General features: G+C 39.0%; 2 protein-coding genes, 1 long non-coding RNA gene, 1 other non-coding gene and 1 pseudogene across 8 annotated transcripts; 3 read left to right on the plus strand and 2 right to left on the minus strand.

The window, feature by feature from the left end:
* Nucleotides 1-13,854: 13,854 nt before the first annotated feature.
* Nucleotides 13,855-77,332, plus strand: ELMOD1 (ELMO domain containing 1). 4 transcript variants are annotated; one of them, XM_008540938.2, is made up of 12 exons: nt 13,857-14,535; nt 36,172-36,273; nt 47,684-47,829; nt 47,967-47,995; nt 48,921-49,018; nt 52,051-52,180; nt 58,189-58,322; nt 61,384-61,452; nt 61,960-61,983; nt 65,427-65,477; nt 66,883-67,016; nt 75,919-77,332. In XM_008540938.2, the coding sequence occupies exons 2-12, from the start codon at nt 36,257-36,259 to the stop codon at nt 76,089-76,091; spliced, it is 1,005 nt and encodes a 334-aa protein (XP_008539160.2). In that variant the 5' UTR covers nt 13,857-14,535; nt 36,172-36,256; the 3' UTR covers nt 76,092-77,332. The 4 variants fall into 4 exon arrangements, with proteins under 4 accessions (XP_070479162.1, XP_008539160.2, XP_008539163.2 ...); XM_008540940.2 differs by having other exon boundaries at nt 13,864-14,535; nt 47,646-47,829; XM_070623061.1 differs by lacking the exon at nt 61,960-61,983 and having other exon boundaries at nt 13,855-14,535; nt 47,646-47,829.
* Nucleotides 22,700-33,755, minus strand: LOC139084046 (rRNA N(6)-adenosine-methyltransferase METTL5 pseudogene; annotated as a pseudogene).
* Nucleotides 48,335-48,402, plus strand: LOC139084397 (small nucleolar RNA SNORD77). The gene has a single exon (XR_011541740.1). It is a non-coding gene; the product is annotated as a small nucleolar RNA SNORD77 (small nucleolar RNA).
* Nucleotides 77,333-89,841: 12,509 nt separating the features above from the next.
* Nucleotides 89,842-135,388, plus strand: LOC103563949 (uncharacterized). Of its 2 annotated transcripts, none has more exons than XR_011541340.1 (3): nt 89,842-90,084; nt 123,170-123,345; nt 134,054-135,388. It is a non-coding gene; the product is annotated as an uncharacterized lncRNA (long non-coding RNA). The 2 variants fall into 2 exon arrangements; XR_547979.2 differs by lacking the exon at nt 89,842-90,084 and adding an exon at nt 122,219-122,900.
* On the minus strand, nt 113,516-117,994 carry SLN (sarcolipin; the record flags this gene model as incomplete). The annotated part of the gene is made up of 3 exons (XM_008539432.1): nt 113,516-114,140; nt 117,000-117,071; nt 117,865-117,994. Coding segments are annotated over 3 exons (366 nt in total), but the record flags the coding sequence as incomplete, so codon positions are not given.
* Nucleotides 135,389-144,179: the final 8,791 nt, after the last annotated feature.

The raw sequence follows: 144,179 nt of genomic DNA on the forward strand, positions 1-144,179 counted from the left end.
GATTTTCTCAATATCTTAAAGAGATGGTGGGCAGAGGTAGGGTCAGACCTAATCACCGCAAGGAAAGATATTACAATAAGGAGTTCACTTCTAGTACAACAACTTACATTCTTGGTTGTGCCGTTTTAAAAAGTATGGCTTGATCTCAAGATGATCTAGAACTGTCTTTAGTTCTTCTAGATAAGTCAATAGTAGAGCTGGTGGTTGGAGCTGTGAGTACCTAGAGACATTGACAGTGGAGAAATGGGGTCAAATTACTAACTGAAGAAGAGCTGAGAATCTTTGTTTGATGTTCTAAATAAAAATGCTTAGATTTGAGCAATCATTTGCATTTCCTGAGGGATAATGTGCTTCAAGAATTCTACTTCCCCTAGCCATAGTTTTTGTTTAAAGCAGAGTTAAGACCACATGCACTGGGCTGTCTATCTGGTCCAGAGTCCGGGATTAAGCAAGAATCAGTCACCCTTCTTCTTTGAAGTTATAGGACCTGGTGCTCAGCATCAGATACACAGGACAGCCTCAGGACAGCTCCTGGTAGGTCCAAAACAGTCCTCTCAAATCTCTCAAATCCCTCAAATCTCTCCTCTTTCATATCAGGACCCAAGCCTATACTTTCCTGGTTAGTCAGGTTTGGAACAACTGCTTAGCAGAAATGATTCTGAGGTAAGGGATGGAAGGCAGGCAAAACCAGAGAACTCCACAGCCAGAGTATCCTGGGTTTGTTTCTTATACAAATGGAGCAAGAGAGCCCCAAGGAAGTCTGACATGTAGAAATCCCTGAAGAATTTGGGTTTCAGACTTTGATCACCACAATCTAGGCCCTCAGGCCACAAAAAACATGGTGAGAACACCCCTTGCTCCCAGAACACTAATGAGGTGACTGGGAAGTCATCCATTAGCTATAGAATGCTGGTCTCCCACTAAAAGGCCATAGACCATGGAAGAGAGAGCATTCAAAGGAAGGCTCAGTACTCAGGTGTATCAGGTTAGAGTCAGGCTACGCCAAGCCAAATAGGTAGTTAGAGAAGACCACAAGTGCTAGAAGGAAGCCCCTGCAGTTGAGGTCCTACGTGGACCTTGAGATTGAGGCTCCAGCCGATAGCCTATCACTAAAGACGTAGCCAAGATTGAAAAGATTGAGTCCTATTTGAAGAGGGTATGACAAAATGCAACCTCCATCCCTCCAAACAAGGCAGCTTTCATGCCAAGCGTTAACCAGGAAGCCAGAGTTCTAAGTCATGTGCAGGTGCTGGAAGTGGACAACATAAAGCAGCCCAGACAGGAGAGAGCTCCCAGGCCTTTTATATGGAGCTGAGCCATTTCCACCCTTGGTGTACACTGGACATACAGCTGGAAAATTCTCAGAGTGCCACAATTGACATAGGTCTGCTGTAAACAGTTGGGGCTTGAGGCCTCTCTGCTGTGATGCACTTCAATTTCTTTTGCAGAAAAACTTCTAGCCTAGAATTAAAGAGCTGGTTTACTGCTTCTCATACCATTGCTGTTTCCCTCCCCACATATTTGTCAGGGCTTCCCATAAATGCTATCATGGGGGCTATTACACAACAGGTTGCTTACCCCTAATCTTCAGCCTGATTTTCATGTGCTCAGTAGACGAGTCCATGACTAGATTCTACGTGCTAGAAAACTAGAAAAAGGAAAGTCCACACCAAATAGCTAGACAGGACTTCTGTAACTCCTCCTCACTTATCAAAGTGCCAGTGCGGTGGGCTGCACTCTGATGCGATGTCCCATATGCTGGGTCTTCAAGAGTTGGCTCTCCTCAGTGAGGAAGGTGTAAGGCCTCAGAGCAGCATTCTCCTCCAGCAACCGCTGGTCTAGATGCCACAGAGCCACAGTGTTACCAGGGTGAATCAGGACCTGGAAGGCACAGGTGAGGCTGCTAGTCCACCCACGGTCATCTTTGTAAGTCAGCTTGTCCAACCCCTCAGTGGACATAAAGGCCTGAGATACATATGCACTCAGGGAAGGACAAAACACACTCAGTCAGTCTAGTAGCAGCTAAGACCAGGAGAAGCCACCAGCAAGAAGAATCAGGATCTCTTCAGCCACTGTTGACAAGGTCTGCTTAGACCCAAAGAGAAGATGCAGAACTATGCATAGAACTAGACATCAATCGATCAGAAAACAGTACATCTAGAAAGCAGGACAGACCTGTAAGTGATGTGAAAGCAACATAAGGTACCAAAGTTATCACATAACAGTAACAAAAAAAAGATTGAACAGCAGACTATTCTTAGAATTCACAGCATCTTCTGGGAAGCCCACTGAGATGTAAAAGGTCTCAGTCACTACAGTTTAAGGGCAAAGTCCACTCCTTCGAAGAACTGGCAAAAGCAAAGCAAAGTCTCACTTCTCAGGGACGGTAAGTTCCCGTGACATGGGCTCAGAAGCAATAACATGGGCAGGAAGCCCTTGTGAAGGGCTCACAGACCAACCCTGAGAAGGAGCAGCAGGGAGGAGCCCACGGGGCTTTAAATCCCTCTTGCCACCTCAGCCTTGGGGGAAGCAGCCGGGACAGGTTTGACCCTACAGGTGAGAAGTCAGGGACCCCAGGTGTGCTCAAAAGGCTCCCATCATGGGAACAAACCAAGCTCTCAGGGAACAGGAGTGGGTGGGGTCTGATTTATACCACTCCTCCAGCGGTCAGGTAGGTCCCACCTCCCGGTCTCTTTCAACTATTCAACTTTTACATTGTTAATTCAAGTTTCCCTAATTAAACTATAAACTCTTTGAAGGCCACAGCTTATACTTTTGTATCCTGCACCATAGCATCCAAGATCAAGTACTGTGCATAAACACTGCCACTATACATTTGTTGATTTCTTCTGTTCACTGGTTTAAAGGCAGCGTGGGAGTGGGGAGAGGAGAGGGACACTGGCCCATGCCCACATTATGCAGAGTAGATCTGCTTTTGAGGTTCACAATAGAAGGCCATTTAAGGGTTCTATGGCTAAAATTTTTTAAAATTACCTGACTCGATTATTTCAAAGGTCCCTTTCAATCTAAGATGATATGATTTTATAATTTCATTGACATTTACATGTGACAAGTGTCTTATTAGGTAGTGGTCCCTCCCAGTCTAAGCACTGTGCTTCTCTTTACCTTCACTGGCCTCTCATGACACCTTCCAATTTTGCAGAGATGAAATGACAGCTGTGTTGTTTGCATCTGACTGCATCCCTCTTTCCCACTCCTCGGCTCAGTCATTTGAAACATGTCACCACCTCTCTTTCCTCCAGTCTTCTATGAACCTAATTGGTGTCCTAATTCTTGGGAGAATCACCTGGGACACCCCTCCCTCCACTCAGCCTGGATGCATCCCTGTGTCTTTTGGCTTTTCCCCTCCACAGCATTCTTACCTCGTACTTCTTACTCTTCCTATTTTGCCTGGCATAATGCTTGGGTTTTTGTTTTTTTTTTCCTCTTCTGCCTATTTATACCTGACATTCCCAGGAAAACTAAGAAATTTCTGTGGGTGATGTCTGCAGACAAATGGCTTAAGCAGTGGAGAAGGAAAAGTGATGGGAGAGGAACAAAGGGAAATGAAAAGATAAAAGGAGAGAATGAGAGCAAGAGGCTAGAAAGAGGAAGGAGGAGTGTACAGTCTCTTGGCATATGCCCCTTCTCTAAAATACATCCCAAATTTCCACGAGGTATGGGGCTGCTTTTAACTAATGATCTGATAAGAAACAAAACAGAATAAAACTTGTACTCTTTTTTCCTTCTCACCAAATAGCAGTCATTTCTGTAAGGTGGAGATAATAATAGAACCCACCTTTATGGTTGTTATGATGATGAAATGAGATAATGTGAGTAACGTGTTCTGAATAAGGCCTGGCACAAAATAAGGCCCTCTATATGTTGGCCACCATTCTAAAAACTGTTTTGCTTGAAGGCTTTTCTCCCATCTCTATCTGCTACATCATGTTTCTTTGTAAATGAATTGGCCCAGTCTCTTGTGGCCTTACCATGCCTACCACAGCCTAATAGATGTTAATGGCAAACATTGCTTCTCTCTGTGGAGTGCCTGTTAAATGCACTTGTTATGCTAGTAAAGAACTAGTTTCACTTAGACAAAGAAAGGAAATGAGCACATGGTAGTCTATTCACAATAGGCCTGTTTAGAAGGTTCAGCCTGGGGCAACATACAAATTTTATTATTTTATTGAAAGAATATAATAAAGTATGAAACAAGTGAGCTACACTTGATGATTTAACAGAAGTTGGCTTATTTCCTAAGTGTATGGTTCATAATTAGCTGTGTGCATTAGAATCACCTGGGAGAGTTTTCAAACAACATGCATGCATGGGCATCCCCAAGGGTTCAGACTCACTAGGCCTGGGTGATGTTCTGGCATGTTTATTTGGAAAACGGTTACCCAAGCATTCTGATGCAAATCTGCTGTTCCAAGTATTCCTGGCCCCTTTCCTACCATTCAACGGAAATCAATTTCAACCAGAATGGAAAAACCATCCACAGTTTTGATGGCACTCTCCATATAACTAGGTATACTAGAAATTCCTTAGCAAATTCTCCACTCACAGAAGAAAATATCCTCAGTTCATGTTCATAGCATAACCATGAAATTAGGAATTATGTTCCGTTAGGATTGAGCTACCCGCAACTCTAGTGGCTTTTTCTGCCATTTTATTGAGAACAGCAAAAACAGAAAGAGCCTTTGTGGATAATTTTTGACAATTCCTTCACCTGGAGCTGACTCTACATTGGGATGTGGAAAACATGATGGCATTGCTATTGCAATTTTAATTTTTCTCTTGGATGCTTTTCCCCCTACTTTCTAATTTAGGATATTTGTCTACTTTTATATATGAGGCACCCCTGTCACTCAGAACTTTGATATAGAGACAAGAACTGAACAGGGAACAGAAAAATATAATTGAACTCTATTCTATTTAACTAAAGCATGCTTTTAAGTTTCATAAAAGGATACATGTTATAAATAAAAAGACATATTGTTTCACCTACTTGTAGCTCCTGAGTCTTGAGTTCTCCATTTTATCATTGGCTGCTTCTCTAACTTTAAAAATTGTGGATAATTCTGCCATCTGTAGCAGCTCCTTCTATATTGGCTCTAAGGAAACACTGGCAGAAGTGATCTAGCAAATAAAATAGGGATTTTAAAAGAGGATTTTATTTCCTCACAGATTAAACACAATTTCTCATGTCCTTTATTCCCAAGTCCACAGAAATCCATTAAGTCAGACTTGTTAGAGCCCCCATGTCAGTTTAGTTGAGTTAATATGTAAAGTGCTTACGCTAGTACCTGGTACATAGTGAGAACTATGTAGAGGTATTACTTATTTATCATATTTAAAATTATTTTTAGGTGTTATTATTATTATTCTGGCTACAACTAATTTTTAAGACGTAAATATGTGGAATCTCTCCTAGAAACGTGTCTTATCTATTCAAGAAGTGTTTGTTGAAGTGAAGGAAGTTAATGGATTTTGAATTGATAAATAATGTCATTGACTTTTCAGAGATGTTTCATAGAAGAAATGCCTTTTCTACAATAACAAAGAACAGGTACTCTAAGCCCAGCTTTATGTGGAATTTCAAGAGCTGAAAAGTCAGCCTTTAAAGGCACTTCGTTCCAGAGTAAACTCACTAAATTGTGACTAATACACTTAAATATGTGATGCCATGAAATCTAAAGCCACATACTTTTACATGACCTGCATACCTGTACTGCATGAGTAACAGGGCACAGTCATGACGTGCCACTGAGCTAAGAGGAGACGTGCTCCTTGGCGGAATATTTTTATCATATGTAGGAACTTCCTGGACGTACTAAGGAAAGATATATCACAGACACTCCTTCTAATGGGCTCCTATCAGAAATCTGTCCCTATCTCTAATCCACTACTTACTCTTTTGCATTAAATTTATGTTTCCATGGCTTTTTCTGCTACTAGACTGTGAGATTTTTGAGGGCTGCCTCCACATTATTTATCTTCATATCTCCGTTGTCTGCCAGAACCTAGCACATAGCACTCAATAAATGCTGGATGGAAACAGGTTATCACTGTAATCTTCATCTTTTTCAGTTTGCATATTAAATTAGTAGGAGAAATGTCTCCATGTATATGGTAACATTTTCTGAACGAAAAATTGAGACTCATCTGACAATGAGATGAGTCAGATTGAGATTGAGAATGAGAAAAAATATTTGAAATCTGGAGAGCCTCAGAAAATTCTGGAGAGGCGAATGCTTTATCCATGTTATTCATTGATTCATCCCTCCCGCCTTCCCTCCTTCTCTCCAGCTGTCCACCTGTCCATCCGTTTGTCTATCCACTCATCAATCCATCCATCCCTTATTTATTCAAAACTATCAACTCGTACTTCCAAAATAGGGGAAATATATTGCTTTTGACTTATTAAAATAAATACATAGTCACAAAGATTACTTTTTTTTTTTTTTGCTGCTTAGTACAGAATTTTTTACTAATAGGTCACATAATATAGAATTTAAATTACTGAACAGATTTTAAAATCTTTACCAAAATTTAAACAAAAACCTAAATCAATTCCTCTCCACCACATAAATAACTATCGAAAAAACCACACTTTATTATATTTTCCCCTCTTTCAACTACAGGCTGGTAGGTTCTGAAGAAAAAGTCAATTTAAAGCACCAATATCTGTAACAAACTTGATCTTCAGTGTTGTCTCACCTGGAAATGAGTTATACAGATTTTCAGAAGATTCAGAATTTTTCAGTTTTGAAATAAAAATGAAAGCTTATGCTCCACAGACACAAACAAGCCTTTAAGTTTGATGTTGATTGTGAGGTACACAGTATGTTCAAGATTAAGGCGAATGGTACAATATGTACCTGGAATAAACATGTGGATCTTTCATTGGGAAATATCCTGGAATAAAACAACTTCATGAGGGGCCGGCCCTGTGGCCGAGTGGTTGGGTTTGCATTCTTCGCTTCAGCGGTCCGGAGTTTCGCCAGTTTGGATCCCGGGGGTGGACGTGGCACTGCTCGTTGGGCCATGCTGAGGCAGCATCCCACATGCCACGGCTGGAAGGACCCACAACTAAAAATACACAACTATTTACTGGGGGGCTTTGGGGAGAAAAAAGGAAAAATAAAATCTTTAAAAAAAAAACCTCATGAATTCACAATGTCTTGGAATAAGAAACTTGTAATAATGTTATATTGTGTAATAGATATTTGCTATAATGTTTCAATAGATATTTGTTATAATGTTATGTTTCAATGTAATATTTCATAATATATTTCTGTTTTAATGTATCTATGTTATAATAGTTATAATGTTATGATAGATATTTGTTATAATGTTTCATATAAAATTTAATATGACCTTCCAATGGTTTAATATAACTGTTTTAAATGTAATTTTGCCTGAGATTTTTTTATCTCTATTTTTTTGTTATCATTCTGGACTATATGTCCAGCAGAAACTTCGTAAATAAACTAGGCCCTGATTCAAATTTTTCGCTATATCCACATAGGCCATATAGATTGCTCTCAAAAGTCAGCAAAAGGCTGTTCAATGGCAGGTTTACCATGATAAGGAAAACAACATGAGAACATTACATTAATGAAAACTATAAGTGAAATCAGAATTATTTAGGCTACTGAGATATCTATTCTTGAAAAAAGTAGATTTAAGATTTCCCATATAACTCCTCACCCTCACTAACCATTTTTTTTTCTCAAATGGGAAACTATTTTCTTCCTAGTGATGAGAACTATCCCTTTTTCTAGGAATGGAGACATCCATCCCCAATGGATTAAAAAAAGGAACCACTTCTTGGCCATGCTGGCCACAGCCATCTTGACCACATTCTCCAAGTCAATGCCAGAAGTAACAGGAGTTGGATATTATTGAGTATGTTCTGAGACTCCTGGACATTGCTTCCTTCAAGCCTCACCATCAAAACCATGAGTTCTAGTTCTCAGCAGTCTTTGATGATATCATCAGCAATGACAGCAAATTTCACTATTCCACCTAAAACAATGTTGAGGGTGGTTTCAACCTCAGGATCAGCAATGAGCAATTTAAATACACCTGAACTTCCCTTACACTATAACTGAGATCCAAGAAGTTGGCTGGGTTTTGACCATTAAGGTAAATGATGTCATATGGGAGCCATGTCTAGCCCACCATCTTTCACAAAGAAAATGATATTCTCACTTAGTTTTATGGATTTTAGGCCATATTACTTTCAATAGGTACATTTTTTATTTGTTGTCCATGGCAAATATGTCTTTTTATAGCTATCTTGAATTGTCCTCAAAGTTTATCTCGGCATTAAAACAGATAACTTGTCCTTCCAGAGTTTCACCAAAGGATTTCTCTTTCACCTAAGAGGCATAAATTTTCAGGAAGAAATTACATAGCTCCTTAATTTGATTTACAGCCTGATTTTCATAGACCCGCACAAGCCTAAATTTTCTCTCACCCACTAAACTTGACTATTCTTCAAAACGGCTTTCAAAAATGTAAATTTACTCCTTAAAAATACATTCTGGTACAGAAGCTGCCACCTATTAAATGTCAATGCCCTGGCTGCCCATTAGTAAAGGCCCTTCCAGGATGGGCCCATTAAAATTTCCAAGTGGGAATATCATACACAGTGTCCCTCACAAAATATTTTAACTTCTACCTTGTTGTCTGACATCAGTTTCTTGCTGTTGAATTCCTGCAGTATCGGCAACCTCCTAGAGATTAATGAAACTCCCTTGGACTTGGCTGACATGAGTGGGACTTGAGCACCAGGACTCACAGATGTTTTTGGCCTGCATTGTCGTGAGGGAATGACACTTTAAACCAAAACCAGGCACAGAGGACTCTGACTGGGCAATCAAGATGAGAGGAGAAGGAGGCTTAGTAGAGATTTAATTCTATGTTGGAAACAAACCTGGAGAAAAAGCCTACACTGTGTGTGTGTGTGTGTGTGTGTGTGTGTGTGTGTGTGCATGTGTTTGTGCACCTATCTGGATATGAGTTCCTCAAGATCATGGACAGTGTATTATCCATTTTTGTGTCTCCAGTATTTAGCATATGCATTATGTATGCTAAGTGCTAAATAAATGATTATTAAGTGAATTGCATTTTGGCCCAGTCTTTAGGCCACTGGAAAGCCCCTTCTAGATCACGTTTTGAGAACTACTGCCATGGCAGCACATCCAAGAGTTGTCGTTTATTTGGTTTAAAGCATTCTCTAACATGATGATTAACTCTCACATAATTCTAGTCACAATTTCATCAAGATAGATATTAATAGGCATATTGGATGCAACCACCACTCCACTTTTGTACCCAGAACTCCGTAGGCCTATAAAATCCATTCTATTGGAAAACAGAGTGGCCTTATATTAATTTCCAAACTTTACATAACAATTAAAGAAAATGAGACAAGGCCTAATACATTTTAAGCCCAGAGGTCTCCTTCTAGCTTCATTGTGAAGCCAATACATACAATGCATACATCTCCTACAACCAACTCTTCAAATCACAACACTTAAAGTCAGAGGTAGATTAAAAATAAATAAATGGGCCACCGCCCCACCCACAAAATAATCCAGGCAGGAAATGCCTACTTGCCCATTGCTCAATCCAACTTAGCTAAACAAAGAAGCCTCTGGGTGGGTAAATTTGTATTCAAAGAAATTCCTAAGGATGATGTTCCGGGAGAGATCTCCTGAGCGAGCCAGCATATCCGCCTGTCTGGAAAAGGCTCAAATTCCATGTCATTTGTAATGAGCCAATGTGGAGTCTAAGTAGATGACAGAGCACAGCATCTCCTAGGTCTTCCCTTCCTCCTCAGTTCCACTGCTGTAATTAGGGCAGCTTTAGAGACAAAACTTCCTCCTCTGTGGCTTCTGCACTCATTACTTCTAAATGCTACATTAGGTGATCTCATTTTCTTCAACTACCCCCTCTGGTTGTTGATCTCATGGTAATCTATTAAACAAGCTTTTTATCCAGAAATAATGCAGCTGGATACATTGCTAACTTTTATTGAGCACTGTGGGCCAGCCACTGTATTGAGTACTTTACACATCATTAATTTAATCCTGCACGCAACACTATGAGATACACGTTATTATCATCCTCACTTTAGACGCAAAATTGAAAGAAGTTAAGCCCAGGTCCGGTAACTTCCAGGCTGACGCTTTAACATTATGTAACATTGCTGTAGCAAATGTCACCAGACACTTTGATTCCTTCATCCAAACAACTAACTGTTTCCAAACTACCTGGGCTTGCAACCCTGCCTGTTTGGAAGCCCATGAAGACTTCCTGGATTATCCAAAGATATACTAGTCCCCAAAAAGTCTATTACCTGAAACTGTATAAACTTCTCTGCATGTCATCCTATTAGATTGTCTATTACCTGTATTTTTCCAGTGTTTATTAACTGATGAGAAATGCTTTATTTGTTTGTATGTGACAAAGCTGCATATCAGAGTAGTTTTTCTTGAACAGTACCTAGTACTCTAAAAGACAAAAGATGTTTGATGACGGGGTTATTTAGGAAAGCTGCTTCGGTAAGCAGAGCATGAGGTCATACATCTTTGTGTACTTACAAACTTGGCAGACGTAACTGTAGCCATGAGGAAGCACAAAAGAAATATCTGGAGATGGGAAAGGACCAATGAGTTTTCTTTAAAGGACCCCTGAGAACTTTACGCTACATAGTTAATTTTTAGACATCTTAAAAGGGAATTGGAATCAAGTCAGGTTTCTTAAAAATCTCTAGGTATGTTTACTAGAAGTTGGAAGGTGGTTGAGAGAGATAAGAGAATGAGAAAAGTTGGTACTAGCCAGAAGAGAGGGAATAAAGATGGAAGAGAATAGTCTATTGGTACAGACTAGCATCAAGAATAAAGATAATATCTACTCTGCTGAGATTGAAGAGGAGGATATATTTACAACAATGAGCTAATTTCTAGAGTGGTGACCCTTGATGGTCTCTCTTTTCTGGTGCAGTGGAGAGAGCCAAATGTACATTGTCCAAAACTTGGTGGGTGGAGGAGGTGGAAAGGAGAAAAAGTTTTAAAGATAGTTATTGTGGATTGGAGGAATTAATAGGGATATTGATTTATAGGTGATATGTGTAGCCTTAGCAAAAACACACAAATTTATAATGAATTATGGCTAAGATTTTCTCCCACAATGCTCTGTGGACCCTGAAGTGTAGAAATCTGTGGATTTATGGCTAGAGAGAAATTAGTAGACTAGGAAAAGACAAAACTGAGCCAAATCCTTGGGTTAATAGGAAGGCCAACTAGAAAAGAACTATATCCTGAGGAAGTAAGAAGAGTTGAGAACCTGTATATATTCATTCATTCATTTCACAATCTTTTATTGAGGATCTATTGCATACAGGTCATCTGCTAAATTCTGTAATTCAAGGAAGAAGGAAATCCCATCCCAGAGTCAAACAATAAATAGCAGCAAAGCTGTCACTAATTGCTATGGAAAACATGTGTGCAAATATGCTTTAGAAAGTTGGTTCTAAGTGATGCCAAGTCCGTCTCACACTCAGACAATAAGACAATCAGAGAGAAAATCTTGAGTCTTTCAGACAATATGTAGGTCCAAACAGTCAAATGATAAACAACAGAGGATAACTATTAACATAAATAATGGCCAAAGGTGGTGAGAAGGTGAGGGATGGGAGTGGTGTGTGACCCTGGAAGAGATGTTTGGGATGCAGGAGATCTGGGAATCAGCTGAATCCAGCCATTGGAGAAACACTGTTCCTTGAGATTAGAGACAGGATATAATTTAGCGTGGGGATTAAACTCTCTGGCCTTGTCCCCATCACCTTCCATTCATCATATGGGATTGTAGGTACCTACCCAGAGTCATTTGGGATTAGGACCATTCTAGCTGAGAGAGTCAAATGAAAGTGGTAAAAACTATCGGTTCAGCAACAAACTGGCAGGGATCCACATCCACGTAGTTTGGTTAGCCTATGGCCAATAGTAATATTTTTATTGATGTTTTTGGAAGGAGGAATCAAGACCGTATAGATTAATTTGATGAATAGCACAAAGACAAAAAAATGCTTGACTTGTGTCCTTGGTGATTCTTTATTGTTAAAGTGTTTATTGCCTATCTTCTTCAAACTAGACTCTAAGTTCCATGAGGGCGACGACCTTGTCTGTCTTGTTCATCATTGTTTTCCCAGCACTTAGAACAGTGCCTGCACATAATAGTTGCTCAGAAAATTGTTTTACATTACTTAAACAGTGCTGTGACAGAAGTATGCACTCATGCAATGACAGCACAGCATCAGCCTTGGAGTCTGGGGAAGCCTTCAGGAAGAAGGTGGTATTTAAGCTTGAAGTGTGGGTAGAACTTTGTGAAGTGCAGTGGAAAGAGAAAAGTGTTCCAGAAAGGATGGAACACCATAAATAAAGGCAGTGTTATGAGGAACATGGTATGTTTGGGAGTAACGAAAGGTTTATTTTTTTAACAGTGATACTTTAAATAGTGGACAGTATTAGTGGAAAGTAAATTTCCTTCCATACAAGCATACCTTACTTTATGGAATACTTGTGAAACGAAGACCACAGGGGAACGCAAGTAAATTAAATTACATTTTTTTGTTTCTTTTTTTTTAAAAGATTGGCCCTCAGCTAACATCTGTTGCTAATCTTCCTCTTGTTTTTCTTCTCCCCAAAGCACCCCAGTACATAGTTGTAGATTCTAATTTTAGGTCCTTCTAGTTCTGCTATGTGAGACACCACCTCAGCATAGCTTGATGAGCGGTGCTAGGTTCGTGCCTAGGATCCAAACCGGTGCCACTTGGCCACAGGGCCGGGCCCAAAATTACTTTTAAAAGACTATGGAGTGAAACTCTTTTGTTATGTGCATAAACCCGCCTATAGTGAATCTCTCCTGAAAAGCTTTTCCCTCCAAATAGATCCTATATATGGCCTTGATCTAGCTTTTTCCAACAGGTTTATTCAAGGAAGTATGAAGAAACCGCAGAGTTGAAAGAAAAGGTAATAGTGGTTAATGTTTAACAATGATAAAATTTAGAAAGATCAAAGCTTAAGTTTATTTAATGTGAAGAGGGAAAACCCTAAATGTTCACCATTTAAGGATTATCACTAACCCAACCTTTCATAAAAACAGAACAGTGGAGGTGGAACTTGCAGAGATTTTTTATTAAGAGAACATCTACTATGTAACAGGTGCTTTGCGGTCATAGCCTCATTTAATGCTCACAGCAGTCCAGAGAGAGAGGGATCACCTCCCTCAATTTTACAGACGAGGAAACAGAGGTGCAGAAGGGCTAGGAAATCTCTTGGGGTGGAAACTGAAATCACGGCCCACCTCGAAGCTCATCCTCTTTCCCTGACACTATGCCGCCTCTAACGTAAGAAACTTTTTGATTAGATATGGAGAAAACGTTCTTCATCAAACATGAAATACAATACCGAAGAAACAAAGACAGGCACGGGTTTCCGAGTGTGTGTGTGTGTGTGTGTGTGAGTGAGTTCTGGGCCAGTCGTATTGCACTGTGAAGAAATGTTCCCCACATAGCCCCAGACCACGGTGTCTATAATTCATCCATTATAATTAACCCCGGGGTTAAGTTGTTTGTTTCTGAAGCCCTGGTTGAAATGCAGATAGGTGACCTGGGTAGACTGACACGATCTATCAATTACACCTAATTAAAGAGCTGGCTTTTTGAGAACTTGACCCGACCGGTCCAGGAGTCGCGAAAGGCGGGAGCTGCCTGGGCACCCCTGCGGGGGAGGTCCCAAGGCACAGGAAAGCAGTTGAGGGGTGGGTGTCTAGATTGAGGAAACCACTCAGTGAGACCGCAGAGGTTGGAGCTGAGCTAAAGACAAACTTTGACATCTGGACAATTCTCCCGGGAGGCAGCGAGGAACACACCGTACCCACTCATTCCCGGACTCTGCGAATCCCATTCACAGGTCTCCTGAGGTTCATCATCTTCCAGTACCCGGCTCCTCTGAGGGGTCCATCCAGGCGCAATTATACTGGGCCACTGCGGCCAACCGCCGGCTCTCTGCCCACCGCAACCGGGTCCGCAGATTTAACCCTTTCCCCACCCCCAGACGCCCGCTCAGGGGGCTGCGCTCCCTCCCCCGGCACCGCGCCCGCGCCCCCGGCTCGCGGACTGGGCATGCTCAGTCGCCGCCCGCGTCGCGCTCCCAGGGAAACCTCTGCACGCCCTCCCCGGGCTGCTCTCGGTCGCCTCCTCGCCGCGGGCCGCCCCGGGTGCATCCCGGCTTGCTCCGCTCCACGCGACCCAGATTCCCGCCCCGCCCCCGCCCCTCCCGCGCCCGCAGCCAGTGCGGCAGCCGCGGACACCCCGGTCCAGCCTCGGCACCGGGGACGGACCGCGTCAATCGCCGCCGCGCAGCGCGGAGCCGGAGCGCCTGGGGAAGGCGGAGATGGAGACCCGACTGCCGCGTGCGAGCACCTGCTGAGCTCTCTGCGGCCGCCGGAGTGCAGGTGAGCAGGGGCGCCTGGGGCCGACCCTGGAGGAGCGGAGGGGCGAGGGGCGAGGGGCGAATGCCCTTGGAGAGGAGACAGGTGGCGGCGAGGTCGCGAGGCTCTGTGCGAGATGCGCTGCGACTGGGGCGCAGCAGAAATATAAGGGTTGCGGGCAGAGAGGGGACGTGAATGAAAGTGCGCTCTGCCTCGGTGTCGGGGCTTAGGAGTCACCTAGGACCGTAATCCTTTCCTCCTCCTGCTCCCAAAATTAACAACCGCGAGGCTGCTGGTCAGCGCGAGACGCTGTTTGTATCTCGGCCAGGGTCACCTAGCGACTGCACGCGAGGGCTCTGGAGGAGGCGTCCCTGGCACAGGCCAAAATAGGAGGTGGAGAAGGGCCGCCTGGGTCGGGCGAGTGGCCAGTCTGGATCCTGGGGTCCCCCTGCCCCGTGGGTTTCGGCCCCTGAGGCAGTTCAGGGCTACGGGTTGGCGGGGCCACGGGGCTGGGGGTCATCTGTGCTGTGAGCCCGGAGGAACTGAGGGACTGGCGCCTGGTGCCTCTTCCAACTGCTGGGACACTCCTCACTTATTAGAGCATCTCTCTTTCCTGGGCAGGTGGAATTGAACGGACGAGTGGGGAGCGACGGCCAACAGAGCTGTTAAAGGCAGAACAGTGGAGTGTTGTGGTGGGGGGTGTGCTGTTGTGAGCGCCTTTGCTCCAACTGTGGGTGCGGGCTGCTCCTACTCACCGTCTTTCTGCTCAGCCTCTAAGTGGCGAGTCCGGTAACACATCTTATGAATATTTCAGGAATGACCTCGCAGGCTCACTTGCTTCAGATCAAGTTTAATGAATATGTTTGTCAGCCTTTCAGTTCTGAACAGGCAGGTGGAAGCTCCGTGCCTTGAGATTTCCAAATTTCATCCGTTTCCCACAGCAACTAGGAAAATGACGCTGCTAACTCCGGATGAGCTTTAGATTGGAACCATAAATTGAGTCCGTCATTTGGAGAGACCAGTTTTGGGCAGGCATCCAGGCATTGTTCTGCATCTCTGCAGTGTGCGTGTTGTGCCCGTAGCTTAACGGTCCTTAACTGGGGCTGCCAATATGGTGGAAAACAGGTAGTGTGCTTGCGTTGGGATAAACATCTTAATTCATTATCGTCCTATTAAACGAGGTAGTTACAGAGGACGTAGTCGTTCTCTCCCTAGAAGTTGTCTCTGAGGATCAGTCTAGTTCAAATTTGGAGGAAGGCACAGTGTTGTATCCCTCTACATTGGGAGGTTTTTATCTCTCCCTAATTCTCTCCTGGGAATAAGAAATTAATATCTTTTCTGTAATTCCTCTCAGGAGCACTGAAGGAAGAGAGCATTAATGTAAAGAACTTCCAGGATTGGAACAAGCTGTAGGGCATTTTTCCTTAGACTTTGGGTTATAACTTTCATTGCACCATCACCATTAATCAGTAAACAGCCACAGACAGCAGTTACCACTCTAAAATGGTACTCCTTTGCAAAAGAAACCCGCTTTTTCTTCCATTCCTGAGACAGGTATGTCTCTAAACGACCTGTGAGGAATTCTTCTGTTGATTAAGATTTCAAGCCTTCAAGATACACACAATGCCAAAAGCGGCAACTCTTTTCTCTTGCCAGTGCATACACGGTGAAGCTGAAGCATCAATTTACAGATGTTTCACATTTAGGAAAGGCTTTTCCAACAAAGACCCACTGCAGTTACATCACAGGCTCCACCTCCGCCTGCCAGGCTGCTTCTCCCCAGCCTGTTAGTGAGGACAGTATGTCTCACTGTGCTTGATTAACGAAGAGAAATCCCAAAATGGAAGACATTTATTTCCCTTATTGTGTTTTGCTGGTTTAGTTGAAAATATGAAATTTTCAAAGATTGTTAATTACTAATACATGTAGCTCGGAATTAACTTAGGCATGGTAATAACTCTATGAATATCAGCTTTCCAAGAGATTTTGAGCAACATTACAGTATTCTTTGTGCTAAAATTATTGATAATAGTATTAGAAGGGAATTCTATGAAATAGAAAAATAAGTGAAAATTTTACGTAATAAACACCATTTCCTAAAGCGTATTACTGAGATGCTCACAAATCACCCCAGGTGTATTAACAGACAAAAAATCTGGTCAATTGGGAAGTTTGCAGAGCTTGGCTAGACCTCCAGGTGTTCTAAAGAAGCATTCCTTGAGTTCTCTGAGAGTTTTCAGACAGTCACTGGTAGCGTTGTCAGATTTAGCAAATAAAAATACAGGCTTTCCAGTTAAATTTGAATTTCAGAGAAACGAAAAATCATTGCTTTTGGTATAAGTATGTCCGGTGCACTATTTAGGACATGCTTATACTACAAACAGTGATTTGTTGTTTCTCTGAAATTCGGTTTTGATTGGGTAGTCTATATTTTATCTGGCAATTCTAGTCACTGGAAATTTCTCACCCCTCTTTTTTGGGTCACTTATGGGTTGAAAAAATAAAGTGGAGCAGAAATCATATGCTGTTCTGCAGACAATCTGGGACAAGCTGAGTTCTGGTTCAAGCTATTGAAAATAACTCATGCTTAAAAGTAAGCAGTTTCAGTTCAATACGTATTTGTTGAGTATCTCTGCTTGCTGGGCTTAGTGAGAGATGCCTAATCTACAAAGATGAGTAGGCGAAGTCGAGGGGAGGGATCTGTGTCATAAGATGTGAGACTTGCTATGCCAGGTGTGGGGGGTGTCCACTTAGGAGCCTGGAGGGACACTGAATTCTGCTGGGCAGCTCCAGTCAGGGTGTGAGATGACCAGCCATTTTGACAGATCTGGCCTTGAAGAAGAGAGTAAGATCTGGGAGGAAAGAAGGAAAGGAATTCATGGGTTTATAGCTAGTGGAGTGGACCTATAAGTTGAAGGATTTTACCTGATGGCCTCAGCTGGAGGACAGAGTGGCCTGCTGAGAATGAGAGAAGTGTGAAGGGTATTCTGAAAAGAAAGACTTTAAATAGTTGCTGATGCGAATGGAAGAAGGAGTTGAAAAGAACATGTGCAGGAATTGGTAAATGGTATTTGGGTGAATGCATCTCATTGCATTAAAAAAGCAGTTGTTCTGCCCTGACTAAAGTGCTTCTTCACTATCCCGATACCATCTGATGTCCTCAGGTAAAAGGTCATCATCAAACGATACTGGAGTATAATATTTAAAAGTTGTATTATTTTTATATAAAAGTAGGTATTTAAATAAAATATTTGAGATGCTGATCAATATTCAGTTGCTTCTGGCACAAAGTCCTGAAATAAGATAAGCAGTTGTTGTGGTTTTAGGAAACCTATTTCTTCAAGTAGAAAAAGATATTAAATAGCAGTTATTTCCTGACTTGGTCCAGCTATCTTTAAGGAAGCGGATTCCGATGATGAAAAGAATGTAGATTTTACAGAAATAGCACTATGTGAAAATGACCGTATGCTTGTAGTACCAGAGGGTACCTACTCAGCATGTTCCAAATACAATTAATTCCAAAAAAATACCACTTATATTTGTGTCTTTGAAGACCCAGTGGGTACTTTCACTATTGATCAGCATACGATGTTTCCGGGAAAGTTGAAGATCAAACCAGTGCAGCCTGTATAGAGAACAGTTACTCATTTCTTGAAGATTCCAATTTGCCACACTCAAGCAAATGACAATAGAGTGCCATTCTAGATTGCACTGCTGTCAACAAATCTAATTGTTTTAAGGACCATGTTCAGAAGACCTTCGTATATTTGAGTATCCATATGTATGGTTAAATTTCTACTTCATACTTTAAAGAAGTTCTTGAAATCATGAAAATTACCCTATGCTAAAATGTATAATGAAATGGTTAATTGGAGTCTTTCTTATCAAATAATTATTCTTTAAAATAGAGCAGAAAGCAATTCGATTTCAGGTATTTGTGCTGTTCCTCTTTGAAGTATCTGCCAAACATATCTTGCCTTATAATTCTGATAATACATGAGAAAAAAAGTGATCAAGGACATATTGAAGTTGCTAAAATTTCAAGGCAATTGGACTGTAGGTTTTATTTTCAGCAAGATTTCATGTGGATATATTAAAGAAAGGCTTACTTCAGTGATCTCTAATGACAGCTTACATGGACTGTCAACCAGAGAGAGCTTTAACTGAAATTGTGTGCTCAATTCACATTCTAAGTCCTCAGTAAATATTCTGAATTTAAAGAATCTGAAGACAGTATGTTCTTGCATCCCAGGAGCTTTTAACCCTCCAGCTCACTTTTGCTGACCACTAGAAAGTCTTATTTTACGTCAGTTTCTGTGCTGTAAAATGGAAGATGTGCACATTTAAAAAATAATATTGTGCCAATCCAATCCTCTATGTCTATAAAACGTTAACTATTACTACTATTCTAAGGGATAAATTACTTCATTCTCAGTGTAATTAGACAATTTGTATATTGTCTGTGTACTCTCTGATTTTCAGATGCCATAGAAATAATTCATCATTTGCTGTTTGAGTTTTTGCTTTTTTGGTATAAAGCAAGATGATTGTGGTAAATGCTTAAGGAGAGTTCATTAAGCCCCTTTAAAAAAATCAGTCTCACACAAGCTAATGCCTGCAGATTCAAAGGTCTTTACATACCTTTTAAACGTAGTTTCCATTTTAATTATTGGGATTAGGACTTGGTTAATTAGAATGCTTGGTCTAAGAGCTTATTTCAGCGCTGTAACTTGCCTTCCTATTTCCCTTGTACAAGTAGATGGTGAAAAGCTGCCATATGTTTTCAAGGTTTCCTTCATAATGAAACTAATTATTTATCCTACAGCTGCTTTTTGGGTTAGCAAATATCATCAATGACATCATGAAGTCTGTTCCCAGACTTTTTTTTACATCATCAGTTGGCATTATAAATATTTTAAGTGTGAATCGATCTCTGGAATGAACTTACTCTACAAGTATATTTCTTCCTTTTTCCTTTAGAAGAAAATGAATGTTCTACCATTCAGAATTTGGAAGCCAGATTTTCTGAAGATTCTATAGTCCAGTAGAACACTTACATTTTAATTTCAGATTTTCTTTGGTCTTAGAATCCATTTAAATTATCCATTTAAAACAATTGTTTTTAATTGAGAAGTTTAATCATACATTCTCTTAAAATAGTATACATTTATGAATGCTGTTTTAATTAAAATGTATGTTATGCACATCATTAGTCATAATTTTAAAAGCCTGTATTAAAATATCTAACATAGAATTTTGACTTTCATATTCTGTCTCATTTATAATGTATATGTAGCCCAATATATGAACCTAGTATGTGAAAATCAACTTATAAAACAGAAGGATTGGTTTATAATTTTTGCTTCACCAGGGAGTTCTGTGTTATATCAAAATTCCCTCCTGTGATTCCTTTAAATTGTAGATAACCTAGAGTATTCACAAAGAGCCAGACTCATCAAATGTTTACATCTCCACAATCCTCTGGTACACGTCTGTCAACTAGGCTCTTGAGTAGTCTTTGTGGGTGAGATGCAGAAATGAGGTCTGGGATGCAGTCTAATAATTGGCTTGATCAGCCGTCCTCAGAGCTGCACCCAGCTGTTCACAGGCATGGAAGCCAACATGAGAAGATGGTTTCTGTTGACCTGCCCCAGAGCTCTTGCCTTGACCCTGACATTTCTACACTTTTATCAACCGCTCAGATATGCTTAGATGATGCATATATCAGGTTTGTTGATAATGTAAAGCTCAAAGCACTAATGAATTTGGATGATAATCAGGATTAAACTTGATATCCCTTATCCCAGAGCAAGGGCTGAAACTAAGATTATATTTAAAAAGAATAGATGTTGGCTTCATTTAGGTTCTAAAATCAGTTGTGCAAAACAGGGGGTAGAAGTCCTAGTTTAACAACAGTTTGGGTTGTGAAAAATAGTTTTAGTGCACTTGATATTAACCAACAGTATAGGCAAGATTACTGTCATCTTTGGTTGGATTCATAGATGATAGAGTCCACATCAAAAAGGTCAGGAACAAACAGTATAACACTGTACTGAAAGTGATACATTTTGGGCCACGAGTCAGGGATGTAATAAGAGGGAATGCCTTTATTGGGTAGGACGTTGGCCCACGTGACCTTAAAAGCACCTCCTAAATCTGATTATGCAGTTTAAATTGAGCTCCCAGGCACTTAAACATGAATCTGCCCATGTCTAATTCAGCTTAGTAACATTTATGTAACATATAACAATTGTACATCCTTTCCTTGCTTTGTAATGAATATCTATCCTTATTCTTTTTTACTTAGTGATTATTCCTTGGATAATGATATAATCATGACTCAAAATAAGTGCATCTACTCTTTGACCCCCACTGGGTTAAATTAAAGAGACTATTTCCAGGTATTCTTTAATTATCTAAGATCATACTTGAAATTAGTTCAACATGATGTATATTTTGAATAGCCATAAAATAGACGTGTCTTCAGGTTCTAAAGTAAAAATGCACAGTCCCCCTAATCAAATTAGACAAAGACGAAAGACAAACGTGTTCACTCAGGGTACTCTATGTTTACTCTACTGCTCTGTATTATATTTTGGCTTTCAAAGGTATTTGTTTATAGTGTAGAGTGAGCACTTACCATTCCTTTTGAACACCACCATCTGAACCTCTTTCCCACCTTGGGGGCTCTCCCACGTTATGAGGCAGAGCCCATTCCTCACTATGGGAGCTAAAAGTGCCAGATGCTTCCTTTCTCAGACACCTTGCATCATAGGCATGGGCCCATGACCCAGACTCTGCCTAAGGGGAGCAATGCCCCTTGACCAGTACTGGGGGGTCGGTGGGGCTAGCTTCAAGAGTCTGGACCTGGTGGCAGCAGTAGAGGTGTCTACACTGGACCAACCATTTTAAGGGTTATTTTTGGCTATGTAACCTCTAAACCCAGTTCTCTAGCGCTCCTGGAAATTGTGTGGGTTACCTTCAGAACAAGTTCCTTGTCTGCTTAAATAGGCAGAGCTAGTTTCTGTTCCTTGTGATAAACTTTTGACTGGTAGAGGGTGCGAGTCCATGCTTATGTTGGCATATTGGTCAGTCTTTAGGACCTGTTGAACACAAAACACCCTGAAAGGCACGAAAGGAAACGTTTATTCATTCTCTGAGTATTTCTGGAACAAGGCACCTTGCTTGGCATTGGACAGAAGGAAAGGCACACAAATCTGGTATTTTCAAATTAGTGCTACGGGGACAAGTAGGAGGAGGTAGGGATGCCACAGGCAAACAGGTGGAGGCAGAGATCCTTCTGTGGATCTACTGATTCTAAAGATTGATTTAGTTTGGAGATGAAGAGTTAGGATAAGAAAAGGTGCTTTTGGGGAAAATATTGTATTTCATCAATTCCAAGAGGCAAATTTTTTTCGTCTTAACATTTATGAAATTAGGAAACATTGTTAGAGTGTGCCATGTTTTAGTTGCCACTTTTTTCTCCTCAGCCCATCTATCATTTTTCACTGAATCTAAGATGTCATTGATATATACTATTATATTTTTTATCACTAAGAAAAAAGCTCAGTAGTAATTACTAAAAAATGACAATACCTAACACCACACTGGGGCCTCTAGAGTAGAGGATTTAAAGAGACCCTAAGAGAACTAAGTCAGTTGTGGAAATGGTATGGGTTAAATACCAAAATCCTGCTCGTTGTTGTAATTTCCCAAAGTTGTTGAAGAGGAATGGATTTACCTCTAACTTCTGTTATGAACAAATTCAGGTACTAATCATCATGTCCTTGCTTGGCTGGAAAAAATGCCCAGTATACTTACAGTGATTCCCAGTGGTTGGCACCTTTTTTTTTGGTAACTTTTTTATTTGGAAAATTTCAAATATATATAGAAGTAGACAGAATAGTGTAATGGATCCCAATATTCAGTAATCACCAACTCATGACCATTGCTTTTTGATTTCACCCCTAACTCTCTATCTACCCCGTTTTATTTTGAAGCAAATGCTAGGCACGTATCGTACCATTTGTAAATTTTTCAGTGTGTATCTCTAAAAGATAATGACTTTTCAAAAACCCGTGGTCACAGTATCATTATTACATGCCTGAAAAAGGTATCTATAATTTGTGGCATTTTTAAAATAAACAAATATTGTATTTATTGTAATTAGGTTTTAAGATGCTTTTGCTTTGGAAGTTTTTAAAAAGAAAACCAAATTAGGTCCACTTCAATGTCCACTGATTTCTTTTTAAGAAATGTATATAATGCTGACAGGTCATAGAGTAGCTCTGTAATAATATTTATCTTGATTTTCCATTCTGAAGCTTTCTTTTGAATATGTTCTCTGGTCAGGATTTGTACAAAGAATATACACTCATGTGTCACTTAATAATGTGGATACGTTCTGAGAAATGCGTCGTTAGGCAATTTCGCTGTTCTGTGAACATCACAGAGTGCACTCACACAAATCTAGATGGTATAGCCTACTACATACCTAGGCTATATGGTATTCATCTTATGGGACCACTGTCATATATGCAGTCTGTCACTGACTGAAACGTTATGAAGTGCACGACTGTACTGAAGTTCTTGCCATTTCCAAAGCAATCCTCAGAAAAGTCCTATCTATCCCTCTATTATTTTTGTTCCCAAAGGGAGGATTCATAGTTACTGTATCAAATAACTTGGACATTCTGTTAGATAATGGGCACACATCACATTGAACCATGTCAACATTTGTTAACTCAAACTCTTCCACTTTCCTATTAAATATTTTCAGTGCATCTTCATCTATGTCAAATCTAACATACAACCTGCAATGCGTGGCCTGGTTGGATACTGTTCTAGAAGTAGCTTTTCAAATCCATCCATTTGTTGCAGGTGACTCTCTGGTTCTTTGAGCCTTAGTTTCTTTTTCTTTTCTTTTTTGTTGAAGTGTGGGTTCACAGGGTTTAAGGGCACTGGACCTCAGGAGGCTGGAAGCATCTCCCTGTGTGTGTCCTCTCTTTTACATTTAAGTTTTTGTTTTTATCAAAGTAATACTCACACATCATTTAAGACATCATATAATTATAAAACATTATAATGGAAAATAGCAATCCTCTTACCCTAATCCATCTCCATTCCAGATTTGTTTCTCATAAATACCCACTTTAATTCTTTTAGCTGTTTCTTCTGGTGGGTTCAACCTTACTTTTAAATAGTCAGCTTATACTGCTATTTCTCAATTTTTTTAAAGTATTAGATCCACTGATTTTTTCCTATTGAAATGAAGATTTAACTTTCATATGTAACTCCTCTGTCTTACACACATGCACTTCTTCCTCAATTCTCCCAATATTACTAATTTTGTTAATATTATAACAAATTAAATTAATTAGTTAATAACAAAATAAGTGTAAATTTTGACAATGTAAATTTTATTTACATTTGATTATACAGTAGTCCCCTCTTATCTACAGGGAACACGTTCCAAGACCCCCAGTGGATGTCTGAAACTGTGAACCCTATATATGCTATATTTTTTCCTATACATACACATTTAAGGTGTAACAGCAAAACTAGCAAGAATTTCTTTTTCTTTCTTCACAATTTCACAGATAGAAGATTCTTTCTTACCATAGATCTTAACAACCTGAGTATACAATTTGTTTTTCTTTCCTTATTAAATCTAGAACTTTCACCTTTTCACTTAAAGGGAGTGCTTTATGGCTTCTCTTTGGCATATCCAAATTGCCAGCATCATTACTCTTGTGCTTTGGGGACATTTATTAGGTATAATAAGGGTTACTTGAACAAAATCACTGCAACAGCCGATTTGATAAGCGAGATGGTTATTAAGTGACTAATGGGCAGGTACAAATATAGCGTGGACATGCTGGACAAATGGGTGATTCATATCCTGGGTGGGATGGAACAGGAGGATGCCAGACTTCATCACGCTACTCAGAACAGTGTGGAATTTAAAACTTATAAACTGCTTATTTCTGGAATTCTTTGTTTAATATTTTTGGTCTATGGTTAACCACAGGTAACTGAAACCAAGGAAAGGGAAACTGCAAATAAGGCAAGACTACTGTATTTTCTTTTTGTACAACTTTTTGTTTTCTCAAGTATTAGTACTTGGCCTATTTTTACTTGCTTATTTTTCTATTACACATATCACAAATTTATCCCCAAACCAATAGAACTGTAAATATTTTCTCCATACAGTCAGACATGTCAAAAAATCTGTCAGTTCCAGTTTTTTTCATGGAGACATCCTTTTTTTAAGCCCTCATTCACCATCATTCTGAGAGTTCCTTTCACCATTCTCCAGTAGGGAACCTTCTGATTCCTGGGTCCAATGTCTTTCTCATTCCCCATCTTCATTTTGGTGGAATGCTTCCTTTAGAAGCTCCTAAAAAGGCATGCTTGGGAGGTACATGGAAGGCCTTGTGTGTCTCAAATTGTCTTCATTCTCCCTTCATGCTTAATATTTTGGCTGGGTATATAAATCTAAATCAGAAAGAATTTTTTCTCAGAGTTTTTATTCCTGCTTCTATGTTCCTCTTGACAAATTGGACACTTCTGATTCTTAGCCCTTTGTATGTTTATTTTCACTCCCCTGCTGGAAACTTTTATGTTGTGGAATTTCATCATGACGTGCTTTGGTGAGGATCTTTTGTCATTTAAGGATCTGTGTGCCCTGTGGGCCTGTTTGATCTAAAGACTCATGTTCTTTAGTTCTTGGAGAGTTTCTTGTATTATTTGTTTGACAGTCTTTTCACATACATTTTCACTTTTCTTTCTCCCTGGAATGACTGTTATATGGATGTTGATTCTTTTTCTCGCCAATTTTCTCCCATTTTTCATCTTTTTGTCAATTTCTTCTTGACAGATTTCCTCAAATCTGGAAGATTTGTTCAACTTGATCTTTCATTTCTGTCATTTAAGAAAAGTTCCATAAACATTTTCTTATTCTCTGAATGTTCATTTCTATTATTTCTTGTTCCCTTTTTTCTTATATTTATGAAAATTAATTATGATGTATTATAGTTTTCTTCTCTTTGCATTGCCTCTGTTTCTTCTAAATTCCCTTTTTCACCTTTCTTTGTTTTGAGTCTTTGTAATTCACTCAAGTTAGAAACTTTCTTTCATTGTCTGATAGTCTCTGGCTATATGTTCATATTTAAGGTGGAGGCACTAAAATGCCGTTTGGAAGCTTTCTGTGGGTTAGGGGTGGCTTCTTGACCATTTGGCTTCACAGTAGTCCCATTAGAGGTTGCTGCTTCATTGGGGGAAATCCACATGTGTCTTGGGTAGTTTCCTGAGGGATAAATCTCCAATAACCTATGAAGTAGCATTCTGGCTGCTTCTGTTCTGGGAGTTGAGTGGAAGAAGAAGCCTGGATAAATCTTACATTTGTCATGTAGACTTTCACATGACCTTCTTGTATTCAGTGTGACAGCTCAAGCGCATTTTCTCGTGTCTGAACCTTCAGAGCCTTTCTGGCTCAACCTCTTCAGGAGGAAACCTCACCTCTTCTGATAGAATGGAGAGGGTCTGCAGTTTTCTTAGCACCCAGTAACCTGTTTGCTTCCAGGCCCCTGGAAACACCCCAATTTGTTCGGACCTTCCTGTCAAATGTTTCTAGATAGATGACCTCACTATATTCTGATTATATGAAAGTGAAAACTTTGCAAAAAGCCTCAGTTTAGATTGGTTAAACCATATCCATTTAATGTTAATGCAAACATGAGTTTACCATTCTTTTATTGTGGTTTTATTTAGAAATTTAATTTTTAAAACTAAAATATATAGGAGGCTGGCCTGGTTGCATAGTGGTTAGGTTCACATGCTCTGCTTCAGCGGCCTGGGGTTCACAGGTTTGGATTCTGGGCATGGACCTATACACTGCTCATCAAGTCGTGCTGTGGTGGCGTCCCACATACAAAATAGAGGAAGACTGGTGCAAATGTTAGCTCATGGTGAATCGTCCTCACCAAAAAAACCCCACTAAAATATATAATTGAGAATGCACAACATCTAGATTATTTTTGTGGGAAAATGGATTAATATTTACGTTTTGGAATTTCTTTATTCTTTTATAGATTAAAAAAAATTTCATCAGTACTGCTCTCCCTGCTTTTCTTCCTCCATGAAAACAGTACATACATGTAGGTGACCACAGTGAAAGCCAGAAAACCACTGTCCCTTTGAAGCGGATCATAAATATATTTGCAGGCAACCCCAAATTCTGTGGCCTGCATAGCCTCCATTGCTATAAATCACAAAAATAAACTCTGGATGAGTGTTTTATTTCTGAAGAAGGGAAAAAACCTTAGCGGTCATTTTAGTGAGTGTCAGCAGAGCGTTTTTCAAGCTAATCACCAGAGAAGGAGGAATGGAAAGTTCTGGAATGTGGCCAGAGGGAGATTGTTATGCATGAGCATTATATTTCTAATATGACGTGTGTGAAATGTAAATGCACAATTTGAAAGATTTTTCATTTCTCTGGGATAGTAAATTTTCATATTGCTTGCTCTCTCTCCTTACATGCCCCCTGTATAAAGTCAAAATTGTGCTCTATATATGTTTCAAATGCTCATAAATAGCCTTAGAAATTTTTCTTTACCTTCTCTTCTCTCCCCTCCCATTCCCTTCCCTCCTCGTTTCACGTGGTAGGTCTGACTGCGTTATATCCTTTGCAGACAGGGTCCCTCATCTGTGTAGGTCTCCCTTGCACTGACAGTGCTGCTTAGAACTTGACAAAATATGAAGCGTGATACAAACTTAGCCATTATCTTAATTGCTAATTTAGACTCGTTTATTCACCCAATTTGAATCTGACACTTGGCCCACCTGATTTAAGAAGACTGACCTCCTTGTGTGTTTTTGCGGGTCAGCTCAGCTAGAGCCAGCCCCTCACTTGGCAGGGCTTACCGGCTACTCCTTAGCCGTAAGACATCTGTGCCCTTGCCTGCTGTTCCCACAGAGACGTGCTTCCTGCTGAGGTCAGCCTTGTTTTGGAGAAGTTTCTCTAAATGCATACATACAAAGCATAGTAGAGAATTGATGGGAGCTGTGAGCTGAATTAATCACATCTTAAAACTAGCTTGGGGCCAGCGGTTAAGTTCCCGCACTCCACTTCAGTGGCGTGGGGTTCACCAGTTCAGATCTGGGGCATGGACATACACACCACCATCAAACCACACTGTGGCAGCATCAGACATAGAGGAACTAGAAAGACTTACAATTAGGATATACAACCATGTACTGGGGCTTTGGGGAGGAAAAAAAAAAGCGGAAGATTGGCAACAGATGTTAGCTCGGGGCCAATCTTCCTAACCAAAAAAAAACTACCTTGGCTTCAGTTATCTGTAAGTTTTGGCCTGTATCAGACTGGTGCCTTTCTCCTCCATTTTATCCTCTCCATCTAAATATAGCCTTCACCGAAGAAAGGGTGCAAAAAGAGAAGCCTATATCTGTTTCTTTCGCAGATCTCTGCCTGCCTGCCTGACTGAGGGATGTTACCATTTTGATTTCACTAGCCTTGAGCAGGGCGCAAGTACATTCTGTGAGACCATTCAAGAGGGAAACTGAAATTCCCACATAGTGAAGATAACTTACTTAGAGTTGATTACTGTCATCAGGAAATTTTCTCAATTATTTTTAGAAAATATTTAAAGTGACATAGTATAATAAAAACACAGGATAAAGGGAACTGAACTAAATTGGCCACAAGCTCTCTTCTAATACCCAGAGCAGCTTTCGATCAATCTTATTTTTAGGGGAGAAAACTATAAAAGTTATTATTTATGAATTTGTGATTCAATATGACATTGTTTCTTTCTTCTTCCACCTGAAATAAAAGAATAGCTCAAACTGAGGAAATTAAATCGGTGGCAAATAATTTCTATGTTGCCGATCTTGACTTTATCATCTGCAGAGTGAAGTTGTGTGTGCCTCCCTTCCCCAGCTGCTAAACTGAGGGGTTTTTTTACTACTACTATAAAATGTTGACCAAACTTGCCCTTTTTAATCTAGATTCAGGGTAGGGGGAGTGACGTGTTTTCATCTTCTGATTAGCATTAATTACAGTACGTTTTGTTTTGAGGTTAACCTATTTGGTTAATTTTTTTCTCCTAGTGGTGTCATAGCATGAAAAGAAAACAACAAAAACAAGAAGCAATTAGGGAAATCTAAAGGAGAACGGAACTTATTTTCCTTTGCAATGAATTCCAGAAAACTAATTTACGTTACTATTTATCTCTTACATAAATTTGGAATATTTTACCCACCATTAGATATATTTTATGTTTGCTAAAAAAAATAAATAAATATTTTTACCTACAAAGGAAAAGGTGCAATGTATTATGAAAACTAGACCATACAGAGGTAGACTGAAAGAAAACTGAGGGAAAATGCCAGTTTGAAGAGCCTGTCACCCTGAACATGACTCAAAGAATAATTTGGGGAGAATGAAATCACCACACGGATAGCAGTGTGGACCAGGAGCCTGAATTTCACTGGATTTTCTAAACCCAAGGGAGCACTAGATTTACATTGGGGGGAGAGAGGGGATATTTTTATTATTAGTTATATCAGAATTACTCTGTCAAGGATTTATATGTCCTTGAAATGTGGCCTCCATGAAGAATACAAAGCCCATAATTTTTTTTGAGGAAGATTAGCCCTGAGCTAACATCTGCCACCAATCCTTCTGTTTTTGCTGTGGAAGACTGGCCCTGAGCTAACATCCATGCCCATCTTCCTCTACTTTATATGTGGGAGGCCTGCCACAGCATGGCTTGCCAAGTGGTGCATAGGTCTACACCTGGGTTCCAGACCGGCGAACCCTCAGCCGGTGAAGCGGAAGGTGCAAAATTAACCCCTGCGCCACTGGGCTGGCCCCTAAAACCCATACTTTTTGACTCTGTTATATAACTTCTTCCCATAAAATCTTCATGTTTAGAAACTTTCAGCTCTGTAGTACATCTGCTTCCAGAAAGGAAAGAGGCTTCTTTTCAGTGGCACTGTTATTCAAGAGCTATCCCCTAGCTAGCTCCCAGAGGAACTCTCTTACATTTTGAGTTGCAGGTGTACATCCAGGCCTTGGTTATCCCCAGCTCTGCAGTTTCCTTTGAATTGGATACACTGTACATTCTCTTCATTCTTGTATCAATTCAGAATTTTACCTCAGTGGTTTCCAGAGGCAGCACAGAAAGGTAACGAACAACACTGCCTCAGGAGCCAGGCTACTAGGGGTTTGAATCCCACCTCTGCCACATACCAGCTGTGTGACCTTGGAAGCTTCCTGAACCTCTCTGTTCCTCAATTTTCTCGGCTGTAAAATGAGGATATTATTATTATTTGTTTTATAGGATATCTGGTAAGCGAGTTAATATAAATAAAGCCCATAGAATATTGCCTGGTGCATGGTAAGCACTTTGTAAATAATAGCTTTTATTCATAAGACTGTAAGTTAAGACCATTTTAAAAATTAAATTTTATTTTTAAATGTACTCTATACAACATTTTTTAAAAAACTGGGACAATCCCAAATTAGGCAAATTATAAGAATAGAACAGTATTTACTTTGTGAATTGCCTTTTATTTATGTACAAACATTGAGTCCACAAAGCATTTTGGTTGTCATAGAGGATGCAGTCAGTCCGAGTTTGGAGGGCTACATAGAAAGCAGCGTTTTTCATCTCATGTGGGGATTATGATTTTAAAGACAGGAGTTCTGTTCCCTCTAGTTGAGTCTCTAATTTATTCCCTGGGATGTTCAATAGATAGATCAGCTTCTAAGAGGTAGGGTCACCCCAGTGGTACTTTACAAAGAGCCTCGGGGAGCTGCTCCCTCGAAGGAGGCAGAGCAAGCTCCTTGATGCCGGGCGAGAGGACGAGTTTTCAGAAGCAGCAGCCCACTCCCCGCTGCCCCTCTCCTCTCAGCTGGAGAAAAGGTACAAGGGCGCACAGCCCCACACGCAGCGCTGAGGCGTCCATTGATCTCTGGAGGGGTTTGATCCACCGAGCGCAGTCGTTTGATCCTGCCCTTCGGCGTAGGTCGGGGCAGCGGGCCCGTCCGCGAGGGAGAAGTTACTGCAGACAGGCTGAGAGGCTCAGGAAGCCCAGAATTACGATCACATCGTTTATTTTAATTAAACAAAGACCTACAAAGTTTTTTTTTTCTTTCAGTGGAGAGATTTTTAGTTTGTTTTATTAGTGCTGTTATTGATCAGGGCTGTTACAGAAGTGCATTTCTCTAAAAGGGTACAGAGTTCATTTCAACAAATCTGTGTTGAGCGCTCTGTTAACCTAAACGTACAGAACCAAAATGGGAGGCAGAGAGGTGTTTATTTGGGGATCAAAGAATTGTAATTCAGGGAGCACAGATTCAGGTAGAAATTCAAATAGTGTCCCGCTAGGGAGTAAAAGTCAGGGGCTTTTAAAGGCATAGAAGGGAGCTTTGCACTGCAAAGAATGTTAATTGGGGTTGAAGGCAGAAAACTAATTTTGGCTAAATAGAATTGATTGCTAAAGCTAGCTAGAGGGAGGCAAAAGGCCGTCACTGCAGCGAGCTGCAGGTTCAAAATTCCTGTTCTGCTCCACGAGGACGTGCCTATGACCCATTTCCTTAAAGGCGTCAGGGCTCCATGTTAAAGCTCTTAAAGGTAAATGACTCTGTTTTGTTTCTCATTTCACAACTCAATGTGCCAGGCATTGTATCAGGCCCTGGGGCTTCTCTGGTGCCCTAGAGGAGCAGGTAGTCCAAAGGGGAGAAACCGATCCTTTTAGAACAATAGGAGAGATTTAAAATACAGCAGGTATTTTCCACCTCAGGTTAAAAACCCCTCTGGAGAGGAAGGTGTCGGGAAAGGAGAGCTGACAGAGCGGTTTTCGTGCTCTCCTTGCATGCTGGGAAACAGGTGGCATTGGACTTAATGTCTGACCAAACAAGAGCGAACTTGATGTAAATACTACCTCAATCAATCTGAACTAAACAAAAAGTATCAGTGTTTTTCAATTAGTGAGACAGATATAAACAAGGCAAGTAACTTACATTTAATAGAGTTAAAGTCAACAGGCTGGTGGGTAAAATACTTGAGAAGCCTATCAGGGCTACCATTTTGTTAGCGCTGTGTGCAGACAGAAGCAAACTCAAGTTTTCCTCGACCTTCGGCCCTGCCCAGCCGCTGGAGAAATGCTGCTTTGCCTACAAAGGAGGCCTAACGCAAAGGAGTCGATTAGCACAGCGCCACTCGTGGAAGAACAACGTGGAGGACATTGCTCTTCTGTAGTGACTCCCTGGGTATCATACGTTGCGCACCAAGTATGATTTGTTCCATGTTCCTGCCTTTTACACAGATTGTCTAGTTAACGGTAAATAGGATATTAACAAGTATGCCTCCTTCAAAACAAAGCTAGATTTAAAAGTAAACTGTAATTCTTTTTTTTTTAAGGTATCCTTTTTGGCGAGGAAGAGTGGCCCTGAGCTAACATCTGTTGCCAATCTTCTTCATTTTTTTTTCTCCCCCCAAAAGCCCCAGTACATAGTTGTATATCCTAGTTGTGCATGCTTCTAGTTGTTCTATGTGGGATGCCACCACAGCATGGCTTGATGAGCGGTGTATAGGTCCGTGCCCAGGATCCAAACCAGTGAACCCCAGGCTGCTGATGTGGAGCATGCAAACTTAACCACTATGCTGCCGGGCCGGGCCCTCTTTTTGTTTTTCTACAGAAAACATTTAGAGAAGTTATTTAAGGAATACCAACGAGCAGTGCCTTAGATACCATTTGCACAGGCTTTCTTCTACCACCAAAGCCCTTTTTGGTGTTTTCTCATCAGGGGACAGATAATTGGAACTAATTGCTGTCTTTGTTTCCTGTTTGGGTGACAGATAATTAGAACTAATTGTTATTTTTCTTCCCTTCACTTTTCCTATCCAATCAGTAAGTCCAATTGATTCTACTTTCCAAATATTTTCCACTTCTGTTTACTTCTTTCCATCACCACTGTCATTGTCCCAGTTCAGGTCACAAGTTGCCAGAATTCATTTTAACAGTCTCCTAATTGATTCTTCACTTATCAAAATGATCTTTTACTTTAGAGGAGGCTGTAATAAAGAATGGCTGGGGCTGGCCCCATGGCATAGTGGTTAAGTTCACGCACTCCACTTTGGCAGCCCAGGGATCACAGGTTTGGATCCTGGTGCAGACCTACACACCGCTCATCGAGCCATGCTGTGGTGGTGTCCCACATACAAAATAGAGGAAGATTGGCATAGATGTTAGCTCAGGGCCAGTCTTCCTCACCAAAAAAGAAAGAAAGAAAGAAAAGAATGGCAAAATATTAATACGATGAGCAATGAGTATTGCTCATTGAATGCATATCACATATCTGTTACTATGCTAAGCACCTTACATGCTTTGGTTCATTCAGTCCTTAGAACAACCCTGCAAGGTAGTTATAATTACTCTCCCCATCTAACAGGGAAAAAACTGAATCCTGGAGAGGTTAAGCAACTTGTCTGAAGCTACTTGGCTAATTGGAAATCCCAAATATGAACTCTCTGTCTCCAAAACTTGTACCCTTAATCACCATGCACACTCTCTGCCATATTTGCCAAATCTCCCCTTAAATAATAGTAAGGCTCCTTTACAGTATTAAACTATTTTGCATTATCCAGCACAATGCTGGGCACAGAAATGTTCAAGAAGTTTTTTGAAATGGGTGGATTCAGGAACCCCCAGGTACAGGGAGGAAGCTGAAGGATTATGTTACTTCATTTCTCCCACATCACTATGAAATGAGATTTTTAGGTAAATCAGTTTTCTAGCTAACTGAAATTCAAACATTTAAGGATAAAGTTTTTTTTTAATTTCAATAAAGTCTTTCTAAACTATATTCTATTCTTTATTACCTTAATAGCATGACAATTCTAATTTAATAATATCCTAATGACAAAGAAATATTTTACAAACAACAGGTGTTGTGTATGCTACTTAGTTATTCCTTCTGGGCTGTGCTTTTGTTTACCATCTGTATACTGAGGAATCCTAACTCTTTGTGTCCAACCTGGACTGCTATCCTGACCTTCAGATCCATGTATATCCACACTACCACTTGACTCTGCAAACTCAAAATGTCCCAGACATCCCCAAATACACCCAGACACCGAACCTGCATCTCCACAATTCTGTGTCTTAGTAAAGATTCCACTGTCTACCCTGTTGCCAGCCACAAACGTGGGCATAATGTTTGACTCCTCCTTCTCCTTCTCTAACTTCCACTCAATTAACAAAAATTCAATTGATTCTACCCTCTAAATATCTCTCAAATCCATCCACTTCTGTCTCTGTCCATTGCCTTATCCTGCCATTATTATCTTTGCCTGGATTATTGTAACAACCTTCTAAAGGTGTCTCTACCTATAATTTCACCACAATCCAATTTATTCTCCATGCTACAATCACATACATACATACTACAATACACAAGAGTATATTTTTAAAACTAGAAATCTGATTATGTTGCATCTCAGTTTGAAAACTTTCAATAGTTTCTCATTGCTCATGGGATAAGAGTCAAACGTCTGTAATATTGCTTACAAAGCTTTTGATGATCTGACCGTTTCTTGCCTTTCCATATCCAGCCGTCCCTGCTTTAACTTGTCCCTCTCACTGAGCAACTCACTAGTAGATTGAACATTTTCTCCTCCACACATTGTGTGTTTGCATTTAGGACTTTGTATATGCTATTTGGGGAACCCCCTGACTCCTACATCTAGGATAGGCATCTCGCATCTCATTGTCACAGCACCCATTTTCGTTTGTAATACAGTAGTCCCCTCCTTATCCACACTTCCAGTTACCTGCAGTCAACCACAGTCTGAAAATATTAAATGGAAAATTCCAGAAGTAAACAATTCATAAATTTTAAATTGCATGCCAGTTCTGAGTAGCAGGATGAAATCTCACACTGTCCCACCCCCTCCAGCCTGGGACAAGAATCATCCCTTTGTCCAGCATATTCATGCTGTATACGCTACCCGCTCATTATTCACTTAGTAGCCATCTTGGTTATCAGATTGACTGTCATGGTATCACAGTGCTTGTGTTCAAGTCACCCTTATTTTACTTAATAATGGCCCCAAAGCCCAAGGGTAGTGATGCTGGCAATTCAGATGTGCCAAAGAGATGCCATAAAGTACTTCCTTTAAGTGGAAAGGTGGAAGTTCTCAATAAGGAAAGAACAAAATGTGTAAGCTGATGTTGTTAACATCTACAGTAACTTTTATTACAGTATATTGTTATAATTGTTCTATTTTCTTATTAGTTATTGTTGTTAATCTCTTACTGTGCCTAATTTATAAATTAAACTTTATCACAGGTATGTATGCATAGGAAGAAGCATAGTATATGTAGGATTTGGTACAATCCGTAGTTTCAGGCATCCACTGGGGGTCTTGGAACTTAGCCTCCTCAGATAAGGGGGAACAACGGTACTGTGTTTAAGTACCTGTTTGTTTTCCTGTATCATCTTCTCTCCTTTCCTCCCTCAAGACTGTTGGATCTAGAGAGTGGAACTGATGCCTCTCTTGTTCACCCTGTATCCCTAGGCCTAAGTCTGTGTCTAGAGCATAAGCACTAACATATGGTAATAATTTTTAAATTTTAGAATAGTTTTAGATTTACAGAAAAGTCCCAAAGATAACACAGAGAGTTCCCTTTACAGCACCCAGTTTCCTTTATTGTTAACATCTTACATTAATTTATTTGTCACACTAATGGACCAATATTGATAGCTAATTATTAAATAAAATCCATGCTTATTCACATTTCCTTAGTTGTTACCTAATGTCCCTTTTCTCTCCCAGGATCCCCCCCAGGGTACCACATTACTTAGTTGTCATGTCTCCTTCGGCACTTCTTAACTGGCAGTTTCTCAGGCTTGCCTTGTTTTTGATGATCTTGAGAATTTTCTCTAGTCTATTTCTTCCTGACTCATTCCAACTTGCAGCTTTGTAGGCAGCTTCTGGTGTCTTCCTTGTCAGAAGGAAGAAAACCAATAACCTGATATTGTAGACTTTGTGAAAGTAAATTGTAAACTGAGAAGAGCTAGACAAATATAAAATCTTACTGTTTAGTTCACAGTGCCAAAAAAAAAAAAAAATGGGGCCGGGGCATATCGTTCATTTGATTGGCTCTTAAATAGCTATTTTTTAGCTTAAAGACATTGCCAGTTGCTCCTAGTTATTTTTGAGTTGTACTTCTGGAAGGTTGAGGCTGCCACATTTAAAACCGTCAGATATCTGGAAATCAGGTAGTTAATTTTATGATTCTTCATTTTTATTTATTTTTTTACAAATACTATTCTTCTGGTTATAGAAATAATACCCAAAATAGAGAAAAAGCTTACTATTGAAGAGATTGCTCATGAAACTAATAATTCTTCTAGCAAGCGACTTAAAATGAAAGACTAATTGTATAATTATAAGTGAAAGGCTTTAGCTATGATTTCCATCCATTGAATTGCGTTGCTATGTGGGCAGTTCGGTTGATAATGTTCTGTGTGCATAGCGTGTTGTCTGCTTACTAAGATAAGCAGAAATTTTGGGTTTGGGATTTCCAGCCCCCATAATAGTAAATATATCTAATTTCTTCCCACAGCTTACGCTTACTTTGCTAAAGGCAAATTTGGAAGCAATTACTTGAGAACAGTTTGGATAAGATCTGGATAATCAAAACAGGCACAATGAAGCACTTCCTGAGGTAAGTGTGTAGGGTTCCCTGGACAAGCCCTCTAAAATAGAGAAACTTCCTTGCCAATTAGGATAATATTTCAATTCACCATGTGATTCTGTAACCAGGTCTCTTGGGATTGCATAAAATAGCATTGTATTTTGGCTAAGAGTAATTTGGTCACAAGGTTTCTCTGCTAACTCCATATGCATATTATATTGAGAGCACTTAAAAGTAGTAGATTACAAAACATTACAAGACTGCACGGGGCAGGGAGTACTTTGGACAACCTCACACCACGTCTGTCTCTAAAGAATGGTGTGCTGCTGACCTTGAGGTTGAGGTTTGAGGAATTAGTAGTCTAGGAATCAATGTAATTTGTGTAGAATCATTTTCCTGAGATAAGGAATTTTAAATATTTCTTAATTTAGATTTCAGTTGGCTGGCCAATCCACACAGGCATTTTAAAATGTTCATTTTTGGTAAAAAGCAAATGTTCTAAGTCTTGCTGTTCCTGCCTCAGTGATGCCTCTGAAATCCGCGTTAATTGTTGACTCCCTGAAGATTGTGCTGTGTGGAGTGCTGTACATGTCAGTGGGTTTGGGAGTGATCTTGTTTTGTTTCGAAAGCCATATGGCTGGACCTATAGTTAGAATTATTTCCAAGAATGTTGACTGCCATTCACAATTCTATTAATGAAATTCTTGGAGAAATTTTTAATCATATTAAAACACAACAAAATAAAGTTAGTCTGGTCCTGAAAGTTAGAAAATAAAACACACCTCGCAGAATATTGAGTCTCTTTCCCTCAAGATGGCGGCCTACCCCTATTACACATTCTCACCCCTTGCACTGGCTTGTTTTCTCTAAGCAAATGATTAGTGGGCTTCTTCTTTTAGGGAAGTGACAGTTCTTTCAGTGGCTGCATGAAGGTTTTCTTTTCCCCACTGGTTTTGGTTGTATCATTGTTTCTGAAGCACCTAGATCAGTTTTTGCGGGATTCATTATCTTTTGCTGCTGGATCTTAGAACTGTGAAAACTTCGCAGGAGGTCACTATTAAACCATTTACAGGCATTAGCATTTGTTTTATTCTGTAGAATACTCTTCATTCTGTTTATCTCAGCCATGTAAAACGAAAGTATTTGAAAAATCACTAGGACATTTGCCAGCAAAATATTTGATCTGATACGGTTTTTTGGTTGCCATGGTAATTAACCCATCTGTTTACACATTCATGAAAAATTGGTATTTATGAATCCCTCCTGAATGTAAACATGGTGTCTTTTAGCTGTAGAATCATGTGAACAGAACGATTTAGTGTTAGATGAAGCTTAGAAGTCAGGAGATCCCTTTGTAAAAGAGAAGATGGCTATGATGAGGTTTGCACCAACCCTTGTACTACTGGATTTCTTCTTTAGCATCTTGTTTTAGAAAAACTTGAGTGGCCTCAAAACCAGCCATTTTAGGAGAAATAGCAGCCCTGGTTTCTGTTAGTTTTTTGTTAGATTGAATAGATGCAACACTGTGTTTAGTAGAGATTATAACATTTTAAAATTAATTTGTATCTGATGATTTAAAACAGATGCAGGCAAGATCTATCACACAGAGCAGCTCCAGGGATGTTGGAACTAGCATATCCCTGTCAGTTATGTGTTCTGACACAAATTTTTCTCTTTTAATTTGGCACATATATTTCACAAATATTACTTGACATTGATTATTTATGTGAAACTGAAGCTAGATAATAGATTACACATTAAGAAAGAAACTTGAGGATTTTTATTGACCATTGATTCTGAAATAGTAAAAGGAAACTTGATCATTGCTCCTCTTTAGTTGATTATTGCTTTTGGCTTTGTTTTTTGGTTTTGGTTTTGGTTTTTAATGCTTTTTATTAAGTTACAATGTGTGTGTATTCATTATATGCTAATGTTTATGGAATTTGGAAGGATAAGAGGGCAAGAAGTAATAATCCTGCATTATAAGCTCTATCAGATAATTTAGACTACATTTTATTCCCTATAATCCATTCCCATAGGTATTGGACAATTTTGGCAATCTTTTCATTGGAACCAAAGAGAAGGTTATGTAAACATGGTCTGACTAAATCAGGTGTTAATTCCTGAGCTCAGCAAATATATTTTGCAGAATAAGGAGTTGACTTTCACCGAGATGAATTCAGCATTATTTAAAAGCCCACAGAGTGATTAATCTGTTAATTTCTGAGTTGCTCTGGAACGAAATGCTCCATGTACAGCCCCAGAAGAAAATGAAGTTAATCTTAAGGAAACCAGTTTGTGGGAAAGAATGGGTTTTAATCCACATTAAGATACATGGTACCCAAACTCTGCTCTCTCTAGGTCACTGCTACCGTCAGATATATTAATGGTATAACTACTCAGAGCATAAAGGAGTGGAGAAGATATTTGATGCTTGTTAAAAAAAAATTGTGTGAAATATTAGAAACAAATGCTACAGAATTAGTACACCTGGCTGAAGAGTGTGTTTTAAATCGAGAGTAGATGTGGGATATTGGATAAGTACCCCATTGTCACCCAATATGAGCTTAGCCATGGTCTGCATTAAAAGAAAACAAGGGTTTAAATGGAGAAGAAAGTGTGTCTATGGGTGATCAGAAAAAGAGGGGACACTTTTGAAGCCCAAAATAGAACCGAGGCTTAGGATTTAGTTTGAATAATATATTTTATTAATTTTAATTCAATTGATGTATATAAAAGAGAGGGCCTAAGATTTTCACTGGAGAACTTTTCCCTTGCTAGGATTTAGTTATTGAGATTATATATTTATAGTCATCAAAACATTATTAGTTTTGAGAATTTCTAATACAGGGAATCTTTTAAGTCACTCTGTATAGATAATTGCTGCCAATTATTCCAGCCCCAGGATCTGCATTTCTTGGCCATGGACTTCACTGCATATTTCCCTTCCTTAGGCAGAAGAGAGGAAGGGAGAGCCTGTGCCAAACTCAGCCCCCCAGGGGAGAGGCTTTGAGCAATACAGCAGACTTGTGCCCAAGTCCTGGCTATGAAACAGTTGAGGGAAAAATATATTTTACTCCTATAATTAGGAAAATAAAGGCTTCCAATTAGCAAAAATATCTGTAAGTTGGGTTTTAGAAGTCAGTCACACTTGATCAGTATCTTGGCCCACTGATTTGTTTAGTAAGAATTTACTGCTCACAATTGTAGTACTATTCCACATTTTTAAATATTTTCTAGTAATAACAATTGTAATAAAGTAGGAATTAATATTCCCACTTTACAGCATAGAGCAAGAAGGTTTAGCAAAGTTAAGTAAGTCGCCCAAGGGCACACAGATATTTGAATGCAGGCCTGTCTGAATTAAAAGCTGTTTCTCATCATTTCTGCGTTGCGTTTCCCCCTCACTGCATCCCTGTTGTGAGACGTGAAAGTGAAAAAAGTGATACAAAAGATACAAAAATGAATATGAGGTAGTCTCTGCTCCAAAGTAATATACCACCTGGTAAGATGAGGCACACGCATATAAAACTAAGGTATAGGAAGGGATGTGAGGGGCTGGCCCCGTGGTAGAGTGGTTAAGTTTTCGCGCTCTGCTTGGGCGGTCCAGGGTTTCGCTGGTTCGGATCCGGGGGCGCGGACATGGCACCACTCATCAGGCGTCCCACACAGCACAACCAGAAGGACCTACACCTAGAATATACAACTATGTACTGGGGGGCTTTGGGGAGAAGAAGAAGAAGAAAAAAAAAAGAAAGGATGTGACCAGAGGCATGCTACAGGCACTTTGTGGTATCCAGGGAAGGCTTCACATGGGTGATGTTGAGGGAAAGGAAGGACCAGGCTGCTCATATTTTTAAATAAGGGTAGAGGGTGTGGGAGGTGGCACAGATGCTGTGAACAAAGCCTGAGAAAGTGTGACCAGCTGCCACAAGCAGCAGGAGGTCCAGGTTTGTTGGGGTGAGTAGAAGTTGCAAAGATGAAGTTGGGGGCAGGGCTGGGACACCTTTGCAAGCACGACATAAAACCGCCCAGAAGCGTGGCAATTTTCAGCCAGACCTAAAATGGACCTTAAAGAGAAGGGAGAGTCAGGTGAACAATCTTTTTCCCTTGCAACACGTATCTAGCCTCCCCCTAGAGCCGGAAATCTAGTCCATTCCCTTCACCTTACAAATGAGAAGGCAGAGACCCAGAGAAGCAAAGTGGCTCGTCCAAAGTCACACAGCTCCTAGTGGCAACTTGAGACTAGACTTGAAGTCCGACCTCCAGACGCTTCCCTTTTAAGTGGCAGTATTTCCATTCAGCACACACATACACATGTATCTACACATACATATATTTTAATTAGTTTGTTTGCTGCATTAGAACAAAAACTGTTTCCACCCCCTTGTTGACAGATGTTAACCTGAATAGTTTTCTAGGCAGTTTCCTGTCAGTGCTCACCGGAGCCTGCCTGTCGCCATCAAGCTGCCATCAGAGATTCTCTGAGGCTCCATCATCAGCATCCCAGCTCTCCTGCCCCTTTAATTCCCTCAACTTCTCAGGGCCAACTTTTCGGCCACGTCACTGTTCAAGTCCCTCCTACAGAGCATGAGCAAGATAAATGAAGGCCACAGACACTCAATAAATGTTGATTTGAATTTCATTCATCTAACTGTTGTATTTTTCACTTTTCTTCTGAACTGAGTAAGGCACGCTGGTTTCCCACGTCGTTCTTGCCCTCTTTGTTAGGATAATCAAGAGTCGGCTGTATGGGTAGCAATTATTTCTAAATCAAAAAGAAAAGAAAAAAGAAAAGAGCTGGTTTTACTGTCCAATATCAGAGGAAGAGACTTTCTCTCCTCTGCTTCTCCAACACTTTGGGCAATTTTTTTTTAATAAAATTATCACACTGTTTTTCTGCTTTTTGTTGTTGTTGTCATTTTCCTGGCTAGAGACTGAGTTCCTTGCGGACAGGGATGGCGTGTGGTTTACAATGAAATTAAGTTCTTGACTTATATTCACATTTTCCCTCTGCCGTGATCCCCACTCCTTTTCCTTCTGTACTGCGTGGCCAGTCTTCTCATCTTGTTTTTCTTCAGTTCCTTGAAATAATAAGTAAACTGCCTTTCAGTGATCATTTTAATGTTTTCCCCAGTTCATTTCACATCACTCTCCGTCATCTGCTGCAGGTCTTTAACTCAACAGAAAGAATTTATTCATAATACTGAGAATGGCCTCTCACCTGGTCCTGGTGGGTTTTATATATTTTTTTAAAAGTTATATTATGTGGAGAATCTATAATATTAAGAAACCTGCGCCTTATCCCCTATAGAAGATTCTAAGGCCTATTCTGGATGATGACTTTCTTTTTTATTTTTTTATGTATTTAATTTTTTTTATTAAGGTTATGATAGATTACAACCTTGTGAGGATGACTTTCTTTTATTTATAGATTTATTTAACTTTGGTTCTTTTAAAAAATATTTTTATTTACAATAAAAGTTTATATTTGAGATTACATTTAAATACTTTTTAAGTGTCAAAGTATAATGTATATGCTGCTTCCCTTATAAGTCAATAAAAGTATTATCCAAATAGCAAAAAAAAATCTGGTTTTTAAAAAAATAAATCTTGTAAAATGTATGTATTTAAGCATCAAATTTTTAATTGAATAGTGATGTCACTAATACATTAAGATAAACCTGTGCCTCCTTTTCTTTAAAAAGAAAAGGATAAACCATTAATTAATTTATTATTTTAGTTATCCCACAGTCAGCTGTTGCTCTCTAAGCCCTCAGATAAAATTTCCCTTGAATGTAAAAACAGTGCCCTTTGCTATAGCAATAGAATTTGGAAAAATATTGATCCATGAGAGATTTATTCCCACCACTTTTCAAAAGCAGCATGATATGGGGCTGGCATGGTGGCTTGGTGGTTTGGTTCGCACATCCACTTCAGCAGCCTGGGGTTCACAGGTTCGGATCCAGGGCATGGACCCACACACCGCTCATCAAGCCGTGCTGAGGCAGCACCCCAAATATAAAAAAATAGAGGAAGATTGGCACGGATGTTGGCTGGGGGACAATCTTCCTCAAGATAAAAAAAGAGGAAGATTGGCAACAGAAGTTAGCTCAGGGCCAATCTTCCTCACCAAAAGCAAAAACCAAAACCACCAGCATGATCTCTTCAGATAAGGAATGATGGAAAAGACCATGGGGCCCCAATCGCCTGGACACCGGGCACTGCCTCACTGCTGCTCAATGTGGGTAAAATACTCTTGTTTTTCTAGAGGCCCACAAATGGTTTTTTTGTGTGATTTCACATTTCCAGTTCATGTATCAAGTCCTCTGCAGTCTCTCTTCCCAGTAGGAAGCTGATGATAGAGAGGGTCTCATTTACTAGGCCAAACACCTGTTGACAAGTTAATCTCCAATTGATGACCAGTGCCCTTAATTAGGAACTTCAATAGAGCAACTAAAATTTTTCAAAACGTGATTTTAGAAAGTGCATGAAATGGTGGAAACATTGAGCGTTTTGCTGTTCTTGATGGCCATTTGGATGAAAAATGTTTCATTTAGGAAACTGCGGTTTGAACCAAGAACTGTGATTATTTTGTACATATCCTTCCTCACCAATAGTGTACTTCTTATTTATTACAGGATTTCTTCAAGCAAGAATTAACTTACATTAGCAAATTCATTGAGACTGTTCAAAATAAGCCACTTTTCTCTATTATTCCAAAAGAACACAGCAGTCACAAAGTTAAGATGATGGAGTAGAGTTGCACCACAGGTACCCACAGCCCCCCACCCATGGCAGGAGGCCACATGGTTCTAGGTGCATCTCCTGTTTCAGAGGCCCCATCCATGCTGCATAGATCCCTCTAACAAAACACCACAAGACAGGAGCTCGCTTTTATTTGGTAGCAGAGATATGATCCATTTTGAATAATTTACATTGGGTGGCTATTCTGATTCAAGCTAGAGAATGAATGTTAAATAATGAAAGCGATCATAATTGCTTTATGGAAGAGCACTGCTGTGAACTCAGCCATAAACTTCACTCTGCGGCATGTTAATAAATGGCAGTAACAGAAAATATTGGAAATAGAACCTAAGTAGCTCTTATTATTGAATCAGATTCTCCCAGTGCTTCAGTAACACTCTTTTTGGAATACTATCAAAAAGCTGTGATTAAAAAACCAGAAACAAACACAGAAACTGCTGTCTCTGCAGGTAGTTGTTAAAAATAGGAGATGGTGATCAGCAGTGTCTCCTCATAGTCTTGAGAATTTGATTGTTGTTCCTGCAAAATGTAGGAGATCCTTTCAGTCGTGAGTTGAGAATCTTCCATCAGAACTGAGAAAACTGTCTAGTGTTCTGAAGAAAAAAAGCAAATATTCCCCTAATTAAAACTAAACTTATTGGTTTGATGATTCAGGCCAGGAGGAAAACACGAGCAGAGCTATAAACCCCTTGAACACAGGGTTCAGGTGATGGAGAGGGGTTGGCTCTAACGCTTATTCTAAGAGTAGGAACAGAAGGATGGGATCAAAGAAAGCAAACGGGATCTGCCTCACAGGTATATTTGAGATGCCTCCACTCAAGGCATGCCATCAGAAACATAAGGACATAAAGGAGATTAAAAGGAGGAAAGGTACTATGATCCAAAAGTGCTTAAACTCAGGTAAGACATAGGCACACCTTCCTACCTGCCTGCCTTCCTTCCTTCCTTCCTTCTTCCCTTCCTCCCTTCCTTCCTTCCTTCTTATCTTTCTTTTTCCGTCAACCAACCACTGATTAGCTTAAAAGCATTTAAAGACCCATTTCTTAATTTCTTCCTTTTCAGGATAAATATGCCAAACCAATTTAACATTCCCCCCAAACGTTTCACCATGCTTATTGTTCTCTGGACCTTCAGCAGTTTTTCCATAACCTTTACGATTTGGAGACTTAAGCAGGCCCAAAAATTTAAGAAGTGAGCTCCTGGCAGCACTTGATGGTGAAGAACAGCCATCCTGAGATGCTCAAATGGAGGTTTTGCTGCCCTGGTCCTTTCATGAGGAAGCGAGTTGGGTATTATTTCTGTCATCAAAATAAGGCTTCCAAAGTAAGGGGTAGCACTGGTGTTTCGATCTCTGACCATCCCTTAAGTTTATGATCTAAACACAAGATAAATTATGTCTGTCAAAATGTTGTTTGATCTGATGATCTGGCTTAAAAAAATATAGCACCTAACACAGCAAGAAAATATATGGCCTAGCATAGCAAGTTGACCTTTTAATGAAATATTTATGGGCATGGTCATCCATTAGAAAAACAAGGAAAACAATAAAAATATATGCTTGGTAATAAATAGCATTATCAGAACTACAGGCCCAGAAATTACGAAAGGGTAAGGAAACAGTGTATAAATTTCATTTCACAATTGAAATGGGCATGTCTCTTTCACGATTTGTGATGCTGTTTCTGTGATTAGGTGAGACAGATGTGATACACCTCACAGAGTGGGGAGCCCTAAGAAATGATGCATCCTCCCTAAGCCCTCACTGTGGATTTCTGCTGGGTTTCCCTGTCTTTGACAGTGTGAAAATCCTCAGGGGAGTTGAAAAAAAAGATAAAAGCAAATAGAACATGATGTCTTTTCTCCCTCTTATGTAAGACTGTCTTGATGAAAACAGTTCCCCAGGCATTTTCTTCTCATATGCAAGGAGGCCAATGGGAGAAATTACAGACGGGCTATAAGCCACTCTCCCTCTGGACACTTCCTGCTACCTAGAGTGACACCTCTCCATCTCAAGTCACATCTTTGTGTAGATCTAACAGAGAGGTTGCACCAGGGAAACTTTCTATGGTTTGATCTGAGCTATAATATGATCTGGTGGCTTGTACCCTAAGTAGGGCGAGTACAAAGATGCTCCTTAAGCAATAATCAGAGCTCTTTTCTCTGGGAAGATTTAGTGTCACAAGAACTTGATTATCATGGAGTCCTGATTCACAGACTTAAAAGAGGCTTCATTTGAGGAAGTGGCCCACATGCTAGACAAACTTTACTGGAATAAGTAATAGAATAGAATAAGTCAAACTTCACTTGACTTAGTAATAAGAACAATGCCAACCAGTAATTAATATCATTATCACTTTGCTGGTGACCAGTTAACCAATATATTGCTCAATCTTTTTTTTTTTTTTTTTTTTTTGGCATAGCTATCCAATAATTGGAAAACTGGAAAACCTTTTCCAAGAGAGCAAGTTGAGGTTTTGCTCATCTAATTTTTCACTCATCTAATTAAAATGTTCCACTAATTTTGTTGTTAGGGTTCCATTTTTTATGAAAGCTAATACCCAAATCCTAATAGATCTTAAAACATATTTGACTAAAACAGTTGAATTGCAGACTTTACGACATAGTAAATCCATTTTTTGTCTTTCAGCAGAATCTGACTTCACATAGAAATTTTATATGCACTTTGTAATGGCTTTTGGTGATCATTTAGTACATTTTAATTGTTGTTAAAACTTTCTTTTTTTCTTAAATAGAATAATACTTACTTATTATAGAAAAAAATGAAAATATACTTAACCAAAAAATACCACTGTTAGCGTTTTTGTCCTGTATCCTGCCAGTATTTTCCTCCTTGTTCATATATCACCATTAAAATTTTTTACTTGATTTTTTAAAGAAAAAGTAGATCATTCCATACACATTCCTTTCTAACTTTTTTCTATTTTATAAGAATATTATGGGCATTTTTCTCATGTTGTTAGATATTCTAGAACATAATTTGACTGCCTACAAAGGATTCCATTGTGTTATCTTAGTGTAGCAATTTGGTTACTTATACTGTTTCCTCCACATTCCCTTTGCATTTATATGATATAGACTCCACGCTGTTGTACAAGTTAGCCTGTTGGAATTTTTATTTTTATTTATTTATTTATTTATTTATTTATTTTAAAGATTTTATTTTTTCCTTTTTCTCCCCAAAGCCCCCCAGTACATAGTTGTATATTCTTCGTTGTGGGTCCCTCTAGTTGTGGCATGTGGGACGCTGCCTCAGCGTGGTTTGATGAGCAGTGCCATGTCCGCGCCCAGGATTCGAACCAACGAAACACTGGGCCGCTTGCAGCGGAGCGCGCGAACTTAACCACTCGGCCACGGGGCCAGCCCCTGGAATTTTTATTTTTAACACAGGCTGTTCAAGATATTGGAGTCAGAGCAATTTGAGCATAGGAACACAGTCAAGGCGTTGGTTCATATTCAGGGATGGATCACATCACTGAGGCTATTAGTTGACTACTCCTATTCATCTGAATGACCCTGGATCACCTTATGTTAGCACTGGAGGGAATTAGTGGACGTTGGAGGAAAAAATCCATCTTTTAGAAGTGACACCAATAGGAAGTAATATAAATAATTCTGCCTCCTACGAATGCAGAGTATTAAGAGAAGATGAGTTGAAAATAAGTTCCTGGATGATAAGTCCTCTTTACTTCTATAGCTTGAGTCATTTTGAGACTCTGAGCAGGACTGTGAAGCAGTAGGCACTCACATATTAAAAACTAAAAGTCAGCATAAAACACAAATTCTCATGTGCCAGAGATATCGTGAATAAGTGCATAATTGATGACAATATACTTCATAGCTTGTTGAGGTACTATTGGAGTAAGATAGGGTGTGCAATAAAGAAAAATTTGTTTGGCAAGAGCCAGGAACAAACTTGTCAAGAGGTAGGAGTTTGGGGAAGGCTTAAATCAGAGAACGTTGGGGAACCAAAGGTCAATGTGCTTTGTTCAGTGAACTGAGGGGGAGGCCTCTGGCAAGTCCAAGAAGTGTTGGGATTGGTCAGCAGAGAAGACAGGTGGCCATACAACCAAGTCCTTAGGGAGGACAACAGTGCCTGAAGGAAAGCAGAGGGAAGGAGGAAAGAATGGAAACAAGGGAAGAAATAAAATAGTGGCCCAAAAAAAGGCACTGAGGAGGGGCTGGTAATGAACCAGAGTGAGCTGAGAAGCTGTCCTCAGAGGCAGAAGATGAGAGTTGCCATAACACGTTCTTTCCCCCATGTCTAAGGGTGAGACAACTCCTAAAACACAAAGATTCTCTTTTCAAGGTACTGATTTCTTTTCAAAATGTTTTTAGGCAAAGGGAAGAAAAGAGAGGATTCCCGTGCTTCATCCTCAGTTTGTTGGAATATCAAATTTGTTAGCACAGGGTATTCTGGAGTTGCTTGCAGTCATAGTAAGAGCGTCTTCACAGACCTTGGGCTTCCCTCTCAATGATGGGTTGTGTAGCTACCAGAAATAAAATAACATGGGATTAGAAAAATGAAATATGCTTGTAAACCCAGGAGTCTAATGGTTGCTTTTCTTGTGGGGTTCTTTTCTTGCTGGTGGTGGCTGCTTTCTCTTCCCTTCCAGAGTTCTATTGGAAGGGTGCTGTCTTTTGTTTTTGACAGAATGTTGATCCAAGTGTGCCTATATTTTTACTGCACATTTTTGTGGCGCTGCCTGAAATTTGTAATGAGGAAGCTGACTGGAAGATGTGAACTGCAACGGATCTGTTACAATACCAAGCCTGGAGCTTCTAGAACCATGAAAATCGGTAAGCGTGAAACAAAGAAGTAAGCAAAATGCAAGCTTGCTGGGATGGAGGATACAGTGTTATATTTCACTATAGTAATTTTAAACAACTCATAAAGGATAATTTTTGCATGACTTTTTTTATTCTCTGTTTTACAGAAACATCACTGAGGGATTCAAAAAGTAAGGTAAGTGAGATCATTTCTATATTTTTCAGCAACTTTTCACCTAGAGGCTTACCTCCATCATCAAAAGTAAAAATTTTAAGAAATATACCATTGGCCCTACAAACTGAGAAGAAAGAAGCGTTTGCCCATCACAAACCACTGTACTTTTGACATGAGAGCAGCCACTGTATGTGAATTTCTAGGCAGATTTATGAAGCACTTATTACTTCATTGTTGGATTAATCTTCTTTATACCTCTTTCCAAATCATAAAATACATATTCCTTGAAAATACATACATCATTAACTCTGGTATTTCCTTCAATATCCAAATCATTTAACTTTATACTCAAGATTTTCCATACTATGATGGTTGCTGAGTTCAGCAGATTGAATCGTGAAGAAATATACCATTTGTCTAATGTATCTGAGAAAAAAAATATTTTCCAAGAAAACCAAAGAAGCCACCATGCGAGCTTTTATAGCACATAGTTAAGCATCCACATAAGAAAGAAAATCTGTTTTCTTTTTCAAGATTCTTTATAATTCTATATTGTTATTTAATTTTAGCATCCTTAAGACTAATCTCCCCTAAGTACTTCACTCTTTAATCATATACATGATGCCCATTAACCATGGAAGTCATATTGTTTGGGAAAAAAGAAAATATTTCAACGTAAGTAGCTTGAAACAGATGGAAGAGGTTAGAAAAATCATATGTATTTGTGTTTTTATGTTAATTACCTTAATCGGGAAAATTGCACTACCCCCATTGTGAAAATGTCAAATTTACTAGAATTCCAAAACTAAATCAATTTTTGCTTTTAGTTTAGGTTAGTATCTTCCTATAGAAGCTTTAACCAAATACTTGAAACCCCTGTCTAAGTAGACCCTGCTTAAGCCACTGGTGCTCGTGACAAGGGGACTGACTGAAAAATGTTTTCCAGCTGTTGCAGACTTCAGTGAGCGTCCACCCTGATGCTATTGAAAAAACCATAGACGACATCATGGAACTGAAAAAAATTAACCCCGACATAAACCCACAGTAAGAATTTATTTTGTTGAAAATATAGAACACAAGTCACATGGCCACATGTGTAGTGGTTCTATAGCACTCATTTGAGTGTGCTCTCAATCTCTTTCTCTCTCTTTCATTCTCTCTCCCTCTCCCCAGCTCCCCCTTCCCCCCTAAAACAATCGTCTGCCATGTTTTGACTTTCAGATGAAGGATAAAAGAGAAAAGGGGCCTTTTTCATGTTTGTAAATGGCAGCAACTCTGTACCTTGGTTGTGATTTATGCAGGTGCTTCTGAGATACAATGAATGCAAGAAATCTGATGGATGCCCCTGATATCGGAAGATGAAATAAAGGGGAACCATTCATCGACAGTTGCTCTATGTGCTGCCTATGTTTTACATTAACAGTAAATGTTCAAATCGTAAATGTGCTGGAGCTGATTCTGCTCCATCAAAAATATTCCTTCGGTTCATGACAGGCTGATAATCTTGGAGACAGTTCCTACCTGCTTGTCAAGAAGACAGGCATGTGTGTGGGAGAGATGGTTTTTGTACAAGGACTTTAGAACTTTGTAATTTAGTCATCTCGTCTTGGAAGTATTAAAATACATTTGGCAACGTACATGATGTTTAAAATTTAGCTTTATATTTTCCATTGAGCACAGGAATTTTTCAGTAAAACTTTGGGCTAAGGATATTGGATAGAATAAATTCTGCATGCAGAGATATTTAGCGACAGTTTAGGTAGGTAACAATCAAACTGTCTTCTAGATAGATGTGCATACACGGGAATCTCAAATGTTGTCGCTGAGAAATGCTTTTAATTGCCGAAGACTGGGAGCCATTGTTGAGGGGAATTTCAGATTGCACCTTGTATAGGTCTGTCTCTTGGAGAGATTTTAGGGACTAGCTAATTGGGGCTCATCACAAAACTCCATTTCCACGTGGTTGCCATAGCATCCTTCTGCAGCCACTTCAGCTAATTAGCTCCCTTTTCCTTATTCAGCCATTGAAGGTTGATTTAATTATGCAATAAATGTCTTTTTGAAACCTTGTGACATATATTTTACTCCTCTGGGAAGGTGATAAGAAGACAATTCATTTTAAATTACGTTGAACCAAAAATTTAAGACTACAATTGGGCATGAGGAATATATTAGTCCTATAATCATATTTACAGATTATGATTTAATAGCACATCTTTTCTATGTCAGTTTTATGTTTCATTCAAAAGCATTTCCTCGCTATCTATTTTTTTGATTTCCTTTACGGGGAAAAATCCTTGTATGTAGTAAATTGTGTTTTTATATCTCAATATGGATTCTAGTGCTTTTTACCAGATTAACGTTGACAAAATGTGATTTTTAAAAAATTAAATGATTTTCTGAAAAAGAAACAAGAAATAGGAGGGAGGGCTGGGGGAAATATTCTATAATTTATCAAGCCATTACTACTATTAACCTCACTTTAATTATGTTTTTTTCAATTACAATTAATTACATTTTTTCTCTTCTCAGTCCTGCGTTGATTTTCCAGGTGGTCAGTGGCACTGTCCCCTTTTCCTAAATTTAAATATCTTATTTAGTCCTCTGATGCTATAGTCACAAGTAATTATAAAGGCCATTTATGGAATATTCAGTTTTATTAAGTTCAGTCTTCTGGATTATTGGACACTGCCCTCTATGTTTGGAATAAGTATACAATCCTAAGACTTGTAATTCTCTATTGTCCCTAACTTTAGATTTCACCTCTATACATCTCATTCACCCCCAAAAAAGAAGATTATGATGACACCATCATCACGATTATAATGACCACTGCAACAACAACAAAACTTTAGTGAATAAATTAGGAGTAGGAGTATATTGGACAGTAATTCTTGGGTTGAATCATGTGAAACTGCTTATGTTCAACCATTTCTGAACCACAAAAGAACTTAGCGGGAATAAATAAACATGAAATGCCACCTTTAGATTTAAAAATGCCATAACACAAGTAGAGGAGAGTAATTTACATGACAGTAGTTTATGTGAAAAAGGATCCTGGTGATTATTTACCCACCTGTTTAATAAAGTTGTAATGACTGCTGAAAGAGACTCTAGTTTACCTTCTACATTGTAGGAGAGAAAAAGAGCATTCAGATCACAGGAAGTAATGTGCCAGATTGTTCTCTGTTCTGGTGATAAGTTTTAAGGGGGCTATTAATCAAACAGTGTACATTCAGAGCAGACTCAGCAAGACAGTAAAACATCTGAAAACCGTGTCCCATGAGAGGGAATTGAAGGAATGAGGGATTTTTTTTTTTTACCCTGGGGATGAGACTAGAAGAAAGAATTGCTATCTTAAAATAAATAGGCATGGTAGGGAAAAAATGGAAATAAATTTGCTCAGAGAACAGAATTTGAACCACTTGGTAATAAGGAAAGCAGATTTTGTTTCAGCCTCAAGAAAAACACTCGGACAACTAGAGCAGTTGGAATGAAAAGGAAATTTTGTAAAGTAGTGAGTTCTTTCTCTTGGCAGTGCCTCAGTCTATTAGGGATGCTCCTAAGCAGAGGTGTTTTTGTTGTCGTTATTGTTTTGTTTTGCTTTGAAAATTTTTCTTATCCCTAAGCCCCTGAGGGCTTTCTCTCTCTGTCTCTCTCTTTTTTTCTGTCTCTCTCTTTCTCCTCCTCCCACCCCTGCCACACACACCTCTTTGAGGTGTTTCTAATATACCCACCTGGGGGGACTAAATGATCCCTTAAGAACCCATTATCACCTTTATTTTCTACATCTTTCTTTCAAGTTGCCTGCATAATGAGCTCCCTTGTTTTTTTAAACCATATTGTTGCAACTGGACTTAAGAAAAGGCCAGAATGAGAGGTAAATTTAACCAAGTCCCAGAACTATCCATGTGGCACTTCAGTAAGAAATTGTGCTTCTGTTAAATAGATCCAATTTGAGCAATTTCCTAAATATTAAATAAAATGAAAAGTCATATTGTGCATACATCAAGTGAACAAACACCAAAGTGTATTTTCTGTTTTTCCTCATGTATTTCTCTTTTTGAACACCTTAGGCTGGGAATCTCTCTTCAGGCTTGCCTTCTGCAAATCGTTGGGTACAGGAACCTTATTGCAGATGTGGAAAAACTACGCAGAGAACCCTATGATTCTGATAATCCTCAACATGAAGAAATGCTTTTGAAGGTTAGTCCTTAAGCACAGTTCAGTCCTTCACTTAGGTCAGCTGATGTTTGCCAAGTGCCTACTGTGTGCTAGGCCCTGCTCTGGACGTGGGGGAACAAAGATGAGTAAGACGTGGGCACTGAACTGTTGGTAAAGGCTACTTTTCTTGCTGGTTCAACTGTTGGAGGCAAATTCTTCATTAGAAGGTTCACATGAGAGCTTAAATATAAGTTTTTTAATCTGAAAAAGCGTCAGATTTCTCTGGGCTCTCACATTTGACTCAAGTTTAGCTTGTTTAACTGTGTTGAAAGCCAATAGGAGTAATAGCATTTGTCAAAGACTGACCTGGGATTTCCTTTTATGACTTTTAATAGACATCAAAGAAGATGAAGTTGGTTTCTGCTTCAGCAATAGCCCTCTTGGGAAATTACCCAAGATCTTAATGCTGATTATTTATTTATGTAACTTGGAGAGTATTAGAAGAAGAGGTAAAGGTTTATATCTGGTGTATTGAAACCATTGGAAGAATAACATGCAGTTATAAATACTCCTTCCAGCTGTCAAAGCAAAACCTTAAAAGGCTCGTAGGATCTGATGGTGTATTATGAAACATCAATAAAACTTTACCTCAAAACACTGAATTTTGAGTTAAAAAAAATTCAGACCAAAAAAATTAAGACCAAGCTTTATAACTACTCATCTGAAATATTTTCTAAATTGATTTCTGAAAATAGATGCTTTTTAGGATGGCGTGCTTCCTTGTCCTTTCCTAGGATTCAAAAAGGCAGAAAGAAAATTGGAAGAAAACATTTGTTTGGCTGCCTTAACTTTATTTTATTGAAAAATATCAATAGAGGGTGTAATTTTAACAATGTAGCCCGTTATATTTTTGTGTGAAGGAGTGTGTGTTTTTGTGTATGTAAGTACTTAAGCAGATGACTCATTTGTCACTACTAATTAGTGCTAGATCTTTGTGAATCATTAAAAATTAAAGGAGCCTCATTCATAGCAATAGTTTTTCTTCTTCCCTCTCGCCTCTGCTTAACTTTAGCCAACCTGCTGGCTGAGCTTCATCTCCTTTTATTGCCTTCTATTTTCTGTTTTCTGATAGAGGTAGTCAAACTCAATGCAATGACCTCAAGATGGGAAATAAGAGGTGAATAAAAGAGAAAAGTGGTATAATGAACAGACTGGCCCCAAGGGCCTGAACAATCCTTTAGAATGGCTCAGATGCCCTCTGAATCAATGACATTTGGGTACCTGCATTGCACCATCTTAACTGATCTGTTGAATGTGTGCTGGCACATAGTGGGTTTTCAACAAGTGTGGGCGAATACATGAATTATAGTAGTTCATTAGATACATGTCAAGAACTTTTATGACATGGCTTTTATCTGTGGTCATGATTTGAGTATGTATGTGTTATCATTTTTTATTGTCACAGCTATAAGAGGGGGGCAAGATGATGGTTGTTATCTTTAGTTTAGAGGTGTGCAAACTACAAGCATTTTAGTACAGGCTCTGATTCACACAGCTAGTAAATGATAAAGCCAGGACTGTCGACCACTGCCTTAGGCCCTTTGAGGAAAGGCATCTTTTCCACCTGCAAGTGGCTTGCAATCTGATTGGGGAGATACTCTGCATCTACAAACATCACTGAATCTTACCCATAGAGCCCCCCCCAAAATACCTCTCGTATGTTTTCCATGCCTACTACCTTATTCTAACCATCATCTCCAACTTGAGCTATTAAAATAGCCTTTTAATTCCACCACTAACCATTAGCTTCCTCCCTTCCATCTTCTCAAACACTGCTGGAGGGACTACCTAGTCATGTTATTAGTCTCTAGATTAAAAACTTCAGGGTCCCTAATGTCTGATTGTAGGAAGCCCACGCAGCTTAGCCTGCATTTTGGACCCTTTCCAATTTATTCCTTTAGACTCTGTCTCCTGGACCTCCATTACGTACAGCACATTTCCACCATGCTGTCATTCATCCTGACCCAGAATAGGCCATGCCATCCCCTAGGCCCAGGTATTTGCTCCTGCTCATCGCTCTGTTAGCACTATTCTCACAGCAGAAGCTGGCTCACTTTTTTGAATCCTTATTCATTGAATTTTGAAATCTTCTACTAGTCTCCCCAAGCAAACTTAGGAACTTAAGAGTGGGGTCTTGATTCTCCTCTTCAGTTTATTCAAAGTCCAAGTATGATAATAATAAAATCAGTAGTAATGAAACATTCATTGAATGTTTAATATGTGCCAATCATCACAGTAAGTATTTTATAGCATTATTTCATTTGTTGTCACAAGAACCTTGAGGTGAGACTTTGGCATTATTCCCACTTTTCAGATGAGGAAACTGAGGCTGGGCAGTTAAATGACTGCCCAGGTGATTAGAAAGGGCTCTGACCTGGTGCCCTGCACTACCTCATGTCTTGCTCACATTTGTGTTTCCAGGGGCTGGCCCGTGGTTTGTTTAACTGCCTCAGCTTAGGCTGCTTCATCTTTAAAATGGGTAATAACACTCTTGGTACCACTGACTTCATAAAAATGTTTAGAGCAAGGGTCAGCAAACTAAAACCTGTGGTCCCAATCTGGCCAGGACCCATTTTTGTAAGCAAAGTTTTGTTGGACACATCCATTCATTCATTTAGGTATTGTTTGTGGCTGTTTTTGTACTACGATGGCAAAATTAAATAGTTGCAGTAATGACTGTATGGCCACCAAAGCCTAAATATTTACTATCTGGCCCTTTACAAAGTCTGCCGACTCTTGGTTTAGAGGCTTGGGTAATATATTGCCACATTGTTTAAGTGCTTTGATTTATAGTTTATATAAATAAATATATGTTTATTTTTATATTTTATACAAAAAGTCTATAATTTATAGAAACACAGTATCAGTGTTTCTACTTAAAGTCTTAGAGGATAAAAAATCTGGATTTTTTTCTTTTAATTTTTTCTTCTTCTCCCCAAAACCGCCCCCATACCTAGTTGTATATTCTAGTTGTGGGTCCTTTTAGTTGTGGCATGTGGGACAGCACCTCAGCATGGCTTGATGAGCGGTTCTAGGTCTGCACCCAGGTTCTGAACCAGTGAAACCCTGGGCCGCCAAAGCCAAGTGCGCAAACGTAACCACTTGGCCACGAGGCTGGCCCCAAAAATCTGGATTTTATAATCATTTAAATATAGACTGGGATGAAACTGTATAACATGTAGCACTGTCCATATGAGTTATTCAAATGCACATTTCTATTAAATGTTTCTAACCAAATTAATAATAAAGGCAAAATTTTAGGTGGATTCATACACTTAATAGAAAAAATATAACCCAGAATTATAAAGTCTTCTCCTGATAGGAAGAGACAGTTCCATGGTGGCCTCAGAGAGAAACTGCTTCTCCTCGAATGAATGATAGACAGATGGCCTTGCCCGTTCTGTTCTGCTACAGACCTGAGGCAAGGCAAATAAGCTTGTGGTAAAGACTGAGTGCAAAGAGAAGAGAATTGCACAGAGAGCACAGGCCATGATGGGTGATAGACTGACTCAGAGTGCAGCTTCCACACATGTACCTTGTCATCTACCACAGGAATCACCCTTCCTAGCTTTGGTCTCCTGCACTTGGCTGGTGGCTTTGCCATAACTCTGCTCCCAGTAGCACAGTCTTACATGGCTGCACTCCTGAGAGCCCCTCCACCAGAGGCCTGCCACTTTAGTTCAGATTTCCAGTCAGCTTCCTACATGCAAGAAATGACCTCACCCTTCAGGGACACCTGCTTCCCACCCTCTTCCTCCTTTTCAGGAAAGAGCCTGCCTATCAGAAGAGAATCCAGCGGCTCAAGCGTTCTTACAGGACATAGACACATGGTGTACTTCATAGAAGTATTTTAGCATAATCGACTTTCATTTTCCAGGAAAGAGACCCTTATTAAAGAAGAAAGGATTAAGGATTTAATTAAGAACATGTTTTAGCCATTAGTCTAGTCTGTCATCATACATGAAATTATTAAAATGGAGGGGTTTTTTAAAGCATTTTATTGTTCAAACTTTTTACCCCACAAACAAAGTATTCCCCTGATGAATGAGGCTTGTAACTTTACCTGTAGAAATAAAATGCTTGCTTTTGCCATTTTACTCCACTCACTCATGAAACTAGGTATTTTTAAACTGTGTAGGACCCTGAGATTACTTAAAAATGTTATTTAAATGAATGTGATGAGCTTTACAATCTGTTTCCTTTTGTTTCTTTTTTTTTTTCCATTGTAGCAGTAACCAGATCAGTTCCTAAAGGATTTTTTAAGTGACCTTTTCTCACATCTTTTAGTACTTTTCTGATGAACTCAGAAATTTTCTGTTTCGAGGAATGCAGAGCACTGGCAAATTCTTCTATAAATAATATAAAAAAGATTTCTCATACCATTGTTTGATATTTTGCTTTCGCACATGATAGATTTACTTTCTTTCCTCTGAAATTTTTTCTCACTCTTTAGATTGAATTTACCTGTTGTGAAACTAACATAAAATATTGTATCATTTGAATAATAGGTAATTTTGGATTAATGCCTAAAATAACTTTCATGAATTACAACTCTTTTTTGATTAGTATTTCCTGTCGTTGAACATTATTTTATACTTGTCAGAAATGTGGCAATTCACTATAAAGCAAGATGTTTGCGTACTACTGTTCTGTTTAAGCTTTGAAATCGTATAACATAGAATAAGCACTTTAAAATTTGGATAATGTCTGAAATAGAAACAGGGACATTTTACGTTTGTATTTGTCAATAATGAAGATATAATATAAAATATTATTTATAGGCTAAAAAGTAAATTTGCTTTCATGCTTATCATTGTTTATTAGACAGAACTAATGGTTCCAGCATTACGTATTTATACAACTGTGTGTCTCAACCTTTCTCTCTCTCTCAAGTAATTATATGTGCAGAATCTCTCTTCCTGTAGAAAACTTAGAAAAAATAGAACCAGTTTCTTAAGCAGTGAACAGCACAGTGTTTAGAATTTATATTTGTAAATTAATATATATAATTGATTGTAATTGAAGTTTTTTTAGGTAACTCTTAAAGATGATAATATATTTTGAGGTTTATTCATGACCATTATTGCTCTCACCCCTGGTATAGGTGAGAAATGAAACTCAAGTCAGTTTACTCTTCTTTTTGTTAACAATGTTGCTAAAGGTTTTCCTATGTAAGTAGAAAAGCATGTTCTGAGAATTTGAATAACACATAGCCTCAATATTTTCTCTTAAAAATATTCTCTTAGGGCCGGCCCAGTGGCGTGGTGGTTAAGTTCACACGTGCTCTGCTTCAGCAGCCCGGAATTTGTGGGTTTGGATCTCAGGCATGGATCTAGCATGGCTCGTCAAGCCACGCTATGGTGGCATCCCACATAAAGTAGAGGAAGATTGGTACAGATGTTAGCTCAGTGACAATTTTCCTCAAGCAAAAAGAGGAAGATTGACAACAGATGTTAGCTCAGGGCCAATCTTCCTCACCAAAAATAAATTCTCTTAAATATTTTTGAGAACTCCAAAGAGCTTTTACGGGAGATAATATATATATATATATATATATATATATATATATATATATATTTCTGAGTGGAAATTAAAACAGAAAGATGTAAAACACCAAAATAGTGCATAGTCCATTGCCTTCAGAGTGATGACATCATCACATCATACAGCCTCCAGAAAATTCCACTATATACTCAACAAGAAGATGAGAATAAAAAGGCAAATAATATCTTAATTTTATTATGAAACTGTTTTTACCTCACAGACCCTCAGAAAAGGTCTTAGGGTCCTTCCAAGGAGTCTTCAGACCATACATTGCGAACTGATGTCTTACATAATTGAAAGATGATCAAATCTTTAATTGTAATGTATTTACATATATTCAGCTTTGCAGATCTCCTCTAATAATGTAAAGGAGGAGATTTTTGAGCCAGTAGGAAAGAGTATTTGTGTGTTTATATCAACAGGCTAATTTTCTTTCTTATCTCCAGTTATGGAAATTCTTGAAGCCCAATACTCCTTTGGAATCTCGGATTTCCAAGCAATGGTGTGAAATTGGTTTCCAAGGTGATGATCCTAAGACAGATTTTCGAGGAATGGGACTCCTGGGACTGTACAACTTGCAGTAAGTAAAATGAAGCATGGTTGAGCGTTAAAGTGACGTTCTGGTCTCCTCATATGGAAATGGCAAAGTTGAGTTATTAGGTCAAAAAGCCACTTCCCAGAGGACTCCAAGAAAATGCTCCAGTCCTCTGAGAGAGAACTCAGGTTTGCAGAATTAAAAAGCTACTACCATCTTTCCTTTCTTTGACAAACATCATGATTTTTTAAAGCAAATCGCAAATGGTTTTATTTTTCATTTTTTATTATGAAAAATTTCAAGTTCTTCAAATAAAGAGGGAAGATTGTAAAGAACTCTCCTTATACTGATCGCCCAGATTCAGTCATTATTGAGGTTTTGAAATACCTGCAATGCTCGTTTTTTTTGGCGGGTGTGTTAATGAAAATCCTATACTATTTGTCATTTCACCCTCATATTTCAATATGTGGCTCTAAAAAAAATCAGTATTACCTTACATTAACCACAATGCCATTATCACATCTGACAAAATTAACAATGATTCCTTGGTGTCATGTATATCCAGTCCATGTGAAAATTTCCCAGTTCTCTCAAAAATGTCTTTTTATAGCTTTTTTGTTCTAATTCAGTTCCATACAAGATCTACACGTTGCAGTTAGTTATTGTGTCTCTCCCCTCTGCCCTGACCTTTTGTCCCCTCCCCAGTGTCATTAACCTGTGCAAGATTCCAGGTCAGCTGTCCTCTAAAGTGCCCCATGGTCTGGATTTTCTGTTTGCATTTGTACCCATTCCCTGTATGTCCTGAAAATTGGAGGTATTTGGAAAGGCTTGAGTAGGTTCAGGTTGACATCACGGGGGGAGGCCTGTGGTGTCCCCACTCCCAGTCCTACGCTGAGATGGATCAGAGGATCCACAGCCTGTAAAATCCGTTGCAAAATCCCCCATCAGCCTTTTATCTAATCATTTCGTCCTTCTATGATCTTCATTCAACCAATTAATTAATTATGCGAAAAGTGCCCTTCTAATTCTGTTATTCTTCCCACAACTTTTGGCTGGAATTCTGTAAAGACTCATTTTCCTTCATCAACTATGGTAATTTGGTTTCTCTAAAATATAGGCAGGACAGATGCTCAATTTTTCTATTTAGTTGCCAGTTTTCAGAGTGAGGAATTGGTGTCCTAGTTCCCTTGTTAGTGACCAAAAAAACCTTTTTTTGCTTTATGTCTGTATTTTTTAAATATCATTTGTAACTACTGGTTTTTATATGCTGGTTGTGATTCAACTAATTGTGCTTCTTATTTTCTTCACACTTAAGTTGAGTCACATGTAGCTATTATTTTTCAAGCCAAAGGGAGTCCTTTTAAGTTGCTTCTTGTGTCCTTTAACATCATCCTATTAGTGAGGATAGTGGTGTATTTTTAAAAGAAATTAAGCCTTACTCAGTCATTTTTGATGGCACCCCATTTTTTCCATGTATCTATGCCTTTATTTTAAATTTAGGAAGTTTAATCTTTTATGAAATGTTTTAAATGCCACATTATTAAGTAATGTGAATGAATAAAAAGTAAATTTTGATAACAGATGTGGTGTTACAAATAAGTGGGTAAAGGATGAGCTTCTGAATATGTAGAACTGGGACACTTGGCCTTCCATTTAGAAAAAAATAAAATTAAATCTGCACCTCACCTCAATTCGCAAATTGAATGTCAAAAACAAGTCTTTACAACTTTTAGGAGACAATCTTTCAGATATGTGTATAAAGAGGTCTCTCTTAAAGACGGACCAAAAAAAGCATAAACTAGAAAAATCAATAAATTTCACACATTAAAATAGAAAACTTTTGTAGGATAAGCCACCATAAACAAAGTGAAAAGATAAGCCAAGACTTGCACTAATATAAATGATAAAGGATCCATATCCAGGATATTATTCTCTATCTGGTTATTTATCTCATTTATTTGAGACATTTTTAGATACACTGGACCAAGAAATTTGAACAGACAAGATATAAAAGAGGAAACCAGGATGACCAACAGCAGTACGAAAATAGACTCAATTTTATTAATAATCATGGACATATGTGTTCAAATTGCTGACTTTGGTTTGAGATTTTCTGAGAGAAAATTCAAGAGCTTGTTTATGGTTTAGATTTATGCAAGAAATTTATATACATCAAGTTAAGTAATATATGCTATAATTTTACTTTATAATTCTTTATGAAGCACTTTTTACGATGTGTTTTTGAGAGTATGTAAGCTTTTTGTGTTTATTAGGAAGCTTCACTGTGCCTTTCTCCCCAGAACAGAATTTTATTTTTAACATCCCTAAGCTCTATAAGATATTTTCCGTTCATCCAGAATTCAAATACTGCATGTATATGCTCCAAGAAAAATGCATTTGAAACGCATCCTCTCTCTCTTCCTCTAATCTCTTTCTCTCTCTCCAACTTTGGCTGTCACAGCCCCTCACCATGTCCCTTTCATCCAGGCTTCTGCCTTCTGAGGGGCCTCATCCTGCCCCCCATCTATATCCCTTCTTTTTTTTTTTAATTTTATTGAGGTCATATTGGCTTATAACATTGTGTAATTTCGGATGTACATTATTATATTTCAGTTTCTGTATAGACTGCATTGTGCTCACCACCAATAGTCTAGTTTTTATCTGTCACCATACATATGTGCCCCTTTACCCCATCCACCCTCCCCCCACCCCCTTCCCCTCTGGCAACCACTAACCTGTTCTCCTTATCTATGTGTTTATCTTCCACATATGAGTGAAATCATACATTATTTGTCTTTCTCCGTCTGACTTCTATCCCTCCTTAAGAAGAATATTCTTAGCTCTCTGGGGATGGTAAAGTTCATAACTAAGTTTCAAAACTACCGGACTCATTCCTAGATCTATGTGAGTTTTACAACTACTCTATTATTCTGTCAATATATTTGGAAAATTCGATTATGAAAAGCTGTTCATTCTCTGGAGGAGCTGAAACAAGCGATAATCTTCTGCTGATGTCCATCTCTGAATGCAAAGTGGCCTGAGATTGGATTAAAATGAATGTAATCCACAGGTGTGGACTTACGGTTTTCTTTCCCTCCAACCACAGGTATTTTGCTGAAAGGGACGCGGCGGCAGCTCAGCAGGTCCTCTCTGACTCTCTTCATCCCAAGTGCAGGTAATTGTTGGAAATAAAAGATGCATTAGGCTTTATGGATTAGGTAGAATTAACTTCGTCTCCTAGTGGATATACTTATGAGATTCTCAGGAGAGTCAGCCCAGCTGAGGTGAGGCTGAAAGCTCTTTCACACGCGCCATTTTGACAAATGCTGAACAGGGAAGTTAAAACTTCCGGTTCTTATTTCGGGATTTAGGATGTGAAGTGGCACCATTCAAGTGACATATGTATTTAAAGGCACTAATAACATCACTGGGGTCCTGAAAGATTAAGGACGTGGGCCTGGAAGAAAGAGGAAGCAGAGTCTGGGAGAAAGAGATCAGAGACAAGGGAGCATGATGGGGGAATAGAGGGGAGAATGGAAGTCATGATGTCAGGGGCCAACTGAGAAAGTCTGGAATTGCTGAGGTGGGTTTTTGATTTGCTTTTCGTAAAATTTTAGATTCTGAATTACTTGCACTTTCATTTACCTTTCTAATTTTTTTTTCTTTAACTGATTACATGAAGGGATATCACTAAAGAGGAAATAAGGTATTCTTTTCTTTGCTTTTGTGTTTTGTTACTTTTATTTTATTTTAGAATAAGTGTGAGTAAAAATTTTTAAATAAATATAAATTCATGAAAAAGTTTCAAAAAGCAACATTTCCCAACTTTTTATATGATATAGTTTTATTATATTTGGGCTGTGTTTTAGTGAAGGAAAAATCAGATTAGACCAACCTGATAGAAAATGTCAGAGTCTTTCTACAGCCTTAACTATGCTGGTTGGAGACACATTTTGAACACTTCACCTAAAGGCTGATCCCTCATCACGCGTGCTGTGACCCCACCTACTCGCCAGAGAGGGACATTTTATTTGGGAAATTTGTTGCACAGAGCAAATTTGCTCTTCTATTAATATATTTCTAATTTTATTATTATAAATAGTAGTTATTATATATATACTTTACTCTTATTATAAGGAGTTCTACTATTTGCAGTCGTGGTTTTGTCTCACTTTTTTCTCCTCAGCATAGCAAGTTCCTTGTTAGCACTCATGTTTGCTAAATAAGTCCAAAATTTCATACACTGTTGTTGAAATTCAGAAACAGGTTGACTTTGGGGCCCCCTCCCACCTTGCTATTTTACTTATTCTAGTTGCTATTGGCTAAGGTTCATTAAATCATACTATATGTCCCAAATTTGTATTTGTAATCTTTTATAAGATTAAATTTTCATTTTCTTTACCTTTTATTTACTTTTTGAAAAACACTAAGACCATTTAGCTCTTTCTTGACATATTACATGGTTAAAATCAATTTTAATTTTTTAAATTTATTTTATTTATTAACGACATTTTCTGAATTGCATATTTCTGTAACATAATCCCTCTAAAATTGGCTGAGTCGTCTGTGTGCACTGACAAGTGGCATTTCCTGGAGGAGCACCAGCCAGAGGACAGGAATCCTCCATGGTCCTCGGGAAGTGACAATAAGCTTCAAATATTTTTTGATTGACCATTGGAGGGAGGTTAATTTTGTCTATGAGCCGTTCTCCAAAAAAGGCTTTATAGTTTTATCTCCTGTGTGAGCTATCAGAGAGGAGGTATTTCAGGGTTTGTGTGATTGCTCTTATTTAAGGAGAGCCTAGCATTTGTGTGTGTGTGTGTGTTTGTGTGTGTGTAGGCATGTAGATAAAACTACCAGGCTTTGTCCCTCAAGCTACAATAAAATTGACTAGATGAAGTTCAAGTACTCATCACTTCAAATTCATGGTAAATGTCTCTGAATACAAATCAAAATGTTTTGAAAATGCTACTGTCCTTCATCATTGTCTGAAAGAAGTGTATGTTGACTGATTGCCATATCAACGTAGTTTCTGTCAGGCCCTGAATATTTCAGGGGTTCAACACGGAGAAGCCAATATATAGTAAAGAAAGTTCTTTCCTGTCTATTCTTCAGCAAGCATATGTGATTGCTCTTGTGAACATCCATCCATTGAGTCCTGAAGTAACTTGAGGGATAAAAGTAGATTGAAGTTTAAGAGGAAAATTTTGACTATTAAGTTTTTGTTTGTTTTTTTGTTGTGTGTGTGTGTGTTTCCTGAAGGGAGGGATTCCTTCTCTTTGGGCCAGGATATCCTATAAGTAATCACATGAGTGGAGGTCTTTTGGCCTTTTCTTATATTTCCAATGCAGATAGAGATTTCACTTAACAAATACAGAGACACTATATATTTATGATTTGTTGAAGAGAAAATAGGTGCTTATAGGGGCTGGCCCCGTGGCCGAGTGGTTAAGTTCACGTGCTCCGCTGCAGGCAGCCCAGTGTTTCGTTGGTTCGAATCCTGGGCGCGGACATGGCACTGCTCCTCAAACCACGCTGAGGCGGCGTCCCACATGCCACAACTTGAAGGACCCACAACGAAGAATATACAACTATGTACTGGGGGGCTTTGGGGAGAAAAAGGAAAAATAAAATCTTTAAAAAAAAAAACAAATAGGTGCTTATAAATTCATTTACATAAACTTTCCTAAATTTCACACCTAACTCATTTTAGTTTGGTTATAAGTCTTTTTAGATAAAAATCTCCTGATGCCTCTTTGACTGGTTGGTTGGTTAGTTGGCAGTTACACTTTAAAAAGAGGTGACTGGGCCGGCCTGGTGGTGTAGTGGTCAAGTTCACACACTTTGCTTTGGCGGAGTTCATGGGTTCAGATCCCAGGTGTGGATCTACACACTGGTCATCAAGCCATGCTGTGGCAGTGTCCCACATACAAAATAGAGGAAGGTTGGCACAGATGTTAACTCACCAAACAATCTTCCTCAAGCAAAAAGAGGAGGATTGGCAATAGATGTTAACTCAGGGCCAATCTTCTTCACCAAAAACAAACAAACGAAAGAGGTGGCATATTTTAACATGAACTAAAGTAAAGGCAGTTACTTTGAATTATAATGAGTCATGTACTGAGTAGAAAGTACATATATTTCGCATCATGTTTTTGTGGTCTTGCGCTGTGTGTATTACATGTATCTTTTAATGTAGTGTTTGCAGTGTATTATGAGAACTCTCTCTTTTCCTACTTAGATGAAAACTAAATGTTCATAACAACTCTAGTTTTAAAATTTTATTTAGTTTAAATGCTAATCACATTTTTTAGTGTAAAACAACGAATGAAAGTTAAATTAGCCACAAAGAAGTGTGGAGCATGGCTCCTGCCTATAAGACATTGGCAGCATGGAGGGGGTGAGAATGGGGGGGATAAACAAGTGCACAAAGTAATGGAAGGCAAGGCAGTATTTTCCGAGTGCTTCTGTGACAGAATGCTCTCTTCAAACAGTCTTATTCAGAAGCTCAAATTCTGAAGTGGATTAAAATGGAACTGCTATGTTTTAGCTGTCTTAGCTTAGCTGGAGGAAATGCCATAGCACTTGTTGGAATTTTTAAAACCTAGATATCCTCCTTCCCTTTCTTCTTTCCTCCTCTCCCTCCTTCCTTCCTTTCTTTCTGTCTTTCACTAACTGAATCTATAAACGTTTACTTGGCATCTACTGTGTGCCAGACATTGCAAATAGGGCTGAGTAGGATAAATACCCTGAGATAAACCAAATGAGGTGCAATGGGAAATCATGAGAGCGGAGGTAGCATCTAGTTAGAGGAGAGAGAGAGGCCAGGCGAGGTTTCATGGAGGAAGTGTTGTGTTTGATAATTACTGATAGTGTGAAAGAGTATTTTAATATTGGCCTTTAGGGCTGTCTCCCACTACTGTACTAAAGTGAATGCGGGATAAGTAGCATGGCTTTAAATAATTCCATTCCTGAGCTCCATATAAATTGTATTGTGGCTTTTTAATAGATGACATTGAAGTTGATTAGTTTTGATAACCAAGTTACAGATCTCTGCATCTAGTTAACTGTTTTAACGTAAACATTAAGGGAACAAGTACCAATTAGAAATTAAATCTTATTTATTTATTTGTTCATTCATCCATTCAGCAAATTCAGCAAAGCAGACTGGGAGAAGAAAAGGATGGATAAAGCAATTGGGTGAGTTGGGGATTTCGTATATGAAGGGTGTCAGTCTGAACCAGAACCAGAGCAAAGATGTCCTAAGGGCACTGTGAAAGATGACAAGGATGAAGACCCACTTGTCCTGATGGAAATCTACAATCCAGTTGAATTTTTAAAAGGACCTGCTTATATGTTTTTGGCTTTATTTATATGATTACATGATACTACATTGCCTGTGACCAACTGACAAGGTTTAGAAAATGATAACTATATAGAAATGATTTTCAGAAATTATCATTTAGAAGTATATTTGGTAATTTTCTTTTAAGAACTTCTATCAAGTATCAGATAAAAACTTACTTTAGAAGTTTTTTTTGATAATTCCCCATTTCATCCAAAAATATTTCTGAAAAGAGAACTTTTTTTTAATGTGTTGGATTTATATTACCAGAGAGGACTTAAGAACTCAGTTCCATTTCATTTTTGACAGATATGTAGAAAAAGGACTAGAAAATGTACCTTGAGTGTTAAGATACTTATTTAAGTGTTTCCTAATTTTAAGAGTATTATATAATTTATCATAGAACATTTAGAAAATATAGGAAAGTAGGGGCCGGCCCCATGGCTGAGTGGTTAAGTGCGCTCTGCTTCAGCGGCCCAGGGTTTCACTGGTTTGGATCCTGGGCACAGACATGGCAACGCTCATTAGGCCATGCTGAGATGGCATCCCACATGCCAAAACTAGAAGGAACCACAACTGAAATATACAGCTATGTACTGGGGGCATTTGGGGAGAAAAAACAGCCAAAAAAAAAATGATTGGCAACGGTTGTTAGCTCTGGTGCCAATCTTTAAAAAAAAAAAAGAAAATATAGGAAAGTAAATAGAAAAAAAAAATCACCCCAATCTTACTACTCTAACACACAAATATTAGTATTTTGTAGCATTTCATTTTAGCCTGTTTTCTGTGCACGTTTGTGTGTATATAATAAAACTTGGCCTATTCTCTACATGTTTTATATCCTGCTTAAATAATCTCTAGAAATATAGTTTTTATTGGCTATAGTATGTTACATGAGATTACCATCATTTATTTCACCAATCATTTTTTTAGAATATTTTAATAGTTTCCATGCCATTGCCATCATAAATAATGCTGCAGTGAATATCCTTGCATATAAAGCTTTGTCACTTTCTGATTTTTTTCTCTCATATATTTGGGAATAGAATTACCAAGTCAAAGCATATGAACTCTCAATTCTCTTGGTACATATTACTCGAATTTTCTGGTAAATTACAAAATTCAGGGTTTTGATCGAGAGGGAAGGGTAACCTGCCATTCTAATAATTTAATAGTAATTTAATAATCAGATTATCATATTTTTAAATGCTTCTTTCCCATATGTGACACACAGCTGGTTTTGTGGTTTATGCTTTACAGGTACTCATTTGCAATTGTGGGCATCAATATAACTGATCTGGCATATAATCTACTGGTGAGTGGAGCTCTAAAAACTCATTTCTACAACATCGCCCCAGAAGCTCCAACATTGTCTCACTTCCAACAAACATTCTGTAAGTGTCCTGTTGCTTAATTATCAATGTAGGTTTCTATAGAACACTCGACCAGGATCAAAGCTGAGAGATCCCGGTGATTTGGCTGCTCTGGGGCCTTTGAACTTCTTCCTTCAGTTTAGATCGTTTGTTGGTTTTCTCATTAAAAAACCCACACTTATATTTTCAGGCATGGTGGATTTTTCCTCTTTCCCAGCCCTTGCATAATAGCCAATGAATCACTTCTGGTCTGATTTAAAGACATTATGGGTGTCTCTCTCTCCCTTTGACCCAGCATGGCATAGCACTTAAGAATGCAGGCTCTCAAGACAGCCTGAGATCTCACTAAGCCTCAGTTATCTCATCTATAAAAGGAATCCTTTCCTTATAGAGGTGCTATGAAGATAGAATGAAATGATAGATCAAAAGTTGTTATAAGCCAGCCCCGTAGTTAGTGCTCAGTGAATATTAGAAAGAAGAGGTGTTGGTTTAGTGGGTGATATTGATGGTGGTAGATTTGTCATTGGTATTACTTTTACTACTAACACTACCATTGCTACCCTCTAAGAGTAGGTGCTAGTAGAGGGAAGTATTGGTGGCCTTGAACCAGAGCCTTATGTTGTGCTTGACTGAGGGGTATCCTTCGGGGCTGCAGCTGTGCTGAGGTTTCAGAAGATAAAGACTGAGACTGTATGGTAGAGCCCTGGGATGCTAGTCTCCATTCCTGGAGGCAGAATCCTAAAATCCAGCTGTATGTCATTATGATCCTGTGGGCCTGACGCAAGCTGGTTTGGAGGAAATGGAAAGCTAGTCCACCAAGTTGTCCAGCAACCTAGGCAAATTAAAGGAGAAACGTCACTTAAACCATGCCTGCCACCCTGAGGGCCTTGGACCTAGGCTTTCTTAGCAAGAAAATTTCAGTTTTTCTTCTCCTTCTCTTTCTTTCAGATTTTTTTTGCTGTTAATTTGCTAAACAGTTCTGCCACTCTTTCTAAGTATGATTGAGACACAGTTGTTTCACCTCAAATCCACCACAGGGCAGTACTGTTCTCCAGTTCATTTTTAAAATGTGATAACATCACGAGTTAATAGCAATTTATTTTATCTAAGTTCCTAAATTAATAGTGATTATATTATCTAGGGTCTTGTCTTCTTTTGTATCTGATTAATCAGGACTTCTGGTTAAAGAGAGCATGCGTTATGCTCCCTTCTGAAACTTCATTAAAGTTAATATAAAGGAATTTTTCAAAGAAAACATAAATCCACAAGGACAGGAAAAATCAGAAACAAGGCAAGAAAAACCTTATTTTGAAAGCAGAGAAACAGATTAGGTAGTAACTGATTTAGTAGTCCTGAGAGAGCAAATCCCAAACAGGTAGTGTGGAAAGTTAAGAAGCAACTTAATTTATTCCATAGGACTCCCCAGAAGGTTCAAGAATTGGCAGCATTAGGTATCTCTGGAAATAGGGGTGAAGGTAGGACCAAAAACAGCAAGGTTGCTTGAAAGTATGATGAGAAGCTCTTAGAGACCCAAACCTCCTCCCTTTCCCCTTCCCCAGCAGAAGCTGGTGGATTATTCTCCAGGGAGAGACAAATAAAGGATCTCTAGTCTGATGAGTATCAGGTACAGTTAACAGCAAACCATACCGAAAGTGTTGTGAAAGCTGAGACGCCCAGACTCCTTCTCCCACCCAGTTCCTGTCACTTTGGCAGCCAGTCAAGAGATTGACAGGGCCTTCTCTTCTCTGGGGAATCTGAGCAGCCCAAGAGAAAAGAGCTCAAGATGTTGACCTCTGGAGCTCCCCAGTGAAACAGCCCAGCCATATCACTCTATAGTCATGCTCCCAGTAAACAAGCCCTGTCTAAATGCTCAGAGCTTTCAATCAGCTCTTAGTCCAACTGGCTGTTCAGTTCAACTGTGAAAATATTCAGAGACAACCAAGGATTATCAGATGTCTGAGTGTGATGGTTAAACACATGTCCTCAAATTTTTTGACACTCCTCCCACTGAGAGGTAAGGTTTATTTGTCCCTCTCACTGCTTGAATCCGGGCTGGCTGGTTAGTTGACCAATAGCGTATAGCAGAATTGACACTACGTGACTTCCAAGGCTAGATCAGAAAAGGCTTTTGCCTGGTTCTCTGGGACTGAGCTGCCTTTGGAAGCATGAGCCACATGTAAGGGATCTGATGTCTCCGTGTTGTGAGGAAGTCCAGGACACATGCAGCAGCCATATGTAGGTGACCTGACTGACAGCTTTAGATGAGGACCCAACAGCCAGTATCTACCATCAAACATGTGAGTGAAGATGCCTCCAAATGATTCCTGCCAGCAGCTGTCAAGTCACCCCAAACTTCAGGTCTTCCCAGTTGAGACCCCAGACATTGTGAACCATCCACCCAATGCCCTTTCTGAATTCCTAACCCACTGAATTCATGAGTATATTAAAATAGTTGTTTTAAGCCACTGGATTTTAGAATAACTTCTTAAGCAGCACTAGATAACAAGAACAGTAAGAAAAGCCTAAAGCATGAAAGCCTCAAGCAAGAGTCTAAAACAAGCAGAAATAAAGTCACTAGAAGAGGAAATAGAAACTATGCAGGGAGAAGAAGACTTTAAAAATATGTGTCATTAATATCTCCAAAGACAAAAGAAATGCAACTATGAAACGAGAGCAAGGTGCCATCGAAAGAGCATTCAGAGAACAGAAGAGTGCTCTTAGAAATTAAAAATCAGATAACAGAAAAGAAATCTCTAAGACAGATTAGAAGATAAAGCTGAAAACTCTCCCAGAAAGTAGAACAAAAAGTATAGATGAAAAATAGAAAATAAAGGTTGAGAAATTAAAGGACCAATCTAGAAAGTCATCTTATATCTGAATAATAGGAGTACCAGAAAAAGAACAGTGAAACTAAGGGGAGAGAATCAAAGAAATAAATCAAGAAAAATATTCAGAACTGAAGAATGAGTTTTCATATTTAAACTAGTAAGCACCAGCATAATAGATTAAAATAGATTCACACCAAGGTCTACATCATCATGAAATTTTATGACACAGGAAAGAGATGATTCTAAAAACGTCCAAAGCTTTCACATAAAGATTTGGGAGTTAAGATGACATTGAACTTCTCAGCAGCAAAAAGAAGACAGTAGAATAATGCCTTCAAAAATTTAAGAGAATGTTTTTTAAATCTAAGGGAATATGATTTCCAATTTAGAATTCTCTACTCAGTCTAATTTACCTGTTAAGTGTGGGAATAGAATAAAGACTTAAATGCAAGGTCTTAAATGTTTAACCTCCTTGTACCTTTATCAGGAAGGTTCCTAAAGGATGCATTTCCACAAAATAAGAGAGTAATCCTAAAAGGAATAAATGGAGTCCAGAAAGCAGGAAATCTATTACAGGAGAGAAGAGAAGAGAATCTTCAGGATGAAGGTGAAGGGAAAGCCCAAGATGATATCTATGCAATAGGCCAAGAGAAATAAACCCAGATTTTAGCAGGTCAGAGTGCTCTGGGAGAGACTATTTGAAGAATGTGACATTGATGGAATATCTACCATGTTGAACACGTTGGCATACTTAGAGAATAGTTTAGAGTTAAATTAAATAAGTAGAAACTAAGCAAATAAAAAGAGGGCAGTTAATAAAAGTAGATAAAGAAAATTTTTAGAAAATATGTGATAATGTGATTGGAATGAGTGAAAGGGAGCCAAATCTTCATCTTCTATAGAGGGAAGTGAAAACAAGCAAGCAATGGAAAGTCTGTTAGTTAGAGCTATGCAGGTCAATAATCAAAAGCTTCAGCTGAAAGAGTTGAAATGTTGCTTCAGGGAAGCAGAATTAGGGCAGGGGTTGCTGCTGGGTTTTTGTTTGCTTTTTGTAACAAGCCTTGTTAAACTCTTTGTCTCTAAATTATGTGTGTGTATAAATTAGGTAAAAATAAAAAGCAAATTTTAAAATATATACACCTTATGACTTATTAATGGAAAATGAAAGTCCCTTCAATATGTGATTACTGCTCCTACTTTGACAACTAGATGATTATATTTACTCTTTTAACAACTCTGACCATTTCTGACAAATATTGTTGAAGTTTTACTACAGATTAGGTTCTGTGCTGAGGAAGGCAGACATCTGAACAAATAATGAGAATGTGGCGGGAAGAATTGAGGAATTGTGATTGAGGAATAAAGATATTGTTTTTAAAAATGGAAAAGGCCTATGACTGGCATAGCTCACTCGGTCTGGGAGTTGGAGAAAACTTCCCAAGCAAATGCCCTTTTCCACGAGACCTAAAGGGTGAATAGAGGGAAATAGAGCAGCCGTGGGCGAGTGGTCTAGACAGAGGGAGGGAGTGGCGTGGGCAAAGGCACAAGACGCAGAGCATGGTGAATTCAAGGAACAGAGCAGAGGGTCTGAGAAGAGGGGTGACTAGAGATGACAGTAGGAAAAGCAGGGGTGGGGATGGGGGTGCATATCTTGAAGAGCTTCGTCAGCCATTTGCAAGAACATAAGCATGTAGATAAATAAAACCCCTTGCTCTGTCTCCTGCCCCTTGTACTTACCCTATTTCTATATATATACCATGCTCCTTAGGGAAGCCAGGGAAGCAGTTTTGAGGGAAAATAGAATGAGTTTAGTTTTAAGCATGCTAGGAGTGAGTTCTTTTAAAGAAACCCACAAGGAGATGAATAGTGGGCATTCTAATGTAAAATTCTGGTGGTCTGAAGAATTGCAAGGGCAGATTTGGGATTCTTCAGCATGAGGAGAATGCAGGGCCACGCAGTGGGGGAGCTCTTGCAAGAGAGAATCAAAGTTAGAATCATAGGAATTGACGTTTAAGGACAGGAATGTTTGTTTTGTCCCCTGCTGTATACTCAGCACAGAGCCTGGTACAGAGAAGGTGCTCAGTAACTATTTGTTGGATGGATGGATGGATGGATGGATGGATGATGGATGGGAGGCTAAAATATTGGATGATGTCCTTTGCCAGAGAAAAGGAGTCTAGTTTCTCTGGAAAAATTTAGCCTTGGCCTGAATTGATATGCTTCCAAGAGAACCCTAGCCCTGGTGAGAAAGCATGCAATAGGATTATTTCTTTCTCAAGGCTCTCACCAGGTTTTAGACACAGCAGCAATCCCACTATGGATTGGGGTGTAGGCAGAGGGTCTCAGCCCTCTCTAGAGGAAGCAAACTGTGCTCTGAATTCCTTGTTCCTCCATCGGACATGATCAGTTCCTCGCTTCTCCTCTGTAATATTCTTGCAATTACCTGTGTCCTTGCATATGTCTCTACTGTCTACTAACTGAATGCAATGAAGCAAAACCAAGACACATTCAAGCAACAGCAAATATGCTGCAGGCTTGGACTGGAAAGCCAAATTAGTATTCAAAGCAGGTATTTCATCTAGGTGAAAGAATATAAGAATATAATAGCCACATCATTCTGACTTCACAGTATTATTCAGTGAACACTGCACTGCCAAGGCAGTATGCTACAAAAATTGCATTCAATTTAAAGCTCCACTCAACATACAGCTCCATTGAAATGAAGTAAGGTTAGGTGTAGTGAGCAGAAGGAAAGCACAATGGCCAGAAGAGGAGAAAGAATTATCTTTACTTTGACCTTCAAAAGAAGGAACTATTCAGTAGGAAGAGCCTGAGGAAGAGACTACACTGGAAAAGACTGCTAGTACGGTGGGAAGTCAGCTGATTTCAGGTCCTGGCTTCCAGCTTCAAGCTGTAATTGTGCAACTGTACACCATTCAAGTATCTTTTCTAAGCCCACTGTTCTCGACTGTAAAATGAAGATATATCTGCATTACCTACTCCACAAAGCTGTTATAAGAATTAAATAAGAGATTGTAAGCAATAGCCTGGCCACTGTTTCCTTCCTCTACTTTCCATGCCATTTTATTGGCTTCCTTAGCTAAGAAATCATCATCTGAAATCATCTACCTGGGTCCCTGTCACTGAGAGACCAAGAATTGAGGAGCATAGGAACTCTACCTTCTTTTGTATCTGTTGCATATTGTTAATTGGTAGGTGGGCCAATTGACCAATTGACCAAATGGATTTTTGAACACTCTGTAATGTTACATAAATGAGTGGAGTTTTATAATTATAATATGCACCCTGGAAGCCAAGCAACTATTTCTGCATTTTGATTAAAATCACATTATGCAGTCTCTATTTTCCTGATGGGATAAAGAAAGAGAGTCTCAAGTCTTTACAGCTTGACTGCTATAGCCTTAAGAGGAAGGATCCTGAGAATGATTGAGAAGATGAACCACCCCCACCTCTACTCTTATCCTAGCCTGTCTTTTAAACCTTTCAAAATGTTTTTCTATAATTGCGTGTAAGGTAGAAAAATGGGGAAACCAAATGGATCTGCATTCTCCTAAAATTCTGCTATACTCGATCACCTTTGGAGTGAGTTGCCAATATACCTGCACGTTGTAGAAGAGTGAATATTTTTATCTACATTGTGGAAAAATGAATTCTTCATTGAAAGATTGTTTTTTTACAGTTCCTATTTATTACTGTCAATAGGAGTAAAGACTTTGTCGTTCATGAGATACTAATGAGATGCTTTTCATTCATCATGGATTATTTTAATTCATAGAATAGGAAACTTGACTCTAGATATGAACAGCTCAGTTGTGTTTATTTAAGCTCAGAGGCCAAGTCAGGAAAATTATGTGTGTATTTTATACAGCAAGGGAAGAAGAATTTATAAATGATCATAGATTTCATTTAGAACCATAAAAATTACAATATTTAGAAAGAAGCCAAGGGAACTTAAAAAGAGAGCATCTCCTAGAGACCATCGTCTAGACTAAAGGCCATCACAAACTTAGTGATGTAAGGTTCCTCTTACTGACTGCGATATCTGGTTGAATCTGGAAGGGTCTGTGTTTTTAGAGAGTTCCCCATACCATTCTTTGGGTACCTTAGGAGTTTGCCCAGTCACTAGATGGATAGATGGTTGAATTCTTTGGGTTGAATAAGATACTGAGAGTAGAGGAAACAAGTTTCTGTTAGCGTTTCACTGAAATGACCAGGATGATAAACAGCTCCAAGTTATGGCATGCAAGAAATGGTGAAGAGAAATAGGGATGCTTAACTTGGAAAAGAGAGACACCCAGTGCATGAAGGGCACTTCAAATATTTGAGTTGGAGAAGGATTGAATTTGTTCCGAGAAATACAGGGCAACATATTTTGGCCCCGTGTGATGAAGAACCTTTTAAGAATCAGGTTCTTCATCTTGGAACAGGCTAATGTCAGTGTTGTTTACCAGAAGAGTTCAAGGCTGGATGCCACCTTGGGGAATCCAAGTACAGAATAGAGCAGAGACAGATGGGATGGCTCCTGGGGTCGCTGATGCTCTGGTCTGGGGCTTCTCTGAGGTCGTCAGGTTCCATGACAGCGGTAGTGAGCCCTGGCTTGTGTAGCCCAGAAGCTGTTCGGGTGAGGGTTGGTGTGTGTCCCCGTCAGAGTTGTTAAAAGCAGTCACATCAGTTACTGTGTGTGGAGGGTCCAAAGACAGTCCAGTCCTAAAAGAAATGGAACCATCAACCACCCCCAAAAAAGTAAAATAAATTCCCTCTTTCCTTACTACCCTTCCTCCTGTAGTTGTAGAGAGACCAAATACTTAAAGATGTACAAGCATACTTAACAATGTAATGAGATGAGTAATTGGAGGTGAGTTTGTGGAAGTGGACCAGCCTCTGGCAGTGTGTTGGGAGTGGGAGGGAAGGTCACTTCTAATTTTGTATTGTAGCGAGAGATGAATAAAGATTTTTAAAAATCTGTTTTATGGAGCTATGCTGAAGGTTTTCCCATAAGCAGCCAGTTACCAGACAAACAAAAGCTGTTGATTTTTTTTTTACTATTAGAATTGAGTACGTTTGTTCCAAAATTCTCTTCCTATGCCTCCTACTATCTCTGCTGCTCACTCCTTCCCCATGAAGCTGAAAGAGCTAGGATTCAAATCAGGTTTCTGGCTCCAAACTCCTTACTCCCAACTATTTTCTATTGCCTTCCAATGTTAAGACAAAGAAAAGCCAGTTTAATGTTTGGTTTTCTTTTTTTTAACTAGGATTATTTCCTTAAATACTTTTTTCTAATATATATGGGGACATTTGAGCTTGCAATTGATTTACTATACACAAATGTCTTTTATTCTCTTTTTAAAAAGCTATTCACATTTCAATTCTAAATGTGGTGGAGGGAGGGGGCACAATGGGAAAACAGAATACAATGAATAGGTTCTCATATCAAATACTTCATGTTTATTCCCCAAATTTTCCCAATCTGGATCATTTTTTTGAGACACAGAAGTATTTGAATATGAAATTATGTTTCAGAGCAAGGAAGGCTTATTAACAATTTCATGTAGTTAAATGACCAGTCTGTGTTGTTCAGAGTTGATTTACATTTTTTATTGTCTCATAATAGGTTGTCAGAATGCATTTGTTTGATTTGTCAGGGTAATTTAAAACTTTACTCAAATCGAATATCAAGGAAAAAAAGGCTGAGTGGAGTAATTTTGGAAAATCAGACCATTATGCTAATTTAATTAGGAGGGGAAGGATGAAGTAGTCACTGTCAGCCTTTCAGAGTATGTTCCAGAAGTGATTCGTATTCAAGAGATGGCAGAATTGATTTTTCTTCCTGCTTGAGAAGAGTGAGAGTAATTCTAAGACCAATTGCAAAAATCTTGCATCTTGGTAGCTTCTACTGCACCGATTTTAAAGAATAATTTTTAACAGCAATATTTGCTGTATTTTGATCTTTTCTTTGAGCTCTGTGGTTGCTGTTATTTGGTCTGACATCTCTTCCAGCATTCAGGCTGATTTTGAATGTGATTAAGGACTTTTTTTTTTCTCCAGGGCTCTTATCACTGTCTTATCTCTAACAGGCTATTTGATGCACGAGTTTCATAAGTTTTGGATTGAAGAGGACCCCATGGACATAATGGAATTTAATCGTGTGCGGGAGAAATTCCGCAAGAGGATCATAAAACAGCTGCAGAACCCAGACATGGCATTGTGCCCACACTTTGCTGCCTCGGAAGGTTTAATCAACATGTAGTCACCCACGCTGGTTTTAATGGATGCCCCGGAACACTGCCTCATTGTCGTGTTAGTTCTCTGCTTAGATCCCAGCTCACACACTGAATGCACAGTAATTGTATGCATGCCTTTTGGTACAGTATTTTCATCTCTTGGTCATAATTACCAGATCCCCCGATACCACTGTTTCTGGAGAATCTGTCATCCAGTGACTGCTCATATTGTGGCATTATGCAGTGTTACATCTTGCCTTGACACCCAGGTATGGAGAGAGTTTTCTATTTTTTTAGATTGTTTTCCTCCCCCTCATAATTCAGCATTGAAGAATTGTATTTCTCTAGCTGTGTTTTGTATGTCAGAGATTTAGCTGAGTCTTATTCTGTGAAAGCCTTTTAATTTATTGATATGTTTCATGACTACTGCTGCTAGCTTTTCAAGCTGGGTTCATGCTTGGACCTCATTCTAATAAAGTATGACTTTAAAATAATACAGACAGACAGACACATGATAAGCCAAACCATTCCTGCAAACATAGCTGTGCTTCATGAAAATCTACCAAGGCTTACAAGAAGCAATTTTAGGTAGGTGCTGTTTTTGTTTGAAGTACCGCGGAATTATATCGTAACTTACACCCAGTCGCAATTCTGTCATAGTCATCTGGCTATCAAATTATTTTATTCCCATAATTTCATTGGCTTGGATCCCTACATATGTTTGTGATGCTTGGAGCCTCAGAAAAGAAGTATGCATATTTCAAAAGCTGCAAAAGGTTTTTCACTGCCGGCCTTTTGTTGAACTCAGAGTTACACCCTGGCGCTGTTCTGATCCAAGAATCCAAGCTTAGGGAACCGAGTGCTGACTGGTTTGTTTTCTATGTCAAGAGGCAATATTAAAAAACAGTTTGCAAGAAAATGCATTACAAGAGAGAAACCCGAGCTATGTTGTTCTGCAATATTTCTTGAAAATAATGACCTTGTCTTACATCAGTAGAAGAAGTATATTGCTTGGAAGGGGGGAAAAAATCAAACCATTCCAAAACTGCTAAAAATCATTTTAAAAACCATGATTTAGTTTGGAATTATGATTGTAGTCTGTTGAATAGTACTTACCATGGCATTTCATACCCATGGTATTTTATACCTTCTGACTATCAATTTTAGTATTATTAGACATTTGTGTAATCACTTGCTTATTTAAATGAATTTTCAGTACTGCCTAACTGTCGGTTATATGAATAAATTACATGTCATTCTACTGTAATGTATAGTGGATTTCATTTTTAATAGTTTTATGCTCATACAGCTTCTGAATATGCAAATATGTGAGTGAGTAAAATGTCACAGACCTGGCGCCAAATAGAAGTCATGTGATCATTCAGAGTAACCAGGTGTAAATTAGTGTGTCATGTCTCAGGGACTTCTTTTATTTAACTAATCTTGAGGCCTGGTGGTGCTTTAATGAAAGAGTAAGATCCGGCTTTTCTTTGCACCTTCCTGTGAAGCATGGTTTGTCTACTGATAGGCAGCTGATCAAGGAAACATTAAGTTGCCTGTGGTTTCCTTGTCCATTTCTTAGAATGGGGAAGGGAAGGAGTGGGTTAATGCGTGTTGTATCCTGTGAGTAACAACAAGAATATATGTTCCCTCTGGAGTAGGTAAGAACTTGTGAACCTGTTAAAAGGCCTGTCTGGGGAGCCCTGAATTTCCACCGCAGCTGCAGCTGCTATAGATGAAGGCATTATTTCACACGCAGTACAGACTTTGTCAGCCACATGTGTGCATTGTCTCCTGTGGTCCTGTGTCACTGACATGGCTTGATAGTATGTGGCATTTACACCAGCTCATGTCTCTTCTGTTCAGGTCGATGGTTGATGGTAACAAAGCTGGGAGTTTTCCCTCCCAGCTCCTTGAGTCGTTTCTCTCTGTTGTATCTTAACGTGGCTGCACAATTTTAGCATGAACAGACTCTGCCAGCTCCTTCTACTTCAGAGTATTATTAGATTTCTCTTTCACACCTCTTTGTGGAAGATGCCTTCTAGCCAGTAGCATGAAGTGAGGTGAGAAAAAGAAGAGGAGAAGGTTTCAAAAGCATAAAAAAATGTGTGATGTGTGTTTTTCCCTTGAGCATTCTTAGCTCGCTTGTACTTATTCCATTGAACAAGGGTTGACCACTTAAAATGTAAATGATGTAGCAAGCCTCTTCCAAGTTTTCCAAAACACGACTTGCTATGATAAAAACACTTCCCAGTTCGCAGTATAGAAAGAAAATTCTTCGAAGCATCATTTCTGAAAATTGTGACTTCAAAATTCTGACTTTCCTTCTCACAATTCTTGTTATTCTACTGAAAAAATATCTTTTGCCTGGTAACTCACCATCTTTTCTATTTGAAAAGAAGTTTAAATATATACCAATCCCAAAGGATAGGATGACCTTACAATATAACTTTCAAACCAGGACACATTTGAGAGAGAAAGAGGATGTTGTTAATTTCTTTAGAACAGTAGGGTAAACTGGGACAGTTTGAGGAAATGAGATGTTAGTTGACCAATAGACAGATGTATGTAGGGATTGTCCTTGCACAACTCAATTAGACAAACACAACCCAATGTCTTCACTTTCTAACCTCTGGTAGGAGAAGTACATCATAGAGACATAGACAGTTTGATATCCAGGATACTACCCAAAATCTTAAAGACCCATCAGAAGTGTGGGCTTGGTCTGTGCTGGGAGGTCAGCCGAATAATCTGGGCTCACTGCAAGTCAGCAATGGGGAATTAAAACTCAGCAATCATATTCCATGGTCACAAATTATTTTGACCCATAAACATATGGGGCCAGATCCAAACTGAATGGGAATGAGTAGGGGACCAGAGTTGGTGGTGTGTGGGAACAGAATGGGATTTGGAGAGAAGAAAAAGGGGATAGACAAAAAGGAAAGTGTCTGCTGGGCCAACAGCACATCTAGAAACTTTGAGCCATAGTGACAGATGCTCTATCAAAGCAATGCTTCCAACTCTGCAGGGAGCTTAGCAGAAGTCACTGCTCTAATCTAGAAACAAAATGACAGAGAAGCAGAAGCGAGGATAACATCAAGTCCTAGAAAATGAGCTAGACTCTGGTATGGATTCCATCTCCAGAGGAATGCTAGTGAGTTCTGATGCCAGGACCATGCCAGCCCTTTACCTGCATTATTTCACCTCCTCAACAACATACAAAGGGAGACTGTTTGCTTGCTTGTTTTTCTAGACAAACAGGCTTAGAGAATTAAAATGCGTTACCAAAGGTGTCAAGAAAAAGAAAACCACAAACCACCACGAGCTATCACCTCTCACCTGTTAGAATGACTATTATCAAAAAGACAAGCGATAACAAGTGTTGGTAAGGATATGGAGAAAAGGGAACACTTGTGCACAGTTGGTGGGAATGTAAACTGGTGCAGCCACTATGGAAAACAGTATGGAAGTTCCTCAAAAAATTAAAAATAAAGCTACCATATGATCCAGCAATTTCACTTCTAGGAATATATGTGAAGGAAACACAAACACTAACTCAAAAAGATACATCCTCCCCCTTGCTCATTGCAGCATTGTTTACAATAGCAAAGACATGGAAACACCAGTGTCCATTGATGGACGAATGGTATATACAATGGAATATTAGTGATCCTTGGAAAAAAAGGAAATCCACAGGGCCAGCCTAGTAGTGTAGTGGTTAAATTTGCGTGTTCTGCTCCAGCAGCCCAGGGTTCACAGGTTCAGATCCCAGGCATGGACCTAGCACCACTCATCTAGGTCACACTATGGCAGCATCCCACATAAAGTGGAGGAAGATTGACACAGATGTTAGCTCAGCAACAATCTTCCTAAAGCATAAAAGGAGGAAGATGGGCAACAGACATTAGCTCAGGACCAATCTTCCTCACCAAAAAAAAAGAAAAGAAGGAAATCTTGCCATTTGCAACAACATGGATGGAATTTGAAGGCATTATGTTAAGTGAAATAAATCAGACAAAGAAAGTCAAATACCATATGATCTCACTTATATGTAGAATCTTAAGGAAAAAAACAAAAAAACCTCATAGATACAGAGAATAGATCAGTGGTTGCCAGAGGTGGTGGGGGGATGGTAGGCGTAGAGAAAACAGATGAAGGGGATCAAAAGGTACAAAAAAGTAAATGACATAGAGACCTTGAACCCAGGGCCTTAAGCCCAGACTTTTGACATTATGCCACCTACCTAATTGGAGTTATTCTCTACTATCCAGGGGATTGGTGGATTATAAAGACACGTACACACTCTAACTCCAAGTGATGATATATGTGTAAATAACATTTCTTGCTGAGGTGTCTGCAGGGAGAATTCATACCTGTAAATCACAAAGGCTGCCATAATGTCCCTTAGGACTTCCCACATTTTCGGTCAGAATTTCTTCCTCGATACACAAAAAACAATCCTGACAGGATTGTGAGCTCTTTCTCCTGATCCCATGTCCCCCAAGGGCCCTGGAAGTCTGCACACTCCTTTCTCACTCCCTTATGGGAAACTTCAGCAAGGTGGGATTGCAGAGCCTGCGCTGTGGTATGCTCAGGCCGGGAGCTATGGGGCATATCCGTGGAAAGAGAAACATGTGGGACTTTGGACATGTGGACTCTCTGTAAATAAAACATTACTTTCTCTTCTGAGGTTCTTACACCCCATTGACCTGACCTAGCCTCCAGAATGCTGCTACTCCCAGACACGCTAACAGGTGTGATGTCGTCCATTACTGTCCCTAGGATGCTGTACAGAAACCTCATATAGATGATTAGGAAACGGATCAGGGCAAGATTACCAAAAACACAATGTTGACTCGGTACCTTTCTGTTATTTTACTACTGTGGTCTGCTTTGGGAAAGACTTAGAAGAAAAGTGTATGGCGACTAGGAATGTGTGGCAAGGAGAAGAGAAAGCCGAGATTAAACTTGTTAAACCCCCTCTTTCCTGTAAAGTGAGTTAAGGTGGGTCCCTGTGTGATTGCCACGTACCATACAAGGGTTCTCATGAATTCCACAGTGTCACACGGCATGGGTTTTGGAATAGACTTTGTTAGGGAAATTTCTAAAGCAGGAATCAGCAAGAGAGAAGGTGTAAGTGCTTCCCATTGTCCCAAGGCACGCAGGGCCCATGTCCTGTGCTAGACACACCGGAGAGCTGAGTTCAGGTGGAGACCCTCCACCCGCTGCTGTCCTTCCTTCTTTTAGGGCAAGACTGAAAGCAACCTTGACAGAGGGGGGGTGATCTGATCGGACCACATTGTAGCCAGACAGCCCTGATTGGCTGCCAGCTGGTGGGGAACCCAGGGGGAGCACCAGCTGACCTGCCCCTCAGACCTTGGGGTCTATGGATTTTTGCCCTGGGGGAGGAAATCTCTGGTCCCAAGAGAAGCTGAGCTTGGATATAACCCTTTCTGCTGGGAGAGAGAGGAGTCTTCAGGCACAGCTGGTTTGTCCCAGCAGCCCAGAGAGAGCTTGAGTTATTTTTTGACACATCTCCTCACATCGCACCCATACACTTACATTTTAGATATATTAGCTCTTCTGTACCAAGTGTGTAACAATTACAGAGGAATAGGGACATCAACAGCCTCAAGCCGTACAATACTTACGTAATCCAATTCTGGTTAAGTTTTTACTATTTCTGCAGAGTACAGCAGGACAAATCCAGCAGTCAGAAGATCCCATGTTGCAGTGTACGTGCTTCTAGCCTTCTTTAAACCGATGACTTACCCTCTCTGACTTTGCTTTTACCATCCGTCACAGGAAAATAATAACGACAACTCTTCAGAGGATTACTGTGAAAAGTAAAAGTCAAATAAGCTATCATTTAATTAAAGTGCTTGGGAAACTCCAAAGTCCTAGTCAACCACATGTTTAATTATGGTTGGTTTTTATCCATTTGGTTTTTGGCTATGAGCTTACTTTAGCAGAAAATTAAGCTACAGAATTTGTCCTTGTAGCCAGCGTCCCCTATTAATTCAATTCAGCAAATATTTATTGAGAACTTATTTTTGTGCCAGGCATTCTGCCAAGTCTGGGGCTAAGATGGGAAAGAAGACAGTGTCCTTGATCTCATGGACCTTGTAGTCCACATCTAGCACCTGCTTCTTGAAGTCTGGTCTTTGGACCACTGGCATGAGCAATGTTAGAAGTGAGTCATCGCAGCCCCCTCCCCAGACCTACTGAACAAGAATCCTCATTTTAACCCTCTCCCCAGATGATTCGTGCACACAGTGAAGTTTGAGAAGCACTGCTCTAGAAGGTATTGATCTCGTTACTCTCCAGTGAAAACTGACAAGGTTTAGTCTCATCCGTTAATGGTTTAAAGATAAATCAAACATTCTCTTTGTTTTCCCTCAACTTGTTCTGTCAGTATAACTTGACACCGGCCCACCTCTAACAAAGAAGCACCGCAAGCTCTGTTGTCATCTGCCCAGAGGTGCAAATAGGAGTTAGCATGGAGAAGGAGGAGGGCTGTTGTGGACTGAATATTTGTGTCCCCCCAAAATTCGTATGTTGAAACCCTAACCTCGGCTGTCCAGTGGCCAAGTGGTTAAGTTCATGTGCTCCACTTCAGCGGTCCAGGGTTTCACTGGTTCGGATCCCGGGCATGGACACGGCACCACTTGTCAGGCCACGTTGAGGTGACGTCCCACACGCCACAACTAGAAGGACCCACAACTAAAATATACAACTACATACTGAGGGGATTTGGAAAGAAAACGCAGAAAAAACAAAAAAGATTGGCAACAGTTGTTAGCTCAGGTGCCAATCTTTAAAAAAAAAAAAGAAAGAAATCCTAACCTCCAGTGATGGTCATGGGAGGTAAGGCCTTTGGGGTGATTCGGTCATAAGGGTAGACCCCTCTTGAGTGGGATTAGAGCCCTTATAAGGAGACATGAGAGCGCTTGCTTTCTCTCTCTCTCGCTCGCTTGCCTGCTCTGCCACGTGAGGATATAAGGATAAGATGAACATCCACAAACCAGGATGAGTGTCCTAACAAGACACTGGATCTACTGGCACCTTGATCTTGGGCTTTCCAGCCTCCAGAACTATGAGAAATAAATGTTTATTATTTAAGCCACTGAGTCTGTGGTGTTTTTACTATAACAGCCCAAACTAAGACATCAACTTAGGCACAGGCCTCGGGTGGATGGCCTGCCCTCCCACCCCAAATGCTTCTTGAGAAGCTTCCTACCGTAGCCAGTGCTGGTGCTGCCCCAGATGTACACTCTCACTGATGGCCGTTCTCAAAGAGCTTCCTTCTCTCAAGTGTCAGTCAGGATGGCCAGCCTCCTACATGCTGGAGAAAACAAATAAATAGGGTCTTCACTTATTAACCAAAGTTTTCCCCCCACTGAACAGAAACCACGTAGTTGCAACTTGGCAACTATTCATAGAAGTTATTTGAAGTCCAGGCCTTGTGCTTCTTAGAGTGAATCCAGGAGCTTGACAGTGCCAAGAGGATGAGAGCCAAAACAATGCAACTCTGCTGCCCAAGTATTCCGACCCTATTTTAAGAGAGATCAAAACATCTTCAGAATAAGGCCATTCTTAATTAAACCAAAAAATCTCACACAGGCTAACAACAATCTGAATAGTTTTCATGATCTCAAATATATTCATATATCAAATCATTATGTTGTCTCCCTAAAACTAATACAATATTATATGTCAATTACATCTCAATAAATGAATTAATAAATGAATAGATTAACGGGTGTGAAGGTGCTACACAAATGCCAGGGTTGCTTTTTTAAAAAAATTATTGCTATTTAGAGGATGATGTGTGGATCATCTAAACAGGATCCATCTAAAACACCATTAATTTACTGTGGGTTTATTTTTTTATGGATTAATGTTTTAATTAAATTAATTTTTTTCCAACTCCTGAAAGCATTTTTTATTAAACTTAACATATTGCATTTCTTACCACATTCGCTTCTAGGGAACAACATGGAGAGATCCCATAGACCCTTCATCCATTTTCCCCTAAAGGTAACATCTTGCATAGCTGTACTACAACATCACAACCAGGAAATTGGCATTGATACAATCCACTTATCTTACTCAGATTTCACCAGTGTTACATGTACAAGTTTGTGTGTGTTTAGTTTCATGCCATTTTATCCTGTATGTACATTTGTGTAATCACCACCACAGTCAATGTTTAGAACAGTTCCATCATCGTGAGGATGCCTTGTGGTGCCCTTTTATAACCACACCTACCCACCTCCCTCAACTCCTGTCCCTAAGCCCAGGCAAGCTCTAGTCTGTTCTCCATCTCTAGCATGTGGTCATTTCAAGAATGTTTTATAAATGGAATCATACAGTATACAGCTTTTTTGATTGGCTTTTTCACTCGGCATAACTCTCTTGAGCTCTATGCAAGCTTTTCCATGTATCAATAGCTCATTCCTTTTTATTGCAGAGTAGTATTCCATGGAATGAATATACCACAGTTCGGTTACCATTCATCTGTTGAAGGATATTTGGATTGTTTCCAGTTTTTGGTTATTGAGAATAAAGTTGCTATGAACATAGGTGCACATATTTTTATGTGAAAATAAGGTTTCACATCTCTGGGATAAATGCCCAAGACTGCAATTGCTGGGTCATATGGTAATACAATATGGTCATGTGGCAATACATATGGTAATAGTTTTTTTTTTTTAAAGATATTATGTTTTCCTTTTTCTCCCCAAAGCCCCCCGTTGCATAGTTGTATATTCTTCGTTGTGTGTCCTCCTAGTTGTGGCATGTGGGACACTGCCTCAGCATGGTTTTGATGAGCAGAGCCATGTCCACGCCCAGGATTCGAACCAGCAAAACACTGGGCCACCTGCAGCGGAGCATGCAAACTTAACCACTCGGCCACGGGGCTGGCCCCATATGGTAATAGTTTTATAAGAAATAGTCATATTGTTTTCCAGAGAGGCTGTACCATTTTACATAAAAGATAAGTAGGAATTTCTAGGTATAGCAGAGACTGCTAGTTGTTCCCCAATGTCTGACCAACCCTCTCTCAAGGTAGTAGAAACCCCTAATTTTGACCTAGAGCACATGGCTATCCAGAGTAAAGACTTACATTTCCTGCCCTTCCTTGCTGCGAGATTATGATCATTTGATTAATTCTGGCTAGTCATATGTAAGTGGGAATGTTGTGGGAAGCTTCTAAGAATGTTCTGTTAAAGAAATGCAGAATCTATACTCTGCCCCTTTACTTATTTCTCAGTTCCTCTCACTGCTACAAACCAGATGTGATGTTTGCCATCTTGGACCATAAATACGTATCCTAAGGAGGTCCGAGTGGTGAGCTGGAAGTAGTCTAGGTCCTTGAGGCCCTCAGCAGAACTACCAATCCCATTTTCCCCAGAATTTTATATGTGACTGAAATAAACTATCTGGTTTAAGCTACCATCCTTTATTTAGGCCTCTGGTATTTACAGCCGGACTGAATCCTGACTAATACCAGGTACCAAAGCATGAAAACATACATGACCCATCCAGGGAACACTACTAGCTCAGAACAGCTGGAGGTCAGAACAGCTGGAGCACAGAGCGCTCGTTGGTATCTGACTAGAAATGAAGCAGGAGCCAAAGACAAAGGCAGGGGCCCGGTCATGAAGGGTGTGGTATGCCAGATCCGCTCCTGTACAGGAACAGAGAGCTCTCGTTCAAAGTCTTGCCTAACAATCCTAGGAACACCCACGCATCCAGATGTGTTCTCCCACAAACCACTGAGAGGGAGCCTCGGCCTTGGCACTGTGCTGGAACACTCCCTGAGGCTGCTGCCTCCAGCAGCTCTGCTGGGCAGCCCAGCACTCCTGGCTTCATTGCTGCTTCAGCAGCTGACTCTGCAGTCGTGGGTCATGCAGATGTTAGGACAGATCATTTAGAGCCCCTTGGTCACCAGGTACCTTGAGCGTCACTGATTGTAGCTATATTCTTACCAAAGACACTTAAGGTGATAATACCTTCAGACTCTGGCCTAAATTACCCTCCTCCATCAGGGAGGTCCGAGACCAGCTGGACACCACTCCATACCACCCTCTCTATACTTCTCCTGGGGAGAAACACGGAATTCCTTCCCTCACCCTCAGAATCCCAAAATGTGTACATACACACATGCATATACACACACAAACACATGCACACACACGGTGCACACATCGGCCCTGTGACTAGCACAGGGCTGTGATGTGGTCAGATTTACATTTAAGAAATTTTCTTTGCTTGCTTCATGGAAAATGGTTTGGAGCACAACAGGAAAAGAAGCAAATAAAATTGTAATGCCCAAGCAAAAAATTCTGAGGGCCTGAACCAAAGCAGAGACTGAAAGGATGTTTGAGTATTTCCTCCACACAGAGATGCAGGAGGGGATATATTCGAAATAGCACAAAATAAGTAAAATCCACAGGGTTTGGTGGCTGATTAAACATAAGAATGAGGTATAGGATGGATTCTGGGACTAGATGACTTAAGTTATTAATAAAATGGTGCTAGAGGGGCTGGCCCCGTGGCCGAGTGGTTAAGTTCGCGCGCTCCGCTGCAGGCGGCCCAGTGTTTCGTTGGTTCGAATCCTGGGCGCGGACATGGCACTGCTCGTCAAGCCACGCTGAGGCAGCGTCCCACATGCCACAACTAGAAGGACCCACAACGAAGAATATACAATATGTACTGGGGGGCTTTGGAGAGAAAAAGGAAAAAATAAAATCTTTAAAAAAAAAAAATGGTGCTAGAAATAGCCACAAATTACCGATCGCCTACTCCGTGTTCCTCTTTGGGTCAAGTGCTTTATATTCATTGTCTCTTTTAATCCTCAGACTCACTCTCTGGGGTATTGTTTTTATCCACACTTTACAAATAAGGAAACTGAGGCAGAGAACAGTTGAGTGTGTTGCTCAGAGTTTCCTAGCTGGAAACTGGCAAGGATATACTGCAAACTCAATTTCTCTGGCTTGGTTCAGGTCTCTATTTCACAACCATATGCTATATTCCACCAGTTCAACACTCAGATTCTATATTTTTCAGAAAAGGAACTGAAAGAAAATATTCCAAAATGGTTACCTCTGGATAATTGAATTATAGATTATTTTTATTTTATACTTATCTACATTTTCCAAATTTTCTTCCATAAGCATGCATGGTATCTATAATCTGAAGAAAATAACAAACGTTTTTATTTAAATAATAAAATAAAACTGCTTGAGAAAGAAAGAACAGCCTCGGGAATCTAAATTTATGCATGTTCTTTGGCAGGAAAGAGGAGCCTGTTTTAAATAATCAGGCCCAGGTTGCCACTAGGCCTGAGAGCCAACCCTAATAATATTCCCAATAAAAGCCTTGTCAGAGAGCAGCCCCCTGGGCTGGTGCTGGCCGCCACCTTTCTTTCACTTAGCCATTACTTCGAAAGTCTCCCATCATCTCACTGGTTCTCAGAGACCACTAGTTTGTTAGTTTTTCTTTCTTTTAATTTTATCAGTAATAATTTCAGGCACTGAAGCAAAAAATTCAGACAGCACACTCTCTGCCAACACTTCATAACTGTCTGAATAATGGCACTATGAATATTTATGTCTTGTTATTATCACTGCAGCAAAGAATGACAGTTTCAGCACAAGCGACCGTATTCGTTTCCATCTCACTGCTCAACCCTGGATATTTGTGTCTTTATTTCCTCCCACTCAGCAGCTCCAGGCGTTCTGCTGCAGAGTGTGGCATCCTTCCATCGGTGTCATACCCCTCAAAGAAATGTTCAGTTTTCCTTTCCTGGGCGATCAGAGGGCTAGGGAAACTTGCATTCATTCATCCGCTCATCAGCGAATATTCATTGAGGGCCTGCCAAATGCCAGGCATTGTGCTGGGTGCCAGGATACAAAATAAGACACGCACCTTGCCTGAAAGTCTAGTCGGGAAATAGACACACAAACAGCCCGTTGCGCTACAGTGAGGTGAGTGTGATGGCTGGCGCTAAGTCTTAGGTGCTGAGAGATGCCACTCAGGGGGACAACATGAATGAAGGCACCAAGGTGAAAAGAGCGCAGTCTGGGCCAAGCGTTACAAACAGTTGAGTGTTGTCAGAGAGCAGAGAACACGGGATAAGAATGGCCTTGAAGGCTTTGTTACAGAGCTGGGACTTGAGGGTGAACATGAGGGGTCAAAAGTGAAACAGTAAGATTGCTGGGAGATTGGTAGTGCAGTCCAGGCGACAAATTACGGAGGCCCACGCTGGAACTGTGAGCGTGGGCATGTAGAAGAGGAAACAGATTCAGAAACTATTGAAAGATTAAATCAGGAGGAATTAATACATGATTACAGGGGGAATAGAGTACGCATTTATTTGGAAGTGTTGGGGTAGGAGTATCCAAATGTGGGAGAATGAGGAGGAACCAGCAAATAGAAAAATTTGTGCTTTATTTTATGGAAATTTCATCTATTTAAAATATGGAATCTTCCCATCAAGTTTCTTATTGTCTCTTTTCAAATATTCAAATCTTCTTCTGGTCCCAAAATAATGTTTTGTCATTTCCTTCATATGAGTCTCACTTATTTCTTACTAGGCGAATACCTATGGATTTTTTTCTTATTTCCCTGTTGCTGTTGTAAACAGGATCTTTTTTTTTTTTTTTTTTAAAGATTTTATTTTTTCCTTTTTCTCCCCAAAGCCCCCGGGTACATAGTTGTGTATTCTTCGTTGTGGGTTCTTCTAGTTGTGGCATGTGGGACGCTGCCTCAGCGTGGTCTGACGAGCAGTGCCATGTCCGCGCCCAGGATTCGAACCAACGAAACACTGGGCCGCCTGCAGCGGAGCGCGCGAACTTAACCACTCGGCCACGGGGCCAGCCCCAACAGGATCTTTTTTTACATCATATTTTCCCATTGGTTGCATCAATTAAGATTCATTTGGTTGCAAATGACAGAATATCCTACTCAAACTGATATAGACAAATAATGGTAGCACATATTGAGTACTTATTATTGCTGGACATTGATCTAAGCATTTTATATGTATTAATCTTTTAACTCATTTCAATAAAAAGAGAAGACATTGGCTCATGTAAATGAAAAAGTGAATCACATATCTGGCTTCAGATACACGTGGATCCAGCAACTCAAAAACAATCAGTAAAATTGAGTTTGTCTTCATCTCTCGGCTCCACAGTGGCAGTGACTGAAGCAGCTCCCACATTGTGTACTTTTAGTGAGTCTCTTTCGTGGACTTTTGCATGGTGGGGGAGGCTGTTTCAACTAAAGACCTGAAACTGAGTCTCTTAATAGTCCAACTTGAGACGTGTGCCCATCACTGTTACTAGGGGAAAGCAGTGCTTTGATGGACTAAACATGGTCATGTGCCACTCTCCCAAAGCTGCATATACTGAGAGTAGGGGAGGAGTCACTCACTCCTAAAGAAATCAGGTACCATGGCAAGAAATAGGGGAAATGCATATGGGGGGGTGGGTGGCAAAAAACAACATATGTCCATTCCATTGGTTACTACTCCATTGATTACTATTATTACTCTAGATTAAAACAACACACGCATACACACACACCCCTATGTATTTGTATACATGTATAATATATATATAACGACCAACCAGCTTGGATAGTTTTCAAGTTGCTTTAATTTGGATGTTGTACTAGACTGTCTGTACTAGTAGGCTCCAGTTTTCACACTTCCCTGAGTCTGACCTCTGTGCTCTCCCCACTGACTCGGCTCCGCCTTGTGCCTGTCTTTTGCCAATGGGACGATATCAAACTTGACACAAACGGAGGCTTGAAATAGAACCTTTGAGTTTCTTCCTCCTCTCTTTGAACTTGGCCACCACCAGGAGAACAAGCTTGGGCTAGCCTGCTGGAGGACCAAAGACCATTTGGAAGAAAGTCAAGGTGTCCTAGCTAAAGCTATCCTCGACCAACTGGCCCCAGTTGACCTGCCAGTTGACAGCAGACTCATGAGCAAGCCCAGCCAAGGTAAGCCACATCAGCAGAACCATCCAGCCATGGAATCATGAGAAATAATAAACGGTTGTTCTTTTAAGCAGCTAAGTTTTGTGGCAGTTTATAACACAGCAATAGATAGCTGAAACAGACATTCTCCATTTATGCCTAGTAATGTGATTGTCAAAGTTAACAAAGGCAACAAAGCCCCAGACACTAATGGGCTACTTTTGGTGGTTGGGAAGACAGCAGGAAAGAGACGAACATGTGGTTGCAGCCCAGGTGAGTTGATACAGTGGGCACGCTGGCAGCCAGAGGCCTTGGAGAGCAGGGCCGAGAAGTGCTAAAAGGCAGAAGTAAGTTGCAAAAACTGGTGGCTGGCAAATGGAATGAATCGACCTACAAGTTCCCATTTATACATTTGTTGAAACAATGTGGTGCAACTGGCTAGGCCTCGGGGCAAAGACAAAGGAACTGAGGAGAAGAGATTCATACTCATGAAATGAGCAGAGCATAACAATCCTTGCCATATGATTAAATGCACACTGGCAAGATGCAGGAGCAGAGTAAGGTAGAAACCGGAGGAGGGAGACAGCACTGGGGCACAGGAAAACTGAAGAAGAGCAAACCAAGCGAGATTTTCCCATGAAATGGGAACAATATAATCCCTGGAAATTTAGAAGCTCAGACAGTTTACTGAATAATATGAGTCATATTGCAAGCCATAAAAAAAAAATCAGGAACAATTACTTCTTTGGTTATGTGCTGGAATGAAAAAAGCAGAGAGCTGAGATCAGGAGACCATTTCTGCTTGAACTTGGGCAGCCCACAGAACATCTTTGGATCTTAGTTTCCTCATTTATAAAATGAAGAAATTAGGTAATCTTTAATATTTCCTCCTCTTCTACAATTCTCCAACTCTTATATGAAAGAAGAACCCAACTATAAAGCAGAAAATATAATTTCTGGGATATTTCATCTACCTTAATTTTGGCCGAAGACTCAGTTCTTCACCAGCAACCTGGAAGAGGAAAGAAAAAGCCGGCAAATTGTCATTTCAAAGCCTAGGATGAGGGAGATATACATGTCAGGCTTAAAACACAGTTTGAAAAAGGATAATCTTTTGGTTATTATCTTTTTCCAGAAATGTTTCAAGTCTCCCAAGCGTAATGAGGCTTCTGTCTACTTTTTTTGACAGTGTGAAAATGATCAAATGTCTTTCTCTCCTTAGAACACAAAGGCTCAGTGTTCAAATAAATACCTGTTTGATGATGTCAGGAATGGTGCCTCAATATCAACCCTCATTGCTCTCTTAATACATGTAGCAGACTAGGTCCTTATTTAGCTTCCAACACCCACCCCTATCCTAATGGCACCCCAATTTTCTTGTGGGGAAATAACTCTCTTCCACTGAGTAGTCTTGGAAAAAGGGAAACTCTTGGAAACGATTTCCCATAATAGAAGATGAAGGATTCAGATCCTCCTTCCCCTGGCCTTGGGAATAGGGGCAGGGGTCACGCACGTTACTAAGCTTGGCCAATAAGACACTTTCTGAGGACTCTGAATTTGAGCAAGCAGCGTGAGGGCTGGGTGTTACTCTTTCTAGGTGTTACTCACCAAGCTGTGTCTTCCCCACAATGCCTATTGAGGTTTCCATGGGTTCTCATGGACTCTACATGTCACCAAGCCTGGTCCTTCAACCTTCCATCTATTGCTATCAGGAGCGCCCTGACATCCTACCAACAAATTCCGTTTAACTTAAGTTATGCTGAGTCAGTTTCTGTTGTAAGTAACTGAGAATCCTGACTGACATGATAATGTTCCACCAGAACCTGTCTTACACATAAGTCAAAGTGTTAGGCTGTCTCTTACTTTCTGTGCTTTTATGTACTGTTTCCTCTGCATCACATGCTCTTCTTCCTTTAACAATAATTCACTATTTTTTGCAGTTTTTATGGAGACTCTATAGAGTAGCACAGGTTAAAATTCCAGTTTATCCACTTATGAACTATATAATAAGTAACACATTTGCTTCAGTTTCTTTGTTTGTAAAACGGGTATAATAGAAGTGTCTGCAACATAGGGTTGTTATGAGGATTCAGTGAGTTACACTGCCTGAAAATAATTGCCTGAGAAATTTAATAATGTAGTGAAGGAGAATAATGTCTGGCACCTGGTAAGTGCTGTACAATTGTTTGCTATTGTCATTATGTACCAAGTACTTTACAAAAAATTTTCTATTCCTTTCACAATTTATGAAGTAGGCACAATCATTCTCATTTTATATATAAGGAAACTGAGGCTCAGAGATGATAAAAACTTGCCCTGCGTCCCACATCTAGGAAGTAATAATGGCAGAGTCAATTTCATGTCTGTATCTGACCAACTTCTACTGTCTGCCTCAACTCAAGTTTTACCTCCTCCAGAGAGCCTTGAAATCCCAGGCGTCAGTCTGAGGAGCTCTCCAGAGCTCCCACAGCTCAGTTCATGTCCTATCCTGCCATCACAGTTTCACCTGATTGTAATTGTGCCTCTGGACTTCAAGCTCTGCCAAGTCAGGGGCTAGGCTTTCTCGGCATAGTCAGTCTCCAACACAGTATCTGCTACACAGCAAGTTCTCTGCAAAATAGTTGAGGAATGGGGAGGTCCCTGAGCCTTAGTGGTTGAGTTCAGCACACTTGGCTTCTGTGACCAGGGTTTGTGGATGCAGATCCCAGGCGCATACTGACACCACCTGTCAGCCGCGCTATGGTGGTGACCCACATACAAAATGGAGGAATATTGGCACAGATGTTAGCTCAGGGCTAATCTTCCTCAGGCAAAAAAAAAAAAATTGAGGAATGAATGAAGAGAAGGATATGAATAGAGCATAGAAAGGAGAGGATGGAGGAACCTAAATAACTTTCCCCTTCACCTCAGCTTTGCCCAGAGCTGGGCCTGAATCTCCCAGATTCCAATCACAGAGTAATGCAGAGATTTTGCAATTAATCAGCTTAGTCGATGTGGGCAGCAAACCCAGAAAAGTCAAATCACAAGGCCACTAAACCCAAAGGAATGTTTGTAACTTTTAGCCATGTAATTCACCTTTGGAATCAGTCCCTAGGATATAATCTGAAATAGAGAAAAAAGCCTTCACATAAAGAGATGCTTATTTAGTGTTACTTTAGAATGAAAGCAATCTAAAGAACTAAAAATAGTAGTAGACTGGTAAATAGTGTTTTAAAATATTAGTGATAAAAATAATAATTCTCATGGCTAAATTTGTCGAGTGCTTGTACTCTAATATACACTGTTCTAGGCACTTTAAATGTATTAACTCAGCCCTCACAACAACACTAGGAGGGAAGCGCTACCATTATCTCTTTTTTACAGATGAGGAAACTGAGGCACAGAGGTTGCCTAGGTTCACACAGCTAATAAGAGACAGTAATGTAGAATAGGTACTAATATGGGGCAGGGGAATCTTGTACTATAATTTAAGCCAGAAAAACAGTATTTTATTTAGTGATCAAGATGTTGCTAAACAAACAACCCATGTTCAGACACATACACACAGAGAGAGACATACACACAGAGAGAGAAAGAAGAGGTGGGGAGAGAGAAAAGGGAGGAGAAAGAGAGAGAAGTAGATATTCTAAAGAGTTAAGTTTGGGCAGGAGGGAGGGTCTGAGTGATTTTCCTCACTTTTGCCCCTTCCTTTTCTCCAAAAGGACAAGGATTTCTGTTTCATTTTGCTTTCTACTGTATCGCTAGTGCCTAGAACAGTGACTGGCATATAGGAAGCACTCCTTAACTGTTTGTTCAATAAATGAATAAAAGAACAAATGTATTTTCCGTGATGACTAAGTATTACTTTTAGAAGCAAGAAAATTTAATTCTTGTAAAATATGACCTTGGAGACACAATGAATCAGACTGAAGACTGACATTCATCAGTGAGCTCACCTTCAACTCTTCTTCTCCCTTGTCCCACTCCTACATCCAGTCAGGCTCCAAGCTCTCTCCAATCTTAAGAGAACCACCCTGTAGGTCCTTTCTTCCCTTCCCACTCCCAGAGCCCGTACCCCACACTCCACCCCCTGTCTAATTCAGGCCTTATGAATCCATACATGAACTATTGCTATGGGCTACAAATGGTTCCTTCACTACAACCTTCTCCTAGCAATTTAACCTACCTTTCATTATGAAATTTAACTTCCCAATAATATCTAGGATCACATATTTTTCTCACTCAAAAACCTTCCTTGATTCCCCACAAAGCCATATTTCTTTTATGTAAGAAAACAACTTTTGGACAGTATTTCACCCTCAAAGCATTTGGAACAACCATAGATGAGGTTCTTCTTAAAATGATGGAAACTTAACATAGGGTAGAAATTTACAGGCCATCTAAGTTAATTTGTAGGCCCACATATTTAAACTCAAATCCTTAAATCTCTATGCAAAATGAATTGGTAGGGGCAGAGAATACAAGAGGTGATCTTGATGTAACTTGGCAGACTAGATGGAGAGAACTAATGTTGTAGGTTCTGTTTAAACCCACATCATCTTGGACTCTTGCATTAGCCACCTCAAAGGAACTTGGCCTTTAACCTCTCCTCCCTCCAAAGTTTGTATCATACCACTACCAGAGATATCATTCTAAAACCAAAATCTATGTCATGCCTTTGAGAGTTTTCCATTCTTAGAAAATAAAGTCCGTACTTGGTATTCAGATGGTGATAACCCTTTGGTATCTGATCCCAACTCAATAGATTGAGAGCAAAGATATCGCCAATTCTTCACCTCTCTCTGTATGCCTGTCCTTTGAGATGTAACTTTGCAGCTCCTCCTATCAAGGGATAGAGTCTATTCCCCCACCCTTTGAATTTGGGCTGAACTTGTGATCTTCTTTGGTCAATAGAATGTGGCAGAAATGACAGAGTACCAATACCAAGCTTAGGTCTCAAGAGGCCTTGATCACTTCCGCTCACTTTCTTGGAATCCTGCCATTGCCTCATGGACAAACCCAGGCTGGGCTACTAAATGATGAGAGACACATGGCCCAATCACCTCTATCCACCCAGCCGACAGCCAGCCATCCACCACTTGTGTACAAGCCATTCCTCAGTGTATTCGTCAGGTCACTGCAGATTTATAACCAAGCCTGGCTGAAATCAGCCAAGTCTGGCCCGAATCCGCAGAACCCCCAAAAGGCCTGTACACTCACAAGCAATCATAAATACTTCTTGTTTAAACCACTCCATTTAGGGTGACTTATTACACAGCAATAGCTGACTAAGACACCAACCTACTTTCCTGCTTCTCCTCCACTCCCCAACTCATACCCTGATCTTCCTTTACCCCAAATTACTGAGTGTCTCACTGCCTTTGTTATGCTGAGCCCTCTGCCTGGAAGGCAATTTTCTCTTTCCTATATTGTGAAAATCTACTCACCCTTCCAGATTGAGCTCAGACATCATTCTTTCCTTCCTGAGATATTCATTGAGTCTAAGCACTGATGTTTCAAAACCAAGCAAGACACTAGTCCAGCTCACAGCTGAGGACAAGGCAAACAAGTAAATAGCTAATGTCACTTTTTAACTTTTTACCCTAACTCCCTTAGATGGACTTAAGTCTATCTTATTTCTTCCCAAGCACTCTCATTCCTCAATTATAGCACTTCTTTCTGTGTGACTCCTGCCATAATAACAGTACCTAACTTGAAGAAATCTTATGAAGACTAGATGAGATCGTGAAGGCAAAACCCTTAGCATGGTGCGTGAAACATAGTAAGTAGAAAATAAATGTTAGCTGTTGTTATTTTTAGTTGACACATACTCTCATCTCCCCTACTTGACTGCACGTAAGTTTCTTGAGAGCAGGAACTGAGCCAAATTCATCTTTGTGTCTGAAGTGCCTAAAGTGTATATGTGCCTGGCTCATAAAACACACTCACCAGATCTTTGTTGAATAGATATCTCCAGATGCATAAGAACTGAGCATAAATCCAGTCATCACAGAGCTGTTCAGTGGCCCCGGGGCTCTTCTGTTATACTGGGGCGCCCTCTGCTGTGTATGAGTCTGGTCACACCTCAGGGCATGAAGTGAAACTCCTGAGGGAGTCCAAGTAAAGCTACGGTTTCCAGAAAGGCTCATTCCAGGCAAAGGGTCCATCTCTTTAACCAAGGGCTACTGTCCCCTCCCCAATGCTATACATGGAGTCGCTCACTTTATAGCTGCAACCACATGTTTTATTCGTTTTTTGAAGAAGTAAAATGTTTGGCTCAGATTTTGTACCTTGTTTAGATCATAAATACCCCTTCAGAAGTAACGATGAAATAATAAAATAAAGAGAGGTGGTGGGAGAGATGAAAGGAGAGATCACAGGACTCCATGCTCTGCTGTGTTTGAAATCCCTCTGAGAAAAAAGAGAGGAAGCGGCTATGCACCTAAAATATACCCGTCACTTGAGATTTTAGCTAAAAACACTTGAATGCCGATGCCCCTCGATTTACAGAGTAACAAGATTCGGAGGAACACCCATATAAATCATATTTTTAATAAATCAGATTATGTGCCATGATTACTTAATCATATAACTGTAAAAGAAAAATTTAAGCAGAGAGAATAAAAAATTACAATTCGGGTGCTGGCCTGGTGGCACAGCAGTTAAGTTCGCACATTCCACTTCAGCAGTCTGGGATTCACGAGTTCGGATCCCAGAGGCGGACATATGCACTGCTTGTCGAGCCATGCTGTGCCAGGCGTCCCACATATAAAGTAGAGGAAGATGGGCATGCATGTTAGCCCAGGGCCAGTCTTCCTCAGCAAAAAGAGGAGGATTGGCAGCAGATGTTAGCTCAGGGCTAATCTTCCTCAAAACAAAACAAAAAAAATACAATTCATATTGCAGCAAATTATTTAAAATAATGCATTTGTCTGGAAATAATATATAATTTATATATTAGGAGATGCTGTTGGACACTGTGGTGAGAGGAAAATGTATTTTCATTTTTGTGAAGACTTTTTTTACTTAAGAGAAAACATGTTCAAAGACAGTTGCTCTGAATAACTTAATGTACTGTGCTCCATAGATAGTGGTCTCTTTCTAGTTGTCTCTGCTATGAACAGTCAAACTTCAGTGAAAGGACGAGCCTACGTTCTTGTACGAATACTTCATGCCCATAAGACTGAAAGCTGGGTATGAGATAAGCCAATTAGTGTATTGCACTTTCCATAAATGCAAAGCTTCTTTATTCCTCTATTTCTGCTAATATTGGAGTATCAATTCCTTTGAACTAATTTTGACTGAAATTGACAGTTCACACTCATCAGGATGTAGTGATAGATTTACAACAGTGGTAACAGATTTGGGTGAGTTTAAACATTTTCTTTCTCAGTATTAACTGAGGCAAGTGGCAAGATCCCAATTCTGGAGGAATCGTAAGCTTTCTCAACGAGATAAGAAAAGAAAAGGGAAAAGTTAAGTTGAGGCAGGATAGAAAATAAGATGAAGACAAATCAAATTTTTTAAAAAGTGGGATTCCCAGAAGAAAATTTACTGTCAAAAAAGACAACCCTTGAATAACCTGGAAACTATAGTCCGAATGGGTAAGTTGAATAAAAAATGCTGCTGGATAGGTGTGTGTATATTAAATATGGGCTAAATAAAACTGATCTTAATTACTTCTTTATTTAAACTGTATAGAAAATAGCGCTGTTTTTTTCTGGGAAGGTAACTGACTTTAAAACCTTCTTTTCTTCTAAAGTGATTCCCTCACTCCAATGTCACAAATTCTAGTTTGACTCCACTCATTTGATGGAAATAAGAAGTTGGCAAGCCTTCTAATAAAAGACTAAATTGCAGATACAGAGAATATTAAAAGCTATAAAAGAATGCAAGCGACAATGTTATAACAATATATATTTTTTCCTTGAACATTTTGCTTTTAAAGATTTTATTTTTTTCCTTTTTCTCCCCAAAGTCCCCTGGTACATAGTTGTATATTCTTCATTGTGGGTCCTTCTAGTTGTGGCATGTGGGACGCCGCCTCAGCGTGGTTTGATGAGCAGTGCCATGTCTGCGCCCAGGATTCGAACCAACGAAACACTGGGCCGCCTGCAGTGGAGCGCGTGAACTTAACCACTCAGCCACGGGGCCAGCCCCTCCTTGAACATTTTAAGCAGAGTTATTTCAAAGTCGGCGTCAAAAGACTGCATTATCTATATTCTCTGTGGATCTTCTCTATTGTCTATTGATTCTCTTGTTTTTTATTAACTTGTCTCTTCATATGCCTAGTCATTTTTATTGAGTGGCAGATATTGCATGTGAAAAAATTGTAAAAATAAATTGAGGCCTAGGATTAAGAGAGTCTCCTGAGAGAGCTTTCGTTTGCTCTGCCAGACCACTGTGGCACTAGGGGTCTTGTATCACCTTAATCCAATCAGGGGTTTAGATGATTCAAATCTAGAATTCATGAACTTCTGGTTTTGGCTAAAATAAATAAACTTGCTTCATCTTCTATCTTTTTCTCAAAACTCATGTAATAACCATTATAGCGGAGAGTTCCCGGTTTTTTTATTTTTCTACCCATATCTCCTAATTTAGACTCCAGGGCAGCCCAAATCTTGGAACAGGTATGAACAGAAAAGCTCTCAGAGAAACCCTTTTTTTCTAGTCAGAGGACCAGGTAAGAGACCCTGCAGGATTGTGAATGTGGAGGGAATCCCCTACTTTTTCTTTTATTAATCTCTCGGCTGTGGCCTGTGGCAAGTCATGAAGCTGTACTCAGAACAGAGCAGCAGTGGTGAGCTTGAAGTCACCTAAAACGCAGAGAAAACCCTTTTTTATTGCAGAAGAACTGGGGAAAGGAGTCCTGCAGTCTGAAGTGTATTAGGGGAATGTCTATTAATTGTTTTCTCTCTCTTTTTTCTCTACCCTTTGCTCCTGAGGCAGATCCAGTTTTGGCAAGTATGTAGCAGCATGGGGAGGCCAAAACTCCAGCTTTTTCCCTCCAGCTTTCTAAAGACCATGAGAAGGGGCCTTTGAGAGCTAGAAAATATTGGGGAAATCGTAGAAAGGACAGCTGTAGAAATGGATCCTCTAAATCTGTGTAGTCAGTCACTTCTGAGATCTTCATGGGTGGATAGGAAGCAACATAGCAAAGAGTTTGAGAACTGAACTATGATGTAGACCATTGCCCATGTCCCAAACTAGCCTCTGAGTGGGCCACACCAGGGGTGAACCCAAACAACACTGCAAACCCTTTAAAAACTAAGCTGACATTGGAATCACAGCACAGAGAAGGCAGATTGGGACTTGCAATCTTAAATTAACCAGATTGGGACTTGCAATCTTAAATTAACCAGATTGGGACTTGCAATCTTAAATTAACCAGATTGGGACTTGCAATCTTAAATTAACCAGATTGATTACCTACTAAAACTAAAGATCAAATCGTCCAGAGGACCTTAGCAGAACCCAATGCCTCATAACATAATACTGAAAATGTCCAGGAAATAATTTTAAATTGCTTGATGTAAAGATAAGGAAATTCTCAATAATCCTCAATAGAACATATAATCAATAGGTAGGATCTCAGAAATGACCAGCTGTTGAATCATCACACAAAAATTTTACAAGTATCCATTCTAAGTATGCTCCATGAAATAAGGACAATACTCTTGAAATGAATGGAAAAAATAGGAGTTCTAAGAAAAAAAAAGAGAGAGACTAAAATAATGAAAATTTTAGAACTGAAAAGTAAAATAACTAAAATAAAAAATTCACTGGTGGGCTCAATAGCATAATGGAAATGACAGAGAAAAGAGTAAGTGAATTTAAAAACAGATGGATAGAAATCATCAAATCTGAACAACAAAGGGGAAACAATTTTTTAATATTGAATGGAGACCCAGGGATCTGTAAGAAAATGTAAAAAAGTCTATCATCCTTATTATGAGGGTCCAAGAAGAAGAAGAGAAATAAATTGATGCAGAGAAAAATTTTTGAAAAAATAATGGCTGAAGACATCCCAGATTTGTTGAAGGACTTGAGTTTGCAGACTCAAAAAGCTCAGTGAATTTCAAATAGGATAAACTCAAAGAAAACTACAACCAGGTGCATCATGACTAAACTGCTGAAAATCAAAGATAATGAAAAATCTTGCAAGCAGTCAGAGATAAATAAAACATATAGATATTACATATGAAGCACAACAAATTGAATGATTGCAGATTTCTCATAAGAAACCATGATGATCAGAAGACAGCAGAACAACATTTTCAAAGTGCTGAAAGAAAATAATGGTCAACCCAAAATTCTATATTTAGTGAAAATACCCTTCAAAGAGGAAGGCAAATAAAAACGTTCCAAGATGAAGGCAAACTAAGGGAATTTGTTGACAGAAGACCAGCCCTAAAAGAAATGCTAAGGGAAGTTCTTAAGGGGGAAGGGGAATTGTATCAGAAGGATACTTGGAATGAAGAAGGAGCAACAGAAATGGTAAATATCTGAATAATTAGACTATTTTTTCTCTAAATTGTTTAAAACATATATGACTATTAAAAGCAAAATTAGGGCCACCCTCAGGGCCTAGTGGTTAAAGTTTGCTGGACTCCTCTTTGGTGGCCCAGTTTGTTTCCTGGGCATGGAACCACCCCACTTGTCTGTCAGTAGCCATGCTGTGGCAGCAGCTCACATAGAAGAACTAGAAGGACTTACAACTAGAATATGTACTACTGGGGTTTTGTACTGGGGCTTTGGGAAGAGGGGAAAAAAGACACAGGAGTATTGGCAATAGACGTTAGCTCAAGGAAAATTTTTCCCAGAAAAGAAAAAAAGACTTTTCATTCTTTAAAAAGAAAAAAAGAAAAATTATAACATTATGTATGGGGGTTTTCAGTGGTTGTAAATGCAATACAATGTAAAGAAAAAAGGGTAAAGAGATCTATATGAATATAAGATTTTACGTTTCACTTGAAGCCATGAAATATTAACTCTAAGTAGACTGTGAAAAGCATATATTGTAATCCCCAGAGCAACCACTAAACCAATTATTCAAAGAAATGTAGTCAAAACGCCAATAAATAAATTAAAATGGCATACACCAGATACACAGGAAAGCAGAAACAGAAAAACAAAAACAGGGAGCCAATAGAAAACAAATAGTGCTAAATGCAACCATATCAATAATTATGTTAAATGTAAGTGGTCCAAATATATGAATTAAAAAACAGAGATTGTCAGATGGGATAAAAATCTGGACTTCAGTTATTATGAAGGCCAGTTTATTTCTGGTTTATCTTACTTCTAGTGTAACCTTTTGACAGTCTACCCAAAGCCTAGGGAGCTTTCCATAACTCCTCTTCTTGGAAGACTCTGAATTCAAATGCTTATTCCTTTAGTTCCTAAAGGCTATCTAAAACACTATTGACTGTCTCAGTCACTTCTTCAGAATCTAAAAACTAATAGGAAAAAAAAATCTGAAATACATTCATGCACTGCATAACTATGTTTTGGGCAACAATGGATCACATAAATGACGATGGTCCCATAAGAATAGCACAATAGAGCCTAAGTGTGTAGTAGGCTATACCATCTAGGTGTGTGTAAGTACACTCTGTGATGTTCACACAGTGATGAAATCTCCTAACGTGAGCCTGAAGTTCTTCATGCCCTTTTTAGCTACCCAAAGCCGTCAAACATATCTCTTAAAAATATTTTGTCCAGCTTTTCTAGCTATTTTTTTTCGGAAGTATTGGTCTGAGTTACCCACCTGCTATATGTTTAAAACCCAAGAAGAAATGAAGGATTTTTAAGAGAAAATATAAATTACCCAAGTTGATTCATGAAGTAGAATATCTAGATAGATCAGTAATAATATAAGAAATTGTATAGTCTAAGATCTATCCCTAATAAAAGTATTCCACCAAGCATTTTACCAATGAGTTCTATCAAATCCTCAATAAAAGATAATTTCAATGTTATATAAAATATTACAAGTTATAAATGGAAAACTGAAAGTTATCCAACGTATTTTATAAGACCAGCATGATCCTATTGCCACCCCTGAACTGAAGAAGGATAACACGAGAAAAGAAAATAAAAAACCAATCCCACTTATGAATATAGGGGAGAACATTGTAAATAAGATGGTAAGCTGACTCTGGTTATATAGTGAAGTATAATATATTGTGATCAAGTAAGATATTTCCCAGATATATAAGTAGCTTAATTACCAGATCAAATGAAGAAGAAACTATACGATAATCTCAATAGATGGTAAAAAAGCATTTGATAAAGCTAAAACCATACCTTGATTTTTTAAATTGGCAAATTGAGAATAGAAAAGGAACTCTTTACCAAATAAAAGTTACCTACCAAAACTTACATCAAATATCATACCTAATGGGGAAACTGTAGAAGCATTCTCAGTAAAGTGAGAAACAAACGATGCCTTCTATTATCTCCATTGATCAACATATTGCTGGAGAATTTAGCTGATGCAACATGAATAAAAAGGACTTAAGCTATACACATGTGAATAGAAGAAATAAAGCATCACTATTTGCCTAATAAGTGATTGTCAACTAGGAAATTCCAAAGCAACAACTGCCAAACTCCTGGAACTAATGAGAGTTTAGTAATGTGGCTGGATATAAAATAAACATACTATTAATAGAAATATTAATTTTTTAATTAACAGAAAAATATTCTGTTCATAATAGCAAAAAACTATGAAGTACATATGAATAAATTTAATAAGAAATACATAAGACCTTTTTGGGAACCCTTGTGCATTGTTGGTGGGAGTGTAAATTGGTGCAGCCACCATGGAAGACAGCACAGAAGTTCCTCAAAAAATTAAAAATAGAACTATGATGTAATCCAGCAATTCCACTCCTAGATATCTGTTCAAAGAAAATGAAAACACTAACTCAAAAAGATAGATGCACCCTTATGTTTATGGCGGCCTTATTTACAATCCTCAAGATATGGGAACAACCTAAGTGTCCATTGACGAATGAATGGATAAAAAAAAAGTGATATACACACACATATACACCCACTGGAATATTATTCAGCCATAAAAAAGAATGAAATCTTGCCATTTGGGACAACATATGCGGAACCTAATGCCATTATGCTAAGTGAAATGTCAGACAGAGAAAGATAAGTATCATATGATCTTATTTATGTGAGGAATCTGAAAACTAAAACAAAAAACCAAGCTCATAGATACAGAGAACAGATTGGTGGTTGCCAGAGGCAGGAGGGAGGGTGTGTAAAATGGGTGAAGAGGAAAAGGTACAAACTTCCAGCTACAAAATAAATAAGCCCTGGGGGTGTAATGTATGGCATGGTGACTATAGTTAATAATATTATGTTGCATATTTGAAAGTTGCTAAGAGAAAAGATCTTAGAAGTTCTCATCCCTTTTGTATGGTGACAGATGGTGACTAGACTTGTCGTGGTGATCATTTCATAACGTATATAAATGTTGAATCACTATGTTGTAGGCCTGAAACTAATATAGTATTGTATTTCAACTATACTTCAATAAAAAAAGTTTACAACATCAAAAAAAAGTTCTCATCACAAGAAAAAAAATTTTTCTAACTATGTATGGTGAAGGATGTTAACTAGACTTACTGTGCCGATCCATTTGCAACGCATACAAATATCAAATCATTATGACGTACATCTGAAACTAATACAAAGTCATACGTCAATTATAGCTCAATTTTAAAAAAGTAATCATGGAACTAAAAGAAAAAAATATGTAAGTCCTTTTAACTAAAACTATAAATTTTACTGAAGGACATTTTTAAAAATAGACTAGTATATTTGGAGAAATACACCAAGTTCATGATTTTAAAATATTCAATCTTTTAATGGTGTTACTTCTCTTAAAATCAATTTACAATTCACTATACTTAAAATAAAAATCCCAATGGACTTTTTATAAAATTTTAAAAACTGATTCTGAACTTCACATGAAATAGTTAATATGCAAGAATAATTAAGACACTTTTGACTTCTAGTCGGAAGAGCCAAGCTTGGTTATTTACTCCCTAGCATTTCATCTCTACAGCAGCAGCTATTTTGACTCTCCCCTAGTCAGAAAAAAGGAATGACAAGGATGCTTCTGTTCACACTTTTTAACAAAAATGTATTGATGTATTACTTTTGATTTTAAAAGTAAATATTGTTTTAAAAAAGTAAATGAGGCAGAAAGGAATTGGAAAGGGAAAGGTGAAAGGGAATACTAAAATTTTACTTAAAAAGATGAAAATTAGCTTCTAATTTCTTATTCTTATCTTCGCTCATCCCAACACTTACCCTCAACACACAGACACGTGTGGTGGACTTGGTGAGACGTTAAACTTTCAAAAGTTTACCTTGTATGAGGAGATGATGCTCCATTCTAGTAACCAGATTCAACCTAAAAGTCATAGCTAAGAGTTATAATTCATCTAGAATCTACTATGTTTGTGTACTTTATATGCACTATTTCTACTTCTTCCACTACCTGCTAAGGTAGGGAATGTTATCTCCATTTTTAGATTAGAAAACTGTGTCTCAGGGAGTTTTAATTTACTTGTCACGGGTCAAACAATTAATAAATGGCCGAGTCAGGATTAAAACTTTAGTCTAATTGTAGCCAAAGCCACTGTTTTTTCCATTATGCCCTATTGCTTCTCTTCTGAGGAAGAAGCTGTGGAAAGAATTCCTTTGGCATCTCTCAGGGAATAGGATACTGTGTCACTAGGAAGATTTTCTAGCCAAGATATTGGTGCCTGTGATGATTCATATTTAGATCATGTTCCTTGAGAGTAAGGAAAGATATCTGTAAGCCGCTGGTTTTAGCATCTGAGAGCTGTAAAAAGTTCTCAGGGAAACCGTCCAATGATATTGTAGGAAATCTCAGAGGTCATAGGGGCTATTTATTCCTCCCACAGCTAAAATTTCAATGCTTGCTGAATTTTTTTTTCTACTTCCAACCGTAATGAAGGCTAGAGTGTTTATTATTAAATAACCGTAGGAAAGATTCTAAAAGATTCTGCAGGCTTCTGATTCCATCATCTCTGAGCCCATCCTTTTCAGGTAAAATTCCCTCATCATGTAACATAAGATATATTGACTTTATATGTCCCATACACACACATACACAGCTACAGAGGCCTTGTATGTGCATATGTGTGTGTGTGTGCATGTATATATATGATCATAGCTGGTATTTGTAACTACTTTCTTCCACTATCCATTCTGTATTTTTTTGTTGATGAAAGAGGTAAGCCAAGGCAAGGATTTCCATTAACATGGCTAGGACCGATTTTCACCTTACCAAAGAGTTCTGACTACCTCAGGGAAACTCTAGCCAAGCAAAATTTGAGTAAATTTGTCTCTTCCCAGAAAATATAAGACTTTATAATGAAGGGTTCTAATGAGTTGTGATTAAAATAGCACAGTAACATATAGCAGTTCAGATTTCAGAGCTGAGTTGTTTTTTCATTGGCACCAAGATAGAAAACAAGCTTCTGGTATCTTTTTTCAAGTCATCATGCCTAATGCTCAGAAGAATATTTGCCAGTTTTGAATTGCAAATAAAAAATAATGCTTATCAAAATATACGTCCTGCAGTCAGGTACTACCCCATCATTGTCTCACAGCAGAGATAGCCCTTCATTCTCATTTCCATAGATGAGTGGTCATGTGGTTTGCACAGCTAGGTCTGAAGCATCGGACTTGCTTTACCTTTTCACTGTAGATAGAAAGGATGTCCTTTTATTTTGGGGGATTGATTTGCAGATTAAATGCAACCTTACCCGAAAGTCCATATTAATCATTATGGTATCAGTCTAAGCATATTTGGGACGCTGAAAATACCGGGAAAAGAGGGAAAAGAGAAGATGGAACCCAATACAGAGATCTTCAAGGGAAATATATTTAGCTATACACATCTTTCCCAGGAAGAGAATACTTCATGGCTCAGAGACTAATTATCAATAGTACTAAATGTCAAAGATATGATCTTTCATAACCGACATTCAAAACAAACTGGTCCAAAACCATCCTTAATGTCAGTGACACATGCTATAATGCATAATGTTTCTCAGGTTGGCAGTCTCGAATTGCATATGGCTGTTTCTCATTTCCAAAATCAAGGTTTAAGGTATCATCACACATGACAAAATCAAATCTTACAATAGCTTCCCACTTTCTCTATTAGTCTGCAATACGAATGAGATCCCAGTCAATCTGACAGGGTGGGAATGGGAGTGGTGACTGACAAAAACGGCCTTACGCTATCACCTGATTCCGAGTGTAGCTCTGCTACTCACAGAGAAGTCTCAACATTGATTTTAAGACGCTCTGAATGCCTTGTCATTCTGGATGAAGATGGAATGTTCAATGGAGATGCAGCAAAGGACAGGAGCAGCTTTCATGTTAAATTGTCAGATAATCATCAGGAAAGCTCTGAAGAGCTGAAGAGTGCCATTGTGAAGACAAATTAACTTGGCACTTGGCAGGATGTATGTGAGTGTGTGGGTGGTGGGTATCACTATGCATGTCATCATCGTAGACATAGCATATATAGAAAATAGACTTTTTTCCTCCATGGCCTTTTTGAGGCTGTGTCAGAGGAATATAAAGTGGGAAAGTGGCTGGAAGAGAAGCAATTCACAGTTGGATCTGGGTCACACAGTATTGGCTGGAGCCAGTGAACACAGCCGCCAGACCGATATCGCGTCGGGCAGACCCAGGATGGAATGGCTGCTGCTGAGAAAACTCATTTTCACTTTACCTACCCAGGGAGAAAGTAACAAAGTTCTGAATCTTTTAAATCTGAGGTCTGAAGTGAAGACTGCTTTATGGTGATTTTTCTATCCTGGGGTGCAACCTGACTGCCAGGAAAAAGGTGGGGGTCAATTGGGAGCAAAATTTGGAAAGATCTACTGATATTTAATGTTCTAAAGTTATTAAAATTTGAATGACAGTTCCAACTTTTCTTTGAATATATCAAAATAGAACTCTTGCATACAAGCTGACACACTGTATAAACTCAGGTTTTAAAAAATCAACTTAGTAAGCGTAGCTGTGGATAGATCTGAATCTGCAAGTACAAAGAAGCAGCCTCATTTGGGAGAGAATCTATAGATCCAGGGTGGGATCCGACTAGGAATGGGTGTGGAGGATGGAAGGAGAGCTTTCCCTGGAGGGACTGGGAAGAAGAAGAATGTAAACTTGTAGTTCAAGGGAATGAGGGTGAGAATTCTGTGATCCCTCCGAGAAAGTGAAAATGTGTGAAGTCCTCAGTCCAACCTGTGCCCGAATCCTGGATAATATTAGAAATGAAAATCCTGGGGGCTGGCGTTGGAGGATGTTGTAGATTAGTGGTTCTCAAGCTTTAGTGAGTACAAGAATCATCTGGGGAGCTGGTTTAAAATGTGGCAAGCCAGACCCCACTCTCAGAGATTTCATTTCCGTAGTCCTGGGCTTGATGCAGGAGTCCGCAATTGAATAGGTGTTTCAGATATTGTACTTCAAGAGTTCCTTGCATTTTGAGAAATACACTATACTCTTCAGGATTAAAGAAATCTGCAATTCTCTTATACCTTTATCCTGCTTTCAAAAAGAAAAGAAAGAATCACTAACTTTCACAAAGTGTTTTATTTTCCCTCCTAGAAGAGATAGCGTTGAAATAGCAGCAGCAGCATTGCCCACCACCAATCCTTAACACTTTTTTAAAGCCTTCTATGCTCTAAGCATTGTGAACAATTTGCTTATGTTATAATAATATTAACTACTGTTTATTGAGTGTTGATTAATTGCCAGGCACTAATTATCTGATTAAACACAGGATGTCTAAATAATATCTGATTTAACCTTTTTCCTAAAAAGAAAGTATTATTCTCAATTTTTATGTCTAAGGAAATTGTGGCTCAAAGAAGTTCAGTAACTTATCTGAGGTCACATATTAATAAGCAGAATACAGTCTGTGAATCCAAAGGCTGTGCATTTTCCAATGCTTTATTTTAAAATGATCTGGTGGGTGAGAGATAAAAACATCTCCATGTGACAAATTGCTGCAAGTGTGTATAACTGGCTAATGCTGGAGATAGTGCTGCCATTTCCACTTAATCCCCGTAGATAACAACAACACGTTGAAAAGTAATCAGTCATCAATATTCTTGTCCCTTCTTATCTACTGCTCAGTTGACTGACAAAGAAAAGACGATTCCAGGGCTTTGTTTCAAACTCCTGGGAAACAGAATTGTGTAAGCTGCACACCCCATGTGATTGAGCTGTAGAGCGATTCAGGCCTCTGACATATACCATATCTTTGGTACTTTCTGCCCCATATACCATATCTTTGGTACTTTCTGCCCGGAGTAAGGGAACGTGCTTTCTGCCCTAGAATCACTTATCTGATAGCACAGAGGGGCAGCCATGAGTTTGGAAAAGAGCTCTGCCTGATCTGAGTGGGAAAGAACTGGATTTGCTTCTCAGCTCTGCCTCTCGTTAGCTCTGTGTTTTGGGGCTGGTCGTTTGTCCACTCTGAGCCTCAGTCTTCTCACTCTCAAGGTATTAATAAAAATAAATACTTCAGAAAATAAAGGAGAATTAAATAAAATGAGTTCCTAACACACAGTAGGTATGCAATAACGTTTGATTAAATATGCTGTTTATAAATGAAGTTTAACTCCAACTTTATGCAGCTCGAAAAATGGAAATTTCTCCAATATCACCCTGTTTGTAGATGAACTCAAAAATACGCTCAGCACTTTGGGCTTTGATGAGTCATTCATAAACATTGTCAAAGTGTTCAGGGTGGTGTTAGAGACAGATCAAAAGAAGCAAGCGCCATGAATATTTTATAAAGAAGCAAACTGCCTTTGGAAAAGCTGTTTCAACTGTCTAAAGTTTAAAAGAAGTTTGATTTGCTCAATAGTATAGAACTTTTAGAACTATGGATTTCATAGTTCCCTCTTTATTACACTGTGGTGAGCACAGATCATGCACCCAATCATAGAAATGGGTACATGTTTATTCAGGAGGATTTTATATCTAGCCCAGAGTTTATTGATGTGTTCAACTGATACTTATTTAGTGATGATGATGGACCAGCTAGGAACTAAAATTTAACATTTAAGAGAGTCCTCATAGACAAGAAACAAACATGGGAGACAAGTGCAAACAAACCATACAATGAGGTAAGTGCTATGAGCACGTTAGGCGTGAGGCTCAGAGAAGGGAATTATCTGGGGATAACTTCCAAGAGGTAATAACACCTAATGGCAATCTCAACAAATGAATTAGCCAGGGAAAGAAAGAGAGGGAAGCTCAGGCAAAGGGAACAGATGTGCAAGGTCACGGCAATATAAAAGAACATGGCACCCTTGAAAACTACAAATAGGAGGAAATGAGCAGTGGGGTGGGCATGTGGGACAGGTAAATAGAACAGAAGCTAAAAATAGATGTGGATCAGCTAAGAAAGGTCTTCTGTGCCAAAATTTTTTAGAAGACATTCAGAAAGCAGTAAAATGATAAAATATATCTAGGAGAATGATGGGTAACATATTTGGAGGAAAGGAGAAGAGAACCAGATTAGTTTATTTTGTCCTTAACTATTGAGTACTCTAGGCATTCAGCACAGGATTCTGGGTAGTGGGATTTCAAGATGGTAACAGAAATGCCCTGCCTGCTGAAGAAGGCTCTGGGATCCTATATAGGAAGGGCACGGATCAAGTCCCAAAATGGCAGCGGGGGCAGGTGGGAATGGCAGAAAGAATTGTGTCCCAGTGGAGCAAAAGGGACTGCTAAGCAATAAGAAAACAGTAGGAGTGAAAAGGGAACTGTCCCCTTGAGATGGCTTCTAGATTGATTGAGAGCCTCAAATTAAAAGAGAACAATGGCAGCACTACCATTTTATGGCAATTTTCACACACCTCTGTCTGGGTCAATGGAGCAAAGATGGAAATGTGGTTATGGAAGCTGGAGTATCTTGGGGCTCCTTTCTTAGAGCCATGTCTTGGCACATGAATTATCTGGATAATTTCTTATGCCTATAAAGGCCAACTATATGGCAGTCCTGGGGAGAGGAGTTGGTGACCAGATATGGTGTTGCGACTGCTAAACCAATAAAAGCTTGTGTATTTTCTCAATGTAAGAAAATCATTAGATAAAAATGGGATGTTCCAAAAGATGTCCAATTTAGCAGTGAGTTTAGGGAAGACTGGAAGAAAAGTCTAAGCCAGCAATATAAGATATCTTCTTTTTAAAATTCACGTGGTTGGTTGGCATTGTGATATGAACAGTTCAACTTTAAGATGCGCTGGGATCCTGGCAGCTCAGGGCAGGAAGACACCATCACCTAACAAAGAGCTTCTCAAAGGGTAAGATGGTAAGTGGGGAGAACTGACCTGACTGTCATAGATAAAGGTTGCCAGGTGTTCCAAGGTCCAGCGTTTAAACTCTGTGCAAGCACAGGCATGGTTCAGACAGTTGTTGGTGGCAGGAGGTCTCTTCCAGTGAGTAAAGCGTGATGGTGAGGGATCCCAGAGGTGGTCCAATGAGAAAGTCAGACAGATGCAGTCAGAATTTTGAGATCTACCCTTATGTAGCATAAGTTCTGCCAATGGTGGGAGAGGCACTCTATGCTTTAGCTATGAAGATACTTTCAATTTCCTGAATTTGTCATGCTCTCTGACCTTTAGATTTTTATTCATGCAGTTCTCTCTGCCTGGAATCTCCTCCAACAAAACCCTTTCCTTTTCTTGTCAAAGAACTTATCATGCCATTATAACCACCTGTTCATGTATCTATCTCCCTCACTAAATCATATGCACCATAAGAATGGGGCTTATCTATCTCATTTACCATTTTATCCCCAGTGTCTAGTACAATGCCTGACACATAGTTTCACATAAGTATTTGTTGAAGGAATAAACAAACTAAATAGAAAAAAGCTAGGGCAGGATCAAGCCAATGAGCTGGACTTTAGCTAACAACTAGAATTCAATGTTCTGGTTCCAGAGGAGAACTGGCATCTTGTTTGGAGGTAACTGAACAGCATTTGGGTAGATGGGGCCAACACTGAGGGAGTACTGTGATGATTCAAGGTACCCAAGATCCCAGGGAAGGTTATACATAGAAGGAGAATTATGAATCAGACTGGAATCTAGCCATAATGACTAGGATTCCTGAACACGGGAGAAATTAGACATAATTCTAGCCTCAGCTAATGGATGCCCCACCCCTGCAAAGGTGACCCATAATATGGCCTGCAAACGGGTCCTATCAGCAGGAAGAGACAGGCAGGAGAAAGGTGAGGACTGACAAGCAAAGAGAAGTTACGTAGAGAATTACAGCTGTTCCCTTTATCTAATTAGGCTGATATTTTAGAAAGCTAAAGAATGGGAGAATAAGAACCTATAATCAAACGATTTGGAGATCAATAATGAAGTATGATTTGTATGCAGACCCCAACAGATAATAAGATGATGCTTTTGTCATCCTGGCTTCACCGCTTACATCTGGCTAGTGAGCTTTGTGATCCTCAGTTCCCACATGTGCTAAGTGGCTTAATGTGTGGAAAGTGCCTAGTATAGGGCTTCATATACAATAAACTCAACAAGTGGTACTTATTGTAAATGTTGGCACGAGGACTCAAACTTACGTGGAAGGAATGTTGTTGCTCCTTTTGTCCATTCCCCTCTCCACCACCACACACACCTTCTCCAACACATACACGGTAGATTCTCTAAGGTTTTCTTTGAGTAAGGGAAAGACTAGTAACCCTCCACCAAGCACCCTAGAGCCATGTGCCTATGAGTAGATGTGCTGCACACTGAAACATTAACAACTGCCATCCGTATATGTAGTCCAACTCTGAAATTAGGAACAGGACATTGAGAAACATACATCACTATTTGCCAACTTTTTCTGGAAACCCCTCAAAAATAACAACACTTTTGGGGGCCAGCCTGGTGGCATCGTAGTGAAGTTCGTGCGCTCCACTTCAGCAGCCCATGGTTCTCCAGTTCAGATCTCAAGCCATGCTGTGGCAGGCGTCCCACATATAAAATAGAGGAAGATGGGCATGGATGTTAGCTCAGGGCCACTCTTCCTCAGCAAAAAGAGGAGGATTGGCAGTGGATGTTAACTCAGGGCTAATCTTCCTTTAAAAAAAAGACACTTCTCCCTTTAATTATATCAGGGTTCTTAATCTTGGCTGCACATTAGGCTACCTGGAATCCTTTTAAAAGAAGAATAATGCTCAGGTTCACCCCAGATCAATTGAATTAGAAACTCCTGGGAATAGGGCTTAAGCTTGGGTTGTTTGCTAAAGGTCCCAGGTGGTTCTAATGTGCTACTCCACATGTAGACCATGGACCACAGCACCGGTACCCCTTCGGAGTTTGTTTACAGTGCAGGATCTCAGGCCCCAGTCCAGACTGAGTCAGAATCAAAACTGAATCAGAATCTGCATTTAAAAGGGACCTCCCAGTGATTCGTAATCACGTTAAAGTTTGAGAAGTACTGGTAGCTATCCTCGATTCTCAACTCTGGCTACACAATATAATCATCCAGAGGACTTTTGAAAAATGTAGATGCTTGGGCTCTTTCCCTTGAGACTTTTATTTAATTGGTCTGAGGAGGACCTAGCAGGAATATTTTTGAAAAACCATCCCTGGGTGAATAAACTGTGCAGCCAGGGTTGAGAACCACAATGCTAGGTAGGTAATGCCTCAGCGATAGGCCGAATTCTCGGCAAGAAATGCCCTCACGAGGAGTGCTGTGAAAGATGAGGTTTAACGACGTTTCCCTTCTCTGCGATTACCTTAGAATTGGCACAAAGAACAAATTTGATCTATCTGGTATGGGGTGTTCTAGCTACGTGTTTTAGAAATATCTATTTCATAGTCTTTTTTATAAACATATATGTAAATTTGTACTTTTTATTTTCCTCTTTGTTATAACTATAGTTTATTAATGACTCGCTCGATTTGCATAATGATAATAACCAAACTGAAAAATGCTACTCTTAGGGACATGACTCTTCTCTAGTTTTACTCAATGGTAAACAATTGTAAATATTTATATTAAAACAAACATGGAGATATCATAGGGTAAAATACACATTTCTTGTGAATTTTAAAGATAAAACACAAAACTTCAAAGAAATTGTGTGCTTTTAGTGGAAACTTCAGGCTGTGCCCTGGACCTCCTAGCGGAATGCATTCATTCTCCCTCTGCCCTTGAGATTAGTTCAGAGGGAAAGTTTGAGGAGCACTGAACCAATGGAATCATTTGAAATGTGACACTCGTAATTGACTTGGTTTCAAATCCTTAGCAGTTGGAGTATTTTGGCTTATCTCAAATGCTAGAAATACTGTAGCATTTGTCACTTCAATCCCAGCCAAGGGTCAAATGCAGTATCACAAACAGAAGCTAAAATAAATTCTCAAAGTCGTTTTTGTGGTTGACTTAACTTTATTCACACAGTAGCTATAGGAGCTGACAAAGACTTGGTCTAACATTTCTTTCTTCTGGCAGGTTGATTTAGAGTTTGGTTGCAGACAGTGTGGGTTGAAGGGACGTGTGGTAAGACAGATCAGAGGCTTGTTACAATTCTACATCACCGGGAATCCAGTTTAATTTTAACCTTGTGGCTTGTCTAACATGTTTGCAGTAAGAGTTGGGGGAATAAATCTAATGCTCGCAGGCAAACGCTTGGGAGCCCTTGAGAGCAGCATCCTTAGAGAACACACAATCGATCCTAGCACTGGAGGCACCTCAGATATTGTGAGTGCAGGTCAGAAATGTCTTGGGGTGCCAGGAAAGGCATCCCATGACAGCGGTGAGGTCTCAGGGCATACAGCAGGCAGCTCTGGAGTGTTGCAGTCAATCCCAGGAGCGTGGCATGGCCTCTCACTACTGATAGGACCTCACAAGGAGCCACATAAGGAGAACTGTAATCAGGACAACGGTGAAGTTGAGAAACAGCTCCCGTCTCCACTCCATTCTCAGAGTGGCTGGGTGAGAATTGAAGGCGGACTTCTGAGGGCACACCAAAGACCTCCTGTTGTCCTCACCTCCTAACAGAAAACAGCAAAAAAAAATGGGGAGATTAGTGAGCATTTTTTTCTCAAAGGAAATAGAAGCATGGTGGAAGAGGTGAGTGTCATGGGCTGAATTGTGTCCCCCTCAAAATTTATACGTTGAAATCCTAACCCCAAGTATCTCAGAATGTGACTATATTTGGAGATAGGGTCTTTTAAGAGGTAATTCAGTTAAAACGAAGTCATTAAGATGGACCCTAATCAAATATGACAGGTGTCCTTATAAGAAGAGGATATTAAGATACAGTCATGTACAGAGGGAGGACCATGTGAAGACACAAGGAGAAGGCGGCCATCTGCAAGCCAAGGAGAGAGGCCTCAGAAGAAATCAACTCTGCCAACACCTTGATCTCGGATTTCTAGCCTCCAGACTATATTTGGACTAAGGCTGCAACTCTTCCCTGGGTGTCCAGCCTGCTAGCCTACTCTGCAGATTTTGGACTTGCCAGCCTCCACAATCACATGAGCCAATTCTATCTATCTAACTATCTATCTATCTATCTATCTATCCATCAATCATCTATCTACACAACACACACAGACACACATACACATATCCTATGGTTCTGTTTCCCTGAAGAGCCCTGACTAATAAAGAGAGCCTGACTTTTCTACTTGATGTCAAAAAGACCAACATAGTCAAGATTTTTTTCCTGTGATGATTGTATTGATGCTTTTGATAAAATACAAAATATTACACTTTTCTCTCTCCAAATTCTGTGTGTGTGTGCGTGTGTGTGTGTGTGTGCGCGCTTACTTTGTTAACTTAGAGTGCCAGCAAGCAAGGTCACCAAAACAGAAAAAATGTTATGGTTTAGTATTGTTCTTTCTTTGAATTGCATATAGAAGTAGGATACCATCATTTTTCAGGTTTTAGGCTGCTAGAGGACTTCATCTAACCCTCGTGAAAGCTTGAAGTAGTTCCAACAGCTGCTTGGCCTTTTTTATAAGCCCCGCATTGGGCACAGAGCCTTCTGGGGTCACCCAGAAGTCCCTCACATAACAGACACTTGGTCCAAAGAGCAAGTGTTAGCCTCATGAGTACTTCTATTTCAACAAAGGCTTGTGCCAGCTATTTTTAGTCAAGTCCAGGATGTGCCTAGATTGTAAACACTTCAAAGAGTAGGGATGGTATCTTTATAGTTCATACAGATAGTACACGCAGGAAATCATACTTTGAGAACATATGCAATATAGTCGATCGAACTATTATCTTCAGTGATGTGGCAGAATTGGCACTTCATGTATGCAAACCACATGAAATTAAAGATAAAATTTTAGATACTTAGGACAAAAGTCTACTATGGAGTGAAAAAGTTTAGGAGGAAAGAGTGTTTTTTCTAAGGGTGGGACTTCAGGGGGCAGAAAAGTTATTAGCAAGCTTTGGGCCTGAATGGTATTTTTAACCATCTAACCTGACTGAATTATTAATTGTAATTACTGTATTTGTTATATTATTAGTGAGCCAAATTACTACTTTTATAAACCAGCTGAATAATCATTTTTCTTATTATGTAATTGTTGGCATAACACGCAGCTTCAAATCAGACGGTGTCAACCAGTAGGTTGTCGAATCTTGGTTTAAAATATGGCTGATGATGATTGATTGATGTTTCATTTTCCTTTTAATCCTTATCCATCTTTTGACCCTCTGCATGAAGAATATAGTAAATTGCCAATGAACATCTTTACAAAGGGTTGCCTGAAGGAGAAAATAAACAGAAGAAAATAAACAGATAAGGGAAGTAGAGAGAATATGTAAGAATGTACACAGAGCAGAGGGGAACAGGAAGGTGATGATCCAGGCAAGAAGCCTGGAAGCAAAGGGATGAGAATCAAAGGCAGACTCCTTCTTAGGAATTTATTAATAAAATCAAATCCTGGTCCAAAAGCCCACGTATTTGGGTGAGTTCTGAAGAACTACAGAGATCGGCCAAAAATATGAGACCCTGTTTATAATGATCAAAACAACCCAATTCAGGGGGGTGCAAAATAACTGTCCCACCAAATTTGCTTGTTAGGTTATGCTCTTAAATAAAGGAAATCATAGATAGTGGCCCAAAGGAACATACTCGGAAAATGTTATTGACAACTGTGCACAGCTCCATCCATGGGACCTTCCAAACAACTCTGTGACCTTCACAACCACTCGGGCAAGTATTACTGCAATTTTGTTCTCTCTCAAGATTATAGCTGAGAAACCGACTTTTAGAGAGAGGTAGTTCATTAATGACACATAGCAAGTTAGAGGCAGGACTAGAACTGGCAGACTGGAACTAGTTGCTAGAATTGTGGTTACTCCATAGAAGTGATGACAAGAATGAGTTATTACTGCAATTAATGTCCCTGGCTAAAAAAATATATAAATTTTCAACCACTTTGGGAAAACTATTTGACACTTTTTATTAAGGTTGATAGTGCTCATTCCCATATTATCCAGCTATTTCACTTCTACTCTGGAAATTCAAGCACATATGCACCAGGATACACAGGCGAGAATGTTCACAGCAACATTTTCATAATATCCCCCAAGCTGGAAGCAACTCAAATGCTCATCAGCCGTAGAATGGATGATGAATTGTGGTATATGCATACATTTGAATGCTATAGAGCAAAGAAAACATGAACCAGAGCAACAAACAAGAAGATGGGCGGATCTCACAAATATAATTGTTGGGCAAAAGAAGAATTTACAAAAGAAACATAGAATATGATTCCATTTATACAAAGCCCAAAACAGGGAACTTAATCACACTGTTTAGGAATGCAGACATAGGGGGTAAAATTACAAGGAAAAGCAAGGACAAGATTCTCAACAATCAAGTTGGTGATTACCTCTGGTGGGGCAGAAGGCAGAGGTGATCAGGAACAGACTTCTGGGGTACTGGCAATGATCTGTTTCTTGACCTGGGTGATAGTTATACAGATGTTGCCTTATAATTATTGTTCAAACTCTATGCTTTATGCATCCTTCACATTTTCTTCTGTAGTCTCTGAATTGACAGGCTACCCATCATCACACTTCTTTATTTCCTACAGTTTACCTCTTACTATTTCTTGCACTTTGATAGTGAACTTAAATGTGTTGTTTTATATATTTTTAAATGAATAAAACACAAAGAGTTAAAGTTAGAATTTCTAATAAATCCAATTCAATCAACATATACACTAGCTGTAAGGGGCGAACTTTACTTTCACACACATTTATACCAAAGTTAGGCAGAAATTCAGATCAGCAAACATCCATTTTTCTGCCATTAATCCACAAAGACAATTTTGATGGCATTTTAAATCGTCCCCACAGTCAAGATCACACCATATGATCCGAAGTGATTGCCATATGGATGAAATAAAATCAAAAAAAGCTCTGAATAAATTGGTTAACATTGACTTTCTTTGAATGGAGACTTTGAGAAGATGGAAAACAGACTTTCTTCTCTGATATGAAAAAAAAAAACATTTAAGTAGGAAGGGAGAAAAATACATCCCATGAGGTGGAAAAAAGGAAAATACGAATCAACAGTATTCACTCTACATCTTAAGAAACATTGTGTACAATAGGCATTGTCCATTTCATTAAGAAATGTAAATATTCCTCTGCCTTTCTCGTTTTCAACTTGCATGCACGCGCACATACGCACACACACTGTATGCTATGCACGAAAATCCTGCCGTTACCTGAAGAGGGTCAGGGACACACCTGGCTGCAGCAGGCTTCTCCTCTCTCTCCAACTTGGGCTCCAACTCCTGCTCCTCTCCCGGGCTGTCTGGACTCCAGGGCTCTGGGCAGGGCCTAAAGTAGTCCAAGGGAGGTGGCAATCACTGTGATGTCACTGATGAAACATCTCAAAGGAACAACCTCCAAAGGTTTGAGGCTATTTGTGTTTAGGTGGACATGGAAATATGTTGGCCAAGACTCCGTTCCTTTGGCTGCCAATTTGTATTAACACACCTGGGACTTAAAATCTTCTCCTTCCAGTTGACTTTTGGTGCAATTGATGTGGGTTTTAAATTTATCTTTTACATCTTCATGAATATCTCTAACATGTGTTTAAAACATCATAAACCAAGAGTGATAGACCAATGTTAAGAAATAAATGCTGCATTTGGCTGTGAGACTGCATTTACACCCTTAGCATGTGAGGGTGTAAAAATGTGACTTCATTGTGCCACATATCTTTAACTATTTGAAATATAGACAGTGCTCTGCTTTGCACACATACAGCAAAACTACACACATACACACCAGAATTCAATGGGCATCTTTAGCTCCTTCAAAACTGACTTGAGTCCAAGCAGTGAAAATTATCTCCTCAGTCACCTGCTCCACATAACTTTCCAGTGTATGTTGCAAGTTTACACGTTAATATACAGTTTCATCTGAAACAGCTGTGGAAGCCATGGTTTATATATATCTCTGTCAGTAAACTAATACAGCAGTAAACTCATACAGCAAAACTCAGTCACTTGGATAGATTGAGGGTAGGAGAAATGGTCAAAACTAGTGAAGAATGTGAGTTATAGAGTATGTCTGAGAGAAATAGAATTCTGTAACTGTCAAACGTAAATACCAACTAAAACTGGACCGTTAAGATGAATTCATGATCAACATTCCAGATGTCTGAAGGTAAATGGGACCTCTACAGTGTTGAATTGGACTTGAAAGCACATCAATTAAGCACTTTAAACATGACCCCAGCAATTGTGTTTGATCAGCAGATCTTGGCATTATAGATAATAGAGCACTTCTCCCCTCTGAATTCCCAAGTAGGGTCAATCAAAACAATGCGTTCCCAGAAGGCATAAACAAACAAAATTCTCTATACAATTGTGTTCATAATCAAACATTTCCCCACCATTCTTCATATCCCAGAGGCATGACTAAAAGAAAGACTTTCCAAGCCATTTCTTCCTTTCAACATAAGCCCAAGGATGCGTGATCTTAACACAACATTCTGTTGCTGCATGCCTCGTAAAAAGACAGCTTGCTGAGTGACAGATAGTATATAATAATTATAGTGCCATCAAACATTGGCAGTTATTTGTTGCCATCTGGCAAACTCCTTGAACGTAGTCAGATTTCTGTCTTTTGCCTCTAAGTCCTTGCCAGATTGTTTCAAATGTTAGGAATGTTTTTCCACTCACCAAGCCACATCTGTCCCTTTTTTTAACCACTCGAAATTCTTTTTTGTCCAATTAAAGAGTTATATAATTATTGTAAAAAAAATTGAAAATATAAAAGTACAAAGAAAATCTAAATTACCTTTAATCTCACCACCCAAAAGGAAAAAAAATCTTTCTATTATTTTTTATTCATGTTTGAGGCTGCATAAACACAATCTAAAATTCCCAAGGTACTTTTAGTAAAGGAAACTTCTCCTTGAAAAACCTTTATCTTTTTTGATTCTTATAGAGTCCAATTACTCATGCCATGCCATGTGTTGGAACTGAGTTTATGGGACAAGAATTTATTTGGTACTTATCAGAATAGGAATTAGCTCCACAATATTTAAAATGTTAAATACATTTGGGAAGCGTAACATATCACAAAACAGCTCGCCAATACCGTTAATTTAGTCGAATTGGTCAATTTCAATGTAACTTGGAGGAAAAATCTTACTGTTTATTCATGAGTCAGTTCAATTTGTCTACTTGATTGTCCCATTTCAGTTTATCCAACATTACACCAGGGACTATCGTGCCCAGTACATTGACAAATTCCCAGATAGAAACTTCAGAAGCTTCTGCATAGTAGTGGTTTATCCTGTGATGTCATGAAAGAGTGGATTACACTGGGAATCTAGCTTGTCACTAGTTTGACCTAACCTTCTCCAGAAAAATATGCAAGCCTCCCAAAGACACCTGACAGCGATTCAAAGGCCTAAGGGAGAGTTTAACCCTGAGGACCTGCCCATCCATAAAAAAAAAATCAACACTGTTATCTCTCATTTAAGAAGTTGAGAATAACAAGATTTCAAACCTCAGTGCCAAAGTAAATTCATCCCTTTCAATTAACCTTACTTAATTCTGCTGATATTTTCTGTGAGCAATTCCCAAGACTTAACGGCATGCATTTCATATCAACTTTCTTTCAAAGTGTTGTCCTGCCATCAACAGGAGAACATGCTAATCTTTGAAATTATTTCTATGCCTGTTAATCTAAAATTTAGCCAAGGGCCAAAAATGTCAAGAAAACAACACTGACATTGATATTAGCATTGAAGCTCTAATTGGCATGTCTCTCTTCCAACCCCTGCCACCACCACATACATTCTTCAGTGTAAAATATTATAACTTTCGAGAATCAGTGCTGAGCTCTTGTGCCTGATTAGGAGCTAAGCTAATTTGCCTAATTTATTCCCCATTTCCATCCACTTTTTTACTCTGGGAAGTGAAAAGTGAAGACTTCATGTCAGTCCATGAACTCTACAGTCCATGACACAATGGGAGAACTCAGCAAGGCCTAATGAAAGGCGATAAGCTCTTAGCACATCACAGTAATGAGTATGATGATTATGGTGCCTTTCTTGCTTTCACATCTTCACATCCAGCTGGTCATGGAGCTGCTCAGAAAGAAAGAAAAAGCTCTCTGCTATTCATTTCATTATCCCAAACACAGGAGTACAAGCCTAGAAAAAGAGGAAACACTATTTCTTGAACCTCTCTCAATGTCCTTGAAAAACTGATGATTATTATCTGTATTCTTGACCACTTGTGGCACATGTGTGATTTTTGTGTCACTAACTGGATTTTCATTTCAAAGGCAGGGATAGTTTCTTATACTTCTTTTGTTTCTTTAGCTGTGCATTCGCTTCAGCAGTGAAGAATCACAATCGCTGCTCTAGCGTGTATAGCACAGGGCTCAGCTTGAACCTCCATCCCATCCCGTTGCCTCTGAGACCCAAGACATGTCTAATCACGCCTGGCAAATGTGAGTGGGAGAGGTTGAGGTCAACATCAGATCTATTCATAAAAGGACCTAGAAGCCACCTGGGAGAGAAAATTCCTCTGAAGGGAAGTGATCAAGAAGATACACGTTGTTTAGCAACAGGGAGAATACATAGTCACTCTGTTGCACATAACACAAATTCACTGTGTTACTCTAGGTCCTGTGAGAAGTGGATGCCAAGATGGGACCAAATGTGCAAAAGAAAAATGTGCTGGGGGAAATGCCTGCAAGAGAAAATATGGAGGGAGGGTAGAAACTGAGAGAGTCATCAAACAGCAAGAAAAAGAGGGAAAAAAGAAAGGGACGTTGGGTGGAAACATTTTAAACTGCAATTCGATTCTAAGGAAAGTTTGACAAGGCTACTAGGAAACCTCAAATCAAAGTCTCCTGTCAGAGATGTCCCACGTCTCCCAGGGATGAATTGACCCGCATATTCCTTCCATGCTGAATCACTGACCAGGAGCAGCCCAGGGGAACTGTGGCCTCAGCAGACGTGATGATGATTTCAAGGCACAGCAGCTGGGTCCATCTCAATTATGAAGCGGTTGCATGTGAGAGACACATTCTCATGGCCACCACACGTCCCTACTACCCATCCTACTCCCCTCCAGCTTGACATCTGGCTCCTAGGAGGAGCGAGAGCTACGGATAAAAATTCTGTGACTCTAACAGTCAACCTCAACAGTGTGTAACAGAGAGAGAGAGAGAGATTCTCCCTCTACCTGTGCCATCTCATGGACCTCAGTGCATCCATGGAACCAGCCATGTAATGTCCTTCCACTAAAGTGTCACAGAGCCTGGCAGAAGCAGCAATACTTATCATGACTCACTTGCAGTTTATATCAAGCTGTGCAGGCCTTAGTAGCAGATAGAAGCAGAGAGGAGCTTGAACTAAACAGCAAGAAAATGGCAGGCACTATGTGGTAGCTAACAGCACTTGTGCATGGGCACATGTCAACTACCCTCTGAAGCTGCTGGAAATAATCAAGAGGAACATTACAGGGGCATGCAGTCTTGCATAATAGGTGGGAGCAAGAGCCAGAAAAATACATATTAGTCCTGTTTATAATAACCCATTTTAAGTTCTGGATTGGTGAGGTGACACCTGTTACCATCATTTGACTTGGAACCAATCAAATTCCTCTTCTCTGGACCAAGTATATTTCTGCTCTATAATAAGATTCTGCAAGCAGACAGCTTTCTCTCAGCACATTAAACATAGCTACTGGGGGAAAAAAAAGAAGCAGCTAAAAATGTGTTTACTACTAGGCTAATACCATCTGCCCTTAGATTTCAGATTGGCTTTGTGAGTTTTCTGATGGGAAATAAGAATTCAGCATTCTTTTGATATGCTGTTACTGAACCATTCAGGGAGATTCTAGCCAGACACGCCCACTTGAAACATTCTGTTCCTTCGTGAATTTGATCAAGGATATTTTCACTGAATCGCTTTTGAGAATCTGTCAGTCAGAGTAACAACTGTAGTTTCAGCAAGAATAATAAGGATCAGACAGAATTGCTTGTTGTTCTCTGTGAACGAGTTCATTTGGCTTTAGCCTTTGGCTATTAAAGCAGAAAGAACATAGTCATGAAGAATCATGAAAATCTCTCTCTGCTCTCTGCGAAGATAATGGAAAACCGAAGTGCCCAGCTGCAGTAATGTGGAAGAAGATTAGCCAGATGCAAGTTACAGGCTAGGTTTCCTTTCGGATGAGGGATGTACTATATCTCAGGGCAATTGACTACTTCTTCTTCTGGGGAGTAACCTAACCTTTTACACTTTTACAGTAAGTGAACGTGGAGTTGCCAGGGGCTAGTATTCCGAGAATTTGGGCAGCTTATCTGGGAGAGGTGGTTCAGGCCTACTCTCTTTACCTTGCGTTTTGCTGGTTCTTGCCCCCATTTGCCAGTGTAGAACAGAAAAGGAGGCCTCTATACCTCAGGCCAATTATATCTGTGTCTTCATGGGGGTACATGTTTTGTGCTAATGAAAGTCCAAAAAGCTAACATTTTCTTCCTCTTCTCCCATGCTATCCCTCTTTTGCTATTGTGATAGCATTCAGCAGGCACTTAACATGTCAACCATTTCCAATGAGTACCAACGCGAGCACAAGACATCCCTGCCACTTTCTTCATGGACAATCGCATCTGCTTGCCTTGGCTATCATCCACGCCTACAAGATATACAAGATATATTTCCTCAGCAGCCATCACAGCTTTTGACCATTGGAGGTACCAAAGTTACACTTGCCTCTAGAGCAAAATGAGGAGTGGGGGTGAGGAAGTGTGCCTCTTCCTGTGTGTTACACCCTGTTGAGGAGTACCAAAGGGACACTTCCTTGCTCTCACTCCAGTGTCTTCCCAGACATGAGTTCATGGGGAAGTCCAGCTAGGGAATACATAGAGGTAATAGGCATCTTGTTTTCTCAGATTCACTTCTTCCCTTCCACCGCTAAAATTTGATGCTACACCAAACTTTCCTTCCCTTAGAATAAATTCTCTCTCAGCAGGTGGCTAAGTTCCCAGGGCACAGCAACTTCTATCAGGTCTTCTCCATCAGTACCTGTGACGTGGTGACATATCTTGGAATGCAGCATTAGACACAGCTTAGGCTCAAGCTGAGACCCTACCACATCAGTGTCCTTGCACAGAGACTGTAGCATATCATGCTACCAATTAGCTTTCCACTGAGATCAGAGCAGAAATTGGCTTCTCTGCACTCCAGATAGAAAGCATACTATTTTTTTTAACTTTTTATTAAGATTATGATAGTTTACAACCTTGTGAAATTTCAGTTGTACATTATTGTTAGTCATGTTGTAGGTGCACCACTTCACCCTTTGTGCCCTCCCCCCACCTCCCCTTTCCCCTGGTAACCACCAATCAGTTCTCTTTGTCTCTATGTTTAACTTCCACCTATGAGTGGAGTCATACAGAGTTCGTCTTTCTCTGTCTGGCTTATTTCACTTAACATAATACCTTCAAGGTCCATCCATGGTGTTGGGAATGGGACGATTTTGTCTTTTTTATGGCTGAGTAGTATTCCATTGTATATATATACCATATCTTCTTTATCCAATCATCAGTTGATGGGCATTTAGGTTGCTTCCACGTCTTAGCTATTGTAAATAATGTTGCAATGAACATAGGGGTGCATGGGACTTTTGGAATTGCTGATTTCAAGTTCTTTGGATTGATACCCAGTAGTGGGATGGCTGGGTCATAAGGTATTTCTATTTTTAATTTTTTGAGAAATCTCCATACTGTTTTCCATAGTGGCTGCACCAGTTTGCCTTCCCACCAACAGTGTACGAGGGTTCCTTTTTCTCCACAACCTCTCCAACATTTGTCACTTTTTGTTTTGGTTATTTTAGAAAGCATACTATTTCTTATTTCAGTGGTTTCCTGTAGATCCCAGATTAAACTCAAAGTCTTCAGCTCCAGAGGCAAGGCCCTACCATGATCTAGCTTCTAAACTCGCTATCCTTGTCTGTAGCAATCCCAAACTTGCAGTTCTCGCCATGTGTGCATATGTCATCCCTTTTGATTATACCATAACATCCTTTATCCCTTCCTTCAACCCTTCCCACCTTTGTTTGACGATTAACAACAGTACTTGATTCAAGCGTCACATTCCCTGCTCCTTAAGGCTGGGGTAGATGGACCTCTGACCTACGTAGCCACACACACTACTGATTTCACTGTGTTGTCATCGTTGACCTTCTTGTCCATCTCTCGTCCTTAAGAACTCAACCCTGTAGACCCAGCGCCTAGTCGTATAGTGCACACAATGCAGTGGGCTCTGCTTAAAAGTTTGTTGAATAAATATTTGTGGGAATGTAAAGTGATTAATTAATTAATAACTGTTCAGCTCTGGGGAGTCCTGGGCAAATGAATATTTTAAAAATAAAATGCTCTAATCTGTCATCAATTTGCACGAGAAAAGATAGTGATGTTTATAAGACCTGTAATAATTTGAACTACTCAGGATTTCTTGATCTAAGAATAGTACCTTCTAGGCTTCCTACCACTGAGCAGGTCTGACAGCTGTTTTATGCTTTAAAAAGATGATTTTTCTCTGCTGTTGAAGTTGAACAGCAAACAATGTAATTTGCTGTAGATTGTTTTTATGAGAAAATTTAAAAATTTACAAATGTAAAAAATAATTTAAATATTCCTACCACACAAGATTAACAATTCTTAATATCTTTGTCATGTTGCTTCATACCTTTTTTTTTTAATAAGAGAATTAAAATATTATAGATGAAGTTGAAGTCCCGTTGAAGCACCATTCTCCGTTCTGTGCTCCTAATCTCTCCAGAGGAAGCAGTTGCTGTGAGTCTGGCGTGAAATCCAAGTTCTATAATTAACCCTTTCAGATTTGGCATTCAGACTACGCCAGCCTCATAGGTAGGTTTCCCACTTTCTTTCTTCTCTAAAAATAGACATTAAATAGATACGGTTTTTTTTAAGATTTGCAACAACTGGTCCATTAAACTATAAGGGCCTGGTGACCTTCTTGGAGTGTCAGAGGAAATTTTTGGCTACTGATTTCATGATTTTTCATGGTCATAGGTCCTATTTAATAGGTTTTCTATTTCTTCTTAACTCAGTTCTGGTAATTTATTATATTACTAGAAAATTTCCCTTTAATCTTTTGTAATTCTATCAGTATCATTTTTCATTATATTCTCCTAGATTTTTCCATTTCTCTTATCTATTGTTATGCTCTTCCCCTTTTTAGAACTTTTTAACCACATGATAATAGAAGAAATAATATAACAAGCTCCAAATTTTAGCTATTATGAATATTTTGACAGTCTTGTTACATTTATCCTTATCCCTCTCACTTTTCTTTTATTTCCTTTCCTTCTTACTTTCTTTCCTTCTTTCCTACTTTTTCTAGAATACTTTAATGGAAATCCCAGAAATCATGATCATTTCATATGCATCTTTAATTGATAACTTGAGTTTCTTTTTTTTTTCACAGCCACCATATCATTACTATACCTAGTAAAATTAACAAGAATTCTTGATTTATTTCTTGTTTCTTGTTGAATTAGTGTCCCCTTTTCTAGGTCTTTTTGTTCCTAACATTATTTACTTTTGCTTTCTTTTTTTTTCCCTTCTTAGCATGTTTTGCTGTTTTATTAATCTGTTTTCTATTTAATTAAGGTCTCCTTTAACATTTACTACTCACTTCTGTCTGCTTTCTTTGAGCTTATTCTTTGTCGTGTTTCTAGCTTCTTTATTTAAGTGCCTGGGATATTTTTTTTCTTTCCTTCTGTCTTCTTTTCAAATATATGCACTTGAGGCTATAAATCGCCTAAATTCTAATTCAGCCGCTCTCTGTATGTTGCAATATGATAACACCCTTGGTATGAGTCTGCTTTAAAGACTTTATCTTTCTCATCAGAATTTCTTCTTTAACCACAAATTATTTTGAAGTGAGTTTTCAGTTTGATTTGATTTCAAATATATGGATATTTTGGTTCTTTTTTATTGTTTATGTCCAATTTTATTTAATAATTGATGTGAATTCTCCTAATTTTAAGAGATTTTCTTCGAAGTCTAATAGAAAAGTTCATGTAACTTTTTTGGGTGTGCTTAAAAAGAATCTATATTCTCTGATTATTAAAAATATTATTTAATATATATCTGTTGGATCAAACTTGCTCTTTGTATTTCTGAAATCCCCAATACCCTTACCAATTTTTATCTTTTTACTCTGTCTATTTCTGAGCGACATCTGTTAAAAATCTAGCAGGGTCCCATGGTACCTGTGGGTTTGCATTTCTTTTCTTATAATTCTGAATTTTTTAATTTATATACTTTGAGTCTTTCTTGTTATATTATTACATTTCTGGTGAGATTTTTACCTTTTTAAGGATGTTTTTCTCCTTGTCCCTCTTAATGTTTTTAATTTTATATTCTACATTTTCTGGTTTAACTAATGTTGTACTAGCTGTCTTTTGATTAGTATTTGTCTGATTACTTTTAAATCTCTTCATTTTTGGCATTTCTATATAATTTTGTTTTATATGTGTCTCTCTAAACTGCACATAGCTAAATTTTTAAAATTTAATCTGAGTGTATATCTTTGAATGGGTGGGTTCTTTATTTATATTTATGAGATTGTTCTGAAATATTTCTAACATCTTACTTTACATTTTCCATATTTTTCCTCCTTATTATTTTTTCCTTCCTGCCTAGTCTCATAAAGCTGTTTTGTTTCTGTTTTTCTCTTTATTGACTTAGAATTTGTGTATTCTATTTCCATTCTTTGAAAGATTAACTCAATAATCAAATATCAATTTTTTTTTTTTTTTGAGGAAGATTAGCCCTGAGCTAACATCTGCCAATCCTCCTCTTTTTCTGAGGAAGGCTGGCCCTGAGCTAACGTCCGTGCCCATCTTCCTCTGCTTTATATGTGGGACGCCTACCACAGCATGGCTTGCCAAGCGGTGACATGTCTGCACTCGGGATCCTCACCGGCAAACCCTGGGCCGCTGAAGCAGAACATGCGCACTTAACTGCTGCACCACCGGGCCAGCCCCTCAAAAGTAAATGTTTAAACATACATTTTCTATTAAAATCTAAACTTACTCAGAATCTCTATCTTCCTTCTAAATAAGAAAAGGATATTAGCACCTCTCATTCCCTTTGATGTCCTCTAATATCCATGTAATTATTGTTCAGATCCTTAGTTCTCTATTATTATTGTCATTATTATTATTTATACAATCAACATTTATTTATTTTATGGCAGTAGCACTTTACAACATTATATAAATTTCGGGTGTACATCATTATATTTAGATTTCTGTGTAAATTACATCATGTTCACCACCCAAAGACTAATTACAATCCATCACCATATACATGTGCCTAATCACTCCCTTTGCCATCCTCCCTCCCCATTTCTGCTGTGGTAAACACCAATACAGTCTCTGTCTCTATGTGTTTGTTTGTTGTTGTTTTTGTCTTCTATTCATGAGTGAGACCACATGGTATTTGACTTTCTCCCTCTGACTTATTTCACTTAGCATAATACCCTCAAGGTCCATCCATGTTGTCACAAATGGCCAGATTTCATCATTTCTTATGGCTGAGTAGTGTTTCACTGTGTATATATAGCACATCTTCTTTATCCGTTGATGCCTTGATGGACATGCAGGTTGCTTCCAAGTCTTGGCTATTGTGAATAATGCTGCGATGAACATAAGGGTGCATGTATCTGTATGCATTTGTGTTTTCAAGTTCTTTGGATAAATACTCAGCAGAGGAATAGCTGGATCGTATGTTAGTTCTATTCTTAATTTTTTGAGGAATCTCCATGCTGTTTTCCATAGTGGAGGCACCAGTTTGCATTCCCACCAGCAGTGTATGAAAGTTCTCTTTTCTCCACATCCTCCCCAACACTGGTTGATTCCTGTCTTGTTAATTATAGCCATTCTGACAGGCTTGAGGCCATATCTCACTGTAGTTCTGATTTGCATTTCCCCGATAATTAGTGATGTTGAACATCTTTTCATGTGCCTGTTGGCCATCTGTATATCTTCTTTGGAGAAATGTCCATTCAGATATTTTGCCCATTTTTTAATTGGGTTGTTAGTTTTTTTTGTTGTTGAGATGTATGAATTCTTTACATGTTTTGGAGATTAACCCCTTATCAGATATATGGTTTGCAAATATCTTCTCCCAATTGTCAGGTTGTCCTTTCATTCTGTTGGTCATTTCCTTTGCTGTGCAGAAGCTTTTTAGTTTGATGTAGTCTCATTTGTTTATTTTTTCTATTGTTTTCCTTGCCTGGTCAGACATGGTACTTGAAAATATGCTCCTAAGACCAATGTCAAGGAGCATACCGCCTATGTTTTCTTCTAGAAGTTTCATGATTTCAGGTCTTACACTCAAGTCTATAATCCATTTTTGAATTAATTTTTGTGTATGGTGTAAGATAATGGTCTATGTTCATTCTTTTGCATGTGGCTGTCCATTTTTCCCAACACCATTTATTGAAGAGACTTTCCCTTCTCCATTGTATGTTCTTGGCTCCATTGTCGAAAATTAACTCTTCATAGATGTGTAGGTTTATTTCTGGGCTCTTGATTCTGTTCCCCTGATCTGTGTGTCTGTTTTTGTGCCAATACCATGCTGTTTTGATTACTATAGCTTTAGAGTTATCAATATACTTTTCAGATTTATTGGCACACTCAGAATTCTTGCATCACAATTCTTCCTTCTGGGTTCACTTTTCTTCTTGCTGAAATTCATCTTTCAATAGTTCTTTCAATAAGCCTTTGTGTATGGTAAGCTTTCTTAGTCCTCAAATAGCTAAAAATGTGATTTCTTTAAATCTCCCTTTTAATTTTTCTGAGTATTAATTTTTATGTTTACATTTATTTTCTCAGAGCTTTTTTTTTTTTTACAATTTCAATGTAACATTTATTCCAGTTGCACAAATGATGACCTCTCTCAGTACTTTCAAGCAATAACTGCATTGTTTTCTGGCGTCTGTTGCTATGGCTGAGGAGTCTGCTACTGATCTGGTTGATATATCACTGTAGATAATCTGTACTTTCTCTTTAGTGACTTCTGCAATTTCAACTTTTTTTTAATGCTCTGCATCCCATTCTGTCTTCCATATGTCTCAAATTTGCTTTCATTTTTCACCTCTCTTTACCTTTGCATCCTGGGAAATTTCTTCTGTTCTATCTTCCAATTCATTAATTCTTTCTTTGACTTTTTCAAAATTATTATATAGCCCATCCATTATATTTTTAAATTTCATGACTATATTTTATTTCCTAGATTTTCAATAGTTTCATTTTTATATCTGACGCTTTTGCTTTCATAAACTCCTAATCTTGTTTTATGAATGATAACTTTGCCTTTTGGGAATTGTTTTATTTTTCTCTTTTTTTACAGTTTTAAACTTTAAGGCCCTTCCAGAGTATTCTGTTAGCTCTCTTTCTTTGGTTATGAATTTTCTTATTTATGGATTCTGTTGACTATTCTTCATGACTCCGAGTGTCCCCATGTTCTTTTTGTTTGAGGGATAATCTTTGGTGAAGGGTTTCCCCTATATTTGGCCTGTATGTAGGGCAGAGTTAGCTACCTCACCCTTGCCTTACCGGTTGTGTGGCCTCAAAACAAGTCACATACTCCCATTTTGCCTTGGGATTCCCCTCTATTCAGGTGGCACAATTACTAATGTATATACATCCACCGTATATATAGTACAAGCTCAAATTCCAGTCTCACACAGAAACCTGTTTCGGCTACCAGGCATGAGCCGAAGTAGGTTTTGGATGAGTAGGTGCATTTATTTCCCTATTTTTAAACACATGACATGGGTGATATTTGAGAGCAAAGAAAATAGCCCTTGTCTCTTATACTGAAGAAGAAAACTTGATCTCCATCCTCATCATGACTGGGGCATGTTTAGCCCTTGATCCCATGAAGGCATTGTAGTCCTTGTCCTGTTTCCAATCCCAGCTTCCTGAGGACCATGTGTCTTCAGGCCCTGCTTATCTCTGTAGTTTCCCTCTCTGCATTTGTCCATGGGAGTTTTTTCAACCATTTTTTAATGTGATTATATGTATTATTTAATATCATCTCTCATTCCTATGTATTTAGAACAGAGGTGGAGAGCTCTGCATGTACTCATTCTGTCATGCTGACTCAGAAATTTTGCTTCTATTTTTTAAATAAATTATTACTGAAGTAAACAACAAAAACTAAAATTTTATGAACTTAAAAATCAAGAAACTTGAACCTGATTCCCTGATCCTGAGGTAAGAGGGTAGATGAATCATTTCTATCAATTTCTCTCACTATGCTTGAAATCATTGTATGAAAAATTGTGATAATAACTGTCATCGTAGTGCCATCTGATAGTTTCAAAGTATGTAGCATCTTCAAAGCACATGAGACTCACAAAATTCCTAGATGAATAAATATAGGTAGTATTATTATTTCCATTTCTCAAATGAGGAAAAATAAATGAGCAACACAACTCATTAAATGGTCAACCCCAGAGGTAGTCTTACCTCTTATACATGAAAGCAATATTTATGGTCTCTCAAGATATATATTCCAGATCAAGTGCTCATTTCACTAGATAAATGATTCCCAAACTTTTAGAAAATATTTATCAACAAAATGCATGCTGACAGAATGTTTTAATAGCTTTAAACGAATTCATATTACATTAAATTCTATAGCATCAACAAATATTTGAAAAACAGTAGTGAATGTTAGATATTTAGTCCATAGGCTGTGCTTGGTATGAATAAGAATTCACAAACCTTGGTGATAGCTCCATAGCACCCAGGTATTGATCCAATCTACATCCTTCATGGAACATCCTCAGTGCCTTAAAGTTTTGTCAGTAATGTTACATAATGACACTCTACCTGAACTTCTCAAAGAATTAGAGAAGTCCTGATATAATTTGACCATGATGGGCTCGAAAATGAATCATTTAATGGGAAAATATATATCTATCTGTAAATATATATATGTATATGTGTTTATATATAACTCCTATTGACCTTCTTATAATTCCCAGAAAGTAAATAAAACTAAGATGAAAAGAAGAAAAATTAAATTTTACAGTAAGGAAGATAAGACAGAATATTCAATCTACCATCCCTTTTCTAAGGCTGATAAATCTTCAACTCTACTAATTATTAAAACATGTTATAGAAATTTCTCTTTTCCTTGAAGCCTGCCCCTGAACTCATTACAGAAAGGAAGATCTTACTGATAAAGGCCAGTACTTCCTTTTGTGAATATATTATATGGTTATCAGAGATTTGAAATACCATCTGGCTGTCATATTTTTAAGCCTACTTATAGAATAAATCTTCACAGGCAATTTGGCTGCAGTAAAATATAATGACTAGCTAGAACTATCTCCACACAAACTTTTTAATCAAATGGATAACTCACTTCTCTCTTTAAGATTAAGCAGAGATAAAGTATATTTGTTATTATTCATTACAACTAGCATTATTTTATTTGAATAAAATTAATTTTTCTGATTATAAGAGTAACATGCAAATTGTGGAAAAACAGAGAAATGCTAGGAGGAAAAAATTAAGTAGAAAATAGCCATATTAGCCACTATTAACAATTTGTCACTTACCTTTCAGTTTTCTATACATTTACGCTTTTCATATCTGAGAGCATAATGTCATATACTCAAGAACAAATGAACAGAGAGATGCTACAGGAAAAAAACCTGACTTAGCAACTTAACAATGATCATCTCCATGGAGTCCCTGTGGAGGGGCTGGGGCTTGGCGGGGGCGGGGCAGATGGGAAGGATTTTTCACTTCTTGGTTTAATCACTTCTAAACGATTTGTATGGTTTCCTAAAAAGAAAAAAATTAAATTCAGTAATAAAACTATATAATGGGAACTAAATGGAAAAACGCTGTTCTCTTTATATTTAACCTTATTTATAATATTCTTACTGCCCTAAATTGTAGAAGCTGCGAGTTGAAAGATTATTTTGTCCAATTTCTATGTTATAGATGAGGAAATTAAGGCCAAAAGAAGTTAAATGACTTGACAGCAAGGTCACATCTCTAATCTCTTGAACTTATATTAATCCCTTGGATGAGTTAATATTAATTTACTTTGAATAGTTAAAAGGCATGTGCATTTTATTGATCCACTCTGACGTTAGTCTGGATTTGGCGTAAGCAGTATTCTCAGTCATTAAGAGCTTTTCCCAACAGACTAATCTGAAGTAATTCTCCCTTATTATTCTCTTTCATAGCATTCTGTTCTTTCCGTTTATAGCACTTACCATAAATTTTAATTATATATTTTCCTGTGCTTATTTACTGTTTCTCTTCCACCACACTCGAAAATCCTCAAAGGCTAGCCTTACATGTGTTCTGTTCTCTCTTATATACATACCTAGTACTAGCACCCTGCCTGGTATGTAATGAGTACTCAACAACATGCAGTCAGAAGGTCATGAACTCATTTCCTGTAGTTTCTCTTTGCTGACTGTCCTTTCATGGGCACCCAGGTTACCTCAACTTATTGAGCGCTTACTATGTTCTAGACTTTAGACAATGTAAGAAGCATATCGTGTAGGTATATGTACTTTAACCTCATAAATTAGCTATATTATTATCTCTATTGTACAGATGAAAAAGACTGAGGCTGGGAGAGGTTAGGTAAACGTCAAAAGGTCAGAAACCCAACAAGTGGCAGACACAGGATTCAATCTCAGGTTTAATTCCAGGGTCTAAGCTCTGAACCCTTATGCTATCTGGCTACTAATTTCCTGACTTCAACTGATGTTCAAGATTCAGTAATGGGAATAGAATCTCTTTAGCCTCAATTTAAAAGTTTTCCTGGCTTCTGGGTTAAGACAGCAGATTGAACATATGCATCTAATTTTACTCCTTCTCCAAACCCTACTAAAATGACAGGAGAGGTTTTTTTTAAGGCACAAAGCCATAAGGATGAAGAGAATTGAAGAGGAGAAAGCAGCAAATAAATTTTGGAAGCAGTAGTGCTAAAGGACAGGTGTAACCGATTAAGCAAAGCTATGAAAGCTGAATCCTAAACTGTTCGTAGGGAAAGCCAAGAGACAATATGATTTATACTGTACAGATTGGTGGCAGCGGGGAGGAAGAGTGGGGTGGCTAAACTAAAGAGAAGTCGTTGAGAGCTTTTCAAGAAGTTGTTAGGTCCCAAGATTCCTCCCTACCCCCAACCTTGGCACAGCCAACAACCACCCTTTGCCCACCTAAGCAGAAGACTAGAGTTTTATTCCCTGGAGAGAGTCTCTGGACTGAGAAAGCACAGGCACAGTTAAAGCTAGAAGCATCCTACTGAAAGGGGGGATTTAAATAAATGTACATCTGGATGGTGAGCCCATCTCCTACTCTACCTCTCTTCCCCTACTCAGGTTCCAGAAGAGTGGAAGCTAAGCCTTCACATTAAACTGTGGGCAGAAGATTGGAAAAGCCTTCTCTGAGGAATCTGAGCAGCCCAAGGAGAAAGGATACTGACATTGGAATTCCCCTGATGGAAAGGCCTCAACAGCTCATCTTACAGAGAAGTGCACAATCAACAAGCCTCACTCATGTACTCAGAGGGTCTTAGCAGGTTTAGTCCTACATACTTAAATATTAGCAGAAAACATGGAAGTTAGAGGCCAAGATGAACAGAAGAAAAGCAACTTGAAGGGAAGTTATACAAGGGGAAGAAAACATGAAAAGAAGAGGGAATTAGACTGGTTTCCAACTTCTCATCAGCAACATTGGACACTAGAAGGTAATGGAGAAATTACTTCAAAATTCTGTAGAAAATCTATAACTGAGAATTCAGTTCCCAATCAACTATCAATCAAGTGAAAGAGTAAAATAAAGATAGTTTCAGACTTTCCCAGAACAATTCTCAGATATTCTCAGAAACAATTCACCTCCTATAAATTCAGCCCCAGATGGTATACTCCACCAAAATGAGGGAGCTCCCCTTGAAAGAAGAAGTGGTATCCAAGAGACAAGAAAGGCCAAGGGAATACCAAGATAATCGTGAGTGGACGTCTCAAAGTGACATCTGTGTAGCTGGAATAAAGGGCAACTAATCCACACTGAAGTAGGTCAGATGGCCATGAGAGAGGCCTTTAGGAAAATGCAAACCACTAGGAAACCTGATGCATCTGAACATCTTGAAAGGAGATTTAGAGAATCAGCAGGGTTAGGGGATGATTAAGTGATAAATATTAGAAAAGCAAGCAAAGAAACAAACAAAAAGATGACAACTCTTAACCTCAAGAAAAATTAAATTTTGTGCAGAAAATGAAAAGTAGTCATAGTTTATTACATGGCTCAACTATGGATACCATTTCGATAACTCTAACGTAAACAATGAATATTGAGCTAAAGAAAATTAAAATATAACTCTATTGGGACATGGAGAGAGGAGAAGCGAAGAGAAATAAGTTCTTTCTACCATAGTGAGAGGTCAATATAATGCTTAAAATGTGTAAACTCAAGGAGTAATACAACCACATTATTTAAAAATATGTAAGTAAACATGAAATGAATCAATGCTTTTGTGAAATCACGTTTTGTGAAGATGGTTGCCTTGGGGGTGGGGGGAGGATAATGGGAGTTAGTTAAGACTGCCACTGCGTATTGTAAAGCTGTGAGTCACTTTACACTATTGTATCTATAACTTAAAAAATTAAAACCAACATTTTAAAAAATGTAAATAAATGTTTTTGAATGGTAAAATATATTCATACTCAATCCTCTGTCTCTCAAATTATAAACCTATGCCAGCCTCTGCAGACAATTAGCTGGAGAAAAGGGCTTGTTTTAAATACCAAGTTGACTTACTCTGATTAATCAGTAGAACCCAATTAGACAACAAAGAAGAACTTTTCCTTTCTAGTTCTCTACATAAATAGGTCCAAAACTTACTAGAAATGGAAATTCCAGTTTTGTCATGAAAGAACCCCTTTAAGGATTTATCTTTCACCCCGTGAAACCGTGTATTTCTTTCTACTGGTCTTCTCCATAAAAGTTCCACATAATGGTGTGTGTTGACTTATGAGACTTCTTCCAGCCTTTATTCCATGTATATTTTTTCTTACCTTCTTATTTCCCTTGGCAAGTGCCTGTGTTAATATTTGACCCACGCAAAGGGTGTTCAGCCAAAGATAGTCCTCAGTCAAATGGTGGCCTGAGACAGATGGTGAGGCCCAGCCAGTGCCTTAGGGAACTCAGATTACATTTCCAAGGTGTTCTCATGTGACAGCTGTGTGCCTTTGATCACAACACTGAGAAACACAAACCCTCATGTCCTCCTCAGTCCAAAAACAGCCAGGACCCTGTTCTTTTGGATCAAGGAAAGGCATGCCAACTGTTCCATAGGACTTTGTATGCAGTAAATACCCACGTTCTCAGCTCTGCAGAGACACGGGATTACATGGGTCAGACGAAGGGGGACCTCTGTGGGGAGTAGGGAGGGAATCCAGGGGGACTGTTTGCCTTTGTGTCTGCTCTACCCTTAGCCCCTGCAATAGTGCTTGGCACATGGTAGGAGTTCAGTAAATATTTGTTGAATAAATTGTTGAATAAATATGCCGCAGCTCTGTCTGGCATGCCCTTTACTTAGGTTGACATGTTCCTGCTCATCCTTCAAGATCCAGTTCATCTGTCTCTTGTAGACCTTTCTTTGACCCACTCAAACTCTTTCCTCTCTACATATCTGCACACTGAACAGATTTCTGTTGCCTGCTCTTATAGCATAGCATTGCAGTCTGTACTCTCCTACAAGACTTTTAATTCCTTGAGAGCTGAGCCTTATTTATCTCTATTCACACCGCCTAGCAGAGTGCCTGTATATTTATTTACTCTCTCATTCAACAGGATTTGAGTGCCTACTATGTTCCAGGCACAAGAATGGGCTCTGAGGATACAGCAGTGATCAAGACATGAGCCTTCCATGCCCCCAAGCTTACGTTCCGTAAAGGGTTGCAGATAATTCAAATAAGTGTGATAAGTGCCCTGACGGAAGTTGTGAGCACTCAAACTCAAAATTTGAGGAATCAGGAAAAGCCTCCAAGTGGAAGCTTCCCAGGAAAACAAAGAATATCTGAAGAAAACTAGAAGTTACCCATGAAGGGTGGGAAGGAGTGTTCCAGGAAGCATGGTGAGTTTGGGGAATGAAAGAAAGGAAGAAGGAACAGAGAAAAAGAAGGAAGGAAAGAAGAGAGGAAGGAAGAAGAGGATGAACGGAAGGAAGGAAGGAATGGAAGAAGCAATGAAGGGAGGAAGGAAGGGCTACCGTAGGCTCTGATTTGCCTTGTAATACTTCTTGTTCCAAAGCCGGCCTCACCGGGAGTTCTAAAATTGCCAGAGGCCAGCTGCTACCCCAGCTGATCTGGAGGATCTGTTTTTACTCCCAGTCACAGAATCACAGGTTATTTTAGAGCTAAAAAGGGCCTTCAATACCTAGTTCTATCCCTCTTATTCTACAGATAGGAAAACTGAGGCCCACAGAAGTTAGTAATAACAATATTTTGCTTTTATCTCATCTTACAAAGCATTTCCACCCCTATCCAGTTTGAATCCAACAGCCCTGTGAAGGAGTATCATTCCTTTTTACACGTCAGGAAACTGAGGCTCAAGTGGAATTAGTGGTAGAGCTGGGAGCCAGGTGTTCTGGTATCAGATCCAGTGCTCATTCTGCCACACTTCAGCTCCTCTACCAAAGTCACACCATTAGGAACAGAGCCAGCAGTAAACTTGACTCCTTACCCAAAACTCCTTCCAGAAGACAAGAGTGTCCTGACACCCGATACGGACTGACCACTGCTAATTATCACAGTGTGTCCCAATTGCAAGAACACTTGTGCTGAGTGACTCCTTCGCCAATAGCCTGGGGAACACTGGATTGATTGGGGTTTACTTGGTCTTGCCTTCTTTTGGTGTCAGGTTATAGGGCAGTATTGTTACAAATTAAAAGATGATTAATTCTGACTATATAAAAATGTAAAATGTCTATAAAAGCAAGACTCCATAAACAAAGTTAGAAAATAAGCCACAGACTGGAGAAAAATGTTAACTGTGTGCAAAGACAAAGAAATAATATCCAGAGTTCAAGGAATTCCTGCAAGTCAATTAAAAAAAAGACTTACAACTCAATAGAAAAATGGGCAAAGAATATGACCAGGCAATTCACAAAAAACAGGAAATCTTAATGGCCAACAAACACATGAAAAATGCTCCTGTTGATCAAGAAATGCAGAGTAAAACAATAAGGTAACCTTTCACCCCAACCAGATTTATAGAAATGTTAAAGTCTAGCAGCAGAAAGTGTTGGTGAAAATGGGACAACAAGGAACTCCACTTTGGGAGAAATCAGACAATATAAAGAAAAGCTGAAAATGCTCTATGACCTAGCAATTAATTCCGTTTCTAGACTCATAGATAGATAGATAGATAGATAGATGATAGATAGATAGATATTAAAGAAATGCACACCTGCACAGAGATTCACTGAAACACTGTTTGTCATCAAAATTTTTAAAAAGCAAATTTCAGAATGTTATACTATGTTACAATTTCTATAAATTAAAATCATTACATAATATTAATACATAAATATGAGCAAAGTGTAAAAGCATGGACTGAATATATACCAAATTCGTGATAACCATTTCCTCCAGGAAAGGAAAGGAATAAGATAAAAAGAGAAGAACATAGGGACCTCAACTTTGTTACACTTTTATTTCTCAAAAAAAATTTTTTTTAATCTGAATCTAAAATTTAAAATATTTCATGATTCTTTGTTCATTTCTGCACCAAAGATATTTTTCAAAACATTTTTAATAAGCCTGACATTTCGGGCTTATTAAAAATTTGGGAAGAAAAGGTAGATTAGATAACTTCTAAAATCTCTTTCAGCCCTGACACTCTAGCCTCCTAAGAAATCTCATAGGCTTTGACAAGATTGTAGATGAGTGACCTTTTGTTTGAGCAGGTTCTGGAAAGGAGTTAGAAATATACTGTCAGCTGTTACAAGGGAAGGAAGCCCTGGAACGTTTTTTAAACTATGAAAGCTTCTTCTTTTCACAGTAGCCTCACCCCAGAGGCATTCCCCACCTAGTCTTATCTATTTATATTCTGGAACCTTGTCTAAATTAAGCTCCTACCACATAAGGTTTATATGATGATGAGATCTGGACTTTCTGGGCCTGTTTCTCTCCCCCAACCCCAAGCCAAAAGCCTTGACATGAAACTTCATTGTCAACAATTCTTGTATAAAACACTAAGTTTAGAGGTTTGGTGACCATATATTGAGCCCAGAAGTAGAGCTGGTGATCTGACACAGGTCTGACGATGGGACAGAATACTTGCTAATCAGGATGCTCCCAGCAAGTCTTTACCCTGCGGGAGACTGAAGGAGCCAGTTAACAGGTCAGATGTGAACACTGCCAGAACCAAGGGTTTTATGCATTTTCATGCTGTCCTTCAAGGGCACACAAATCCTTCTGGAGAAATCTACCGGGGATCAGTTTCATTCAACCAAGAGAAAACTAAGAAACCTCCAGCAAAAGGACTAATGATAAGCATTTAATATAATTAATTGTAGAACTAAGAATAAAACAAGTGTTGAGCAATAGGTAGGAGAATAGTATGTGAACAAAATAGCAACAATGCAACTAAAATAATGGGAGGAGAAAAGATAAAAGGGAAAATAGAAAAAGATAATTGACTCTGAAAAAAAAGATACCATTTTAAACTGAAGGTATGTTATTAGTTTTAAAGAGGAACTAGGGGTACTAGAAAAAATTTTAAAACAAAAATAAGTATTATTTGCACCCCCAAGTTCACTGCAGCATTATTTACAATAGCCAAGACAGGGAAGCAACCTAAGTGTCCATCAATGGATGGAGGGATAAGAAAATGTGATACACACACACTGGAATATTATTCAGCCAGTAAAAAAAGAAGGACATCTTGCCATCTGTGACAACATGGGTGGATCTTAAGGGCATTACGCTAAGTGAAATAAGTCAGACAGAGAAAGACAAATACCATACGATCTCACTTATATGTGGAATCTAGAAAAACAAACAAACAAACTCATAGATACAGAGAACAGACTCATGGTTGCCAAAGATGGGGGTTTGGGTGTGGGCCAAATGAGTGAAGGGGGTCAAAATGCACAAACTTCCAGTTATAAAATATATTGGGGCAGCCCCGTGGCTGAGTGGTTAAGTTCGAATGCTCTGCTTCGGTGGCCCAGGGTTTTGCTGGTTGAGATCCTGGGCACAGACATGGTGCCACTCGTCAGGCCGTGCTGAGGCGGTGTCCCACATGCCACAACTAGAAGGACCCACAACTAAAATATACAACTATACTTGGTGGGGGGAGGCCTGGGGAGAAAAAACAGAAAAAAAAAGAAAAGATTGGCAACAGTTGTTAGCTCAAGTGCCAATCTTTAAAAAAAAGAAAAATTAATAAAATATCTAAATCCTGGGGACATAATGTACAGCATGATGATTACAGTTAATAATATGTATTGCATATTTGAAAGTTGCTAAGAGAGTAAATCTTGAAAGTTCTCATCACAAGAAAAATATTGTAACTATGTGTGGTGACGGATGGTAGCTAGATTTATTATAGTGATCCTTTTGCAATATATACAAATACTGAATCTTTACGTTGCACACCTGAAACTAATATAATGTTATATGTCAATTATATCTCAAGAAAAAAAGAAACAAAGATAACTCCTACAACTATTAATACAAACTTTTCTAAATACCAAACGTAATGTTTTTAAATAGTAAAGGAACGTAGTAAATACGATACCTCCAATAATTATAGCATTAAATAAATGACAGAGTTGAGAAGGAGTGCTTTCCAGGAGATATTGTTAAGTGAAAAAAGCAAAATACTAAAGAGTATGCACAGTATGCTACCTCTTGTTTTAAAAGAGGGAAACGTACCTATATGTTTCCACTTAGTTTCGCAAAAAGAAACAGAGGAAAGATAACCAAAAAACAATGAAATCAATTACATACAAGGAGTGGAGAGAAACGAGGAGGAATGAATAGGAAGGGGAGTGATGCTTCTCTGAGTATAATTTTGACTTTTGGAAGCGTGTTAATATTCTACATATTCAAATAATACAATTAAATCAACAAGAATAGGTGGAGACCTAAAACTGAGTGTAAGCAGAAACAAATTAACCCAAGTTTATTTCAAGTAAGAAAGAGAATATGACAAACCTTGAATTCTCTTTTTTTTCTTTTCTTTTCTTTATTTTTTTTTTTTGAGGAAAATTAGCCCTGAGCTAACTACTACCAATCCTCCTCTTTCTGCTAAGGAAGACTGGCCCTGAGCTAACATCTGTGCCCATCTTCCTCTACTTTCTATGCGGGACGTCTGCCGCAGTATGGCTTGATAAGCGGTGCTAGGTCTGCACCCGGGATCCGAACCAGTGAACCCTGGGCCACCGAAGTGGAATGTGTGAACTTAACCACTGCGCCACCAGGCTGGGCCCCTTGAATTCTTTTTTGGTAGGTTTGTTTTTCAACAATTCTGAATCTATCTTATATTTGTTGTAGGATTGAGTAAATGAGTAAATACAATAAAGCCAGAGTTCTCACTGTGGAAGAAAGAAAGTACAATTATGAAATGGGGCAAAGGAAGGAAGATACCTGTGGTGATGAGGCGGCATTGGAAGTACAAGCATGAGCTCACAATTTCTGAACACTCCAGTAGCAATGAGCATCCCTAGTGCCCAGATCTTGGTTTACAGTAGAAGTGGCATCACCAAATTAGAGGGAAAGATGGTGTTGAAAAAAGGGGCTCATGATGTGGAAAAAAAATGTAACATGGATCCACACGTTACACCATTAATCAAGGTAAATTCCAGATGTGTGAAATATCCATATGTGAAAGGTAAATTCATAAAGCAAATAAGAAAAAAATGTAAGAAAATATCTTACAAATTTCATGAGGGATTTCTTAAATAAGACCCAGAAAGCAAAAACCATAAGAAGAAAAGTTGATGAGATTTGACTACGTCAAAATTAAGGGTTTCTGTTCAACAAAGCACGTCATACCATCAAGTGGTAAGGTGATAGATTAGAAAATGCTTGCAACGTGTAAAATCAACAAGGAATTACTTTCTAGGTTTACCAGGAACACCTGAAAACATATAGGAAAAAGGAAGGACATCCCATTTTTTAAAGGTAAATAATATGAATAAATATACGATTCACAAAATGGAAAAAACAAATGACTAGCAAATATGTGCCGCTAAAGTCAAGATTCTTCTCTTCCTCCAACGCCAGATTTTCTTGTTCTGGCCATTGAGCCTCTGCACCAGCCATTGCCTTAGTCTTAAATGCTTTCCCCTGAAGCTTCCTATAACTAACTACTTTCTAGTCAGATCTCAATTTAAACCTTAGCTCTTTGGAGAGGTCTCTCCATCCCACTCCACTTAACATGGCCATCCCACTACCCACCCCATTATTCTTTTTTACATCACCCTGTTTTATTTTCATTGTACTTATAATTCAGTGACATATTCTTCTTTATCTACACATCAATTCCTCTCTCTTACCAAATAATAATGTCCATGGTGTAGGAAATTTCTCTCTTTTTCAACCCTGTATGTCCAGTGATTGGCACATAGTTGGTGTTCAATAAATATTTGTTGAGTAAATAAATATATTAATATGTGAAAAAGGGAATACAATCCTTGTTGCTGGCCTAATGAACTTTCCAGATAAGGATGTTCAATTATAATTAAATGTCTAATTAATAGAATCTTGCTAAGCAGTGTCAAGCATCAGATGGAGGATGGGACAGGGTGACCATTTAATATACTCCTTCTAAAAATAATATTTTATAAATCAAAGGAACATAGTTCCCTTGGAGACCTTTGTTTTGACCACAGTGCCTAGAGCTCATTATTTTAGTCAAATGGACTAAGTCAACTGAAACTCAATCTTCTTTAGGACTATGCACATTCTAAACACCATCACTCCGAGGGGCCCTAATGTGAATTCCAACAGGATGTGGTGTTTATGCAGAATATTCCACCAGGCAGAAATAGTCTAACCATGAATCTCTGTGACTCAAGGTCACGGACAGTTGGTTTCCACTTTAAATCCTGTGGAGTGACAGTCACCACATGATAGTGGAAAACTCTTATATTTTGCTAACCGGGTCCCATGCGAGAAAATCCGGTGAGTTCCCTACGATTAAGTCTCAGGAGGAAGCAAGATGTCACGTGGTACCACACCTGCCATTTCAGTTAACGTAGAGAACTTGATTTAACAAATTGTTGAATTTATTTCAACAGAGGACTTACGTGCTTGGAAAATCTGTCATACAGCTTCTCAACATGCCATGCGATTTCCAATGATCCGTTTGTGTAATCTTATCTCACTCAGTGTAACATGAGCTCGGCCCTGGGAATTTACAGGGATGTCTATTTATGAGGTTTGGTTTGGTTTGGTTTGGTTTACCTTAGATGAAGAGCTAAATTAAGTACAATTAAATTAAATTAAGTATAATCCTAATTCTTAACACGTTATCCTCATCATTCCATGTGAAACACCTCTCTTGCTTTATCTCTTTACTCTTTCCCTTCTCTCCTGTCTCCCCAACTCACTAACTATAGTCTTGAGTTTTTTTATGTTGAGCTTGTAACCTACAATTTTGCCAAATATGTGTTAATGCTAATATACTTGCATGTTGAATAGATTGATTTTATCTCTTTCTTTTCAGTCCTTATACCTCTTATGCCTTTTTCTTGTTTTAGCAGTGGCCAGGACCTCCTTTACTGTGTTAAAAAGTAGTAGTAAACAGGCAAACCCACAGCCAACATCATACTCAACAGGGAAAAACTGAACGCCATCTCCCTGAGAACAGGAACAAGACAAGGGTGCCCACTCTCACCACTCTTATTCAAGCTAGTACTGGAGGTTTTGGCCAGAGGAATTAGGCAAGAAAAAGAAATAAAAAGAATCCAAATAAGCAGTGAAGAAGTGGCACTCTCACTGTCTGCAGATAATTGCACATGAGGGGTCGGCCAGTGGCACAGTGGTTAAGTGTGCACATTCCACTTCGGCAGCCCAGGGTTCGCCGGTTCAGATCCCGGGTGCAGACATGGCACCGTTTGGCATGCCATGCTGTGTTAGGCGTCCCAGATATAAAGTAGAGGAAGATGGGCATGGATGTTAGCTCAGGGCCAGCCTTCCTCAGCAAAAAGAGGATTGGCAGCAGTTAGTTCAGGGCTAATCTTCCTCAAAAAAAAAAAAAAAAAGATAATTGCACATGATTTTATATATAGAAAACCCTAAAGAATCCATTGGAAAACTATTATAAATAATCAACAACTACAGCAAAGTTGCAGGGTACAAAACCAACTTACAAAAATCGGTTGCATTTCTATACTCTAATAAAGAACTAACCGAAAGAGAACTCAAGAACACAGTTCTATTTACAATTGCAGCAAAAAGAATAAAGTATCTAGGAATAAATTTAACCAAG

This window comes from Equus przewalskii, chromosome 6, assembly GCF_037783145.1.
Source record: "Equus przewalskii isolate Varuska chromosome 6, EquPr2, whole genome shotgun sequence".
Lineage (NCBI taxonomy): Eukaryota > Metazoa > Chordata > Mammalia > Perissodactyla > Equidae > Equus > Equus przewalskii.

Bases quoted from the DNA above. Each gene is read 5' to 3' on its own strand.
- ELMOD1 (XM_008540938.2), top strand. The intron at 49,019-52,050 runs GTAAGAATTTAT...TGAACACCTTAG, and splicing joins AACCCCGACATAAACCCACA to GCTGGGAATCTCTCTTCAGG. The intron at 67,017-75,918 runs GTAAGTGTCCTG...TATCTCTAACAG, and splicing joins TCACTTCCAACAAACATTCT to GCTATTTGATGCACGAGTTT.